General features: G+C 47.1%; 2 protein-coding genes across 5 annotated transcripts; one reads left to right on the top strand and one right to left on the bottom strand.

Annotated features, from left to right (window-relative positions):
- Positions 1-48,694: 48,694 nt before the first annotated feature.
- CMTR2 (cap methyltransferase 2) lies at positions 48,695-59,895 on the bottom strand. Of its 4 annotated transcripts, none has more exons than XM_090063187.1 (3): positions 59,877-59,895; positions 59,010-59,131; positions 48,695-56,286 (listed from the first exon to the last, which is right to left on the bottom strand). In XM_090063187.1, the coding sequence occupies exon 3, from the start codon at positions 56,265-56,267 to the stop codon at positions 53,964-53,966; it is 2,304 nt and encodes a 767-aa protein (XP_089919313.1). In that variant the 5' UTR covers positions 56,268-56,286; positions 59,010-59,131; positions 59,877-59,895; the 3' UTR covers positions 48,695-53,963. The 4 variants fall into 4 exon arrangements, with proteins under 4 accessions (XP_089919313.1, XP_089919311.1, XP_089919312.1 ...); XM_090063185.1 differs by lacking the exon at positions 59,877-59,895 and adding an exon at positions 59,732-59,829; XM_090063186.1 differs by lacking the exon at positions 59,877-59,895 and adding an exon at positions 59,525-59,656.
- Positions 59,896-73,672: 13,777 nt separating this feature from the next.
- On the top strand, positions 73,673-128,085 carry LOC149857375 (purine nucleoside phosphorylase-like). Its single transcript, XM_090063942.1, has 7 exons — positions 73,673-73,739; positions 73,848-73,905; positions 99,340-99,509; positions 100,340-100,443; positions 119,716-119,891; positions 125,833-126,023; positions 127,868-128,085. Exons 1-7 carry the CDS (start codon positions 73,673-73,675, stop codon positions 128,083-128,085), a joined length of 984 nt encoding a protein of 327 aa, XP_089920068.1.
- Positions 128,086-144,179: the final 16,094 nt, after the last annotated feature.

The raw sequence follows: 144,179 nt of genomic DNA, 5'->3' as shown, positions 1-144,179 counted from the left end.
ACCAGGGTAGGGGAGATCAACACAGAAGTCCTTGACTTCAGAAAAGCCGACTTTGACAAGCTCAAGAGGCTAGTCGGTCAAGCCATCAGGGACCATGACTCCAGGGAGATGGGAGTTCAAGAAGAGTGGTTGCTTCTCAAGGAAGCGATCCTCAGTGCACAAGCTAAATCTATTCCAACACGGAGGAAAGGCAGCAAGAAGGCACAGCAGCCCCCCTGGCTCTCCAGAGACCTAGCGGACCTCCTGCGGCTAAAAAGGAAAGCCTACAAAGGATGGAGGATGGGATTCACCTCCAAGGAGGATTACTCCGCGCTGGTCCGGTCCTGCAGGGAGCAAACCAGGAAAGCCAAGGCTGCAACTGAACTCCAACTAGCTTCAGGCATCAAGGACAACAAAAAGTCCTTTTTCAGATATGTGGGGAGCCGGAGGAAAAGCAAGGGCAATGTTGGACCCCTGCTAAACCAGATGGGGCAACTGACAACTGACGCCCAGGAAAAAGCCAACCTATTAAATAGGTACTTTGCGTCAGTCTTTCATCAGTCACATGGGATGCCCATGCCTGCTATGGGACAGGGAAATCTGGGTGAGGGGGATCCCCTACCCTCTGTAACTGTCTTATAGTTTTTAGCAAAGACTTTATATTATTTTCTCTTTTTTTTTGTGTAACTGCCGCGCGGCACTCTCACATTTATGTAACCTTGAAGTAGACTGTTAATCAAAATGAACGCTTTGTACTTCTCTCCACTGGCATTAAGCTACACATGCGCATTCTGTAAATTTCATTTCTTATCTAAAAGTGTCATTTTTGCAGAAATGAAACTTATGTAGAAAATCTGCCTAGCAATAATTATGTAAAAGAAAATTATCCTATCTGTATACTATAGTTAGTGTCATAGAGGCAGTCCAACAAACATTTATAAAAGAGGCAAAAAGCAGGAAGCAGCAGAGACGACAACTGGAAAACTCTGTGGGCCTGATCACCCCGCAGACCGGTTCTCAGCCTCCCCGCCTGGGCGTATCCCAGCGAAGATAAAGGCCTCAGAAATCCGACAACTGACAACGATTCACTGTGTTACAGTATTGCTTTGTGTTTCCCAATTATGAGCCGTTGACCAGTTCTGGGACTTAAGGAGCCGGCAGCCGCACCTAGCTTTGGACTTGTTCCACTGTTGGAACGCAAGGGCTGGCTCTGGAACCTCGTGAACCAACGGACACCCTATAGACTATCCCATTCATGAGCTGTTGACCAGTTCTGGGACTACGGAGTCGGCAGCTGCTGGCTCTGGAACCCCGTGAACCAACAGACCCTTTAGTATCCAGCATACTGTAACTGAAGAAACATCGGAGACTCCGCTTCTCGACTGCCTCTCATCGTAGCTTAGACAGCATACCTACGCTCGCTATACTTGTATTTACTGCAACTTCGTTCCAACCGGCCTCCCCTCTTACTTGTAAGAGGGTGAGGCCAGGTGAGTGAATAAATCTTTTTATTTTACTCTATATCTACTCCGTAATAACTTTTATAACTAACATTCCATATCAATGAGCCGTTGACCAGTTCTGGGACTTAAGGAGTCGGCAGCCGCACCTAGCTTTGGACTTGTTCCACTGTTGGAACGCAAGGGCTGGCTCTGGAACCTCGTGAACCAACGGACACCCTATAGATTAAGAGACACTAACTACTTACTCTAAGTCGTCTACTTGTGCCAACTCGGCGAACCTCGAGGGCGGCTAAGAGCTACCTCAATTCCGCCCCACAAGCCGCGCGCTCGCACAACTCCGCAAAGCCCGCGGCTCCCCTAAGCGGTGCCGGAGCCGCTAGCCCGGCATTTCGCCACACCCTCCATCAATGCTGACCTCGTGAAGGAACACCTTGAGAAGCTGGATACCTTCAAGTCAGCCGGCCCTGACAATCTGCACCCCAGGGTACTCAAGGAGCTGGCGAGCGTCATAGCCCAGACCCTGGAAACGGATCTTTGAAAACTCCTGGCGCTCTGGTGTAGTGCCCGAAGACTGGAAGAAGGCCAATGTGGTGCCGATCTTCAAGAAAGGGAGGAGAGTGGATCCGGCTAACTACAGGCCCATTAGCCTGACTTCTATCCTGGGGAAGATCTTAGAAAAGTTTATTAAGGAGGCCATCCTTGAGGGACTGGCCCAGGCTAACATTCTAAGGGACAGCCAGCATGGGTTTGTTGTGGGTAGGTCTTGTTTGACCAATCTCATTTCCTTCTATGACCAGGTGACCTATCACCTGGACAAGGGAGAAGAGATTGATGTCATATATCTTGACTTCAAAAAAGCTTTTGATCTGGTATCCCATGATCACCTCTTGGCCAAACTGCCCAGTTGTGGCCTTGACTCCACCATGATCCGCTGGCTGGGAAATTGGCTTCATGGTCGGACCCAGAGGGTTGTGATTGATGGCAGTCACTCATCATGGTGCCCTGTGACCAGTGGGGTCCCTCAAGGCTCTGTCCTGGGACCCATACTGTTCAACATCTTCATTAACGATGTGGACATTGGAGTCAGGAGTGGACTGGCCAAGTTCGCCGATGACACCAAACTTTGGGGCAAAGCATCCACGCCAGAAGATAGGCGGGTGATCCAGGCTGACCTGGACAAGCTCAGCAAATGGGCAGACGAGAACCTCATGGTGTTTAACACTGAAAAATCCAAGGTTCTCCACCTTGGGAGGAAAAACCTGCGGCATCCTTATAGGCTCGGCAGTGCTACGTTGGTTAGCACTGCAGAAGAAAGAGACTTGGGGGGTCATCATTGACCACAAGATGAACATGAGCCTCCAATGCGATGCTGCGGCTAGTAAAGCGACCAAAATGCTGGCGTGCATCCATAGATGCTTCTCGAGCAAATCCCGGGACGTCATTCTCCCCTTGTACTCGGCCTTGGTGAGGCCGCAGCTGGAGTACTGCGTCCAGTTTTGGGCTCCACAATTCAAAAAGGATGTAGAGAAGCTTGAGAGAGTCCAGAGGAGAGCCACGTGCATGATCAGAGGTCAGGAAAACAGATCTTACGATGACAGGCTGAGAGCCATAGGACTCTTTAGCCTGGAAAAGCGCAGGCTCAGGGGTGATCTGATGGCCACCTATAAGTTTATCAGGGGTGACCACCAGGATCTGGGGGAACGTCTGTTCACCAGAGCGCCCCAAGGGATGACGAGGTCGAACGGTCACAAACTCCTGCAAGACCGTTTCAGGCTGGACATAAGGAAGAATTTCTTTACTGTCCGAGCCCCCAAGGTCTGGAACAGTCTGCCAGCGGAGGTGGTTCAAGCACCTACATTGAACACCTTCAAGAGTAAATTGGATGCTTATCTTGCTGGGATCCTATGACCCCAGCTGACTTCCTGCCCCTTGGGCAGGGGGCTGGACTCGATGATCTCCCGAGGTCCCTTCCAGCCCTAATGTCTATGAAAATCTATGAAATCATATGCCTACAATTGGCAAAGAACTTGTGAGGGAACACCTTGAGAGGCTAGTCATTCACAAGTCAGTGGGCCTGGGCTTGGAATGCACCCAAGAGTGCTAAAAGAGGTGGATGACATCATAGCACAGAGGGTACTTTGAAAGGTCCCAGGGGATACGCGCAGGTGGCAGGGACAGAGCACCGCCACCCCGTGCCACTGCCTCACAGGAGCAGGGCCACTGCCTGGCCAACCGGATGCACAGGAAGAAGCTTGCACAAGATGACTGCTGCCACCATCCACCACCCTGTGTCGCTGCTCCATGTGCAGTTGCCGCCACCCGCCCCGCTCTGCAACCCCCCCCCCCCCCCGACTCCTCAACTAGCCACCAGGGGTACACTGCTCAAAAAAGGTTGAAAACCTCTGTCATAGCACAAGTAGTGGTGAGGATATTTGAGAACTCGTGGCACTTGGGAGAGTTTCCAGGAGATTGGAAGAGGCCCAATGTGGTGCCTATATTCAGGAAAGGAAGGAAAGAATATTCAGGGAACAACAGGCTAATCAGTTTGACATCAATCCCTGGAAAGATCTTGGAAAAAATTATCAAAGAATCCATCAACAACAGGCTAACGAAAGGCAACATTCTGAGTAATAGCCAACATGGCTTTGTTGCCAGTAGGTCTTGCTTGGCCAACTTCATTTCCTTCTACAACCAGGCGACACGTCACTTGGACAAGGGAGGAGAGGTTGACGTCATATACTTGGATATTAGAAAAGCCTTTGAATTGGTCTCCCATGATGTTTTCATGGTGAAATTAGGGACCTGTTAGGCCTGTGCAAATAGGCAACTATTTAATTTGAATTCAGATTTATCTGATTTGGATTCATCCGATTCAATTTGGAGATCTGAATGCTTTTCTGATTTGATTCGGCCGAATTGATCTGCAGGGGTTTCTGGGATACTGCACCTCAAATCCTGAAAGAAAAACTCATGACATAGGTGACACTGTGTGTGTGTTAAGGCACAGAGGGGTGAAAACTGCAGGGGGAGTCTGGGCTCTGGGGCCCTACACCTCTGGCTGCAGGCAGGCAAAACTCGGACATCTGACTCCCCAGGTACCTCTGCACTTTTACCTGCACTGCTACATCCCCCTTATCCCCACCCCACCCTGTCCCTCACCCCATGATGCCTCCATTACCATTTTCACTGACTGGCTTTCTTGCCTGCCTTGCGTGCCAGGCCAGCATCTGGCTTCTTCACTATTCCTTCCATCCAGGACCAGGAGACACACAAACTGCAGGTACTTCCTCAGCCTGACAAAGGGTTTTTCAACCTGAAAGCTTCCTAAGATATATTTTTCTAGCTATTTCATTTTTTTTTGTTCATAAGAAACATAAAAACACAAGATAAGCCATCACATACCATGAATAACACATATCCAATATAACATCTTTACTTCTTGCTGTCAATTCCTTTACAAAAAGAAAGGCTCTGTGACAGTTCTGTCTGGCTACCTTTGATGCTTCTGGTGCTATTGGTGTTGAGCTAGCTAAGCTATTTTGACCTGCCATCATTCACAACAAAGGAACAGGCCAAGGCTGTAGGGGAGGAGGAGACCTCAGGGGGCACACTGCCCTGTTGTATGCCAGGAAGGGCGCACCTGAACATGCACACAGTCCCACAAGCACCCATGTCATGAGTTTTGCCTGCCTGTAGCCAGAGGTGCAAGGCCCCAGAACTCAGACTCCCCCTGCTCCTATCTCCATGACAGCTGGTGGGCTTTGTGGCCACAGCAGGGGCTACCATCTCTGCCATTTTCAACTCCCTGTGCCTTAACACACAGTGTCACCTATGTCATGAGTTTTGCTTGTCAGCAGTTTGAAGTGTAGTTTCCCAGAAACCCCTGTACCTATCTCCTTGAAACTCGGCAGGCTTTGTGGCCTTGGCAAGAGCAGTTTTCACTCCAGTGTGGCTTAACACACACACGTGATATGAGTTTTGCTTCCACGACTTTGAGGTGCAGTTTCCCAGAAACCTCAACATCTATCACCTTCAAACTTGTCAAGCTTCATTCCCGCAGCAGCAGCTACTGCCCCTGTATTTTTCATCTAAATAAGCAAAAAGCAACAAAGTTAAAGATATTTCATTGATTCCCCATTATATCCTATGGCTAAATCTCCAAATTTTTTCCAAATCTTTTCCGAATTGATTTGGAAAGCCTAAAGCTTCCAGCAATTCAATCTGGATTCACAGATTCAGCCTCTGAATTGTCTGAATCATCTCCGGATCTGAATTGTGATCCGAAGCTTTGCACAGCCCTATGGCCCTGTGGCCTCAATAACCTTACTGTCTGATGGCTGGAGAACTGACTCCGTGGTCGGACCCAGAGAGTGATAGTTGATGGAACTGAGTCAATGTGGTACATGATGACCAGTGGCATCCCCCAGGGTTCAATACTTGGACCGGTACTCCTTAATACATTCATAAATTATCTTGATTTGGATGTCAGGAGTGGACTGGCTAACCAGGTAAAGTGCGGTCATGCTAGAGGATAGGCTGGGGATTCAGGCTGACCAGGACAGGCTCACAAAGTGGGCAGATCAAAACCTGATGACATTCAACATGGAGAAATGCAAGGTCCTCCACCTCAGAAGAAAGAATCTACATCATACTCATAGGACTGGCAGTGCTTCACTCCCTAGCTCCACGACTGATAGAGACTTGGGGGTCATGACTGATCACAAGACGTATATGAGCCACCAAAGCGATGCTGCAATTGGCAAAGCAAGTAAAACTTCAGCTTGCATCTACCAATGCATCTCAAGCAAAACCCAAGAAGTAATTTTCCCACTTTACTCAGCGTTGATGAAGCCACAGCTGGCGTACTGAATCAAGTTCTGGGCTCCACACTTTAGAAAGGATGTGGAGAAGCTTAAGAGAGTCCAAAAGAGAGTTACGTGCATTATTACAGGTCAAGAGAGCAGGCCTTATGAGAAAAGGCTAAGAGGCATGGGACTCTTCAGCCTGGAGAAGAAGACTCAGGGGGTACTTGGTAGCAGCCTATAAGTACATAAAGGGTGTGCATCAGAAACTGGGAGAAGGTCTGTTCACCAGGGCACCCCAAAGAAAGGCAAGGTTTAATGGTCACAAACTGCTAGAAGACCAGCTTAGACTGGACATAAGGAAAAATTTCTTTACCATCCGAGTTTCCAGAGTCTGGAATAGACTCCCCCCCAAAAGTGGTGCAAGCACCTAATCTTGATACATTCAAGAAATGCCTGGGTGCTTACCTTGCTGGGGTCATCTGACCCTGGCTGACTTCCTGCCCTTTGGGCAGGGGGCTGGACCCGATGATCTTGCAAGGTCCCTTCCAGCCCTAATGTCTATGAAAACTATCTTAATACCCAAGAGCTGTGTGATGGAAACACAGAGCTATGTTCTGCTGTCTTCACACAAATCAAAACTTCATAGATTCTTGCTCCTCCTCTGCTCTTAGCTCCCATTCAACAAAGTGCTTTAGCACTTGTTTACTGTTAAGCACATACTTAAGTTCCATTAAAGCTGAGTTCAAATGTTTAAGAGCCCTGTTCAGCAGAGCACTTAAGAAGTTCAATGTAACATCTGTGTATCACAAAAACAGCCATTTCACATCCGTCTAGGAAACTACAACAAAACGAGGAATTTTCCTGTAGGCTGATATCCACAGGAGAATTCGATTTTCTTTGATAGGATACACAAACATATGGCCACACTGAGAATTAGAGTATCTGCTTATCCATATTTTGCTTTTGCTTGACTTACATACTCAGGTGCCAGCACCTGAAATACCCCCTCACTTGCTCTGTATGCTAAATGGAAGTTCAAGTCATTTCTCTGTTGCATTTACATAAGGGTTTGGCCCAGAAGACACTTGAGTTCCTTCCAACACTATGAATATTTCATCATCATCTGCTTTTTATATTCTTTGGGCTACTTCACAATCAAGTCCTCTGTGTCTTATTCTACATGCCTCTGGTCTTATTATTCAGGCATCACTTGTGCCTGGGAGCCTGGGATCTGAATCTTACTCTGGCTGAAGGCAGGTGGCATTTAGGCTTCAGATACAAAACAAAATCTTCTGGATTCTCTGTTTATCAGATTCCTTTTAATGGCATAAGAGAATCACAGAAAAATGCTGAAACTTAGACAACAGAACTAAGTAACAGCCAGTCAACTCCAGATCTGGTACCCTTACCAGGGCACTGAAAGCAGTGGAATCAAAATATACTATTTTCACCAAGAAAGTCAGTTTCTATGTAAAGACTGTAAGTGAGCTTAATAGCAAAGCCCTAATACAATAGGACCTAAGCAAACACAGTATGGCATAGCTAGTTTAAAGAGCAAAAAGCTTATATGAACCATGCCTGATCCAATTTGTGACCTGTGGCACATTTTTTAAAAGACAACATCTGAAGGCAGCTAGAAATATAACAGTGCCTCTATCTACTCCATCCCCTGCCTGGGACCAGATGTCAGCTGTCTTCTCCCTTCCAGATGCATTTGTTTTACTGGAGAGGCAACTGCTTCCACTCCATCGCTGACAGATGGATGTGTACTGTAGGCTCCAGAGAGAACGGCAATGGCTCAGACTTGCATCTGCCTGTTACTGAGGCTGCCACTGCATTGCTGTAACTTGGACTCCTAAAGTAGCATCACAGCTTGCTACAACATAAGCCTGGAATATCTATGTCCTTGACACCTGCATTCTTCACATGTTGTGGCATCACAATCTTTTTTTCCTCCAGTAGTGGATGCATATATAACCTGGTCCATAGCACTGGCATGGTCTTCTGGAGTATATGTTTCCTCTAGGATCCAGCAGACCAAGAGATGCTCCTTCTGTGATATCAGTCATGTGTCTGGGCTGTTAGACTGGTCACACTTTCTCTTTTGAATATCTCCAGGTTGACCAATCCTTTCCTGTGTTTACAGGGAGGTATTCAGGAATGTTAATTTGCATGCTGATGTCCATGTTGAGTCTCTTGAACTGTGCATGCCCCATTTCCTGTCATGTAGCTGTCCAGTTTTTCAAGCTGCGCTATTGTGGCTAGGAATCTTTTCCACAATTTCAGGTGGCCAACTGCTGTAGTATGGAAATATAATAGGCGTCAGTCATCTTCAACCTATCCTAATCATTTCATTTTGCTTACAACTCCTGTCCTGACAGCCAGTGAATTGACACATGCAAGCTGCTTACATCTTTTGGTTTTTGACATCTTGTAACAGCAGTTGTCATTCAGCACAGGGTTTAGCTTTGCTTAAACTGATCTTTCCTTACACAATACCTGCCCATTCAGCCATCAAACGTGCATGTTGGCTCTTAATAGTGCTGGGTTGGTTCCTCACTTTGAGTCTACGTACAGTCCTAAATACCTTGTCCCAGACACTAATTTTGCCCTACTGTCACTCCAAAGGAGAGAGAAATCCCACCACAGGCAGTCCCATAGCAACAGTCACTCTTTTGGGGGGGAGTGATGGAAAAGAAGGCAGTGTTTGTGATACCCTGAGACACTAAAAACATCCCCTCAGCTTTTCTGGCCAAAGCTCAGCTGCAGGCATGGAATTAATCCAATGTCAGGCACTACTAAATGGAGCATGAGAGAAAACCATGATTTCCCTCTGCTGCCTCAGAGATATAACTAGGAAGTTTTATGCCCTGGATGGTAATGGCAGAGGCCACTGAGTCAGCAGGAGCAGCTGCTATTCTTGCACTCCCTCTAAGATGGTACCCAGAGCTAGCGCCCCTGCTCACCTACCCCTAGTTACACTACTGTGCTGCCTCTCCCCTTCTCAATATGGCTGTGAAGCCACATCAAGCTTTATGTAGAAGATATAATAGTAAGAGTCTGCTTATTATAAACTGGTGACTACATTGGACAGGCACTGGTCTCAAGCAAGCACTTGTGTTTTGTTTTAAATGCAGGTTAAAGCAATATTTGTCTGGAATGGCATCATATTCATGTACTAGCTAATCCACACCATCCAGTGGCTTGTAAGTCAGTTGGGTCACTATCTGGCTGGAGGTCCGCACCCAGAGAGTGGTGGTGGATGGGTCATTTTTGACCTGGAGGGAGGTGGGCAGTGGGGCTTCTCAGGGCTCGGTCTTCGGGCCCGCACTGTTCAACATCTTCATCAGTGACTTGGACGATGGCGTAAAAATCACCTTGTTCAAATTCGCAGATGACACTAAGATGTGGGAGGAAGTGGGCATGCTAGATGGGAGGAATAGGCTGCAATTGGACCTAGACAGGTTACAGGGGTGGGCAGATGAGAACAGGATGGGATTCAACACTGAGAAGTGCAAGGTGATGCACCTGGGGGTAAGAACCAGCACCATACCTACAGGCTGGGGAACTAACTCCCTTCTCGTCAGTGCAGAGGCAGAAAAGGATCTTGGAGTCATTACTGATGCCAAGATGAACATGGGTTGGCAATGTGGGGATGCAGTCAGGAAGGCCAGCCGTACCTTGTCATGCATCCACAGAAGCATCTCAGGCAGGTCTAAGGAGGTGATACTCCCCCTCTATGTGGCGCTGGTTAGGCTGCAGTTGGAGTACTGCATCCAGTTCTGGGCACTGCACTTCAGGAGGGATATGGACAACATGGAGAAGGTCCAGAGAAGGGCCACCTGCATGATCAGGGGGCAGCAGGGCAGGCCCTACAAGGACAGGCTAAGGGACCTGAGCCTGTTCAGCCTCCACAAGAGAAGGCTGAGGGGGATCTAGTGGCCATTTACAAACTAGCCGGGGGGACCAGCGGGCAGTTGGGAGAGTCCCTGTTCCCCCGAGCACTACCAGTAGTGACTAGAAATAACGGTCACAAGCTGGCAGAGGGTAGATTCAGGCTAGACATCAGGAGGCGCTACTTCGCTGTCAGGGCAGCTAGGGTCTGGAACCAACTTTCAAGCAAAGTGGTGCAGGCTCCTACCCTGGGGGTCTTTAAAAGAAGGCTGGATGAACACCTTGCCGGGGTCATTTGACCCCAGTACTCCTTCCTGCCATGGCAGGGGGTTGGACTCAATGATCTGCTCAGGTCCCTTCCAACCCTACAAACTATGAAATAGATTTGTCTCATGCTTCCTTGGGGAGAAGATTGGACTAGGTGACCTCCCCACATTAGGCCTGTGAGAAGCAGCTAGTATTTGCTTTGGATTCGGATTCAGCTGATTCAGGGAACAGCAATTCAAATACCAGCACCTGAGGGGACCAGGTGCATCACACCAACCAGCACACCCACTCAGCCTGTCCCCGGCCCTAGCCCCAGCCCCACAAACGCAGCCCCCCCGGCAGGGGAACTGCAGCTATGCATAGGCAGCTGCAGGGTGGCCCACAGCAGGGGGCCTGGACCCTCCACTGCCAGCCCTTCCAGCTTTCTGGCACTCACACACAGGCACAGTATGAAATGCCAACTGCCCAAGTGGGAGAATCCGCATTTTGAGACCTGGGTGCAGGCCCTGGCTTGGGTAGTGGGGGCCCCCAAGATTGTGGCGGCCTCCTGCTTTCATGGCAAGGGGGTCTTTTTCCTTGCCTTGAAGGCTGCTGCACAGAAGGCAGTGGAGAGGGGGCTCATGGTGGAGGGCGAATATGTCCCCCTTGAGCCCCTAGAAGAGCTGGGGTGCTGAGACCTCTCACTGGGGTGCCGAGACCCCAGCCTCCACCACATGTGCTCATTCCATCGTCAGGTCATGATCCACCTGCTGGCAGGGCCAATGCTGGGGGCTGAGGGCTGCCTTAGGATTCTTTTCAGGGGGCCCTAGTGAGGATTTTCTATATGCTGGGGGACTTGTGGTGCTTCCAGTGCCGTGCCCTGGGGCACTTGCATCATGAGAGCCCAATGGGCCAGGCAGGGAAGGCATCCACGGGTCCCACTGGCAAGAGGGGTGCCCCCTACCACCAGCGCCTCTCCCCCCTCAGGCCACCCTGGCACCCCAGCCACAACTACCAGTCCCCCCATGAGCTCAGGGGACCCCGCCCCTCAACCAAGTTTGGCAGAGTCTCAGGGAGGGCAGCAGCAACCAGGGAGAGAGAGGGACCAGGGCCCCCCTGTCCCTAGTAATGCCCCCGCCATAGCTTCCCCACCCCCATAACTGTTACCTTCTCCTACTGGAGTCTGTCCACCTGAGGACCACCCCAGGAATGAGTGGGTGCAGGTCCCTTCTGGGTGCAAAAGCGAGAGGAAGGCCCAGGCACGGCTGGAGCTGGAGCCCTCTGACATAGAAGACTCCTCCCCGCTCCCAAGACCACCACATGGTGGGGAGGGAGTGGCCCAGCCTCCCGTGGGCCTCCCCGACTGCACCTGATACCCCACCCCTGGGAAAGATCGAATGGGTGATCCCCATGAAGGAGGTTTTGGGGCTGCTGGACAGTCCAGAACAGCAGCCCATAGAAGAAGCCCCTCACTCTGCTGGCTAGGGCCTACCCCCTGAGACCACAGGCGCTGAGGCTGAGGCCGGGGCCAACCCAAAGGAAGGTCCGGCAGTGGACACCCCTGCCCACTGATGATGTGGTGGAGACAGGGGCCCTGGGGCTAACCCTGGTGAGTCCTCAGGACGGAGGTCCTCTTTCCTAGGACCCCAAGGCAGACACCAAAGCCACCCCAGTGCCTGACAGGTCTCTTTTCTGCCCCTCCCAGAAAAACCTCGCTTGCAGCCTACCCTATGGTCCTACACCAGAGGGGATTGGGGTGGGGTCCCCTAATCAACAGGTCAGGGCTCCAGCTCTGCCCTACCATCTTGTGAAGGAGGCCCACCCCCACCGTTACCCCTACCTCGTCCCAAGGGGCTACAGAGCTCTCTCAATTGCAACCAGAGTCTGGGGTCTTAGTGGACCCGGGGGGTCAGACAGTACTTAAGGAGCCCGCTGAACCCCAGAACTCGGACAAGGGCACCTGAGAACCAGCAGGCTCCATGGAGCCTGCAGACCTCTCAGTCCCAGCAGTCCCCAGGGGTGAGCTACTTGCATTTCTTGACCATGACTACAGCTGCCAGTCCACCAGCAAGGTACGGCTTGCCTTGGACCACTGGGGAGATTTTGACAGCATCCTTGCCACTGTGAGGGCACTAGCGAGGGAAGGCAAGAGGCCCAGAAGCTGCAATGCCTGGATCTATAGGCGGGCCTGCAGTTTCATAGACAACCTCCATTATGAATGATGCATGCCCCGGCAGCTAGGAGGGCACAGTAGTGGCAGGAGTGTGGTGGTGGTAAGCAAGAGCTCCAGCAGATGCCACTGGCCCTGTAAGTGGTGGGAGGGTGATGAGCACTGACCAGGGGTCAGCAACCACCCAGGGGTTCACTACCACACTCAGGGGGTGCACATGCACCCATGTGTACCCCTGATGCATCGTCCCTGCCCTCTATACTTATGGGATGGCACTGCATGAGCTGGTGAACCCCACACTGGGCATTGAGATGTGCAAGGCCCCTGCTGGACCATCCACTCCACCCAGCCCTGAGGTCATTTAAGATTGCAACCCTCAATGTCCACAGCTATAGGAAGGGTCTCCAGAGATGCAGGGTGCTTTCCTTCCTTCAGGAGGGGGGTACCCCGTGGTATTCCTGCAGGATACCCTGACAACTCTGACCGACAAACCTAATTGGCAGCTGAAGTTTTCAGCAATCACCACCTTGTCTGGGCTCGGGCCACACCAGGGCCTGGGTGTCCAGGATCAGCTACTGGCATTTCAATGCCAGTCTGCTGGACAATGTGGGCTTCAGGTAGGTTTTCTAGGAGTTCTGGCTGGCCTGGCAGGAGCAACAGGCAGCTTTCCTCTTGTCTTGAAGATGGTGAGATGTGGGGAAGGTGCGCATCTGGCTTTTTTGCAGCAGCTACATTCAGGGGCACACCCAGCAGAGGGAGGGGGTCCAGGAGTAACTCAAGCGGGAAGCGCTGGAGCTGGAGAGGCGCCTGGCCACCGACCCAAACGACCCGAGAGTGTTGGGAGAAGTGGAAAGAGCTTCATGCTCTGGACGACCACTGCGCCCATGATGCATTTGTCCGCTCGTGCGTCCAACTCCTTCGGGAGATGGACCGCGCCTCCCACTTCTTCTATGCCCTGAGAGGAGGCAGAGGGCCAAGAAGTACATCACCCACCTTCTGGTGGTTGACAGCACCCCCCTCACAGATCCATGTGTGCTGATTCAATCAAGACCAAAGCCTGTCATATCCTGTGGGAGGGACTCTCACAGGCCAGTGTGGGCGACCAGGACTGGCTGGAAGCTCCTCTCACTCTGGCTGAGTTTTTGTCTGCCCTCCGTCTGATGCCTGGCAACAAGGTGCCAGGCATCAATGGGCTGCCTGCGGAGTTCTACTGGGCCTTCTGGGACATCCTCGGCCTAGAACTTGCCATTGTCTGGGCCAAATCCAAGGGAAGTGGGGAACTCTGTCGCAGGGGCACTTTGGTGCCCCGCTCCTAGGAAGAGATACAGGTGACGGTTGCCGGGGCAACCACAGTTGGTCAGCTGACCGGAAGGGGGCAGGGCCTGAACTATATAAATGTAGTCCAGGCTGAGGCCAGGAAGGCAGTTCTCCTCTGGCAGCTGATGGAGTGGGAGCTCTGTGGACGCACTGCAGTCTATAGATGCCCAAGGGTCTGAAACAGCTCCCGGGTGAGCAGAAACCCCTGGGAGGGGTTTGAGTGAGGTTTAGCCAGAGGGCCAGAGCTTGTGTTTCAGCCAGGAGGCTTGGTTTTTGTGTTATAGCCAACTGGCTTATGGTTTTGCTTTAATATTAAACCGGAGGACTGGGTGAGGCTGTAGGGGTTGGAGGAGGCCTCATAGGAGCTCCCCAGTAGCGTGGGGGTTCCTGGTGCCAAGAGAGGGCATAGTAATCAGGGGTGCACTGACCCCAGCCCCGAGAAGGGGCCCAGTTGATTGAGGGCCAGGTAAGGCTGAGGCTGCCTGAGCTGTACAGGACTAGGAGTCCCAAGGAGGGGATTTGGGGGCCAAGCACGGCTACAGCCACCTGAGCCCCAGTCGGGGAGGAGCACCAGAGTGGGCAATGGCGGGAAGCCCAAAGTGTGCTTGCATTAAGCCCCAGGGAGGGCGATTGTACTGAGGGAAGCCCCAAGCAGGGCAATCATACGGCGACCGCAGGGAAAAGGCCCCAGAGCGGACAGGAGACGCAGGAGAAGCCAGGGAGTGCCCGTGAGGGTGCATATGCAAGTAGCCCAGGGAGCACACAAGAATAGAAGCTCAATGAGGGCGTATAGGAATAAGAGCCCAGAGGGGGCAAGAGTATTGAGTTAAGCCCAGAGAGGGCGAGGGTACGTGGAAGAGCCCCGGTGTGGGCCACAAGGTGAAGATAAGCCCGGAGGGCGTCTGCGAGGGCGCAGGCAATAGGAACTGACTCAACAACATCTGGTACATCTGAGAGGCTTGGGGCGTGGCATAAGGGGTGGTAGGAGCCACGCGTAGCCCATAAGGCTGGGCGCAACAAAGATCAAGCTATACAGCTCATTAGGGGCCGGGATAAATAAGAACACCGTGTCAAAGGGGACAACAAGGCAGCCTCCCTTTAACAATATTACCAGCAAAGACGCGGCGGGCGAGAACAAGGATGCTTGGATGCTAACTTGGCACAGCAGGGGCACCAGGAGAGATCATGACCGCTCCTAGGACCCCGCACCATGACAAACTCCTCCTGCCGAAGAAGGGGATCCCCATGACCTGAGGAACTAGCATTCCATGTGCCTCCTCTGCATGGACTACAAGGTGGCAGCAATGGCCATCTTGCTGCGCCTGCAGTCCATGCTGATGGACATGATCCATCCAGACCAGATATACACAGTGCATCTCATCTGGATGGATCATGTCCATCAGCATGGGCCTTTGGCTTTGGGCCCTGCTTCATGTGGACTCTCCAAGTGCTGTATGCCTCTGCAGAGTGTTTGGTCAAGCTCAGCTGGATCCTGACGGAGCCCATCCTATTCAGGAGAGTGGTGCATGAAGGCTGCCCACTGTCAGGCCAGCTGTATGCCTTGGTCCTGGATCTCTTCCTCATTCTCCTGTGCAGACAGGTGGTGGGGTTGATGCTCTGGGAGCTGGTAGTATGGCTGGTCCTGCCAGCATATACCGACGATGTACTTTTTGCAGTCCAGGACTCAGGTGACCTGGTACAGGTGGAGGCCTGCCAGGCATTGTACTTGCCAGCCTCCTCTACCTGGGTCAACTGGGTCAAGAGCTCTGGCCTGGCAGTGGGTGACGGGTGACAGGTGGGCTCACTCCCACCTGCACTCTGCAGGATCTGCTGGAGCATAGGCTTGTTGCTCTACTTTCGAGTCTACCTGTCCCTCACAGACCTCTCCCTGCCAGAGAACTAGCACCAGCTGGAGACATGGGGGGGGAGGGGAAGCAAATTAGACCCCTGGATATCTAGGGGTTAAAAAAAAAAACATAGTGGAAAAAAGCAAGGCAGGGCATGGTCTTTAATTTTTATCTACTACCAAGATCAAAAGTATTACTTTCTTCTCTGCAAGAGGGGACTAAGATGGTGTTGTTTTGAAAACTATTAAGACTTGTCAACACAAGATGCAATAGGAATATAATGACCAGACCTTAACTTTTAAATAACTCCCAGCCAAGATAGCCCCAACAGTAGAAGACAGCATGACAAGAACTTGAAACTGAAAGAAATGAGGCATCTGGACACAGCATTTCTGGCCACTGCAGTTGGAGCAAGGTGGGAGACAAAGAAGAGAGGGGGAAGAGGACAGAATCTCACACAAGATGGCCAAGAGACTGGTGCCAGCATGGATAAGCATACAGGCCTTGCTTTTCTATTCTGAGCAAAGGGAATACCAGCATGTATACCAGCATTTACCTATCAACTTGGGTTTTTAAAAAGGCTGAGCTCTGTACTGCAAGGCATCTAAAGGGATTATATGATGCAGTTGCCTGGAATAGCAGGGACTCAAGTCAGTGACCTCAAAGGTCTCTACAAGCCCTATATTCCTATTTGTTCATTTCACAGCTCCCAAGAGGATTAACTCTTCAACAGAGATTTAAAGCTCTTTTGGACTCAGCTGACAGAGCCATGCTGAAAATTGTGTCATGCTGAAGAGAGTAACCAAGTCTCAAGTTAGCAGAGCCACAGGACTCATCCCTGTGAAAATTGGGTTTAACCTTCAAACCCTGGGGGGGAGGACGGGACAGGGAACTGGATACACATTAGAAACACAGAACATATTATGACCATACAACTATAAGATGTATGGAAGCATTCCCTGTGAATTTCATATTCTCCACAGTACTTTTTTTATGTTAAATCTACAACGAGAGGCAGAGATAAGCGGGGGAGGGCACTGCATGGATTATCTACAGCACGCAGATTAGCAAAAATGTAATCTGCATTTCTAGTCTATACTTCTCTATATAAACCCTACATATTGATCCAGACTTCTAGATGTATTTAGTCCAAAAAACTTGAGCATCAGAACTTGCACCCCCTAGTGAGTGGGAAAACTGAGCCATCATTAAAACTTATAGTTTAAAGTGTTGTCCCTACTGCACTGTACAAACCAAATTGTACTCCTTTTGCGAGGAAGAGTGCTGCTGAACCACTGAATTGATATCAACCTTCGAAGCATGATGCATAACTAGGAATTTTGGCAGCGTGGCTTCCTGGTACATGAGCTGCTGTGGCATGGACTCCCCAGGGTCTGCCCTTCTGCTGCCCCTTTCTAAGTCAGTGCCTGAAGCTGGTGCCCTGCTCACTCATGTGAAGTAATCATAGAGTCCTTGTCCTCCACACCAACTAGAGAGGATTAGAAGAGTGTACTAGGGGGCAGTAAAAAAAAGAATAAACAGCCCCTACTGGGGAGCCAAATTACAACCCACACTATGGGAGCATGCATCTCCGCTTCACACTGTAGCCCAGGCCTGGATAGCTTGAAATAATAGTGTATTTCCCTAGAAGGCAGAATGTTCACTTCTTCTGGCCACCACACCCTATGTCAAAAGCAGCTTTGGCTGGAAAAATAAGGTATTTGCGTGCATGTGTTTGTGTGTGTGTTTATGAGAATTGATATTTGTGTTCACCTTATATTGTTTGTCTTGTAGAGCCCTAACCCACCTGTTTACCCTCCCCTTGGTGCTAAAAATGCTTGATTTTAACCTAAAGTCTGAGATGCTGACAGGAACCTATATTTTTTCCACAAAATATTTATTTCTATAAATAAATATAACTCCATTTCCAACACTCTGCGAAGTGACCCCTGTGGTTCACCTGGCAGCTCAAAGCACACTACAAACCCATTACAGTTTGCACCATATATCCACGCACCTTCGCACCCATCATACCCATACCCCCACCCACTGCCATCCTCAGAGTGGATGAAAAAGTCTACGCCAGACCCCTCTCCACCATGAGGTCTGCCATTTCTTTCCTGTCATCCTCTTCTGTCTTCCTATAGTACCAGCACATTTTACTTAGTCCCATTTTAATAAAGTCCTTGACTGTGGGTGCTCAGTGCGTGTTTATGAGCAGGTTCCTGGCTTTCCACAGGGCATACCTGAAATATGAGCTGGTCGAAGAAAACTATCAGGGTCCCTTGCTGCCTGGTCAGGTGCGTGTAGAGAATCACTTCCTTGGCCAGGTCTCTGAAACTTGTCACCACCAGGAGGAGTGCACAGACTTTCTTCCACATCTCTCTAGCATGTGGGCAGTCCCAGAAAAGGTGGTCGATCATTTCTGCTTGCCAGTAGCAGGTCTGTCTTGGGCAGTTCAATGGACCTCTCTGCCCTGTGCTGTTTTTCCATACCCACATGGGGCGTGCCCAGTGGGCTGTCTGCCAGTTCAGGCCGTCTGCCAGTTCAGGCCACGTGCTGCTTCTGCAAGTGCTTGTGGAAGATTAGTTCCCACAAGGCCTGGCAGCTGTCACTAGGTAGTAAGTCTACCCCAGCTCCCATATCTTGTGGTGGTTTACCAGTGTCACTAGGGTAGCATTGTGCAGCTTGTATTTCTCTCAAAAGTGCTTCAGGATCTCGTAAAACCATGGGGAGACCATGGTCCACAGGCTCCCACTGGTCATTGTGTGCACTTGCCACTGTCACAGCAACTGCCCTGCAAAATACTTAACAAAGCTGACTGTTTTAGATTTCACCCCTGTTGCCACTTTGCACACCTAGTTTATGTATTTGGCCCAGAGAAAGAGAAAAACATCTAACATTCCTCTGCCTCCGGACTGTTTCACCTTGTATAGCTTGGTCCTCGCCACTTTCTCCCATGTGGAGCTCCAAAAGAAAATGCACATGGTTCTTTGGATTCCGTGAACAACTTGTTGAACCCATCACAACCATAAGCTAGTACAGACCATCTAAATAAAATACATAGTACTGTCCATAGAGTTGAATCCACCTCATCACCAGCTCTTTTACAGTAAGGGTGAGCCACTACAATTTGACTAAATACTATTTGACTTCCTCTTCATTCCCACATGCGAGCTGTGCCTTCCCCCTCCCCCCCCATTTCCAATCATTCTTGTTTCTTCACTAGCCTTAAATGCATGGCAAACATCACCAAAAAGGGCCACAAACAGTCTACCCAGAATCCTTCTGTTGCCCCCTCTCTTAGCCTGTTGCACATGATTAGTGTGGACCCACCCTCCATGAGGTGGAACTGGACCAGGTTGCTCAGAACCTCATCTGGATTCATTCTACTGAATCCATTGGCTATACCACCCATCAACACCAATACTAGTTCAATGAGTGCAGCGCCAAGATCCAAGTTCTCAAGCAGAAGAGAAGGGCTCATTCTGCTTGGCAAGATGACACCTCATCTCAGCAGAAGGAGGAAATATATCAGATCCTCAAAGCCAAAGCTCAAAGGAGGATCCAGGAAATCAAAGATCAGCAGTAGCAAGATAAAGCCAAAGAGATACATCTCTATGCTGACAAACTTGACATGCATAGCTTTTTCCAGGCAACAAAGGCCATCTGAAGACCAGTTTCCCATGGTCCTACTTTTCTGCAATAGCAGAATGGCTTGATGCTCCTCAAAGCCAGTGAATTTATCCAAGCTAAAAAATAGAGCACTTTGAGGCACTTCTGAACCATGTGGCAGACACTACCATCAAATACCTGAATAGGGTTCCCTCACCAACTTTCCTATTCTAGAAGAAGCCTGGCATGCCATTAAGGAAACCAAGAACAACAAGGCTATTGGACTGGATGGCATATCTATTGCAATTACAAGGTGGACAGCAAGGAACTAGTACTGAGGCTCCACAAATATATTTTATGCATTTTGAACAGTTGAGAGATACCTAGAGACCTGAGGAATGCCAACATTATCTTTACAAAAGTAGATAAATCTGTGTGGGAACTATTGAGGTATTGCCCTTCTTTCCACATCAGAGAAAATCCTTGCCTGCATCTTCCTGACCTGTCTTCTATCTCTTGCTGAGGAAGTCCTGCCAGAATCTCAATGTGATTTCAGACCATCCTGCAAGAAAAGTCACATAATCTTTGTTGCCCACCAGGTCCAAGAAAAATGTTGGGAACAGCACCAGAACCTGTATATGGCCTTTACTGACCTCACTAAGGCTTTTGATTCCATCTATCCTGAAGCCTTGTGGAAAGTAATGGCCAGATTTGGAGGTCCAAAAAAGTATATCAAGGTCCTGAGGCTCCTCCATGACAAGGTGACTGCAACCATTCTATGTAACAGATCAGAGAGGGATCCATTTGTCATCTGAACTAGGGTCAAGCAAAGACGTTTCATTGCCCCAACGCTGCTTTCCATTTATTTTTACTGTCATCCTGGTTGTCATTAAGGGCTGCCTTTGTTGCTGCATATGAAAACTATGAAAGCTTGGACAGTGTTTCTTGCACAAAAATGTAAGACAATGGCTGAGGCAAGACTGGATCATGGTAACAAGACTGCCACGAGAAAATAAAACTCTGCTAATGGCCTGCAACCTATTAGGTGTTGAGACAGTGGAGTGCTTGCAGTACCCAATACCAGACTCATGCCATAAAATAAAAGTGACGGTCAAAATTGTTGCCAGAGACCTGATGTGCTCATTGCATAGGTGTACCTAATAAGAAAGCCCAAGAAAAGGCTGGGCAAGCGTAGCCAGTGAAGGCAACGAAACTACATACGCATTTCAACTGAACTAGCAGCTAAAGAAGACAAAAGGATCAATATGCATTTCAAGAGAAACCTGTTAAATAAAGGTGCATTGAATACAAGAAAGATGTCCTGTATGTGACATGTTCAGATTTTTCAAAACAATCATCCAATGTCTAAGGTGTTACCATTCAGTGTATGTCTGGAATTTGGTTAACAGTAGGGGCATGCGAAGCAGCCCTATTTGATTCAGATTCGACCTGAATCAGGGACAGTGATTTGATTTGTTCATTCGGATCACTTTTCCTGATTCAGTTCAGCCAAATCCAAATCTGAAGATTCAGTGCTTCGGAGAATCAGTGGTTCGGACACAGACACAGATTTAAATGTTTTTTCTACGTACCTCAAGGTACCCGTGCAGCTTGTGAATGCTGCGATGCTGGGGCAGATGGAGTCCCACAGGAGTTCAGGGGGCCCTCCACATGCTTGGCAGTGGACCCAGAAGTGGACCGGAAGTGCTTCTGGTCCACTGCCAGGTCTGCTGCTGAGTGTGCTGGGGAGCCCCTGCACTGCTGTGGGACACTCCATGCATCCCAGCATTGCAACATTCACGAGCCACCTGTTACCTTGAGGGATGTAGAAAAAACATGTAAAGCTGTGTGTATGGCCAAATCTTTCCAAATCTCTCCGAATTGGTTCGGAGGGTTCTGATTTGATTTGGAGAGATTAAAAGGTCCTCTGATTCGATCTGGATTCAGAGATTAGGCCACCGAATAGGCCTGAATCTCCACTGAATCGAATCAGGGACTGAAGCTTTGCACAGCCCTAGTAAACAGACCGTCACTAGTACAAGCTACTGCAAATGTGCCCCACTGATAAACAAATACCCAACAACAGGTCCCATAACCAGTGCCTCTAAGCATTCTGTTTGACCACTCAAGACCCATCATATTCAACTGCAGTGGCTTCACACCTAGACAAATCCAAAACAGAAGCCAGGCAATTTAACAATTGTAATATGATGGTCACCCTTTTCCTCCCTGTTTTTCAAACTTTAATCAGGCTACCATCAAGGAAAAAGACTTAAGCCTATACAATTAAAAACAGTATAAGAACTAAACAGATTTACCAGCAAGGTGTGCGTAGTCCAGGCCAAAGAAAGACCAAGAAGCCATCCTGCTACCCAGCCAACAAGTGAAGGACCCGCACTTTGAGGCCGTACAAGAACTTCTTTCTGCCTGCACTGGGCAAAGATCTTTTTGCAGCTAAGATAATACAAGAACTAATAGCTCATTTTATATTGGGAGTCCTTTTCTGTTATTTAGTTTTGTAGCTTGTTGGTAGTTATTAAAACAAGCCTCTCTGTTATTCATCAATTGAGTGTTGTGTCAATTCTCAGAGCACTAGGTTTAAAAACTTGCTCTCTAAGGGCAATGCTTCCTTCTGGAATTGACATAGGAGGGCTCTTCAGTCTGGGATTTTTTTGGTCTAAGACTGAAGTCCTTAAAATGACCATCCTGGACCTTCAATATGCCAACAACTGTGTCATTCTTGTGCATGCTGAGGAAAATGTCCAGACTGTGTCGGATCTTTTTGAAGAAACTTACTGAACTTTGGGCCTCTCACTCAGCATCAGGAGTGAAGTATTCTATCAGCCTGGGCCATGAATGCAACCCCCTTCCCCAAATTACCATTGTAGGACAGACCCTGCAGGTAGTTGAGCACTTCCCCTACATTGACTGCCACCTCTCTCACAGAAATGACATTGATGAGGAGAACCAACATGGGATCAGGTGTGCAAGTTCATAGATTTCATAGACATTAAGGCTGGAAAGGATCTCACAAGATCACCGGGTCCAGCCCCCTGCCCCAGGGGCAGGAAGTCAGATGGGGTCAAATGATCCCAGCATGATAGGCATCCAAGTGTTTCTTAAACATGTCCAGAATAGGTGCTTGCACCACTTCTGGGGGGAGTCTATTCTAGGCCCTGGGGACTCAGACAGTAAAGAGTTTTTTCCTTATGGCCAACCTAAAACAGTCTTCCAGGGGTTTATGGCTGTTGGACCTTGTCTTTCCTTGGGTTGCCCTAGTGAACAGAGATTCTCCCATTTTCTGATGCACATCCCTTATGCACTTATAGGCTGCTGCCAGCCTTTGCTTTTCCAGGCTGAAGAGTCCCATGGCTCTCAGCCTCTCCTCATAAGGCCTGCTCTCTTGTCCTCTAGTCATGCAGGTGGCTGTCCTCTGGACTCTTTCAAGCTTCTCCACATCCTTTCTAAATTGCAGAGCTCAGAATTGGACGCAGTATTCAAGCTGCAGGCTCATCAAGGCCGAGCAAAACGGGAGGATGACTTCCTGGGTTTTGCTTGAGATGCAGGCCAGAGTTTTACTCGCTTTGCCAGCTGCAGCATCGCATTGGTGGCTCATGTTCATCTTGTGATCAGTCATGACCCCCAAGTCTCTTTCAGTCATGGTGCTAGGGAGTGAAGTACTGCCAAGCTTGTAAGTATGATGTGGATTCTTTCTCCCGAGGTGGAGAACCTTGCATTTCTCTATGTTGAATGCCACCAGGTTTTGATCTGCCCACCTTGCAAATTTGCCCAGAATAGCCTGAATCACCAGCCTATCCTCTAGTGTGACCACACTTCCCCACAATTCAGAGTCATCAGCAAAATTAGTCAGCCTGCTTCTGACACCAAAGTTCAAATCATTTATAAAAACACAAAAGAATAAAGGTCTGAGTACGGAGCCCTGGGGGATGCCACTGGTCATCATGCACCATGTTGATTTGGTTCCATCAACTACCACTCTCTGGGTCTGACCACGGAGCCAATTCCCCAGCCATCGGATCATAAGCTTGTTGAGGCTACAGTTTCCCAATTTTACCATGAGGACATCATAGGACACCAGGTCAAAGGCTTTTCTGAAGTCCAATTTCATAGATTTCATAGACATTAGGACTGAAAGATGTAAAGATCTTATTTTATTTCTGTATAACTGCTGCATGGCACTCTCACATTTATGTAACCTTGAAGTTTTGGCTTTTAATCAAAATGAACGCTTTGTACTTTTCTCCGCTTGTATTAAGCTGCACATGCACATTCTATAAGTTTCATTTCTTATCTGTAAGGGTCATTTCTGCAGAAACGAAACTTATGTAGAAAATCTACCTAGTAACTATTGTGTAAAAGAAACTATCCTATCCCTGTATGCTTAGCTTATATCATAGTTAGTGTCATACAGGCAGTCCAACCAATATCTATAAAGAGGGAAAGAAGCAGGAAACAGCAGAGACAACGACTGGACAACCCTTCAGGATTGATCGCCCTGTAAGCCGGTCCTCAGCCTCCCCGCCTGGGCATATCCCAGCGAAAACCAAGGCCTTGAAAATCCGACAATCGACAATTCACTGTGTTACAGTTTTATTATTTTTCATCCTGTTCATGAGCTGTTGACCAGCCCTAGGACTAACTAATGGGCAGCCACACCTATCATTGGACTAGTTCCAGTGGTGGAAAGCAAGGGCTTACTAGTGAACCCTGTGGGCCAGCAGACCCCCTTTGTATCCGGCATACTGTAACTGAAGAAACATCGGAGACACCACTTCTTGACTGCCTCTCTTAGTAGCTTAGACAGCATATCTACCCTTCTGTGCTTGTATTTACCGCAACTTCATTCCAGCTGGTCTCCCCTCTTATTCGTAAAACAAATTTTTACTTCACTTTATATCTACTCCGTAATAACTTCTACTACTAACATCCCATCTCAATGAGCTGTTGACCAGTTCTGGGACTTAAGGAGTCGGCAGCCGCACCTATCATTGAACTAGTTCCAGTGGTGGAAAGCAAGGGCTTGCTCCGGAACCCTGTGAACCAACAGACATCCTACAAACTTATTATAAAAAACTAACAACTTACTCTAAGTCGTCTACTTGCGCCAGCTCGGCGAACCTTGAAGGCGGTCATAAAGCTACCTCCAATCCTGCCCCACAAGCCGCGCGCTCGCCCGCTCCGTAAAGCCCGCGGCTCCCCAAGCGGTGCCGGAATCGCTAGCCCGGCATTCCGCCACAGAAAAGAACTCACAAGATCATCAGGTCTAGCCCCCTGCCCAAAGGGCAGACAGTTAGCAGGGGTCAAAAGATCCCAGCAAGATAGGCATCCAAGTGTTTCTTAAAGGAATCCAGAGTAGGTGCCTGCACCACCTAAACAGGGAGTCTATTCCAGGCCCTGAGGACTCAGATAGTAAAGAAGTTTTTCCTTATGTCCAGCCTAAAATGGTCTTCCAAGATTGTGACCATTGGACCTAGTCTTCCCATGGAGCGCCCTGGGGAACAGACACTCTCTCAGTTCCCAGTGCACTTACATACTTATAGGCTTCTACCAAGTCACCCCTGAGCCCACGCTTCTCCAGGCTGAAGAGTGCCATGTCTCTCAGCCTGTCATCATAAGGTCTGCTCTCTTGTCCTCTGATCATTCATGTGGCTCTCCTCTGGACTCTCTCAAGCTTCTCCACATCCTTTCTGAATTGCAGAGCCCAGAACTGAACACAGTATTCCAGTTGTGGTCTCACCAAGGCCGAGTTAAGTGGGAGAATGACTGGCTGGGTCTTGTTTGAGATGCATCAGAAAATGCAGGCCAAAGTTTTGTTTACTTTGCCGGCTGCGGCATCGCATTAGTGGCTCATGTTCATTTTGTGATCAATCATGACCCCCAAGTCTCTTTTGGACATGGTGCTAGTTAGCGTAGCACTGCCAAGCCTGTAAGCATGGCGTGGGTTCTCTCTCCCAAGGTGGAGCACCTTGCATTTCCTGGCATTGAATGTCATCAGGTTTTGATCCACAGAGCCATCCCTAGGGGTTTGTGGGGCCCAGGGCATATCAGCCTGTGTGGAGGCTGTGGGGAGGGGGGTGTACAGGCTGAGGAGGAAAAAATTAAATTGGGGGAGCTGAATGTGCTTGAGCACACACGTGTGCAATTGCACCCCCTCCCATGGAAAAGTCTGCAGGGGGAGGGGACAGGGCCATGAGTGGGGGGGGAGCAGTATTTCCTGGCACCACGCTGCACCAGCCTCGACTGTCTCAGCCCTAGCCCTGGCCCCTGTCTTGGCCCTGGCCCCAGCCCCAGCTGCACCAGTCCCCAGCCCCAGCTGCACCAGTCCCAGCTCTGGCCCTGGCCCCGGCTGGCTCCTAGCCCAAGCTGCCTCCCTGTCCTGGCCCCAGCTGTGCACAACCCAGGGGCCCAGAACCAGGGGCCAAAGAGGGGCCAGCCTCGGCTAAACTGCTGAGCCGGAGGGCTCCTTGCCTCTGGGCTTCCATCCCGCCACTGCTTCAAAAGCAGTGGGTGCTGTCATGTGGGTCCTGCCACTGGGCGGGCCAGACAGCAAGGCAGATGGCACCACACCATGCTGCTTTCAAAGGAGCGGTGGCAAGGTGCAGAGGTGCAGAGCAGAGTGCAGCTCAAAGCTGCAGCCCTCTTGCCTTGTGCAAAGATCAGGGGACCATGTGCTCCCCTGTCTCTTGGCTGCCCAGTGCTGTGCCTCTGAAATGACCACTGGGCTCCAACTGTCCCACGACCTGGCCCAGCCGAGGCCCAATTCCCTGCCACTGGGGCCCCGGCCAGGCCAGTCATGGGACAACTGGAGCCCAGTGGCTTGTCCATGGGCACAGTATAGGGGAGCTGGGAGAGGTATGGAACTCCCCCTTCCCCGCCCTTAGCTCCGCATGGTGCATGCAGAGGCGGGAGCTGCCCACCTGCACCCCTGGATGAGTTGTCAGGCTCCAACTGTCCCATAAGCTGGCCTGGCCCAGGCCACAATCACAGTGAATGTGGCCCCAGCCAGGCAGGGTCATGAAACAATTCCTATTGTGCAGCGTGGAAGGGTCAGAGGTGAATGATTCGCCTTCCCCTACTCCACTCTCTTCTGCACTGTGAGGGTCTTGATCCATCCCTCTCTTCCCCACCCAGGCCCAGGGTGATAAAGAAGAAAACTTACCTGCCTGTGTGTGGCTGGGCCGGCTGTGGTGCTGGCTGCCAGTGCAGGGTAGCTGAGTGTCCTGCCCCATCCTCTGCTGCAGAAGCCCACATGTGGCCTGGGGCTATGGCTGCTGCCTTCTGTTCTTGAGGGCTGAGCCCCATTAGCCCACCCCTTCCACCACTGCCCAGAGCTGGCAGTGCTTGGCGACAGCAGCACGTGGTGGCCGTGGCAGGGCCTGTACAGCACTGTCCATGGGACCCCCAGAAGTGCAGGGCCTGGGGCAATTGCCCTGATTTGCCCCCAACTAGAGATGGCCCTGTTGATCCACCCACCTCGTAAGCCTGTCGAGGTCAGCCTGGATTGCCAGCCTATCCTCCAGAGTGGCTGCACTTCCCCATAGTTTGGTGTGATCAGCAAACTTAGGCAGTTCACTTGTGACACCCGAGTCCAGATCATTTATAAACACTGTAACAGGGGGCCTCCTTGGGGCTGATCTCCCACTAATCACCCACCTTCTCATCTGCCACGCCTTGATCTTAATTGATTAATACAGTTGTTAATTAAGCAGGAAGCTGCCCATTTTCTGCGCTGCTGCTAGGGGCACTATCTGCAGCTCCATTCCTCCCGTATACCACAGCCCAAGCCTCACAGATGACATCATGATGTTCTCATATGCACCAGTCCCCCATGATGGGGGCCCCCAGAATCCCACTGTAGGACCCCACCTGGATTCCTCCCTTCAGGCAGACTCTGCCGCCATCATACCGGGCCACATACCTCCCTGCCACCGGTTCCACTTCGGGTGTGGTCCCCTCACTAGGACCTTCAGCTCTCACTAGCCCCAGCCCACCCCCAGGCCAGTCAGAACCCCAGCTCCCTGGCTCTTCGGCATTCCTCTTGGTGGGCCTCCTTGCCTTTCCGATCCTCCTGGTCCTGGCCCCAGGGGAAGCTCTGGCAGGCCTAGATATATGACCGTTACTCCTTCCTCGGGGTCCCCCTCTCTGGGTCCTCCTTCATGGACACGGGGAGCTGGGGTACCTCTCACCATTACTGGTGCCTCAGGGTCTCACAGGGGACTCTCACTCCCCCCCGGGCAGCAGGTCATGGTGCTACTACAGGTGTTAATTTTGACCCACACTCTGCCTCCCAATGGTGGAAGACTTATCAGGGTCAGGACTCAGCTCTTGCTCTCTCTGGCTGAGCCCCCTTCTCCCTTCACAGGGCTCCACATCTCTGCCCCTCACACTGGGGCTTCTACTGGAGTTTCTCATTGCTGCCCCCTCAGTTCCCATGCTGTCCCCTCACAACTGGGGCTCAGATGTTATATTTGACCCAAACTCTGCCTCCCAACACTGGAGGACTTACTGGGGTCAGGACTCAGCTCTCACACCCTCTGGCTGAGCTTTCGTTCTTCCCACACTGGGGGCTTCTCACGCTGCCCCCCCCACACTGGGGGCTTCTCACTACTCGGGGTCTTGGGACTTCTCCCCTATTGAATTTGTAGACAGCCGTAAGATCCCCTCTCAGCCAATGTTGCCTCTAAGGAACCATGTTGACTCAGCCAATGTTGCCTCAGTCCGTGAGCGTGACGCTTTGGTCCGTGAGTGTGTTGCTTTGGTCCATTTCCAAATTGGTCCCGCTTCCCCCTTTAATATTTAATATTACACTGTATGCCAGATGTATTCTTTAATATTCATCTCAGTCTATTTATTATCTTGCTAGATGTTTTTCTTTAAAGGCCCAATTCGGCTTTTAATTTGCATTGTTGTAAGTAATAGAAGAAACTAGGTGTAATACCCACGTGCTACCTTGTAATCATGTCATGTGGCCAGGATTAAGACCTAATTAATACTTAAATACGGGCAAGCATTTGAGTTCTCCTTCTTCAGTTACCAAAGAGCTGACTTCGTCCCCAGTACCTTTGCTACATGAAGTGTGCGTACTGCCCTGTCGTGTCTCTCAGACCCACATGCAGGCTGCGCTCAGCCTGCTCCCCGCCTCCGTGCCCGGCTGCAGCCATTGCGCGCGGGGCGGGGTGGGGCCATGTGCATCCCGCCGCCGGGTGGATCAGGAGCGAGGCATGTGGTGGCACGGGGAGCAGGCCGAGCACGAGAGACCCGTGGGGCTGCCGGGCTTGCGGCACAGGGATGAAAGCTAAGATTAGGGTGAAGCCCCCAGGGCTCAAGGTGAAGTTTGCCTGAAGGTGCTGGGTACTGGAGCAGTTCCCTGGAGCCCATGTGGTGCCCGGCTTGGTCCCTGCCCCGGCTTGCTCCGCGCTGCGGGCATGGAGGAGGAAGGGGCGGGGGCGACGACTGCCTGCTGATCAGCCGCCCAGCCCCTCATGGGCTGGTCCGGCTGGGGAGGCGCTCTCGCTCCCCGTGGGGACGGCGGGGAGGAGCAAAGTGGAGCAGAGCAGCCCCCGCGCAGTGAGTGGCCCCGCCAGCCCCGGCGCGCGGCACGAAGACGTTACTGCGCCGGAACATTTTGTATTGTGTGCGGCTGCGCCTGCACGCAGCTTAGAGGGAACCTTGCTCTCAGCCTCCTTTTGCTGAGGCTGAAGAGATCCAGGTCCCTCAGTCTCTCCTCATAGGATTTTACCTGCAGGCCCTTACCCATATGAGTAGCCCTCTTCTGGACCCTCTCCACATCCACATCCCTCTTGAAGTGTGATGCCCAGAACTGGACACAGTACTCCAGCTGCGGTCTTACCAACGCCACACAGAAGGGAAGGATCACCTCCTTAGACCTTTGTGATGAACTTTCTAATGCATGAAAGTGTGCAGTTGGCTTTACTTATCACTTCATCGCGCTGACGACTCATGTTCATTTTGGAGTCAACTATGATTCCGAGATCCTTTCTGCTGCTGTGCTGCTTAGAAAGCCACCTCCCAGCCTGTAGGTGTGTTGGTGATTCTTTTTCCCTAGATGCAGCATTTTGCACTTACCTTTTCCTCTGCTATCTCTTCTCTGCTTTGAGGGTGAGAGATGCTCTACCTTGAAATGGGCTGTCTTGGTTGACATTGCAGCACTGCTAGAGTCAATCAACAGCCAGCTCCGTTCAGTTTTTGACATCAGCATCTGTTTTCTTGAGGTATGTCTTCAATGTGTCCTTGTAGTGATTCTTCTGGCTACCATGAGACCTCAAACCGTTACTAAACTGGGAACAGAATCCTTATTTTGGGAGTCAAGAGCCGGGCACCCAAATGCAATGTCCAGTCCACCGAAGATGGTGCTTGAGGATCGTTGACTGCATGTTGATAGCATTGGCTTCAGCAAGGATGTAGGTGTTTCTGCAGTGATCTTCCCATTTGATGCAGAGGATTTTCTGGAGGCATTATCAATGATACCTCTCCAGGCTCTTGAGATGACAATGGTAGGTCACCCATGTTTCACATCCATGAAGAATGGGGATGGTAGATGCATTGTAGACCTGGATCTGGGCATCTTTCTGGAGACTGTAATGAATAGGCACATGCCAAAAGAATTTCCCAAGGGAGGAACTTGTTTGGGTCCAGTTTTGGGTTCAGCTCCAGTGCAAAATGCACAGGTGGAAGCCTGTGGTGGTGAACAGGTGCTAGATAGCTGTGGGAGGCAGCTGAGAGGAGCTGAGGAGGGTCATGCCCCCACCTGGCTCCTACTTAGCTCAGCCCTCCAGGGAGCCAAGTAACCAGAATGTGCAAACAGGCATACTCTGGGCTTGGCAAAAAAAACACAGTTTGGGTCTGGCTCCAGCGTGAGATGTACAGGTGGAAGCCCCTTGCACCCCTGAGAGCCCAAAACCCTGGTAGGAACTCTGGCAGACCCTGACCCCCCAGCACAGCCATGAGGTAGGTGGGGCCCACAGTGGGTGGGTGCTAAGTAGCTGAGGAAGGCAGCTAAGAGGAGCTGAGGAAGGTCACGCCCCCACCCAGCTCCTACGTAGCCCAGCCCCCCAGGGAGCCACGCAAACACAGCAAGCAAACAGGCGTACTCTGGGCCCGGTGTGCAAGTTAGCACAGGAGTTTGTGCAGAAAGGCAAGCAGGAGGGGTACTAGGCTCTAGGCGGCGAGCCTGAAGAGAGGGGTTGTCACAGCAGTAGGCTGGACTACTACTTGTACCATGGTGAGGACGCATAGCACCACAAAGATCCCCTCTGTGACTAGGGCCCCCACCCCCGTACCACTGAGGCCTCTACCCAGATGGAACCCATGGTTCCAGCCCCCACTCGGATGGGGCCCCTGGCTCTGAGCTGTAGGGGCTGCCTGGCATGACTGCAGGCACCTGAGGTCAGGAGCAACGACACCTCCCTTTGTGAGGTTCGCTTTGCATTGGAGACTCTGGAGTGCCAGATAGGGGAGCTCCAGACTGCAGTGCAGAGGCTGCGTGCCATCAGGGATGGCAAAGAGATCAATTCTTACTGCCAGGCTTTTCACTTGAAGAATGAAGAGGGAAGAGCAAGGATGGCTGGCGGGACAAGAGTGGAGAATAGGAGCTCCCATGAAGTCCAGCCAGGGGTCACTTGGATAAAGGTTGTCTCTGGCGCCAAGGCATGCTCCACACCCCTGGAGCTTCACAACAGGTACAAGCTCCTCACAGCTTCAGTAGAGCCAGCATAACTGCCAGCTCTAGCACTTGAGGAAGAAAGGCAACCAGCAACCACCCCTAAGAAGAAATGCAAAGTGGTCGTTGTGGGAGATGCTCTGTTGAGGGAGACAGTGATCTGCCAACCTGACCCCTTATCTGTGAGGTCTGCTGCCTCCCAGAGACCTGTATCCAGGATGTAGCCAAGAGAATCCTTAACTTCTCCGGCCCTCCGACCACTACTCCATGCTTCTCTTCCATGGGAGCACAAATGACATGACTCAGAGCAATTCCAAATGGGTTATGAGTGACTACAGGGCTCTGGGGGTGGGGCTTAGAGGGTTGGGGGCACAGATAGTTTTCTCCTCAGTGCTTCCAGTTACAGTTCATGGGCATAGGAGGGGGAGATGAATTGAAGAAGTAAACAGAAGACAAAGGCTTTGGCTTCTTCAACCACAGTCCACACTTTAAAGATAGAGGCAGTGGTTTGCTGGGAAGGGACAGCCTCCACCTCACTCCAATGGGGAAGAAACTCTTCTCGGCCAGAATGGCCGATCTGCTTGCCTGGACTTTAAACGAAGTTTGCCAGGGGATGGGTGGACAAACACCAGTGCAAGCCCACCAAGCAACGACCACAAAATCAGCAGGTCAGGTTGCACAAGGGAATTCACTTCTACCCCAGCCCAGGAACAGGACTCTTTTAGGAGTTCAGGGAAGCCAAGGGGGCTTCCAATGTCAGGGTTACTAACCTGTACACAAATGCCAGGAGCCTGGGGAATAAACAGCAGGAACTGGCCCTTCAGCTAAACAAAAACTAATATGATCTCGTAGGGATAACGGAGACCTGGTGGGACTCCACCTATGACTGGACCACAGGTATTGATGGCTATACCTTGCATAGGAGGGTTGTGTTGCAAGAAAGGGCAGAGGTATAGCATTCTATGTAAAGGAATAGTACACTTCCCTGCAAGCGGACATTGGCTCCCAAGGAGGGTGACTTGAGATCCTCTAGGTTAGAATATGGGAGGAACACGGTGAAGGGGATATAATGGTAGGAGTCTCCTGCAGATCTCCTAATCAGGAGGAAGAGCTTGACCACGAATTTGGGAGGTAACTGACACAGTCTACATGCTCTCAGTGCATGGTTGTCATGGGCGACTTCAGCTACCCTGACATCTCATGGGAAGAGCACTCAGCCAGATCTGATTGGTGGCAAAGCTTCATCACTTGCATTGATGAGCTCTATTTGTCTGAAGAAGACTATGGGCTGACAAGAGGTAAGGCACTGCTGGACCTGGTGCTGGGCAAAGGGGATGATCTAATGAGTAACCTGAGAATCGAAAGGAAGCTGGGAGAAAGTGACACGAGTTGATCACTTTATTCATCACAAAGCTGGCAAGTCAGTCAGCAATGCAGAAATCCTTGACTTTAGGAAAGCCGACTTTCACAAGCTCAGGAGGCTAGTTGTCAAGGCCCTGTGAGAGGGGAGTCCATGATAAGTGGTCACTCCTTAAAGATGTGATCCTTAAAGGACAAGGGAAGTCCGTTCCAACCCACAGAAAAGTAGCAAAAGGGTTGGACGACCCCCTTGGCTTAATAGGGAATTCAAGGACCTCCTGCACCTAAAAAAACAAAAAACAAACGAACAAAAAAAACAACTTATAAAGATGGAAACATCACTAAGGAGGAATACTCAGCACTAGACCGCACCTGTAGGGAACAAATTAGGAAAGCCAAGGCTGAAACCAAGCTCAAACTGGCTACTCAAATTAAGGACAACACAAATTCCTTATTCAAATATTTTGAGAAGTTGGAAAAAGAACAAGGGTAACATTGGACCCTTACTAAATCAAGTGGGGCAGCTGATAACCAACACTCAGGAAAAACCCAGTCTCTTTAATGACTACTTCACATTGGTCTTCCATCAGCCCAGTGGGATTACCCTGCCTGACAAGAGGCAGGATCACAAGAGGAAGGGCAAATCTGTGCCCACCATTACCACTGATCTTGTGAGGAAACATCTTAAGAGGCTGGACATCCATGAATCAGCTGGCCCAGATGAAATGCCCCCAAGAGTGCTAAAGGAACTAGCTGACATTATAGCACAGCCTATAGCAAGGATATTTGAGAACTTGTGGCACTCAGGCAAGGTGCCTGATGATTGGAAGAGGGCCAATGTGGTGCCTATATTCAAGAAAGGGGGAAGGGAAGATCCAGGGAACTACAGGACAGTGAAAGGTGGGTTGAGGCGCTGTCACCCCTAGCCCTCACCTTCGTGTGGGTCGTGTTCCATCAGAGGTAGTCGTGGGGGTTGTGTTCCACGGGATGTAGCTGTGGGGGTGCAAGCCCTGAGGAGGAGAGTAGAGAGTTGAAGGCCAGGTGTGGCCGAGGCTGCCTGAGCCCTACGGGGGTTTGAGACCCCAAGCTGGAGAGTTGGGGCCAGACACGGCTACAGCCACAGCAAGGAATAGGGGATGCTCTGTTTACCAGGGTGCCCCTGGGGGTTACTAGCAACAACAGCCATAAACTGATGGAGAACAGATTTAGATTTGACATTAAGGGAAAAAAATTACAGTGAGGATTGCCAAAATCTGAAATGGGCTTCCAAAGGAGGTGGTGCTCTCCCCGACCTTGGAGGTCTTTAAGAGGAGACTGGACAAGCACCTAGCTGGAGTCATCTGACCCCAGTCCTCTTCCCTGCCCAGGGCAGGGAGTCAGACTCGATGATCTACTCAGGTCCCTCCCGACCCTAAAAATCTATGAAATCTATGAAAGAAAAGAAGAGAACTCCTGGCCTGTGCAGAAAAAACCTGCGATGTCTATGAATGGGTCAGTGGCTCAAGGACTGGCCTGTTAAGTCACTTCAAGACCCATCAATGGAAGAGATCATCCTTGAATCGAGGCATTGCCAATGTCAACAGCTAGTGTTTGTCTGCAGATAAGGGTCTTTGTGAAATATGAACTGGTAACAGAACAGACACAAACTGCAATCAAACAATGCTGGGTTCTGAAACCTGATACCAATTTATAGACCTCTTTCTTGGACTGAAGGAAAGTTTCTTATAACTACTGGAAGTAGTACTGACATGTCCTTCTTGGGTACCCTGTCATTAGTGAGTGTGCTTCTCCAAGCTTCAAGAATGTCTCCAGTCCTGTCCCAAAGAGCTCACATTCTAGTTAGACAACAAAGGACAGAACAAAAAGTTCCAGTAGTTACATGTAGCAAGTGACTTCTCTTTTTATTTTTAGTATCTAAGAAGAGTCAAGGCAAAGGTCCACCCAGTGGCATAGCTAGGGAGGGGCAAAAGGGGCAACTACCCCTGACACCAATTTGGAGGAGGTGGGGAAAAAAGTGGCTGCTGCTGGCAACTGCACAACTGCGATTGCACAGCAACTGATAGTCACCACTGCCCCTATGCCCTGGGAGCCCAGCTGTATCCCTATGCTACTGGGTCCACTTGCACCTACTGGCCCACAGGACTAGTGTGGTTAAGGCACACCAGTTTCTGTAGTTAACAGCACATGAAGGAGTGACGTAGCTAGCACTATGTCCAGCAACTTTTGACTCCCCAGCAGTGTTGCCAAGCTCACTTATAATAAGTGAAATTGGGCTTGTTTTTTTTTAAAGTTGCTTTCATTTTTTGAGAGTTGCAGGTCAATAAGCACTCCCACTCCTATATCTTTGAAATGGGTTGAGCTTATTTTGGGCTTGCACCGCTTTTTTCTTGTGAGACTTGGAAACACTGCTCTCCAACCTAAATGACCAGGTACTTATTTACAGATGGATCAGCTGAGGTCAGCCTTTCATGTAAGGCCAGAGGAAGGCTCAAATGCATGCCTCTAGAACCACAGTGAGGTGCCTTAACCACTCAGCCCTGTGCCCTGCCCACAAAAATATGGACATGTGATTTACTACTGTGAATGGAAGATTAAGATTTATAGCCAGCAGTGCTGTAGGGCTTTGGAGGAGAATGGGGAGTGTTGAATACTGTACTTTTTAAATATTGTCAAGTGATAGGAACCTCTGCAATGAAACCTCTACAAGGATGGAAAGTCTGTCATCATCACTAGCAGGAAATATTAATAGTTCTTCTAGAAAGGAAACAAGGTACAGTAGCCTCAAAATGAAGGTCAGTGCATTCAAGAAAAGTGACATCTCCATTTATTAAGTGAGGCTTCAGTAGTACCACTTTCAACACTATGGTTAAAAGAGCTGTCAATATATTTGTTTAAGAACTGGTTGAAAATCACAGCGTCTATTCCATGAGAATTTTTTGTTTTAAGATTCTGTTTTTATTTCTAAAATGTACCCTAGAAAGATTCCAGAAATGTTTTTTGCTTCTGAAAAATTAATTCCATTGTTGGACTCTTCCAAAATGAAACAGAGCCAGGTGCCTGAACTTCCTAGATTTTCCCTAAAAGTAACTATCCTAAGAGACCTGGGACTCGGCAACCTGGCGCTAGGGTCTGGGGGTTCCTCATGGAGCCATAAAACTCAAAGCCCCAGTTCAAACCAGGACTCCCAGATACCAGTCAGGAAACAAAAGAGCCACAGTTCAAACCAAGAGTCTAGGGACTTTATACCTCATGTTGCAGCACCTGTATCCATATTCTAGCTAGAGCTAGAGATTCCTGAGTGTGTGCACACTCAGTTCTTTGACTAGAAATCCGGAATTTTTGGGGTCCCCGACTAAGGCAGTCAGGATGATGGGTTGTCCCGTAGCCATTAGCACTGGAAGCCCCAGGCTCTACAACTTTGAATGATCTGCATGATTGTCCTGCCCTGGATGTCTGTGAACCCTACGAGTTTGAGCTCTGTGGGATATCCCCCAGATTAGGATGCAAGAGTTTCCACAAACTTTCACCAAACTGTAGATATTCTTAGATAGGATTTCAGATTCAGCATATCAGGAGTTTCTGGAAAACCTTCCTCCATGAGGAAAGGGACTTAACAATGTGGGTCTACTACAGACCACCCAAGCAGGGGGAAGAGCTGAACCGGGAATTCTTGGGTCAGCTCGCGGAGGCAGTTAAGTCAAGCGATGTGGTCGTCATAGGCGATCTAAACTACCCGGAAATTTGCTGGGAGGAGCAGTCAGCCAGGTCTGACCGCTCACATAGGTTCCTTGCTGAGATACAAGACCTCCATCTAACCCAGGAGGTACACAGTACCACCAGGGGGAATGCCCTGCTGAAGCTGGTGCTGGCCACAGGCAGTGACCTGGTGAGGGGAGTCCAGATTCTTGACTACCTGGGCAATAGTGATCATCACCTGCTGGAATTCACCATCCAGCACAGGGTGTGAAGGGCCCACAGCAAGACAGTAGCCCTTGACTTCAGAAGGGCAGACTTCAATGAGTTGAGGAGATTGGTAGGAGAGGCATCGTGGTCCCAGAGAGATGGGGAACTAGGTGTCCAAGACGAGTGGTCGTTCCTTAAGGAGACGATCCTCTGAGCCCAAGGTGTGATAGTCCCAACATGAGTCAAAAGGGGCAAGAGTGCTCAAAAGCCCCCTTGGCTCACCAAAGGCATTCAGGAACATCTGAAAGCCAAAAAGGAGGTGTACATCCAGGGGAAGGGGCGGGTGGGGGGGGGTGCTATCACCAAAGAGGATTATACCTCCATAGCATGAGTCTGTAGGGAAGCTGTTAGGAAGGCTAAGGCAGAGACGGAACTAGGGCTAGCAACAAGGATCAAACACAACAAAAAGTCCTTTTTTAAATACATAGGGAGTAAAAAGAAGGCACCAGGCAATGTGGGGCCCCTGCAGGATACGCTTGGCAATCTGGTGTTTGCACCAGATGAAAAAGCAGACCTTTTTAACAAATTCTTTGCCTCCATTTTTCTGAGCAGGGACCGGGATATCTCCCCCACCAGAATTCAGGATGGGCTCAGGAGTGACTCCACCAGGCCTAGGGTCAGGGAGGACCGAGTAAGGGAACTTCTGGAGGGGCAGCACGCAGTTCAGATCAGCAGGTCTAGATGCTGTCCACCCCAGGGTGCTAAGGGAATTGGCAGGGGTCATCACGGGGCCCCTGGCACAGCTTTACAAGCACTTGTGGTGCTCTGGCCAGGTGCCAGAAGACTGGAAGAAGGCCAATGTGGTCCCCATTTTCAAAAAAGGGAGGAGGGAGGACCCAGGCAACTATAGACCCGTTAGTATTACTTTGGTCCTGGGGAAGCTGTCTGAGAAAATTATCAAGGAGCACATCTGTGAGGGACCAGCAGGGGAGATGATGCTCAAGCACAACCAGCCTGGGTTCATTGAGAGCAGGTCCTGTCAAACCAACCTGATTGCCTTCTATGATCAGGTCACAAAATCACGGGATGCAGGTGTCATGGTGGATGTAGTCTTTCTGGACTTCAGGAAGGCCTTTGACACTGTCTCCTGCCCCATTCTCATTAAAAAGCTAGGTGACTGTGGCATTGATGCCTACACAGTCAGATGGCTGAGGGGCTGCACCCAGAGAGTGGTGGTGGATGGGTCATATTCGACCTGGAGGGATGTGGGCAGTGGAGTCAGTCCCCCAGGCCTCAGTCCTTGGGTCCATACTGTTCAATTTCTTTATTAGCAACTTGGACAAGGGGGTGAAAAGCACCTTGTTCAAATTTGCTGATGATGCCAAGATTTGGGACAAGGTGGGCATGCTAGGAGGGACAGGATACAGCTGGATCTGAACAGGTTACAGGGGTGGGCAAATGTGAATAGGATGGGATTCAATACTGACAAGTACAGGGTGCTGCACTTGGGCAGTAGGAATCAGCAGCATACCTACAGGCTGGGGAACTCTCTTCTCAAAAGCACAGTGGCAGAAAGAGATCTTGGAGTCATTATCAATTCTAAAATGAACATAGGTTGCCAATGTGAGAACACGGCCAGCAATGCTAATTGCACCTTGTCATGCATCCACAGATGCATCATGAGCAGGTCCAAGGAGGTGATCCTCCCCCTCTATGCGACACTGGTCAGGCTGCAGTTGGAGTACTGTGTCCAGTTCTGGGTGCTGCACTTCAGGAGAGATGTGAACAGCATGGAGAGGGTGCAGAGGAGGGCCACTCACCCGATTGAGGCAGCAGGGCAGACCCTACAAGGAGAGGCTATGGAACCTGAACCTGTTCAGCCTTCACAAAAGAAAGCTGAGAGGGGATCTAGTGGCCATCTATAAACTTACCAGGGGGGACCAGATGGGAATGGCTGAGACCCTATTCCCCTGAGCACCTCCCGGAGTAAAAGGAATAACAGCCACAAGTTAATTGAGAGTAGGTTCAGGCTAGGTGTCAGAAGGCACTACTTCACAGTCAGGGCGGCCAGGATCTGGAACCAGCTTCTAAGGGAGGTGGCGGTGGTGGTTGCTCCTACCTCAGAGGTCTTTAAAAGCAGGCTTGATAACTACCTAGCTGGGGTCATATGAGCTTAAACCTTACCAGGGGTCATATGAGCCCGGTTTTCATTCCTGCCCAGGGCAGGAGGTCAGACTTGTAGGGTCAGAGGGGACCTGAGCAGATCATCATCTATGAACAGGTTGCACCACTGACCATCTCAGAGACCACCTTAATTCCACAATCACTGTACTTCCCAGGGACAGTCCAGTCACAGAGACCTAGTCTTCAATAAGGGGGACAGGGCAATCTCAATGGAAGAAACCTAGCTGTGGAACAATTTGCCAAAGCTAAGACCTCTGTATTTAGGTCTGGCAGTGTTTAGGTCTCTATTCGGAGGTAACTTTTAAAGGAAACTTCCCACAAAGGAACTGTAACTCCAAACATACTCATATTCGGAGATCCCAAACTCCTGAGAAACAGAGAGAAAATACCATTCTCATTCGCTTCAAAATATGTTTGTCATTTCATCACCAAGGTGACACATGCTGTAATCAATTATCTATCTGTCAATGCTAACAAGGTAGCCCTCCCTTGCAGGCTGAAATAAAAATAGTCAGGCGGTACACAGCCTTTGCAAGTCAACATGTAATGATTCGATGAAAGTTCTCCTCAAGACATGACCTCATGTCTACCTGTTCAGATATTACTGTACAAGGAATGGCATAACATTAAAATCTTTTTGGGAGACAGAGGGAACACACAAGCTTTATAAGGAACTACAAAACACAGTGCTACAGAACAACTCTTCAAAAGCCACTGGCACACCCCTCCCCACAGGGGGTGATCTATAATTGCCATGTTCCTGACCATAATGAGGGGGGAGGAATCAGGACAGCTGCAAGAAATAAATGAGATATTTTTCATGGATCACTGGTGACAAATCATATTGATGTACTACAGTCTATGAAGATTAGACAAAATAACAGTCAGGCTTAGATAAAATAAGATTTACATTAGATTATACAAAGTTTAGATTACATATTATTTTGTTTTACAATACAGTCTAGATGTGCAGGGCTTCATGTGGATGTACAGATACGTGGCAAAAATCCTTTCCCACAATGTCCCAGCATGAAAAAAAGGTAAGTTATTACCCCTGTTTTACAAGTGGGGACCTGAAGAAGAGATTAACAGCCTAATCCATTACTCACTGGCAATGGCTGGAATAGTCTGAATGGACTGCACTGAAACAAGCCCCAAAGTGACTTGCCTGGGGTCATGCAGGATGCCCACAACAGAAACTAAACACAAATCTCAAGTCTTAACTGCAAGACCCTTGGTTTTAACAAACATTTTAGATTTTAAATGCCAGGAGATTGTCCATGAAGGACCCATGATCCCATTTTCAATCAACTTCACTCTCTTGAACCAGTTCTTTTTCTGCAGAAAATAAGCACTCAAATTCTGAGTGCTGAGTCAGAACAAAAGGGATGCCCCAGTATGGATGCCAATACTATGCATTCCCTCCTCCTGACTTCCAGCAGAAAGCAAACATCCAGAAAAAATTAGAACTTGGATTCTTTAGACACGTCTCTTTCGTTTCAAAGCTGCTCCCATTCTTCCCCTCTATCCTTATGGTCAGAATACATGGCAATTACAAAGACCCCCTGCAGGCATATTCTCTAATGGGTTTTGGAGTGCTGCTCTGAAGCACAGATCCATCTAAAGAAAGTCTTCATTAGGATGTGCAGGCAAAAATCTGTGCAGGAAGTTAGCAAGTAAAGTCCATGAGATTAGGACAGCCTTACCCAGAGGAGCACCTGGGGCACAGGTATCCTTGTCTCTTGTCCTACATTCAGGCATTTGAAGGTGTTGCATCAAAGGCCTACAACCTTTAATAGTAGTATTAGACAGTTTGTTTCCTGGTGTTACTTAATGTCACACACTGGCTTCAGCATTCTCTTCTTTTAGAGAAAATGAGCCACATCACAAACTCAGTGAAACAAGATACACATAAAAGCTTATGCAATTTACAGTACTATCCAAAGGACTGAATCTACAAGGTGCTAAGGTAGATTCAAAAACATTAAAGAAATGGTGCCAGCACAGTCCAATGGAAGCAAGGAAGGCTACAGCTTTATCTACTTTGGAGTGCTATGCCACCCAGAGCAGACTCTCTTGTGGCAATTTCAGGCCACACAAACACCCTACATACGTATTCCCCTTTGGTTCTCTAATAACTGGATCACAGCCCAGAGTACTTGCAGTATCATCCCCCTTTTTGGTGTTTAGCACATTAGGTCTGCATGACATACAGACCATTAGCCCCTCTACAGCCCCTGGCCTTTGCACAGGGTCTTTCCCACAGGTCTGCTCCGGCCCCACTTCCTACACTCAACTTCATCCCCGTTTAAGGGCTCTGTCAGCCCCCTTCACGAGACTGTGCAATAAGCCATGTAGGCTTCCCCATAACCCACCATTGTTCCAGTTCCAGGTATGCTCTCCTGAGTCCGCCTTCTCTCCTTGCTTTGGCTCTCTAAATGCTTCAGTCCTCCTGTCTAACCAAGAAGCCTGGGTGAGCCACATGACCTGCCTGTCTCATGATTTTGCTCATTTCTCTATAGGGGGAGGCAAACCAAGTGCTGAAGGTAGGGCTGGATGCATTCCCTATAAAACACCACTGCAGTATGAAAAGGGGGGGAAAAAAGAGGAAGTTGATTTAAGTTGAAATCAGATCTTATAAATCCTATATATTGTTCCTTAGTTACAGAGGATTGGAATTTGTTATAAGGTGGCTTCCCATCCAACTCAGTACTGCAATCAGTGCCCTACATATAACTGACTTCCCAGGAGTTTCTGGCAGCTCATGCTGAGATCTCACTTGCTGATTCAGGAAGAGGAGAAAAATGTTGCTAGACAAGGCAACAGATACTAATTAAATCCTGGATTTGCTTGCTGTTGCTGGTTTTGACTTTGCCAGTAAGACATTTTAGCAGTACTGTACTAGGTATTACCTCCTTGTGAGAGAACTGTGAAAATCAACTAACCTTGCCTCATGAGTATGTTTGCAGCCAAAGCTCCCTCTGTCATGGAGTATATGTAAATTATTTGTATGATGGAGGTCCTAGAGACCTTAGTCAGTGATGGGCTCCCTATGTTAGGTGCTGTATTATTATGTAAGAGAAAATCCCTGGTCTAACTGGTTACAATCTTGAGTGTTTAACAAGATCATGGAGGGGACATAAATTATATTTTACACAGCTTTTTGCATAGACCTGGAGTAGTTAGGAGGGATGAAATTGGGGAGTTGAATGGATCTTCCCTTGAAAAAAAGGAAGGCATTTTAGAGACGTATCTGATGGAAATGATGAAGAGGGGTCTGATTATAGTAAGTTCTGAACAAGGACATTTGGAAGCTTAATCATTTTTCCATTTAATATCCCACAAGGCCTGAACAGAAGCATAGATTATTCAGCTATTTACCATGTGCTTTATCATTAGAGATCTTTCTTGTCTGTGACCACTGAGGTAGGATCTTTGGCTCTTTAACCAGGGTTCAAGTTATGGGGGAGCTTGGGGGGACTGAGCCCAGCCATAAGAGATGAGGGCCTTCCAGTAAAATTTGAAAATCATAACTGGGAAGGGGGGCAGGGGGGTCTCTGATTTTATTAGGGCATCGTGATGGGCAGCCCAATTTTTTTTTGCAGATTCCACCCCCCCGAGTCAAGGTGAAATTTGAACCCTGTCTTTAACCTGCAAGTTTTCATCGGTCATTCAGCATACTCCTGAAAAACAAACACAGAAGACCTATGTAGGGTGCTGCATTCAACAGTTAGTACTGAATGCTACATGTTCTCCCTTTTCCTTCCACCCTGCTACCTGACTCCTGCCTTCTTTCATGTCCCCTACCCTACATAAGGAACAGAATACAAACTACACACTGCATTTTTTCAATCTAGACCCCTTCAGGTTTCTCGTGGAAATCTATTCAAATATGATTACTAGAAATGCCATGTGCTATTAGCATTATTGTTGGTTTGGGTCAAAAGTTTGGATCTTTGTCAGCTGGACAAATTGGACCATTTATAGTGATATTAAAGAAGTAATCATAGAGAAGTTGCAACCAAGGCTGCTTTGCAAAACCCACTCAAACTCCCATTGACCTTAATGGAGTATGAATCAGGCCCTTTTATTCATTTAAATATTAACAATCCAAGTCCTGCAGAAATCGGTGTTGCACTCTAAGCTGGTTGAAAGGCAGCACAACTAAAATCAATGTCACTTTCTCTCTGCCGAGGATCAGGCCGCCTGATTTCCATGGAAGTAAAGTCTAAAGGACTTTGGCCTACCACTAATAGATGTACAGCTTTTTAACTTTAACTTTACCTGTACCGTAAATCAAAGCAACTCCCAAATATCCATGGGATTGTACTCTATATATGCCTTCAAATGTAAGCAAACAAAGATTAGTTCTCAAATCCTAAAGCAAGTCTCTGCATAGATCTTAGCCCAGTGTAGTAGTAAAATTATTCAGGCTTCTGGCCTGCTTGACTAGGAAAACAGACAGAGACCAGAAGTGCTGATACTGTTTATTTCAGTTGCATGTTCTGAGATAAAGAATCCTGCATGCCTTATTACCCTGTGCACAGATGTCCAATTAAGTAAACTCGTTTTGGTTTCTCCAAGGTCATATTTTTTTCTCTTTCTCTGTCTTAAGTATAAATATGCTTTAAACTTACAGAGTAGGAGGATTCCTTTGAAAGAGACAGGTGGGTGATTCCCCTTGCTGTATGAAATTCTCCCTGTGATCACAGTATAACCCTAATTAAAGAAAAGCTGGCTCTGTCAGTTCTGATTCAACCACAATGCAAAGTTTAATTTCTTCCACACCAGAAAGCTAGTATTTTCATCCAGTCCCAACCAGCTGCCCCTTTCTGTCTCCATCTATTCATTTCAGGATGCATTATTAGTGCATCTGCTCTATTAATTAAAACTGACTTACACAAGACAAAATTGAATCCTTAATGCAGCCCTTCAGTGGAAAAGAAAGTATGATGTTATGATAGTGCAGATATATTTTTTACATTCCCCTCTCTCATTTTCTCAGTTTATGGCTTTAAAAAAAAGTGTGGCTGTATTCAGACCCCGAGGGCACTTGCTGTGTCTGTTACAACACAAACAGTCCACCAGAGTCTAATCTTCCTGAATCCTACACAGCCCTCATCTTTAACGATGGGTAGGAGTTTCAACTTTGTTTTGTTTTGGGGCTTTTTGTTGCGTGTTATCTGGACATTTCTTAGGGAGATTTCTTGAGAGAGTGGCAGCATGACAAGATTTCTTCTGAGCTGAATTGACTTCGTAGTGCTCAACAAGGCATAAAACACGTTTTGACTGGTAGGGCAAAGCAGCATGACACAGAAAACATTGAGGGGCAATATGTACACACTGGCAACACTAATGTATCACTAGGATGAGAATTTTTTCACTCAGTAACATTATTCAAGGCCAGCTATTAACCATCAGGAAGACATCTTGATGACAGACCGCAAGTTGCACATTAAATTGCAAACTACGTATTTCTTTCTTTCTCTTTCTCTCTCTCTCGCTTTCTAATAGAAGCAAGAAAATGTATTCCCTCTTAATTCAGAGCTGTCTCCCACTCCTTGCCCCCTATCCTGGCCAGGATTAGAAGGGGAAAATAGCAGGCCTATATAAAGTTTTGCACCACAGTACTCCATGAAAGCCCTTAAAAGAGACACTTCAGCAGGTTGCTACAGCCAAATTCTGTCAAATGCCAATCCCCATGTTCACTTTGATAAAAAACATGCATAGGGAGTGAAAACCCACAAGAGGCAAAGTGAGGAAGAGCCAGAGGGGGGAGTTTTTAAAAAAGGAGCCATAAGAATTCAGTATTCGCACCCTGTTGAAACTGAAAGGCGGTTGGACACCTAACTCATAATAGCTGGAACTATTAGTTTGTTCTTCCTGTACCCAAAGCCTTGACATGACCTGCCTACAGGCTAAGTCTTCCATTTTCTTTGTCCAACAATTAGTGACACACCAGCCAACAGGAACACTTAATGTAGGAACCAATGCAACTGACAGTCTGGAAACCAGACCTCTTAACTCTTCCCATTTCTAGTAGAAGCATCTGAACCTAAAGTGCTTCTTTAACTGAACCTAAATCCACCAATTGTTGGAATTTCTCCATCATTAACTGTAAATACCATTTCCCTTTTTTTTTGGGAGAGAAGAACTCTGCAGCAGATTATAAAAAATTTGGTGTCCCCTTTGGGGGGGAAAAGAAAAAGTTCAATTTTTTGGTCATAGATGGTACCTAAAGGAAATTATGGTCCTTAAGCTCCAGAGTTGTAGATTTCCAAGGGATTTGAACATTTCAGTACTAGCCAAAGCTCTCAGCTAATGCAGTTCTTAAATGTAATCCCACTGTATTAATCGCTTATTACTACTCCATTATCTCTACTCAAGCTCCTAGACCAGTGGTTCCCAACCCTTTTTTTTTGCTGCAACCCTGAATTGGCCACCAAGAGGACCTCCCGCCCTGGTGCTGTGGGGAGTGCTGGGAGTGGAGTGCAGCGGAGGTGGTGGCCTGGGGGCAAGGGTGCTGCTGTTGCCCCCTTTGTGTGTGGCAGCCCCGCCTCACCCACCCACCCCTCCCAGGCCACATGCACGTGTGCACGGGCGAGGGCCTTTCACAACCCTACAGAGGATCCTCCACGACCCTGATGTGGGTCACGCCCCAAGGTTGGGAACTGATGTCCTAGACAGCATTGCTGTTACTGATCCTTCCAGAAGATGCTTAGGTCATTTCATGGCTGGAGGATAGTGTTGCAGTGATCAAAGTTAGGTCACTTACATAAGACTGATGTTTTGTACTAGGAGCCTTATGTTTAAAATCCATCCCTCGATCAAAGGACCTGCTTGTTTAGTCAGAGTTTTCACTTAGTGTTTCCCATTTGTATATGGGGACTGCAGTGTTTAATCCATTAATATCTGGAATGAGCACGCAGATCTTTGAATGGAAAGAAAAAGGGCAAAGTTAGGCCTGGATCTACAAGTCTTTACTGAGGCAACAAGTTCCATCAACTTCCATGGGAGTATTCATACCAGTTATGCACATAAATAGCTTTACTGACAACTCATGGCAATACAGATTTCAGGTAGCATGATGGCTTTGTTCTACGTTTTGGTTTAGACTGTGCACAGACCTTTATGTGTTACAGGGCAATATCAGCATGCAACTATACAGATCTATAGTATATTTAAACTTTGTACATTTAGCACTTACTTGATTTATAAATTTCAGCCTTTATAGACACTGGGCTGTCAGTTTACCCTTTCTAAAGTGAGTAAACAAGGTATAACAGTGGAAGGCTACCTCCTTTGATACTCTCATTTTTTAAAGCAGATAACTTCTTGAGCTACAAACAAGTCTCCTGTCTCTCCTGTTTCCAAGAATATTAGCTCACACTTACATCAAATTAAACATCCATGCAGTTACTTAGAAAACATGCACAGCTGTGTAATTTTGAGATGTAAACAGGAACTTCCACTAAGTCCACCACAAATTCCCCCATGCCTACAGAAGCAAGATTTGCTCTAATACATGTGCCCAGCCCTAGAATTTCTTCCAATGAATTAAAATAGACTATAATTTGCCAGTTCCAGGCACACCTCAAAAGGTGCATCTTCATTGCAGTCACAACAGCATTATGTAGATTTAGCCAAGCCAGTTCCAAACTAACTAGCTTGGGTACAGAGAGCAGAATATCCATAGCTTAAGTCATCACAAGCTACCTAACTGAATAATTGCTTGGAATACCAAGTAAGTTTCGCAGCCCAAGCTTCATTCCTGATCCACAGTATCCCTGCTGCTCCAGACTTGCACTAAGAGACTGCCAGCTCTGTCAAAGAGCTTTGCAATTTGGACAAGCAGGCACTAGCCACTCAGCTGTGACCACTGGACTCCAGCTGTGACTCCAGGCATATTTTCCACTGTATTTCCCTATAACAGTTAAAAATGCTGTTTTTGTCCACTGATGTACAAAGCAGAAAAAATATTAAATCTTCAGTGTTCTCCAGAGTCAAACTAAGCCATCACAACAATTTGCCCTTCTCCTTCCTCACCTGAGTATGAGCCTTAGTCTTAACTAACTTACCACTGGCATGAGTATGTCAGAACAGGAAATACTCTGGCCAGAAACATGTTTGCAACCTCAGCATGACTTTTCAATTACAGAGGAAAACATTCACCCATTCTTTTTTCTTAGTGAGACAAATTTTTAAAATCTTTTTCATAGCGGAAGCCAGAGATCATTCTGATCAAGTCCTGCTCCTTTCCCCCACATCCCCTTCCCAGTAATTTAAATAAACAGTTATTTAATAGGTCATAACTGTTTTCTTCATTTAATAATGCGCTCTGAAGATACATTTTAATAAATGCATTGGAGCCTCTTAATAAGGAAGAATATTTTTCTAATAAGTAAGAATGGCCACTAATTTGTGTGCACCAATTATGTATGAGTATTAAGAGCATAGTTACAGTAAGCAAGGTCTGTATTTTCAGTTTGATCAGAGACTGGGGTGGCCAAAACAAGGAAAGTGTAGAGTTTGCTGAACCACTCAGTTAAAGAAACAGTTCAGTGGCACATTTTCAGATCCATTTGGCTTAGACTTCTATACCAGAGAATCATTTTACCTCTGTGCTTAAACAAAGTCACACTGGCATATTTAAAAGGGAACCCCCCCCACACAATTCACAATTAAGGTATTTAGAGTTTTGGGTCAAGCAAACTACCACTATTATTGAAAGTAAAATAGTTCAAATATCTGACTGAATCCACTATTAAAGCTGTTCAGTTATTTGTCACACTGAAAATGTGAATATTAGTTTTTTTTTGTCTATAGTCTCCTTCACTTTCAGTGGGTTTCAGGAACTGATTCAATACTGCCGTGTTTGGAATGCAGCTACTACAGAGAACTAGTTATTGGAAAGGAAAGGGAGTGCAAGGAAAGGGAGTGCAAGGAAAGGGAGTGCAAGGAAAGGGAGTGCAAGGAAAGGGAGTGCAAGGAAAGGGAGTGCAAGGAAAGGGAGTGCAAGGAACAGGAACCACTATGCCAACTTTTGAATAGGTCTCCATTTTGGAGCTTATAAATGCTGCTTTTTACCAACAGTTTGGACCAAATTTGATCCGACTGCCCTGTTCATTTTTATTTTCTTCAGTTTCCAAATTCTTGCAATGTCCTGAAATACATTTTGAGAATGATGTCTGAAGTTGATTAACTACAGCTTTATTCAAATTAGGGAGAAAGTATTTTCCACAAATTTAGTACATATTTTCTACTACTTTCAATTTAGAAGTTCAATGGGGAAAATTTTTATCTACACAAAGCAAATTAAAGCATCAACAGTGTTTAAGGTTGTCATATTATTTCTTATTACAGCTAAAGGGAAAAGAACCATCTTTTTCCACCTTCTAGTCTGCAGCTTGTTCTTTCACTTGCAAGGTATCCAGAGAACAAATATTTGTACAATTTAACATTTTTACAATTTGAAAGCAGTCCTGTCATAGATTTCCCATCTAGAACAGGTAAGAAAAGTTAGCTGGAACTCGTGGTAGCACAACAGAGATGATTCTAAGAAGAAAAAAGGCACAACACTGTCTTCCCAATACTATTCAGCAGAATCAAGCCCTTAAGAGGACTAAAAGTGTTAGATTAGAATTTAGAAACAGACTTTGCAGATAAAAATATATATTGTAAGAGACCTCTTAGAGCAGAGAGGCTGCTATAACTAAGGGGGATTGGAGATCCTCAAGACAAACTCCTTGTTTTTAAAGTAAAATACAATATCCATGCAAGCAGGAATGATTGTAACATCAGGTATACAAGCCAACTCTGTTCCATACAGACTCCTCTCACACAGCTTTGTACAAGTCTGTCTCTCAAAAGCTGCTAGTTTCTTAACAGTGAATTGTGAATGTAAAACAAAAAAGTGAATTAGAAACCCAAAATCATCAAGTGTTCTCCACCATCATAGTTACTCGGATATCACTGGAATGAATATAGTATAACTGTCTATAGATAAAGAAGATTGGCAAGATAAGATAAAGGAAATATGCAGTTCAGAAAGACTGGAAAAGAACAGAATGGAAAAGAAATAAATATTGAAATTGATTTTTCTTCAAGGTATTTGATTTCTCCTCAAATCTGCTGACTAATTCTGATTAATAGTTTTAATCCACATTTAGATAGGAGTCTAAAAGAAAAGATAAAATAAATGAACATTTAAAGCGGAAAAATATTTTATTTTCAAACTAAATGTTACAAACAAACAAACTCTTTGCATTCATTATTCACAGCTGTCAGAGAATCCAGTAGACAGTTTAGGTAGGCACAATAATCTTTTCACATACAAATATACACTCTTTGACACAAACACCACACAAACTTTCTACTTAGTCAAAGCAAGAACTGCAATTCTGATGTAGAGGCCTTGTACAAATATTTGCAATATACATATATGTACAAGCATGTGTACACACATACAATGCATGAAAAGGTACATACAAACAGATCATTCAAGACTGTTACACCACCAAGAGCCCACCTTCCAGGGGACTGGATCAAATATGGCATAACAATTCCACCAATCAGTAGCTTCAGACAGCAGATTTAATACCTGTTTATGTCAGGGAAGATTTGACTTATCTGAGAGGCAGTTATTGTAATAGCAACTGGACCCTCCAAAAGCTATGGCTTCTTATGAGCCAGCTATCGTCACCATCTGGAATTTCCACACACTTAGTATCCTGTTAAAGCTCAGCATCAGTGTGAGGATTACAAGTAGTCTTATAACTAACAGAAGATTAGCTGGCAATCCAAGTTATTGCATAATAAAAAACTAGTGATAAGCAATCATAAGCAGACTTCATTTCCAGTACAAAGAGATGCAACTCCATTTTGTCCCATCAGACTGTACTTCCTGTCAAATGAGATGAAGCAGAAGAGAAACAAAACTGTAAATTAAATATGGTAACTCTAATAAGGGTTTCTCCCATCCTGCTCTTGAGAAACTGTTATTAAAGATCTGAGCAAAGAAATATCTATTCACCTACACTTTAAGCCATAGTGAGCAAGAATGAAAGAGAAGAGAAATCTTCAACTAAAGACAAACAATTGCTTATTTGATCCTTAAAACCAAACCAAACCAACAAAAATACACACACACACCCACACCCACACCTCTGTTCAGGGCAAACAACTTTGCAAGGCTGTCATGTCCAGAAGGCAAAAAATGTTGTCAACTCATGTTGCTATGCAAGCTAGGATAATTTAATGACATCCAAACAGCTAAAGAAATTAGTTTGTTACTTTCAGTTAACATAATAAACATTTAAAATCATTCCACATTTCAAGGAGCAAGGTAAAAATAAATGTTACAAAATAAGGGGGGTTTTTTTGTTGTTGTTTTTTTTAAAGAAAAAAGAAAACCTACCACAAAAGACCAAAAAAACCCCAACTTACCCATAGGGCTACATAGTTTAATGGTCATACTGTGCTTTCCAATTAATCAATACTCATGAGTATTCAAAACAATTTAGATCAAGATCCCAACTAAACATCCAAAATATTAGACTTCCGTTCCTTTCTACCACTAATTTACACCAAGCCTTTTCCTTCAAGCCCCTAATTGCTTTGCTAACATGCAATAATTCTACCAAACATTCTATTTTTACTACCAGTTATTTGACAGATTCAACTTAAAATGAAGACTAATAGAGAGCAATTAGTGCCATTGTAAGAGAGGACTAAGTATCATACCACAAATCTCATTACATTTTATAGAAATAAAAAAATAAAATTGGGGGGGGGGGGGAGTGGCAAACATATAAGCGGACAGCCAATTGAATTTAAATGCAATTATTGATAATACAAATAAAAAAAACTGGTAAGTCTTTAAACCTTAATGCACTCAAAATATAAACACAGTCATTTCACTGGATAAATTGGGGTTCCAATTTAAAAATTTCACTTAAAATTTGTTTTATATTCGTGTAACGGTTTGAAGTAAGTAGTCACACTGGTACAGAGGCACAATCAAAATAAGGTCCCAAAACCTTAAGAAATTAAGCTGACAAGACTGGCTGTCCCTGGTTATCTAACAAATCAATCACAAGAGCCTTAATACAAACTTGTAACTGGAATCTAACAGCAGGGCTGCCAAATAAACCAAATCTGTATCTGATTCTCATCACTCGTGCATTTATCAATTCTGTACACTGTACAGCTCGGCAAAGCATATCTGACTTGATCTCTTCCCATCACGTTCACTGAAGAGAAGCTGCAACTTCTAAAACATTAACATCAACAATCCAGTTCCTCTTCAAATGGCAGTAGGTAAAAACAAAACAAAACTGCCATTGAAAATATTTAAAAGATTCTGAAGCATTTAAATAGACCTCATCCTCAACTGAACAAAAATTTATGAAAGAAACTGACAGCAAAATGAGACTCTCCTTCTCCATTTAGAGAGGTTAACTCCTTCTTCATAGCAGTTATACAACTCAAAATCACAATGGTAATATTTAAATGTTACTGTTCTTTAGGGAGCCTATAATTTTTAAGTAGGTTCTAATATACATGTGCAACCCAGGAAGTTCACAATAAATTAAGTGACATTCCTAACTTGGAACACCCTGGCTTTAGTTCAAGCTTTCATCTTCCCTCCCTCAAACCATGTACATTGGAATAGTCTGAGATCTCCTTCACTGTAGAAAGCCTCTCCTTAAGGAAGCAGCACCTGTATCTAGGAGATGCTATGTTAGGGAAAGGGAATGGAGTGGGATAACACAGAGATGTTTTCCCAGATAGGTCAACTGAGTGGAGGCAAGAGACAGATTCAGATAAATTTCCTTCTTTAAAAAACAAATAAATCTATACTTCTAAAGAAAGAGGGAAAGCAAGGGCCCTGGTTATTTGCTGAATTATGATATCTCTGTTTTGTTTGTTCTCTCCAACATGGGGGCAAGAAGGGTAGTATTTATGATACTGTACTTCAGGCTTTTACAGGAAGACCTTGTAATACTCCGTTTTGCCAGACCCATGGGCCCCAACTATATCCTTCTCCCCCTCCTCATCCCTTTCACATTTACAGATTCCTTGCTCTGCTTCTATCACTTTTTCATTCCTCAGTATTTCCTTTTTGGCCCTTCCTGGCCTCTCTACCTTTTGCTTCCTAGGCTTTCAAAACCCCCACTCGATAAATTACTGTTACATGTAGTTCCTTGAGCCCTAAGCTCTGCTCCCCAGCACAGCTCATCTGTACGTGACAGGAGACTTGGCTCATATCAGCTGAATTAGGACAGGTTATTTTAAATATGATAAAATGAGTAGTAACCAATCCCAGAGATCCACTTAGCAAATTCTGTAGAGAATGGTATGAATGAGTCAGACTCCAGCAATCAACTTGGGCACCTATCAAAACACTCAAAAAAATGAACTGTTAAATGCATTAAACTCTGCCCCATCAAAATGGCAAGAAAGACTATTAAACATGCAGCACTGCCAGACAGAGCAGTTTTTCAACTGTGCTTTTAATCGCTGCTAGTAATCAATTATCCCTCAAGCTCCCACATTATATAATTAGAAGTGCTTCCATAGGGTGACTGATAATTAATCAGGAAACTATATTTTCCTTTTAGTAACCCCACTCATCTCTCACATTTCTGTCAAGTCCTGAGCACCAGCATGAAAGATGTACCTTTTCTCCCCCTTTTTACACCATTTTCCTCTTCTTCTGTGAGCATGTAAACGACCATTTGGAGACTAAATTTTAATGAATGAGCTAGGTCCTAGAAAATTAGATCTTAAAGGAACAATATAAAAAAGTAAAACCTGGCTCTCCTTAAACAGTGCCAACTGCCTGCTTGCTTTATTTCACTCCTAAAAAAAAGATCAAATCAAATAGTGAGAAACGCCCATGTCCAATTTTGAAGTGTTTCATACATTTTTTTTGGCTCCATCATCTCAGTGTTCACAGTGTAAGAACCTTTTGTATGTGTAAACTGCACAATATTGCTTAATTAAGATCAGTTGGAGAACTCTTAATGGCAGCCATTAGGTAGTTCTCAGTTTCACCTAGGGCTCTCATCGATCAAGTTTCCTACCACACTTGTAAGATAAATTATTGTGGCCAGTTTATTGATGGGGAAATGGAGGCATAAGGCACTGAAATAACTTTCCCAAGACCACGCACAGTTGCACAGATGGCACTTAAAACCCAGGAGTCCCAACTCGCACACCAGTGCCATGCTGCTGACAAGCAATGCTGTGTAACATGGAGTATTCTACAATCCAAATCCTGATCACAAAATAGTTTTCCTTCCCCTTTAAGTCTGACCCAGGGCCTACATACTGGTAAGTTACTGATGGCATTGCACAGACAACACACAAGTACCAGCAGGAAAACTAAAAATGAAGAAGTTACAATTAGGTTTAAAAAATACCATTCAGTTGTGTAAAAAAGATCTCTTCCCATTTTACTAGATCAGAACGTTGATATCAGAGCGTCTTAGTAGCCACTTTCAAAAGTGACTGGGGAATTGGGTTCTTTCATTACCAAAGTGCCTAACTTGAGTTCCTTGCCACTTTCTGAAATTTAATCCTCTTCTAAAAGGTTTCTCTTCTCTCAAGTGTTGGTCCTTAAGGGTCTAAATACAGGCAAGTGGAGGCACCTAGATTCTTTTGAAAATGTAGATCTTAACCAACATGATTTCAGGTCAGCTAGATTAACATCTTGCAAAACAGAATTTTTTAAGCAAATCTTAACTGGATTTGAATAGGCCGGTGTTTTCAGCAAGCTAGTATTTTTAAGAGGTTCGGTTTCTTCCTGCAGGCAATAGTGCTGATAGCCTCTGCTTAACTGAATGGAAAATGTAGCTGACTTGGAAATGCTAAAAGCTAGCACACATCAACAACAGACTTGGGCCCCCCAAAAACCAAGCGATGGAGAGAAGTATCAAGATGACACATCTAGCTCCTTAGTCTCTCTCAACAACAGCCTCTACTGGCTGATTAGCAGTAGCACCAATAAAGTTCCTGACAACCTTTTTAATAGAATCAGTCGCTATGATGCCTGCATGTCAATAGGGCATCTAGATAAGGATTATATTAATGTAAAAATTTAAAAGGAACATGAAAAGGTACAAGTCACTCATCTGTCTGTCCATAACACTTGGCAGCCAATCACAGTGCTTACTGAAACAACTAATCAGAGTGCTCTACATAGGCAGACACACACACAGTCAGGCAGCTGAGTGCTGGGGGGCCCATACGGGACTGGATGTGAAGCAGCAGCAGCAGCAGCAGCACAGGCTGGTGGCTGCAAACTCCTCTTTCACCCCCAGCCTCCTAGGAGGTGGCAATAGCAGCACGGGGTGGTAGCACATTCTTGAGGGGCAATTCACTAGTTAACAAATAAAGGAAATAAAAACAAAAAGAACTTTAAACGGCCAATGAACTGAATCTTCTCAGTCAATAGCTACCTGCTCAATTCTAGAATCATTTAAAATTAAGATTACTGATCACTTGTTGCTGCTCAACTTGTATAATCAAATGGAGTTGTCGCTTTGCAATTGTAGTGTTCAAGTCCCATAAAAAGTCCAGTAATGTGCCTTTTAGGAGAGTCTCCATGGGGACAAACTGCAAAACCTGCTGGGAAGAGTCAGAGTCCAGCAAAGAGCTCATTAGTTCATTCAGATGCTGCAAATACTCAGCAACTAGATTTGGAAGACCCTGATAGCCAATGCACAACAGAACCGCATTAGTCCTTAGAGGCTCAAAGGATATGGGGCAAGCAAATGTGATGCATCTGAAACAGCTTTGCAGTACAAAAATGAGGCCAGCTGTGAAGCGCGTAAAGCAAGAAAGAATAGGTAAAATAAAAGCATCTCCTGTTCGAAGCTGTTTCAGCGAGAGTAGAACATGATCTAGGAGCTGCTGCTGATATTTTGGCTCTCCATCATGAAGCAAAGAACAGGTGAAAGTCAATAGCGTAGCCGAGTCCAAAAAACTAATCTCCATATTAGACTGGCTTTTGGCATCACAAAGAAATGGAAGGCCCATCACAAGGCACTTGATGTGGTCACCACAGCTTTCATTTGCAACCTCATGGCACTTGGTAAGATTAGACAATTCAGATAGTATAACTGCATCGGTGACAACATGGCAAGATTGACAAGACTGCTGCACTTGTCTGGACAGGGAATCTGTTTTCAGTCTGCCTACTAGCAATTCCCCGATGGCTTCATTGAGGTCTTTCAAGACTTCGTCATCACAGAATGGAGAGCATTTTACTTTTGGAAGCCTCTTTCCCTCCAAGATGTACCACAAGCTGCACTCAAGGTTAGAGGATGACCCTTCCAAAATACAGCTTTTCCCATTACTTAGAACATGTTCTTCAGCCCAATGGTTAAGGTAACCTTTTGCCACTTTATCTTCCCATGTAAGGGACTCTAGCATCTTTCTTTCATTGTAGGTACTAAAATACTTGTTCCTCCGTCCAAACCACTTTGCATTCATACTGTAACCTGCCTGAGGTTTCTTCACTAGCCATTTATTTCTGGCAATGGGTTTCATGTTGAATTTTTTCATGAAGAATTCTACTGCACAGTCCCGTAAGTTGTTCAGTTTTGTTTGTTCCACTTCCCCCATGCACTCAAAAAGTCCAATGTTCTCATAGATAGTCTCTATTTGGTACTTGTGGAAGAATGCACAGCATTCTTCATGTATTTTAAGAAAAGACTCTGGAATTACATGTTGAGGGAAAAGTGCTTTACTGACCATGTCTTTTCCAAAGTTCTGTATCATCTTGGACAGAAGGGGATGAATCGCCTCTCTGCCCATGTAATGAAGACATATCACATACACTTCTGAGTTCCCAGCTTTGCTGGTAGCAGGTTTAAAGATGTGAACCTCCTCAAAGGAACAGTTCAGCAGAAAAATCAGGTTGGCAGAACAATGTTCAAACAAAGTAAACATCTTCAAAACAAAGGAGCCACCACTGCCTAGTATCCTCAAAGCACTGACTGCTTCACAGTAATGTAGAGGAGAAACAAGGGCTTCTTGTTCACCTGGATTTCCTTGGCAGTCAAAGCTCCCATCAGCAGTGACCAAGTGAACCGTAGCCATATTGCTTATAAAGTGCTGAAGTCCTTCTAGATGTTTCAGCATCATGACATCTCCAGTGTTATCTGGACCAAAGTACCACAATGGCAAGGTATTTGCAATAAGACGGTCATCCATAATCATCATAAGAGTGTCATTTGCTTCATGATATGGATTCAGAGTATTGGCTACCCAGTTCCAATCGCAAGAGATATGATGGGATTTTAAATAGTGGTTAAGACTGGCTATAAAAGCACCAGGTGCTTCACAGAGATGGACAGTATTAAGTTCTCCGTTCTGAAGAGCTGCTTCTGGAAGAAGGGGAAAACTGCATAAAATCTCATGGAATTTGCACCACGCCTGAGTACATAGCTCAGCATTCAGAGATTTCTTCACATGAGGAATGATTTTCCCTGCTTTATTCGTGAAAGACGTATGCTGATGCCATTCATCCAGTTTCTTATCACTCAGCTGGTTTTTCACTTTATTCATGGAGTCTTTCATAGCAAGAAGTGAATTAAATTCCTTGTGATTGCAGATAAATGCATCTTTGGAATCTGGTAGTTGCCATTCATTATTCAGAGGTTTAGTATATGAGAACCTCTTCTCAAAGAGGCCCTCAATTTCAGCAACCACCTCAGAGTCAAAATTTTCAAGGTCTGTAGTTTGCTCAACACAAGGTTTCTTACATGTGTTCATTCTTGGATTGACCCACTATCTGTGGAGAGAAAAAAAAGATGGGAAATTCAGTGAACGTACCAAACAATAATCACCCCAGCCATAAGTAAACAGTATAGGCTAAGGGGGAGGACACAGGGACAACAGTCTAAATTTATAGATGATGTTTTTCTTTTAAATTCCAATGTTTCAGCTCCTGTTGATCTTTAGTTTTTATGTTCTATAACAAGAAAGGCAAAAATGATTTAAAGAGTCATCTGTAAAATGAAATAAAAATGTATACAAGTGGCGCTGACATAGAAAAGCTTCTATTTAGATCTAATGCTCATTTAGTCAAAAATCATAATTGAAAGAGCAACTAAAGGAGCTAGAAGTCATCCAACTAGTACTGAAATTTACCAAATTTTAGAGATGCAATGGAGAATTAGCTGGGGGGTACAGGGCTAAGCTGAAAAAATAGCAAGATGGAACAAAGTTGCTCCTTCCATGGTGTCCCCTAAAGTCCCAGGAACTAATTCCACGCCCATCTCCTTAAACACATGCACAAATTCTGGTGTGATCTAGGGGCTGCACTCATGATCATGCTTTGAACATGCCCAAGCTTTTTATAGAAAGAGTACCCATACTGAAACGAAGCATGTGGTATTCATATAAATTGAGACAATATTAAAAATTAAAGAAAAAAAAAATTCTGCTTCATTTCTCACCAATGCAGTTAATTTTAATAACTTTAAACATTGACTCCATTTCACTTTCACCTGTATCATTTGCTCTTACTTTTATAGTCAGTTACATACAAGAGGAAAAAAAAAAAACCTATTTTCTTACATATAACCTTCACATTCCTCCCCCTCCATCCCAAACCAGTTGGTGGAAATTGAGCTGTACGTTATTATATGTGAAAAATATGGATCTCTACAGATCCAGAAATTTGGCAGCAAGGAAGTAGTGGCAGTGTTAATTGCCATGGCAATTAACACCTTCACTGTTTCTTCACTGCCAGAATTTCCAGACCCAGAAGGAGCCCCAAAACCTGGTGTGCCAGGTTTGTCCATTGGCCCCACCCAGGACACAGGGCCAGCAGCAGGCTTCACTCCCTAATAGCTGCTACTCAGTTACTTCAATTACTTTTTCCTTCATGCTGGCTTTCAAAAACAAGGCGACTATTATTTCTGCGTTTACAGCATATCTCCGTACATATGGTATTAAAAGAAGAGGAAGTGACCACAAAACCATAACTGACAGAGGAACAGGGAACTGCTCTTAACCCATTTTAAAAACTCATTTAATTCACATTGATGGCATCACTTTAAGGGTTTACAAACATCACCCCTGAGCAACTGGCTATACCAGATGCGTCAGGAAACTGAGAAAAAGTTCAATCAAAATTTTTATTCTTAAAACTAAAATTTTCCCAATTTAGAGTCCCTACCTTCTCTGCATGCATCTACTAATGTGGTGGGGGCATCTACACAAAAGGCTTATTGCATGGGTTACTGGTGCCTCCTAAGTTGGGGGAGGAGGGGGGCACCCTTGACTGGACAGTCAGCAGTTGGGGGGGTGGGGGGAGGTCCCCCTGCTGCTGGCACTTCCAGGTTGGTGGGATCAGCCACAGGGGGACTGCTTCTCTTGGCACACTCCCTGCCACCGCTCTCAGTGAGGGTACCAACACTCTCACTGCCCCCCACCCCCAGAACACTGGGTGGCAGGGGGTACACCAGCACTCTCAGGGGGTGCACTTGCACCCTCTATGCATTGCCACTGGCTTACTGCAAAATTGCCTAATCTGCTCTGCAGTAAATCATCCCCATCTACATAGGTGGAGCTATTAAGCTATTAGGCCAGAGTACACTAATTAACTCCACTGTAGGTTAGTACCCAAGTATAAGTACTGCCCTGTGGCAAAGTTATTTACTCCACCACAATGCATGTGCAGAGGGTGACTGGGGCACAAATGTGCTAGTGTGGGGGCTGCCTGCCAGTTAACCCCGCACTGTAGCACCCTCATGTCCCAGCCATCCTCCCTACAGCCATCCTCTCTGCAGCACCATGAGCTGAAGCAGCTCCAGGCTAGCAGGCTGACCCTCCAGGCTCCCTGAGTTAGCCAGGGCTGCGCTGCCCTAGCTCAACATGTGGCAGTCCCAGGCACATGTGTAATGCTGTGCTTGGAAGCAATAAGCTCCAGCACAACTGTGCCAGAGTTTATTTAGTATCATTAATTCAACATGTAGATGCATCTTGTAAGTAGTATAACAGCAGTTGCAGCACTTCGAAAGTTCTTCCTATTAAGTGATTTAAAACCTAAGACCCCTCTGAGGAAAAAAAATTGTGACTTAGACTTCTAAGCCAGGTTAGCACTTCTGAAAATCTGGCCTAACAGGAAGAGAAATGCAGCTCGCTTTCCTTATTGTGCATGCACCCAGAAGCCGTGAGTTAAGATGTTTGAGTGCCCTCTGACTGTTTAAGTCTCAGGGACCCAAATGTTCTCTGTGGGCATTAACGCCCGATCACCTGGGGTGGGGTAAAGACTGGCACTAGACCATCTCCAGAATATAAAGGGAGGCGGGGAAGAAGATTCAACATGGAAAAACATAGAAACAATTTCACTTTTGTGCCTAGAACAGCTGCCATTTTACATTCAACCTGACAGTAATTAAGTTATCACTTGATTACTGGTTTAAAAACTAACCAAGTTACCATTTTAAAAGCCATTTCCGCACAAAGAAAAAGGTTACTTCAAAACACTTTAATTAGCACTGTTACCATTTCCAGCCAGGCTGGTCCAGCAGAGGGGTCCTACCCAGCAGTGCTACAGGCTTCCAGGGCTCATTTCAGAGCAGTGATTCTCAGCCGGGGTGCAGAGGCACCCGGGGGTACTGCCAGACCTTTTGAAGGGTGCCAGAGGTGTGGGGAGAAGAGTGGGGTGTGAGGAGAGGAGTAGATAAACTCAGTAGTTAAATGCAGGCTCAAGCTTGTCCCTGCCTGGATGTCCCCAGGGCCAGGCACCTCTGCAAGGCGACAAGCACCACCACATGCTCCCGGCGGTGCCACCCGAGGCAGCCCCGGGACAGGCGGTCTCCCGGCTCCCACTCGTTTCTGGGCTGCAGGACTGCCGGGCTCGGGCGGAAGCTGCTGGCAGCGCCCCGCTGCCTCGGCGGGCGGCTCCGTGCGGGGCCCAGCCCGCTCCCGCCGGCTCCGAGGCCCAGCGCAGCCTGAGCCGCTTCCTCCTTCCCGCCCCTCCCCTCTGCAGCTTGCTAGGAAAGGCCCCGGCCCCTTACCCGGGCGGCTCCGACGGCCGGCGCTGCAGGGGCGGAGGAAGAGGAAGTGGAGGCCGCTGCCGGGCCTTAAGGGCGGGCTTCCTGCCTCCCGACCCCCGCCCCACCTGCGACCGCAGTGCCCCGGAGCCGTCTCGCACACGAGCCCCTCCCCTGCCCCCGCCGGGCCCCGTCTTCCCCTCTCGTGAGGTGCCGCCACCTAGCGCCCACCCGGGTGCCCATCCCGCGCCTGCGGCCGTCTGCTCTCAGCCGGCCGGGGCCTGCTTTTGCGGCACATCCGCTCCGAGGCGCCCCAGGACGGAGGCTCCCGAGGAGTCCGCGAGGGGCAGGGATCCTCCCCCCTCGCTTTAGCTACCGCGTCTCCTCGCCGAAGTCCGCGCAGCCGCAGTCAGCAACATCGTCGGCGCGAGGGAGGGGTGCCCACCAGGGCTGTAAAACGCTGACTGGATTTGCCTTTGCTTAAAGAAGTTGGGAAAATAAATCCCAATCCCGATCGGCTTAGAAATGGTTATGTTGCATTGGTCTGTGGAAAACAAGGCTGGGGGACAGGCCAACAGGTAAAAGCCACCAGAACTGAGTCAGGTGTCCAGGTGGTAGCCATATTGGGCTAGAGGCAAAAGGAATGAGAACTCGTGGTAGAGGTGGTTCCTTTTATTAGGCCAACTAGATCTATGCAAAAAAAAATAAAAATCCTTAATTGCAAGCTTTATGGCACAAGCACCCTTTTTCAGGCATAGGAGAAAAGATTGTGAGCACCCTCATGGAAAGGGCCAGACCACAGGAGAACAATGAATATCAGACTCCAGAAACTAGAAGCAATTCATACTGATCAGGGTTCAGACATACTAACAATGCAGTGAGAAGACCGCTGATTTCAGTGGGATGAAAATGAGGCACTTTTCACTAGGAGGAAGGCCTATTTGGTACACACAGGAAAACATGGAAGCCCACAAAGAAACTCTTACTAGGGAAAAGAGAAAAAGTGCAAACTTTTTGGAACTATATTAACCTGTTAAGAGACTTCAAAAATATTCCAAATATGAGGAGGAAAAAAAGAGAAAAACATTTATAACTAAGTTTTTTTCTTCCCTGTCTCTCATAATGTCTTAGAAAATGGATAGGGGAAGGCATGGATAAATATTTTTAGGGTTTTCCTAATGGTTGATGTTTTAAAAGAAAAAAACCTTAGGGCTTTGTTCTTTTTGTGCAGGGAAAGGTAAAAGAAATGGAAATGCGACTCCTTGGAATCAAAATCTATTGGACGAAAAAGAGAGTCAAAGCAATAAGGCATCATCAGGTCCTGAATCTTTGAAAGCCCCTCCACAGAATGTTCTGTTCAGTTAGACTACCATTTCAGGTATCTCTATGGCATTTATCAATGTAGTATTTAGTATCTGGGTGAACATAGCTGAACAGCAAGGAGACAAACTGGAGAATAACTGTCGTATCGTGCTCCAGGAAATATGCAGGGACTTTTTAGCTAAATAAACTTGTTCTGTTGCATGAAATCCATAAACTGGGGAAGGTAATTAGGTCCCAGCAGAACAAGTACAGTGGTAGACAGAACTAAAGGCCCCAATGAAACAAAGATTTCCCTGGCAACATCATGGATTAAGAAACTAGGACCCTGACCCATCAGTAGCCAGCACCCACCTACCTTGTAAAATTTGACAGAAACGCCTTTGTTTTAAGTTCATGGATTTTTCCATCCAGCATTACCCCGCTCATGGGTTTCTCCATGGTAGGATGTGATCTGGATCCAAGACAAAATCAATTTTAAAATGTAAAGTAAATGCACAAAGAACCCCAAAACAGATGCATCCAGATAGAACGTTGCTAGGAGCTAAACAGCTGGTGAGCGTGACATTTCCATATTGATTAAGGGTAGTTGTTTCAATAGTTGTTGTTTTTATAAACCCTCATGTTCCAAGAATAATAGGTCTACAAGGTGGGTTGGAGAGCTTGCATGGTAAACCATTTCTCTGAATAGTAACTGTGAAAAAGCTCTTCTCTCTGTTTTTGAGATATTCAGCTATTAGCCAAATGGAAAGACTCCCCACTATGGGACAGAAGGAGACTTGATTACATAGAATTATATTTTCTATTTAATAAAATATGGAATGCAAAACTGCTCTCTAGAAAGAACATCCGCATGCAGCTATAAAACTCTTACTCCTGAACCCCTAGACAGGGAAAAACAACCCAGAAACAGTGCATTTTCAAAACCAAAATAGTCATCAAAGCCGTCCTTAGGGGTGTGTGGGGCCTGGGGCTTATCAGCCTGTGGGGGCTGGGGGGGAGGTGGCAAGCTCCCGGAGGGCGAAGCAGACACGCAGAATGCTGCGGCCCTCAGTGAGACCTTACGGCACTGTCCACAGGGCCCCCCCAGAATGTGGGGCCCGGGGTAGTCACCCTGATTTGCCCCCACCAAGAGACGGCTCTGATTCTTATAGACGAGCAGATTTTTCTCTGTGATATTCAGTAAGTGAGGCACTTACTAGTGTTCAAATCTTGTGGATAATAGACTTCTTTCACTGGTTTTGATTTATTTTCTCAAGTTTGCAGTGATTCATTAATAAGCTAACTGGATAATATTTAAGGAGTAACTGTGAGTTAGTAGTTAGAGCAGGTGAGGAGAAATTAGGTCTCTTGTATTCTGCACCTTAGTCTGGCATGTATTTGCTGAGTCATTTAACCTCTTTGTGCCTCAGTCCATGATAAAGTGGGTCTCAAAAAGTGCAGTGGGGTAAGTGTATTGCTCTTTGAGATCCTTTTTTAAGAGGCTCTATAGTAAAACAGATCACTATCATAGATGAGGACAAAAATGAACTTTCAGTGCATTTTTATTTATTTGCCTGTTAATTCAAGTTATGAACTCTGGTTTCCTACTAAGGAAAGGCCTATTTTTTAAATCACTGAAATTTAAAATACGTATTCCACTGGATATTTATATATCACTTTAGACTTTTTGACTAAGTAAAGACATTTGGAGTGGTTAAATCTGGTTCAAAGCAGCCACTTGATTTAAACTTAGCTCACCCCACGTCGACTTTATACTTACAGACACGGTATCAGTGACAGGCAATCAGTCTAAACCTGTAATTGTATAGAAGTTCCATGGACACAAACTGGTCTAAACATTGCAGAACCTGGTTTTAAGATAAACCTGGATCTATGTAGTATCAACTTATTCAATTTAGGCCAAACTGGTGCATGGTACTTCTGTCCACTTTCCCTGCACAGCCCAAGGGCTGGGAAAACCCAGCCACTGGCCCCAGCCCCAGGAATGCTCTTTTCACCCCCTCCCTCCCCCCACACTGATTTATTGTTTGTGCTGCACCACCACTCCCTGCAACTAGCCAGTCCTCTCAACCCCTATCCCACAAGTCACTTTGGGTGAAGCTGCTTTTAGTATGCTGCCAGAACTGATGTCCCCAAATGTCTGTAGAATCACAGATCTGGAAGGGACCTGTAAGGGCGCAGCATGAGACAGGGCCACGGAGAGCCCAGGAAGGACCAGGGGGCCAAATTATAATAAGGCCCAGACCGAACAACGTCAGTTCCATCTACGAGGCTTGGGGCGTAGTAAAGGGGTGGTTGAAGCCACACATAGCCCATAAGGCTAGGGTGCCCCGAAACACCCATTGCAGAATGGGACCCACAAGGGGTCCAGGAGCCCACGGGGTCAGAGTACAGCAAAACCGTGTCCAAGAAGATGTAAAAGCAGCCTCCCTAATATATATTTACCATCAAAGATGTGGCGGGCGAGAATCGAGGGTGCCCTTTGGGCCAACTTGGCACGGGAAGGGGGCTTTGGAGAGATCACGGCCATCCTGCAGGACCCGCGCTCTGACGTCAAGAGTCCAGCCTGTCAAGGTCATCCTGGATCCTGGCCCTATCCTCCAATGTGCCCACGTTTTCCCACAGCTTGATATCATCTGTGAACTTAACCATAAAGCTCTCCACCCCCTCTTCCAAGTCATTAATGAATATATTGAAGAGCACAGGTCCAAGCACCAATCCCTGGGGGCCTCTACTGGAGACAGCCCTCCAGGATGAGGCCATTCCATCAATTACCACCCTTTGGAAGTGGCCTCTGAGCCAATTGTCCACCCACCTCACTGTAGATTGGTCCAGCCCAGCAACCTCCAGTTTGAGAGTATCCTGTGGGAAACAGAATCAAAGGATTTACTGAAGTCTAAGTAAATCATGTCAACCTCATATCCCTCATCCAGATGGCTAGTTATCTTGTCACAGAAGGACACAAAGCTTGTCAGGCATGATCTACCTTCAACAAAGCCATGCTGGTTACTTCTTAACATCCTGTCAGTTACCAGCTTGTGATTGATGGCCTCGTTAATAAATTTTTCAAAGATTTTACCCAGGACTGAGGTCAGCCTTTGTACTTAGCCTTTGTTTTAGATCTTACACATATAGCTATAAGAAAATTAATCTGAACATGGTGCAAGCTCACTGATGTATTCTTCCATGTTCCTAAGTACTGTACTGAAAAGACTACAAAGTCTACCCTATTCCACAAACTGGTGTATGATATGTACATAATCATGCCTCAGGAGCCTAAAATAGACATTTATACTCTTTAAGGTATAGTATCATTTCTTCAGGTAAACACTAGAATTGGGATGAATATTTTCCTAAATTAAGATGAATATTTAGCATGAAAAAATACATATGAACACAAACTAAACATAGTTATGTTTTGGGGTGTTTTTTGCTCCCCTTGATCATAGAGGGCTCATTAGGTCAGTACAGTTTCTGACCTAATGGGATGCCAGTTTCTCTAGTCCAGCGGTTTTCAAATTGTCACGCATGCCTCCGGGGGGGGGGGGCGGGGGAATGAAGGAACATTGGTGGAGGTGTAGCCAAGAAGTTTTCAAGGAGCTGGTGCCACTGCAGCCTCATGGGGGGATGCGGGGAGCCCCTGGCAGGCTCTGACAGTGGGCTGCTACACCTCTGGGTGGATGTGCAGCTTAGAGCAGCAGTAGGGCCAAGGCAGGAGATGCTGGAGCCATGGTAGGTGGAGCCCACCAAACTGAGCTGAGCTGTGGCGGCAGTTAGGATGAGGGGTGCCGTGTGCCTGGCTGTGCTGCTCCTCTGGCCTTAAAGGGGATGGGGGTATGAACAAAATTATAATTCAAAGTGGGGGCTCAGCTCAAAAAGTTTGAAAACCGCTGCTCTAGTCAATAGCTGCAAGGGCCTTTGACTCTACCTGAAATGACCAGGTACCTATTTATAGCTGGGTTGACTGGAGGGAGCCCTTGAGTCCAGCATGAAGCTGGAACTCAAGCCTTTGAACACCTTAACTGCTCTGACACCTCCTGTAAGGTGGGAAGAATTTGGCTCCTTAAAGTGTATGTCTATAACAACCTCTAATTGACAAACGTGGAAAACCATGAGAAAGGTTGGGAAAGATTTGAATAGTATTTTGGTACATGTGTGGATTTGCCAGAGTATCCAAGTGAGCTAGACACTTACTAAGTCCCACTTGTTTCAGCTTGCTTGGGATATGTTGAGAATCCCACTGATGCCTGCCTCTGTCTTTGAATACCCCAATGCCTTTGCAAATCTGACTATAAGAATCCAGTCTGAGGAGACTGAAGTTTTGGTGGCCAGAAAATCAAGACCCTATTTCTGCCTCTCACTTACTGTTTAATGGTAGGCAAGTCAGTTAACCTCTTTATACTTCAGTTTCCTGTGCAACTGTGGTGGCATATTTCCATAAATATGGAGAATTATTAAAACAGTCTATATTAAGGATTTTGTTAATTAGTACTTTTAAGCATAAGCTTCAGAATACAAAATGAAAACAAACAAAAGAGAAAATGACAGATTCTTGTAATGGTGCAGCAGGGCTCCATTTTGAATACACTTTATTAAGGAGCATTGATTCTACTAAGAGGTTAATCCTGGTGATTCAGGGTTAAAGTTGATACTCATTAAACTGTACACTGGACATAAAAGAGAGGTGGGAGTTGTGGAGAGTAAAAGAAACTGAGATATCAGGAGAGTAGTTTAAGAGTAAATAAGCCTGGTGAGTTGACTTGGGCAGGAAATATATTCATTTAATGTTTACTGGTTTGCGAATACAATTAAAGTGATCAGGAAAAAAAAATTTGACCATGCATGGTGCCCATGCATTATTTTGGAACATGGTGGGAAGGAATCTTGATCACAGTTGTTTTCTTGCTTGAGACAGACAGCCTAATCATCTGGTTTATGCTAGAATATAACTGATATGGAACTATGTTTTATTGACTGGATGAAAGATAGTTATTTGCCAGAGACTGTGCAACAATTGTCAGCAATCTTATTGTGCCATGCCATTTAACTATTTGAAATGCTGCATTCTGCAGCAGAACTGTAAGAAAATACTTCATTTTCTTCCTAATCTTGTTTGTTCTCCATTTAAGAAGATCAGTTTAATTCCCAAACTGATATAGTTGTATTGGTAGCCTCTCTGATCTCTAATCTGTCAGTCATTACTTTTTTGACACTCCACCTTTTCTTTCCTCATTTTGGCTGATGTTCTGTTAAAACCTTCCACAGTTCTCTTACCTGGGTCCTCTCTTTTTGCCTTGCTTTCCCTCCAGAAGGTCCATCCAATCTGTCCCCAAGCCTGACTTACTGCAGCTACCCTATTTATATGTTCCTGCACCACCTGAGCAAGTCTTTGGTATCCTATATTTCTGATCTAATCATTATCTAATTCTTTCTCTCTGTCATGTCCCTTGATGCAAACACTTTCTTCACTGTTACCAAGTCCCACAGCTGTAATACCAGCTATTGGCTAACCTTGAAAGCTTGCCTCTTAAGGAAAGCTCACAGGTGTCAGAGAATACATTCTCAGGAATTATTCTAATTCTCCTCCTCTTCATTTCTCAAACATGCTCTAAAACCCTACCAGTTGCTGCTGATGTTGAAGCTATTCTGCTTCTGCTTATATCTTCACTTGCTCTGGTGGTTTCTGACCTGTCTTCCATAATCTCTTAACTTTTTTTATGTACTGTGCACCCAACACTCACAAATATGCACTTACCTTTCTATCTACAGAAAAAAATTAGCCTGGAACCCACCTCCTTCTTCAACAGATATTCCATCTTCTTTCTTTTCATAAGGCTCATTCTGAGGTAACTACAAGTTCTCTCACAGGGCAAGGTTTTCAAGAACTGAACTCCCATTTAGTGGATGGATTTCTTAGGAGTTCAGCTTTATGAAACTCTAGCTTCATGACTGCAGAAGTAAAGCAATGTGTGTTTAGGTTTCATTTTGCCTATTTTGGATGTAAAAAGCAGGACCCTAGAGTACCACTGCTATAAGATGCAAAACAGCCCTATAGGGCCGCATCAACATGAGCATGCACATATGTGTTGCAGCATCTCAAAGGAGTTTGAGATGCCCCAGACCACCTTTTTAAAATGTAAAGGCAGGACAGCTCGCATGACTGGAGCATTGTCATGGATGGGTACAAACTGTTCAGGAAGGACAGGCAGGGAAGAAAAGGAGGAGGAGTTGTACTTTATGTAAAAGAGCCCTATGATTGCTCAGAGCTCCAGTATGAAGCTGGAGATATGCTGTTGAAAATGTCTGAGTTAAGGTCAGAGGGGAGAGCAACAATGTTGATGTCATGGTAGGGGTCTGCTACAGACCACCATACCAGGAGGAGGTGATGGATAAGGTTTCTTCAAACACCTAGCGGAAGTTTCCTGGTCACGGGCCCTTGTTTTCCTGGGGGACTTCAGTTACTCTAACATCTGCTGGGAGGGCAATACGGCAGTGCACAGGCAATCCAGGAAGTTTTTGGAAAGTACTGGGGACAACTATCTGGCACAAGTGCTGGAGGGGCCAGCTAGGGCCTATGCTTTTCTTGGGCTGCTGCTCACTAATGTGGAAGAATTGGTGGGGAATGTAGTGGATGGCAACTTGGGCAGGAGTAACCACGAGATGATTGAGTTCAGGATCCTGAGGAAAGGAAGGATAGAAAGCAGCAGTGTAAAGACTTCAGAAAAGCAGACTTTGACTCACTCAGGGAACTCATAGGCAGGATCCCCTGGGGTACCAGACTGAGGGAGAGAGGAGTCCAGGAGAGCTGGTTGTACTTCAAAGAAGCCTTACTGAGAGTGCAGGAACAAACCATCCCAATGTGCAGGAAGACTAGCAAGTATGGCAGAAGACCAGCTTGGCTTAGTAGGGAACTCTTTAGTAAACTAAATCACTAAAAGGAAGTTCAAGAAAGAAGTGGAAACTTGGAAAAATAATTAGGAAAGAATTGCTTGGGCATGCAGGAATGAAGTCAGGGAAGCCAAAGTGCAATAGGAGTTGCAGCTAGCAAGGGATGTGAAGGGTAACAAGAAGGGTTTCTACAAGTATGTCAGTAAAAACAGGAGGATCAAGGAAAGTGTAGGTCCCTTACTGAATGGAGGAGGCAACCTACTGACAGAAGATGGAGAAAAGGCTGAAGTACCTAATGCCTTCTTCACCTCAGCCTTCACAGGCAAGATCAGCTTCCAGACTATGGCACCAGGCCGTACAGTCCGGGGAGGAGGTGAGCAGCCCTCAGTGCTGAAAGAACAGGTTTAGGAACTACTTTAAAAAGCTGGACATGTACAAGTCTATGGGGACAGATGCGATGCACCTGAGGGTGTTGAGGGAGTTGTCTGATGTGATTGCAGAGCCATTGGCCATCATCTTTGAAAACTCATGTGGATCAGGAGAGATCCTGGATGATTGAAAAAGGGCAAACAGTGCCCATATTTACAAAAGGAAAGAAGGGAGATCCAGGGAACTACAGAGCAGTCAGCCTTACCTCAGCCCCCGGAAAAATCATGGAGCAGATCCTCAAGGAATCCATTTCTAAGCACTTGGAGGAGAAAAGGGTGATTAGGAACAGTCAGCATGGATTCAGCAGGGGCAAATCATGCCTGACCAACCTGACTGCCTTCTATGATGAGGTGACTGGCTCTGTGGATGTGGGGAGGCTGGTGGATGTGGTGTACCTTGATTTTAGCATTCTTGCAAGCAAGCTAAAGAAACCTAAGATATCTTAGGTTAGCTATTAGGAAGAACTACTTCACTGTAAGGGTGGCCAGAGCCTGGAATGGGCTTCCCAGAGAGGTGGTGCTCTCACCTTCCCTGGAAATCTTCAAGGGAGACTGGATAGGCACCTGGCTGGGGTCTTATGACCCCTCCCACCCCCAGTGTCATTCCTGCCCATGGCAGGGGGTCGGACTCGATGATCTGTCCAGGTCCCTTCTGACTCATTGATTCTATGATTCTAAGTTTAAATCAGGTTCTGATCATTTACCCCAGTTTATGTGTAATGTATGTCCCTAGCCTTAGGGCATCTATACACACGCTCTGGGGGTGGGTGCTTTAGCTGGAGTGACTCCAACAGCCGCTCTAATTGAAACGCCAAGAACGTCTTGTGTATCAGCATTGCTGTGCTTCAAAATGGCAGCGGACTTCAGATAAAGCACCCCCACTGCCATTTTGAAATGTGGGGATGCTGATAAACAAGACGTGGAGGCTGGCTGGAGCGCCGTAATTACCATGCTCCTGCAGACTCGATTGCTCCAATGTGCTATAATTACAGCATGTCAGACCAACCTCCACACTTACATATAGACTTAGACTTTAGTCCTACACTGCCCTTTGCACTGTTGGTCCCCAGGGCACTCAGTGTCTGTTTAGTTTACACCTCTCACCCTATGCATGGTTAAACCCAAGGGATCATCAGCACAAAGTCCAATCACTAACATATCTGTTACGCTTACCAATGGCAATATTCTAAGCAATCTTATCTAGGATGGAAGTAGTGGATTAGAATAGTAGTAGAATCTTATCTAGGGCGGGCAGCAGTAGATTGGGAGGAGGAGGTTGGGATGCCTGAATTCCATGTGCTTCATTCAAAAGTTTTTCTAAGTTTATCCCAACCATGTGGTTAGGCCAATAACAGAAATCCTTGCTTTTCTTATATTTTTAGGAACATCATAAAAAGGCACCTGGGACTCAGTTTCCCCATCTAGCTAAGATATGTAGTAACAGGTCTTACTAACCTTGCTAAAGAGCTTTGAGATCCTACTGGGCAGGAGCTCCAAGGGCAGAGAATGAAATCTCAACCTTATGAAGTCAGTGGGAGCAAAGCTATTAAATCTGATGTAGGTAGGATGCAACACATAAGATTCTTAAAGAAACAATGTCAAATTAAACATCCTAAAATATAAAATAACATCATTGCCTTCATAAATTATTAAAGGAAGAAAAAAATTAAAGTCAGATTGTCTTGTTCACACTCACTTTTTCATTTCTTTCAGCTTGGACAGTAAACATCAATACAGTCATTTTATGTTTATTTACTGCCATTTTTTTCTTTAAGCTCGGTGCTCTAACGTTTGGGTTTCAAATGCTACAGGGGGAATGCTTATTTGCTATAAAATAAAGGCTTTTCTCGCAGTGTAAAAGATTAAGGAATAACAGCCACAAGTTGTTGGAGAGTATGTTTAGATTAGACATCTGTAAGAACTACTTCACGGTCAGGGTGGCTAGGATCTGGATCCAACTTCCAAGGGAAGTGGTGCTGGCTCCTACCCTGGGCGTCTTTAAGAAGAAGCTTGATGCCTACCTGGCTGGAGTCATTTGAGCCCAGTTTTTCCCCTGCCCAGGCAGGGGGTCGGACTTGAAGATCTACAAGGTCCCTTTCGACCCTCCTTCTATGATTCTATGAAATATGGGTTGGTTGGATGAATGGACTGTAAGGTGAATAGAAAACTGGCTGGAGCATCAGGCTCAGAGGGTGGTAATCAATGGCTCTATGTCTAGTTGGCAGCCAGTATTAAGTGGAGTGCCTCAGGGGTCGGTCCTGGGGCCTGTTTTGTTCAATGTCTTCTTCAACGACCTGGAAGATGGCATAGAGTGCACCCTCAGGAAGTTTGCAGATGATACCAAGCTGGGGGGAGTAGTAGATATACTGGAAGTCTAGGATTCAGAGCTAGGATTCAGAATTACTTAGACAAATTGGAGGATTGAGCCAAAAGAAATCTCATGAGGTTCAACAAGGACAAGTGCAAAGTCCTGTACTTAGGATGCAATAATCTCATGCACCAGTATAGGCTGGGGGCTGACTAGCTTGGTGGCAGCTCTGCAGAAAAGGACCTGGGGGTTACAGTGGACAGTAAGCTGAATATGAGCCAGCAGTGTGCACTTGTTACCAAGAGAGCTAACAGCATACCAGGCTACATTGTTGTCAGCAGGTCAAGGGAAGTGATTATTCCCCTCTATTCAGCACTGGTGAGGTCACATCTGGAGTACTGTGTTCAGTTATGAGCCCACCACTACAGAAAGGATGTGGACAAATTGGTGTGAATCCAGCAGAGGGCAACAAAAGTGGTGAGAGGGGCTGGGGGACATGGCTTATGAGGAAAGACTGAGGAAACTGGGCTTATTTAGTATTGAGAAGAGGAGACTGAGAGGGGACTTAAGAGCAGCCTTCGACTACCTGAAGAAGAGTTCAAAAGAGGATGGAGCTAAACCGTTCTCCGTGGTGACAGATGACAGAACCAGGAGCAACAGTCTCAAGTTGCAGCAAGGGAAGTTTAGGTTAGATATCAGGAAGAATTTTCTAACTAGGAGGGTAGTAAAACACTGGAACAGGTTACCCAGAGAGGTGATAGAAGCTCCATCCTTGGATGTTTCCAAAACCCGGCTAGACAAAGCTTTGACTGGGATGATCTAGATAGGATTTGCTTTGAGCAGGGGGTTGGACTAGATGAACTCCTGAGGTCCCTTCCCACTCTGGTTTTCTGTGATTCAGCTGGTACAAGTTCTCCAGCAGAGAATGGTCTGTAGGAGCCTGGTAGACCTCTAAGCGGAGCAGCGAGCCTGCGCTCCAGCAGATCCTGCGGAGCATGGGTGGGAGTGAGTCTACCTACCACCTGTCACCCACCACCAGGCCAAAGCTCTTGACCCAGCTGACCCAAGCAGAAGAGGCCACCGAGTACAACACCTGGTAGGCCTTCACCTGCACCAAGTTGCCTGAGTTCTGGACCACAAAGAGTACATCATCAGCACATGCTGGCAGGACCAGCCACACTGCCGGCTCCCAGAGCATCAACCCCACCACTCGCCTCCATAGGAGAACGAGAAAGGGCTCCAGGGCCAAGGCATACAGTTGGGCTGACAGTGGGCAGCCTTGATGCACACCTCTCCTGAATGGGATGGGCTCCATCAGGGTCCAGTTGAGCTTAACCATTGAGCTTAACCAAACACTCTGCAGAGCCCTACAGCACCTGGAGAGCCTGCACAAAGCAGGAACCAAAGCCAAAGGCCCACAGTGTGCCTGTGAGGTACTCATGATCCACTCTGTCAAATGCCTTCTCCTGGTCCAAGGATAGTAGGGTGAAAGACAGGCCCTCCTAGCACACTAGCTCCAGGAGGTCCTAGACCAGGTACAGGTTGTTGAAAATGGAATGTCCAGGCACTGTGAATGTCTAGTCGGGATGGAACATCTGTCAGCACAGACCGCACATGCAGCAAGATGGCCTTCACTGCCACCTTGTAGCCCATGCAGAGGAGGGACATGGGATGCCAGTTCCTCAGGTCATGGGGATCCCCCTTCCTCAGGAGGAGGGTCAGCACAGCCCTCTGGCACTACAGGGAGTTCCCCACTTCCCCGGGATTCATCCCAGACCGTGGCAAAGTCTGGGCCAAGGGCATCCCATAAGGTGTGGTAGAACTCCACAGTCAGCCCGTCAATGCCTGGTGCCTTGTTGCCAGGCATCAGGCAGGGGGCAGCCAAAAACTTGGCTAGAGTGAGAGGAGCTTCCAGCCAATCCCAGTCACCTGTGCTGACCTGTGGGAGTCCCTCCCACAGAGTCTGACAGGCTTCTGCATTGGTCGGATCCAAGGAGAAGAGCTCTTTGTAGAAGTCCCGCATGCGCCGGCACATCTCGCCTGGATCCGTGAAGAGAAAGAGAGTGTTCTCACCCACCAGAAGGTAGGTGATGTACTTCTTCAGCCCCTGCCTCCTATCCAGGGCATAGAAGAAGCAGGAGCCGCAGTCCATGTCCTGAAGGAGCTAGACACGTGAGCTCGGTGATCATCCCGAGCACAAAGCTCTTTCCACCTCTCCCATCACTTTCCACAGAGGGACAGAATTGGTTGGGTTGGTGGCCAGGTGCCTCTCCAACTCCAGCACTTCCCACCTGAGCTGATCCTGGACTGCCTCCCTCTGCCAGGCCTGCCCCCAATTGTAGCTGCTGCAAAAAAGCTGGGTGCACACTTTCCCCATGCCCCACCTTCGCCGAGTTGAGGGGAAAGCTGCCCGTTGCTCCTGCCAGGCCAGCCAGAACTCCCAGAAGGCTTCCTGGAAGCCTACATCCTACAGCAGACTGGCACTGAAATGCCAGTAGGCTGATTTCGGATGCCCAGGCCCTAGCGTGGCTTGGGCCAGACAAGGTGGTTATTGCTGAAAGAGGTTGGCTGGATGCCAGAGGAGTGGGTGCGGCAAAGAGATATAAATCTGGTCTAACCGGGAGTGGCGTGCCTGCTCCTCCCCCACCCTCACATAGTTGAAGGCGGGGTGGGGGGTCGGTAGGGTAGCAAGCACGCCATACGTCCAACAGGGAGTCGTCCGTCAGGATCCCCCCGAGGACGCCCGTGGTGGTCTGGTTCCGCTCCCTGCCTGACCAGTTTTGCACGTCTAGGGTGACGTTAAAGTCCCTGCCAAGGACCAGGCACTTGCAGCTGGTTGAGGGTGCCGATTTAAGTGGCCACCTGGTGGAAAAAATCCACCAACTCCAGGTCCTTTGCAGGGGCGTGCACATTCAGAAGGTTTGGGCCCAGCCCAGGCACTTGGACCTGGAGGTGCAGCAGGCAGCCTGGCACCGCCTCAATGTCCAGGAGAACCTTTGGCTGCAGTCCTGCGGAGAACAGCATGGCCACCCCACTAGAGGTGGCTAAGAGGTGACTAAAAAAGACCTTGCCTCCACACTCCAGCTGCCAATTAGGCTCATCAGCCGGAGTCATCAGGGTCTCCTGCAAGAATACCATGGGGTACCCCCCCCCCTCCCCCGAAGGAAAGAGAGCACCCAGCATCTCTGGACACCTTTCCTGCAGCTGTGGACATTGAGGGTCGCGATGTTAAACAACCTCATGGCTGAAGGGGTGGAGTTCAGCAGGGACCTCGAGCATTTTAGCACCTGGTGTGGGGCCTGCCAGCTCACGCAGCACCCTCCTGGGTGTCTATGAAACTGAGGGCCCACCTATAGATCTGGGCATTGCAGCTTTTGGGCCCCTTGCCTTCTCCCACCAGTGCCCTCGCAGTCTCAGTCACCACGATACTATCAAAATCTCCCCAATACAGGTCCAAGGTAAGCTGTACCTTGCTGGCAGACCACCATGTGTAGTCGCGATCAAGAAATGCAAGTAGCTCACCCATGGGGACCACCAGAACACAGAGATCTGCAAGCTCCATGGAGCCTGCCAATTCTCGGGGATCCTCCTCCTGGTCCTGGGGCTCAGCAGGCTCCTTAGGCACTGTCTGAGCCCCCCTGATCTGCTAAGACCCTGGATTCCAGTTGTGATTGGGAGAGCTCCGCAGCCCTTTGGGAAAGGAGTGGGGGTAAGGATGGGGGTGGAGGGGTCCCTCACAAAATGATAGGGTAGAGCTGGAGCCCTGGGGGGTCTGCGTAGGGTCCTGACAAGATTGGCCTATTAGGGGACTCCACCCTGACCCCCTCTGATGAGGGACCATTGAGCAGGCTGGAAGTGAGGTTTTTCTGGGAGGGAGAGGGAAGAGACCCATCAGGCACTGAGGTGGCTTCAGTGTCTGCCTTGGAGTCCTGGAAAAGGGGACCTCCCTCCCCAGGACTCACTGGGGTGAGCCCCAGGGCCCCTGTCTCCCCCAAATCAGAGTGGGTGCTGGGGTGCAGTGCAGTGGGCTGGTACTGCTGTCTACAAGAGAAACTCAGAAATTATTTAATAGATTATGGCTGGAAGGGACCTCATAAGATCATTGGATCCATCCCCCTACCCAAGGGGCAGGAAGTCAGCTAGGGTCCAAGGATCCCAGCAAGATAAACATCCAAATGTTTCTTGAAAGTGTCCAGAGTAGGTGCTTACACCACCTCTGGGGAGAGTCTGTTCCAGGCCTTGGGGGCTTGGACAATATAGAAGTTTTTCCTTATGTCCCGCCAAAATGGTCTTGCAGGAGTTTGTGACCATTGGACTTTGTCATCCCCTGGGGTGCCCTGGTGAACAGGCGTTCCCCCAGATCCTGATGCACACCTCTTATGTACTTATAGGCTGCCACCAAGTCCCCCCCGATACTGCACTTCTCTAGGCTGAAGAGTCCCATAGCTCACTGCCTGTCTTCATAAGGACTATTCTCTTGTCCCTTATCATGCGCGTGGCTCTCCTCTGGACTTTTTCAAGCTTCTCCATGTCCTTCCTGAATTGTGGAGCTCAGTATTGGATCCAGTACTCCAGTCTGTGGCCTCAGCAAGGCCAAGTACAGCAGGAGGATAACATCCTGGATCTTGCTCAAGATGCATCGGTAGATGCAAGCCAAAGTTTTGTTCAGTTTGCGAGCTGTGGTATCGCATTGGTGGCTCATATTCATCCTGTGGTCCGTCATGACTACCAAATCTCTTTCAGCCATGATGATAGCGAGTGTAGCATTGCTGAGCCTATAAGTGTCATGTGGGGTTTTTTCCCCTCCCAAGTTGAAGCACCTTGCATTTCTCTGCATTGAATGTCATCAGGTTTTCATCTGCCCACCTTGCAAGCCTATCAAAGTCAACCTAGATCACGAGCCTGTCCTCAAGTATGGATACTCCTGTCTAAAGTTTGGTGTTGTCAGTGAACTTGGCCAGTCCACCTCTAACACCAGAGTCCAAATCATTTATAAAGACATTAAAGAGTACAGGTCCAAGAACAGAGCCTTGGTGGACACCGCTGGTCACTGAGTGCAATGTTGATTTGGTTCCATCAACTACCACTGTCTGGGTCCAACCTTGGAGCCAGTCCCCAGTTATTGGACTGTAGAGTAGTTGACACCGCCAGCAGCATCTGCAGCCAGTTGCTGATCGCCCCTGGCCACCGCTGCCAGTGGCATCTGTGGGTTGTCACCAACCACTGGTCAGCACTCACCACCCCCACCACCACTGACACCACTGCAGCTGCCTGAAGGCTGCATTGAATACATCCAGTCCTTCCAGAAGTTCCCTAACTAGATCCTCACTAACCCTTGGCCTAGGTGCGCCTTCCCTGGGATCTAAGGGGGGCCAGAGCGGGGGTGACTGTTCTGGTCCCTGCTCAGGAAAATAGAGGCAAAGAAAATCGTAAAATATGTTGGTTTTGTCGTCTGGTGTGAAGACCAAATTTCCTAGCGTGTCCTGCAGGGGCCCCACATTACCTGGTACCTTCTTTTTACCCCCTATGTATTTGAAAAAGGACGTCTTGTTGTCCTTGATCTGGGAAGCTAGTCCCAGTCCCATCTTGGCCTTGGCCTTCCTGACTGCCCCCCTGAATCCCTGAGCAACTGCAGTATAGTCCTCCCTGGTGATGGTCCCTGCCTTCCATTGGGTGTGCGCCTCCTTTTTAGCTAGGAGACATTCCCAGATGCTTTTGGTGAGCCATGGGGGTTTATGTGCCCTCCTGTTCCCTTTGATCCGTATTGGGATTACCTCCCTTTGGACTTGGAGGATCGTCTCCTTAAGGAGTGACCACTCTCCTTGGACACCTGGCTCCCCTCCCCTCCGGGACCTCAGTGCTTCCCAGACTATTCTCCTTAGCTCATTGAAGTCCACCCTCCTGAAATCTAGGGCTGCTGCCTTGCTGTAGGCCTTTGCCACCTTGCGCTGGATGGTGAATTCCAGCAGGCGATGATTGCTGTCGCCCAGGTGGTCAAGCACCCACAGCCCCCTCACCAGGTCGTCACCCGTGGCCAGCACCAGGTCCAACAAGCCATCTCCCCTGGTGGGGCTGTGCACCTCCTGGGTTAGACGGAGGTCCGGCATTTGAGCTCAGAACCTACGTGAGCGGTCAGACCTGGTTGACTGCTCTTCCCAGCAGATGTCTGGAAAGTTCAGGTCCCCCATGATGACCACATCCTTTGACTTCACTACCTCCGTGAGCTGACTTAAGAATTCCTGGTCTAGCTCTTCCCCTTGGTTGGGAGGTCTGTAGTAGACCCCCACCATTAAGTCTCTTGCCCCTTGACTGCCTTGTAGTCTAACCCAGAGCACTTCAGTGTGCCCCTCCTCTGATTCTTTGCTAATTGATGTGGCTGTGTATTCCTCCTTAATATAGAGTGCCACGCCCCCACCTTTCCTTCCTATCCTGTCCCTCCTGTACAGCCTATAGCCCTTGACATTCACCACCTAGTCATGCGTTAGGTCCCACCACGTTTCAGTGATCCCCACTATGTCCAGGTTGGTGTCAGCTAGCAGGAGGGTAAGTTCCTCCTGCTTGTTTCCCATAGTACGAGTGTTTGTGTAGAGGCATTTGAGGCCTCCTGTGGATGTGTGCACTGGCCCCCTACTTTCAGCATTGTCCTGGCCCCTGTCGCTTACCTGTGTATATGTTCCACTCGTCGGCCTAGGCTGGGTTGTATTTGTGGGTGTTGCTTGGTCTGGCAGCCCGATGTTTCCTCTGCTCTCGTCTTTCCCTTCCCCCAGGGAGCCTAGTTTAAAGCCCACCGGAGGAGATCTGCCAACCTAGAAGAGAACACACGCTTACCTTTAGGGGAAAGGTGGAGCCCATCCCCTCCAAGCATGTCTTTTGTTGTGATGTGCCGGTCATTGTCAAGGAAGCCAAAGCCTGCCTCAAGACACCATTCCCGAAGCCGCCAGTTGGTCTCCGTGATGCACATTGCATGCCGTCTTCCACGTCCGTTCACTGGTAGGATAGAAGAGAAAACCACCTGTGTGCCTACCTCCTTTAGCATGCACCCCAGAGCATGGTAGTCCGCCATCATCTTCACTTCTTTCTTCCCAAAATAATGTGCATGTCTTACTTGGGGGCAGGAGTATGTGAGAAAATATATTATGCCTTTGGTGATATTGCAGGGTGTCATGTTTGGGGTCCCCAGGGATGGCCGCAAGATCCCAAGGGCCCCCTGACCATGCCAATTGGGCCCAATGGGCACCCTCTTTCTCACCCATGTCTTGTTGGTAATAATTATGAATAGGGAGGCTGCCCCCAAGTTTATGTTGGGCACAGTCTTATTGGACCCCACTGGAACTTGCCAGGTTCTCAGACCCCTTTTGGTATCTATTTTAGAGTAGGCGTCTCAGGACACACTCAGCCTTTTGGGCTAGATGCGTGGCTCCAAACTGCCCCAAGCCTCACAGATGGCATTCACAGGGTCCCTCCAAGGCCTTAGTTTGACTTGGCCTCTGGCCGTTAATGGGTTCTCTGCGGGGGTCCCTCTCCCTCCCCCTCTCCTTCTCCTCCCTTTTTTCCCTCTCCCTGTCTCCTCCCCCTCCCCTGGCACTCAGGGTCTGTGCACCCTGCACCCACACTCATGCTTGGGGTCCCCACATTGTAGTGGGCCCCCAGTGAGGCCTCCTCCTTCCCCAATAGCCTCAGCCCAATCCACCAGCTTACAAACCAAAATCAAAACACAAGCCCCTGGACTATACCATAATGCAAGCAGTTCAGGGTGTGCTTTGTCCCTTTAAATGAATCACCCTTCCCCCAGCACAACATGCCTTGTAGGCCAGGGTCTGGTGACCTCCTGAAATCCCTTAACTTTACCAGCAGCAGGAGATGGGCTGTCAAAACTCATCCTTTAGCTTGTTCTAGAAAATCTCCTTCCCCTTTAGCTGCTGGCAGAGAACTGACCCTCTGGTCCCAGCCTTGGAGTTTATATATGCCACAGGCCCTGCCTCTGCCGGTCAGCTGACCACGGGCTAATGCCCTCATTCCTGCTGCCCTGGTAACTTGCAGCTGAGGGGTTCCTGACTGACTGCTAGGGCTCTCTCCCTAGCAGTTTCAGCCTTTAAAGGAACAGGCACCTTAGTGCCCTGTGACACAGGGTTGGGGCACAAGAGCACACACTTGGCTTTAACTTAATTCAGAATCTCTCCACATCATCGTGGGGACATAGGTAAAAATAACCTACTTGCCTGTAGTCATCCAGTGCCCTTCTTATGTTTCCCCCAAGCTTTGCTACAGTTGACACAACAGGATATGTGTTATGCTTCTAGATGTAATTTGGTGAACAGAGCACTACTGAAGATGAAATTTGAGTAGGGCTTTTCAGTGGAGATGCTTACAGCCATGTTAGGCTAAGCTGTGTGTCAGTCTCCCAAATGAACTACAGGTTTCCCTCACTTTATGCAGTATACACATTCCTGAAAAACTGCGAATAACTCAAATTCACATAAAGGGAACCCATTTTACAAGGTAACAAATAGGAATATATTCCAAGACCTTGATTGCATTGGCAACAGGTAAAGTCTTCTGGGGCTGGGGCTGGGGCTGGGGCAGCACTCATCTGAGGCTAGACTGGGCTGTGCTTGGGGCGGGAGGTGGTGGAACTGGGAGGGGGCCATGGGGAACTACAGCCACCCCAAAATTCACCATAGCCCCCCCAACCCACCTCCCAGCACCACTGCCGCCTGCCCTGAGCACAGAGCAGCCCAACTCCCCCCACTGGGAAGAGCCCAGCCCCAGGAGCTGGAATGAGTGGGAGGCCTCAATCTGCCCCCACACCGGTGGTGAGGGAGGGAGCAGGGCTGGGGCTGGGGCTGGGGCAGAGGTAGGCGCTGCACAGCCAGGATGAAGGCGCAGGATGGGGGGTGCAGATCCTGCTGCTACAGGCTGCCACTGTGGGCTGGGGATGGGGGTTATGCCAGGCATCTGGCTCCCTGCCCTGACCTTTGGGAACGGACCCACTCCCTGTCTCCCCCCACTCCACTGCGGGGCCAGGCCTGGCCTCCCCACCCACCTCACTGCTGTTGTGGGGCTGGGCCAGGCCCGTCCCTCCTCCCACCTCCCTGCTGCCATGTCTGGGCCAGTCCCAACCCCCCATCCTCCGCACTGTGGTTTCCAGGCCAGGCTGGGCCTGTTCATTCCCTCCCCAATGCCACCGCTGTATCAGCCTAGGCCTGCTGCTCTCCCTGCCTCTGGAGGGAGCAATGCAGGAAAGAGCGAGGGGGCTGGCCTTGGCCCCCGCTTCCATATTTGCCACCTGCAGGGAGCAGAGGGAGGCTGCAGGCCTTGCCCCCCCACAGCATCCCCACCCCACTCCCCCCAGCACTGCTGCCACCACCTCCAAGGTATTAGAAATGGAATATTGTTAGAAATGCGCAGCTTGCATCTTGCACCTGATAAGAAAGAAATACTGCCCAAGGCTCCTTTCTCCCCCTCACCCGCCTTAGCCTTTCTCATGCTGATACAGAAGCTGGAATTCAATTGACTGTGGCCTTGGGGTATGAACTTTTGGCGAACTGTTGTAGTTTCTGGGCATGCTTAATAAGCTGTTACATATTTACCCCTCTGCCCCGCATACTTAAGTAGGTAATTATACTATACATGCGATGTATGTAATGATGTAACTACATGTATGCTTGTATGAAACGGAAGTAGCTGTAAGAGTTCCGGTGTCTGCACACGTGGTCAGGAGAGAGAAGATAAATTACGCTTGCAAACACAATTAGGGGGTCAGAAGCTGATTTGGGCATCAATGCCCCACTCTGACCTTGTTTGCAAACAAATACATCCTTTTGTGCCGGCTGATGTTTGTGTGTCTGTGATTTTTGCGAGCCTCCAGAGAAACGAACCGCTTTTTGCAACAATCTGGTGAGCTAGGCAGGAGTTCTTTGGATCACCCCGGAACCCAGTGACAAGATCGTCCCTGCCGCCACGGGAAGTGTGTACCGAGCTGCCTTTTTGGGCTCGCCCAGGGGGCTTGAGACGTGAGTCGGCGTACCCGGGAGATTAAAGGCTACCTGTGCAAAATTTTTGGTTTCTGAGGACGCCAGACACACATTCCGGCATTCTGATTGAGATCTCTAGGATACCTGAGTGAGTATACGAATTCCCTTGCCCAATTTGGTTTCTGGATCCGGGGGCAAAGATTTGTTCGATTTGGTTTTGTACCGGGGGATTTTTGGCCCGGTATTTGGTGCGCGTAAGATGTACTTTTGCGAACGGTCTGTGACTAGGATCTTTTGGTATTTGGTGTGCGTTGGGCGCACTTTTGTAGGCATTAATATGGGTGCAGGTCACTCCCGTGTAGAAAACTCAGGTACTCCTTTGGGTTGTGTTTTACGGAACTTTAGCAAATTTGCAAAGCAGGCAGATTATGGGGTGAAGATGAAAAAGGGTGATTTAATTAACTTTTGTCAACTCGAGTGGCCAACATTTGGGGTCCACTGAACCCCGAAAGGATCCTTTGTAGTAAAAGAAGTGATAGCTATCCATGAAATAGTTATGCAGAATGGACATTGGAATCAATTTCCTTATATAGATTGTTGGTTGGGAGTAGTTCAAAATTAGCCACCTTGGATTAAGAAATGCTTAGTAAAGTCTCATGTGATGGTTGTTAAAGGAAAGACTCGAGGAGGACCGCCTGTACTCCCTGAGTCTAATGAGGGGGGGAGGGATCCTGAATTAGCCGAGTACCAGGCTCATTCTCCTGTCACCCTAACAAGTAGCGAGGATGAATCAGACACCTCCTCAGGATCCAGTCCCTCTGCACCACCGCTCTCTCCCTCAGGGAAACCACCACCGGCTTACCAAAGCATACCTAATGATTCAGAGTGTGTGCCTCAGCCAAGTGCCCCATCTGAATCAGGGAATAAGGGCTATTATTTGCGCAAGCCTGTAGAGTCACAGCCGGTGCTGAACTGCCCGATGCGAGAGGTTATCGGAGAGGGGGGCAATGCAACTTTTGTCTACACCCCATTTAGTACTTCAGATTTATTTAACTGGAAGAATCAGAGCTCCTCTTTTCGTGAAGACCCTGAAAAGATGAGGGACCTGTTTCGATCCATTGGGCAAACCCATCGACCCACTTGGGCTGATGTCCAGATGATGCTCCAAACCCTCCTGACCCCGGAGGAGAGGAGATTAGTATTGGGGACGGCAGAGCGCATTGCAGCAGCCAGGGTAGAAGCAGAGGGAGCTGCTGGTCGTACCTTGCGTGATACCTGCTCTGTTGAGGAACCAAGATGAGATAATCATACCGCAGCAGGAAGAGACCTGAGTGCACGGTATCTGGGGATTATAGTGGAAGCAATGGGGAAGGCAGTGCCTCGGGTTACTAATCTGTCTAAATTGTATGAAGTGAGACAGGGAAAAGAAGAGGATCCCTCAGCTTTCCTCGGGAGGCTGTACGAGGCGTTCTGCAGGTTTTCGGACCTAGATCCAGAAGCCCCAGATAATCAACACATGGTAAATCTTATGTTTATTGGTCAATCCACTGCTGATATTCATAGGAAGCTACAGAAAACTGAGGGAGGTCCTGGGAAACCGATTTCAGAGCTGGTGGAAATTGCATATAAGGTATATGGGAATCGTGAGCAGGCACAGGAGCACAAGGAGGATAAAAAGGCTCAGCGACATATGGCAGCGCTGGCAGCTGCTATAACTGGAGGTAACCCTGGAAAGGCTGGGATACAGAAAGGGAAAGGAGAAAGAGTGGGAGCAGATGTTTGTGCTTACTGCAGGGAGAAAGGACACTGGAAGAGGGAATGCCCAAAGTTGAAGGAGAAGAGAGAGGGTGAACCAAGAGGTCACCTCATGCGGGCAGAGGAAAAGGGTGAGGACACAGAATGAAGGGGACAGGGATCTAAAACCACTACCCTTCGGGTTGGAGCCCGAGAAGATCCCATGGTAACCATTAGGGTTGGTGGCAAAAACTTTGAAGACTTGGTGGATACTGGGGCTACATTTTCAATGATTCCAGAAAAAAACCCCTGTGCAAGAGCTAGTGAGCAGCATGTTCTTGTGGAAGGGATTGAGGGAATGCAATCCCGACTCCCCGTTTGTAAGCCACTCCTCACCAAAGTGGGGGACCATTTGCTTGAGCACTCCTTTGTATATTCTCCAAGTTGCCCGGTTGCACTACTTGGGCGGGACCTACTCACAAAACTGCAAGCTGAGATATTTTTCAGAGACGACCAGATGGTGGTCCAGTTACCTGTCAAGCAGAGCTCAAACTATCAGATGGCTCTCCTGGAGGACCGACGCCCTGTAGTAAGTTCTGAAGATCACATGACTGGAATAGACCCTTTGGTATAGGCTGATGGAACCCCTGCGCGAGCTAAGTCAGTCTCCCCAGTAAGGATCATACTCAAGGATGGGGAGGGGCCCGTTCGGGTAAAGCAGTATCCACTCAGCCGAGCAGCCAGAGTTGGACTCAAGCTGTTAATAGAGAAATACAAGAGGTGCGGATGGCTAGTGGAAGGGTCCTCACCATATAATACCCCCATTCTTGGAGTGCCGAAGGTAGATGGGGTCTCATACAGACTGGTCCAAGACCTGCGAGCAGTAAATAAGAAGGTCCTTTCAGACCACCCTGTAGTCCCGAACCCACACACGATTTTGACACAAGTACCGGGGAAGCTGAAATATTTTCAGTGGTAGATTTGAAAGATGCTTTCTTCTCCATTCCCCTTCACCGAGAGAGTAAAAAATTGTTTGCTTTTGAATGGGAGGACCCAGATACTTTCCAAAAAGCCCAGCTCATGTGGACAGTTCTCCCACAAGGATTCATAGCAGCCCCCCATATTTTCGGACTTGCCCTTCAGAAGGACTTGGAGGAGTGGAAGGGATCACACCCCGCAGTGACTCTCCTCCAGTATGTGGATGACCTGCTAGTTGCAAGCCCAAACTTGCAACTCTGCGAGGAAGCCACCAGATCACTGCTAAACACTCTAGGGGAAAAAGGATATAAGGTCTCTAGAGAGAAAGCCCAAATATGTCAGCCTCAAGTTACATTTTTGGGATATAAGCTCTCAAAAGGAGTCAGAGCCCTGAGTGCAGATCGCATACAGGCAATCCAAGGTCTAGCCTCACCTAAGTCACCCAAGGAGCTGCGGGCATTCCTAGGGCTAACTGGGTTCTGTTGACTATGGATACCAGATTATGGTGGGAAGGCTAGACCACTGTATGACTCCCTGACTAAGGAGAATCTCACTGAATGGAAATGGACTAAAGAAATGCAGCATGCCTTTGATCTGCTTAAAGCAGCATTAACCCAGCCCCCTGCCCTGGCCATCCCAAATAATAAAAAGCCATATTGACTGTATGTTCATGAGAATCGAGGGGTTGCATCAGGGGTGCTGACGCAGCCATCAGGCCCAACTTGGAGACCCGTGGGATATTACTCAAAGGTTCTAGATCCGGTTGTGCTCAGGTGGCCAGCCTGTCTTCGGGCTGTGGCAGCCACAGCAGTGGTTGTCGAAGAAGCCCAGAAGATAGTCAGGGGTGCGGACATGGAAGTACACACCCCACATGGAGTTCCCCAGATTCTAGGGACTGAGGGAGGAAAGTTTCTCAACCCTTCCAGACAATCATGGTACGAGATATTTTTGCTCTCTAATCCAGGACTTACTTTCAAACATACTACAGCCTTGAACCCTGCAACCTTGCTGCCGGAACCAGGGAAACCGATGCATGACTGCCTTGAGGTCCTGAATCAAACCACACAGGTGGGACCTGATCTTGCTGAGGACCCAATTGAAAACCCAGATGCTGAATACTTCGTAGACGGTTCCAGCTCTGTCATCGATGGAAAAAGACGAACAGGATGTGCAGTGGTAACCTTGGATAAGGTAGTATGGAGGGAATCATTGCCGAGCTCATGGTCGGCACAGGCCGTGGAACTCACTGCGCTCACCCGAGCATTACAGTTGGGGACAGGCCGGCGGGTAATGTATATACTGATTCTCGCTGTGCTTTTTCTACAGTTCATGCGCACGGACTATTGTGGAAAGAAAGGGGTTTCATTACGGCTTCTGGGAATAGAATTGCTAACGGCCCTCAGATTATCAAGCTGCTAGATGCACTCCACCAGCCTAAAGAGGTAGCAGTAATTCATGTGCGGGCCCATGGGAAGGCTGCTGAGGAAAAGCATAAGCTTGGAAAAGCAAGGGCTGATGCGGCAGCAAAGGAAGCCGCATTTATTGGAGGAGAGGCAGAGGAAGTATCCAGGCAGGCCTTGTCCCATGCCGTATGGCCATATGTCCGGGATCTAGTCCCGCAGTATTCCCCTGAAGAAGATAAATTTGCACAGAAGGCTTGCGCAGAAAAGAACTCCCATGGGTGGTGAATAGTACCAGGAGGGAAAGTCATGATACCTAGGCCATTGCTTCGGGAGGTGCTGCATCAGCTCCATGCAAGTACCCACATGGGAGGCTTGGCTATGGGTGATCTAGTGATCCACCAAGTGGTAGCCCCAGGGCTATATGTAGAAGCTCAGCGCATTGCTACCAGGTGCATCACATGTCAGAAAGTAAACCCTCGAATGAAACCTCCTGTGCCAATGGGAGGTAGACCCTGGGCAGCGTACCCTGGACAAGCATGGCAGATTGATTTTGCCGAGCTCCCACGGTCCGGACATCACCGGTTTTTACTTGTCATGGTAGACCAGCTCTCTGGTTGGGTCGAGGCATGGCCCACCAGGACTGCCACTGCGGCTACAGTAGTGAAGTATCTGTTGCAGGAAATCATTCCCCAGTATTCTCTGCCTGAATCCATCGAGTCGGATCAAGGACAACACTTTGTGGGAAAAGTAGTTCAAGAGGTCGCACAAGCCCTCAAGATCACTTGGAAACTACACACACCATGGAGACCACAGAGTTCAGGACAAGTGGAACGCATGAATAGGACCTTAAAAACTCTACTCACCAAGATCTGTATTGAAGCACACCTTAAGTGGCCTCAAGCATTGCCACTAGCTCTTACTTGCATTCGAAACACTCCCCGACGGGGCATTAAATTAACTCCATATGAAATTATGTTTGGCAAGCCCCCTCGAGTCTTACCCCCTGGGATGCGAGAAAATGTAACTTTTGAATTAGGTAATAGTGAGCTTCACATGTACGTTATTGCTTTGCAGTCTGTCTCGTCTTCTCTTCACAGATACGTAGCCTCCTTTCAACGTCTGCCCTTAGACGTTCTGGTACATGACTTCCGCCCGGGAGACTGGGTCTTGGTGCAGCGGTGGAAGAAGGAACCTTTGACTGAGAGGTGGAGTGGCCCTTTCCAGGTACTTTTAACAACCCACACCGCTGTAAAGATTGCTGGCCATGACCGTTGGATACACTATACCCGTGTGAAACGACATCCACGAGCGTCAGAGGACATCAGCTCCCAGGATGAGCTCACTCCGGAAGCTGAGCCATCCTCGGAACAAGAAGCCAGCAGGTGGAGCTGTGAACCTACTGGTGATCTCCAAGTGCGCCTGAGACGGCTTAATCAGAGTCCAGAAAATCAAATAAGGAAGTAACAAAGAAAAAGTTTAGGTTGTATTTGAGAGGGAGGATATGGCAGGAGTCTTAATATGCCTTGTTGTTATCTATGTAGTAAAAGAGGCAAGATTGAGCAGCCCTAGCCGCCACCCTATATCCACGTTTCCCCCAGTTGCTCCCCCAGAAGCAAATTTGTATGTTGACATGATGGAAAGAATTGCAGGTACCTTCAATCTCACCAACTGCTGGGCCTGTGGGGGACTCCAAGAGGCCGGTGGCCTTGGAGGGCTTTTCCTTTGGCCCCAAAGTGGCTAGTGAGTAGTAAGGCGGATGTTAAGAGTACCAGTCAAGAATGGGATGAGAACCACAGCTGGGATCTTTCCCAAGTGACATTAGGAGAGTATTGTATCAGTAATAATGGCACAGGGAGGAGTTTGGGACATAACCATTGTACATGGACATTGAAATGGGTCCGAACATGCACTACCTGTTATGCCCTTAATTGCAGCAGGTATGTGGGTCAATGGAATTCTACTGCTATCAAACTTCCAAACTCCACGTGGATGAAATGTAAACCATCCACTCCACAATCATCCCCGCATGATGAGGACACCTGCTTCCAAAAGGCCAAAAGGGCAAGAGTATCACATTTCGATCCTAACATTACAAAATGTCAGGCATATAATGAGACCCGAAGTGAGCGATTCATACCTTACTTCTATAATTGGCAATGGGTGTACCCGAATGGCACGATAGCATGGTTTAATAAATTTTGGAGTACCTCAAATGACACAAATGAGGTAACCGAGTGCGAGTATAGGGATAAAGATGGCGCATGGAGATGTCGGTTTAAACCGAGTGACCATTACACCGGCCCTTTAGGGCATAGGGACAACAAATACTATCCCCCTCTTTACTGGTGGAACTGTGACCCCCTGGCCTTGGGAAGGGAGAACAGGGCCTTAAAAGGACATTATTGGATTTGCGGACGACGGGCCTATACAATACTACCACAAGGGTGGGTAGGAACCTGTTACATTGGGGTGATTGTACCAGCTTTCTTTTTACTACCGTCCGAGGTTAGAAATAAGTTGGGAATCTCTTTGTATGATGATTGGAAAAGGACCAAGAGAAGTATTGATGTAAGTTTGACACAGGGTGGCTCCCAAAAGTGGAAGGAAGATGAATGGCCCCCTCAAAGGATTATTGAGTATTATGGACCAGCTACATGGGCTGATGATGGGAGTTGGGGATACCAGACACCAATATACATGTTAAATAGAATTATCAGGTTGCAGGCAGTCTTAGAAATAATTACTAACCAAACTGCCACTGCTCTCAAGTTACTGGCCAGACAGAGTTCTCAGATGAGAGAAGCCATATACCAAAATCGAATGGCCTTAGACTATTTACTCGCAGAGGATGGCGGAGTCTGTGGAAAGTTCAACCTTTCTAATTGTTGCCTCCAAATAGATGATAACGGGAAAGCAGTCTTAGAGATTGCCAAAGAGATTAGGAAAATAGCTCATGTACCAATACAAACGTGGAAAAACACATGGGATGAAGACTGGTGGTCTAATCTGTTTGGAGGAGCTTGGTGGAAAAAAGTAGGGCTTGTATTTCTGTGTGCTCTGACTGGATTGATTTTTATTCCTTGCCTTACTCCCTGTTTCATAAGATTGATAACCACCACAGTTGAAGGAATGCAAGTTGCAACAGTTCCCCTCAAAGGGCAGACTGTAGCAAAAGTCATGGTACTCAGAAAAATTCCTCGTAATTATCTTAATCTGTCTAAATAAAAATGGGAAGCAAAAAGCATCTTGAGGGGGGAATATTGTTAGAAATGGAATATGGTTAGAAATGCACAGCTTGCATCTTGCACCTGATAAGAAAGAAATACTGCCCAAGGCTCCTTTCTCCCCCTCACCCGCCTTAGCCTTTCTCATGCTGATACAGAAGCTGGAATTCAATTGACTGTGGCCTTGGGGTATGAACTTTTGGCGAACTGTTGTAGTTTCTGGGCATGCTTAATAAGCTGTTATATATTTACCCCTCTGCCCCGCATACTTAAGTAGCTAATTATACTATACATGCGATGTATGTAATGATGTAACTACATGTATGCTTGTATGAAATGGAAGTGGCTGTAAGAGTTCCGGTGTCTGCACACGTGGTCAGGAGAGAGAAGATAAATATGCTTGCAAACACAATTAGGGGGTCAGAAGCTGATTTGGGCATCAGTGCCCCACTCTGACCTTGTTTGCAAACAAATACCTTTTGTGCTGGCTGATGTTTGTGTGTCTGTGATTTTTACGAGCCTCCAGAGAAACGAACCGCTTTTTGCAACAAAGGAATGGGGGGGGGAAGGGGGGGGCGAGGCCAGCAGAGTTGGCCTTGCCCCCTCTTCCCCATTCTGTCCGCTCCATTGCTGCCGCCTCCAGGGAGCAGGTCATGGGGGGCAAGGCCAGCTGTGCTGGCCTCACCCACTGCCCGCTTTGTCCCTTGTGTCCCCACCATCATGGTGGTGCTCTACCACCTCCTGTCCAAACGCTATATTCACACTGATTGCTTGTTTCCTTCAGCCAATCAGAGTGTGAATAAAGCATTATGGACAGACAGACTGGCTTTTATAATACTAGAATTATATAGAGATATATATTTAGAGAGAGAAATATCTATATATAGAGAGGGAGAAGTATAGAGAAGTAGGGCTGGAAGGGACCTCCCTAGATCATCTAGTCCAACCCCCTGTCTGAAGGCCAAATCATCCCCTTCCAACCCATTTAATACAAATTCAAGGGAATGAACAAATCTGAAGTAGAAAAATAAGAAGGAAAGGCAATAAAAATGACCTATCTGTAGGAACAGATTTGAGATGTAGTTTAGCTATGCTAGTGTGCAGTCAAGTAGAAGGCAGGGTAGGTTTGCCTTAGAAACTAAACAAAGAGTGTGTGTGTGTGTGTGTGTGTGTATACTTCTAGGTATGACACACTTTTTATAGATACACACACACATATCTGTGTGCGTATATAGATCTCTCTATATATATATCTGTATGTATATACAGTAAAAGTTCTGTTATCCTGCATCTTACTAACTGGCATGCCGGCTTGTAAGATAAAGTGAAACCGGAAGTGCCCACCATGGCACTTCCGGTTTCTCCAAACCCCCAGTGCTTTGGGCAAAGCAGCCTGCACTGCTGAGCCCCCACGGCCCAGGGTGTAACAGGCTGTGCAGGGCTGTGCGGGACCCACCTCCCTGTCCTGTGGGGGTGGGGGGAATGCCACGGGCGGGGCAGAGAAATGCCCCAGACACAGCGTGAGAAACAGCATCCAGGGCCGCTCGATTAACTGGCATGTTTTATTATCTGGCATCCCCCGTTCCCCCGTGGGATGCCGGATAACAGAGCTGTTACCGTATATATACAAACACATTCAAACTTACATGTACTTACATGTGTGTCTGTGTGTACACAACATGCACATATAAGTTTGTGTGTGTGTGTATACACACACTCACACACACCAGGCAGGGGTCATCCTCCTCACTGCTGCCTAACCTTACAGCTCTGCAGGTTCCACAACCTTGTGCCCCAACCACCCTCTCCACTGCCCAACACCAGGGCTGACCCCCACACCTCCTACCAGCCCAGGCCTGTTTCACCCTGGCTCAGATTGTTGCTGTCCCAGGCACATGTGTAGACACTGTGCCTGGGAGCAGTTTACTCCAGTTCAAACAGCTCCAAAGTGTATTGCTTCACTTTAATTTCATGTGTAGATGCACCCACTGTAACCCAACACTGACTGCCAGCTTGGGTGCATCTACACATCTCACAAAGTCACAGTACAACACACTATGGCAATGTAGCAATTCTGTGAGTCTATATGTGAGTCTGTCTATCTATCTATTTATCTATCTATCTGTTAAATGAACAGATTAAGGGCTCTGATACTATGGTTATGTGGGCTACCCAAAGAGTAACTTTGATCAATTTACTTCAGAGTTTTAATTAATGTTTTAATGAAATGTTTGTAAAGGTCATTGAACTCCTTAGATGGAAAGTACTATAGAAATGCAAAATACCATTACAAAATCCTTTAATGTGATTGCATCTTATAGTTGAATTTTTGCCTCGCTACAAAACCGCACTTTTTGAATGACACCTAACTCAATCAGATCAACACTGTAGATATACTGCATGCAGATACATACGTACAAGGTAATGGACAACTGAGATTGTTATAGGATGAAAGGCAGGCAATAAGCTTTCTGAAGGATTATAGTTTGTTTAGGTAGATATGCTTTAGCAAGCTTGTACAAGAGTAGAGGTTTAATTAGTTTTCTTTCTTCTCTCTGCAGTATTGTTAGAATGGATTTCCTCTGTCTGAATTAATTTAGTCTGCTGGCATGAGCTTTTGGCTTGTGTTTGTCCATCTGATGCACCACTACTGCTTAAAATGAAATAATTTTTTTTGCTCCTATTTCCACAGACGATTGGAAATAGATTTTTTAAATGTCCTTTTTTGATAATCCCATTTGCCATGTAAATCCAGACTGAGGAAGAGATTGTCTTAGAAAAAACAAATTGGAAAGAGCCCACAGTCTGTCTGATCTCTTGCCTGCTTGGAAAAAAAATAAGATTAATGAACATAATCAGATTAATGCTAAACAAGGGGGCAGATCTGGAGGACATTGGGAGCTATCTCCTACTAAAGAGCTACAGGGACAATCAGCATTTAGGGCCTGGCCTTGCTCATTGGGATTGCAGCTTTTGCTTTTAGTCCATTGTAAAAAAAAATTTGTTATCTAAAGAAATCCTAAATTTTGGGGAGAGAAATGGGGCTCTCCAGAGGACTAATACCAGGAGGGAACAGGAAGGGGCTGTGGATTACCAGGCTAATGTGCTTATAAAGAAGTGTAGAGGAGATGGATAAAGAGGGAAATAGATATAAGGACAAAAGGGAGGTTTTTGGGGAAAAGGATTTGGAAAAAAGGGAAAATTGAAAATAGAAGAAAGGAAGAGGAGCGAAGGATAAGGGAAGGAGTCCCCCAGCCCACCCAAAAACTGGTATAGGACTGCCACATGCAGTGTCTGGTAAAGGCAGCAAAGCAGGAATTTTTTATTAAAAGCTCAGAAACTTTGGAGGGCAGACATACTAGGCTTTATGAAGGTGACGAAGCCTGCTAACCACTGAGGGGAGGAGCTTTGCCAATGATCTCTGAGAGCATCAGTCTGTAGCTCTTGCAAGATGAGGAAGGACTCTACAGTGTGAGCCATTCAGAAGGTTGCATACGGAGAAATGAAGGTGGTGATGCCAGCATGAAAGATAGACTGTGGGGCAGGGATGGAGGGGGAGGAACAGGACAGTGTATGGAGGTTGAATGGGAGGGGATTGGGGCAGTGAAGTATGAATCCCCAGTGGAATTCAAGCTTTCTCTTACCATTTAGTATATCACTGCTTGATTTGTACCACTCATCAAACAGATTGCACTGACCCCACTGGTCAGTGGGCCCATGCTTCACTGAAATCCAGATTTGACAGGTTGTTCTGTGAAGCTGAGCTCCTAACAAGCAGTGAAATCCAGAAGATACTCTGGAGCAGGCTGCATGCAGCCAACAAGGGGTTAATTTGTGGCCTCCAGGCTCCCACCAAGCTACCCTCCATCCAGCACAGTCTGCAGGGCTAGGGAGCTTGTGGCCTGGGGTGCCTGTATAGCATAATGTAGTTTGGGAGAGCCTATGTGTACAGTGCAATGGAGGTGTGTGGCCCAGGAGACATGGGTATGGCTCACACAGTTGTGTGACTCCCACTGGTACAGCCTGTGGGGCCGGGAGTTCTGCCTGGGAGTCAAGAGTCTAGTAGGAGAGTAGGAGAGATCTTAAAAACATCTGTACATTTTTGTTTTTCACCCTATTTGGATTTTTTTTTTAAATTTGCTTTAAGACCTTCCTGAGGCATCATGGACAATATTCAGTGTGTGCTCGGAGGTCAGACAGCAAACACTTTCAGAAATAAAGATGGGAGTGCCTGGCTTTTTAGTGTCTTTAACATCATGCTCAACAAAAGAGAGCCATTTCAAATGGGTTGTCTTTGTGTTTCCTTTGATATGATTGGGTTTAAGTGCTGGTTAAACTATCTGTAAAACTACCAGGCATGCCCCCCTTTGTGATTATGAGAATGGAAAAATTCTGAAAAGTGGCCTGGATATGTGCTCTTTTTTAATTATATGTAGTATATATCACCTCTGTAGAGTCCCAGAAAACACTTTCCACCCCTCCCTAAGGTTTGTCATTTGTGAATTTAAATGGGCAAGGAAATGCTGATGATGGTTATGCCTGCATGTGTGCAGATATGTGAGAATCTATGCAGATCTGTTGCCTACCATTATTTTATCAGACCAGGCTGACAGGTATCTGCATGCAAGTGTAACCTTTCCAGACTGAAGCTCTACATTGTGTATGTACACTTCCATGCAGATACGTAGAGCCTGTATGTCATGTGGGGCAGCAGCCAGAAAAGCAGACATACTGGGCCCGCCCCTCCTATCCTGGGATTACAGCAGTTTCTGGTAACAGCAGAGTGGAGCTGGCAGCGCACCTTCCTGACTCTGACAGAAACAGCAACAGCTTCTGCAAGTTAAGTGGCCCATAGCAGTTTGGCCTTCCACCCATCCACAAGGGAGGCTTGAAACTCCATATTCTGCAGCTATTCCCTATTTTCAGTTAACCCAGCAGGGAGGAGATGAATTGTGCTGAGGACAGGAGGTAAGGAGTTCTGTGAAATAGGGGATGCACAGATATCATAGCTGAAAGGGGCAAGGGAAATTTTATCAGTTTTCAGTAGCAGACAGTCCTTGACTTATTTTTCTCTTCTCCTTCCTACCAGATACTCAATAAATGTCAGGCACAAGATGCAGAGAAGTAAACACTTTATTATTAAAGCGGGATCTGGCCATCTGCCCATGTCAGGTGCAAGATTATGAAATATGGCAATATACAGATGACCTTGGGAAAGGTTGCATTCACACATTTTGAGCCAGATGAGATGGGATTTTGGAGAGGCAAAAATCCTTGGGCTATTACATGTATTACTGTATATATATTATATCTCGATGTATGCATTGCAAATGCACATAAATGTACAGGTATGATCCTCTCTGAATCTACCACTTTATCTTTTTAAATGGATAGGATCTCATTTTAGCTGGATTTGCTTTCAGCCAGCCTAGAGGCATGTGGGGTTTTTCATGCCATGAAAGATCTGTTATCATTTACAATCCTGTTTTGCAGCAGTTGCATTCCTCCAGTTGGTGACAGTGATCACAATATAGGGGATTGTGTTTTCTTGATTCCACAATTTAATCCACAGTGATGCTACTGAACGCTATTATTAGGTATGCATTGTTGAGGATTCAGCTATTGTATGGGCATTGTGTTATGTGTCTGAGGTCATGCTGTCACAGTGCTTTTGCTGACCTCTGAGTTGCTTAGTGCTGAAATGAAGCACTGCATTCAGTGACCTGTAGGTCAAAGTTTTCAGAATTGGTCATTAAATGTGAGTGCTGCACTTGAGGCAGTATGTACCAGCAATTCCCAGAAGATGCTGTGGGTCTGGGAGACAGAAAGTGTCACAACCGGGCATCCCCAAAATAAGGCACCCTACATTTATCATTATTGCTTGTGTTTTTGTGAGCATAGATGTAGTCAGCACCAGTGAGATTCCAGGACTTTGAAAGGAGAAAGACTTTGAAAAGCCAAAGCTCATCTCTCTTGTAACTTCTAGGGATCACACCAGTGGCAAAGTAAAGTTACATTTTCCATATAACAGGAAAGGAAACCATTTTCCTCCTGAGTTTATGCACAACCATTCTTCTTGATCAGTTGCTTGTCATCAGCAGTGACCATCTCAAACATCCCAGACTCTTAACATTGTGAGAATTTGAGAAGAATATTGATCAGCTTTTTCTGTCTCTTTGTATGTGGGTTTATTTTTATTTTTTTAATACTGCAAATGATAAAGAGCAAGGTGCAGGCCAGGGCTTTGGGTAACGTGAGGCAGGTTTTTAGGGTTTGCTGCAGATTTTTCATGGGTCTGGGCAAGACAGTTTAACATTTTCATGTCTGAGTTTCTTCTCACCTATGAAATATGAATCAGGCTTACCTAACAGAGGAACTGTGAGTAATTATTTATTAATCTTTGCAAAAGGCAATGAGGTCTTTGGCTGGGAGCACTGTAGGTTTGAAGAGAATTATGCATACAGGCAAATATGTATGCTTCACTAATGACACTTCTATATCTTATCTGTTAAAATAGCCCATGAAATGGTATGGAGAATCCCAGGACATGATATTAAAACTTCATTTATCTTATTGTGCATTCATGCTCTTTCATTGCATTGTTCCTTATCAACATATTTCTAGGTAAAACTATGTTTTCTGTTTTTTATTCCTTGGGTGCCTTTACACATGCTTCAGCATGTTCTAATTAAAACATGTCAGAGCAGACTCAGTTAATCAAGTCTTCTGGAGTATTCTAATTAAAATGCTCCAGTGTGCTGCAGCATCACATGTATTCAGCATCCTACATTTCAAAATGATTGGGTGGGGTGCTTTAACTAAAACTCGTCAAATGAGCTTTAACTAAAGAATCTGCACAGCCATTTTGAAACATGGGACACTGAAATATGTGATGCTGCAGCATTTTAATTAGAGCAGCTGCCCAGGAGCTGCTCTAATTAACATCCCCCCTCCCCCAGCATGCATAGACAATCCTTGTTCCTTCTGTACAGATTAGTGAAGCATTTATGATGCATTGCCCTAAACATAATTTAAATGTATAAGAAGACACTGGAATAGGCCCATAAAGGAGAGACTCAAATAGAAGGAAATGGACATCTGTTCAGAAGAACACATTTATCACACACTTAAACAATAAATATATTGCTTGTCAGTATGAAGTAAGAACTTAATACCTAATTTTTTAACCTCCTATGTATGCAATGCCACAGTTAAATGTACGTCAGTATTCAAAATCCAGTTTGTTAAATCTGGAGCACAGAATAGTATTTTATAGGACCTGCCTCTTAGTGTATACTTAAAGGATGCAAAATGCAGAATTCAAATTTCAATGAGATTTGCTCTTCTAGTGAAGGAAAAAAAATTGAGAGATGCAGATATACTACCTTTCAGTGGCTTCAGCTATCAGTGTATGGGTAAAGGGACCATACCGATATGAAAATCGCGGTTCGTTTCTTTGGAGGCTCACGAATGATAATTCCTCAGGCAGACATTGTTAGCAGCACAAAGGATATATTTGCAAATAGGGTCAGAGTGAAGACAAAAGACCACTCTGCCCCTGAGGAAAACTCTTAGCTGGCTTTTATCCCTTCCCTCCTGGGCACGTGTGCAGAAGCAGGAACTCTTACAACTCATTTCCGGTTCATACAAACATACATGAAATGATGTCACGTCATCCGTCGCATGTGCATTATAATTAACTACTTAAGTATGCAGGGCGGATAGGCATATATGCATTAGCTAATTACGCATGCTTAGAAAGCTCTCCAGGTTACCAAAAGTTCAAACCCCTCTCCTTCAAGGACACAGTGAATTGAATTACAACTTCTGTAATCTACATGATAAAAAGCAGAGAGAGACTGGGGGAGTATGAGGGTTAAGAGTGATTTAGTGTAAGAATGGCTGACAAATTGGTAAAGGGAGTGATTCTTTAGTACAAAGGGTCCTTGGTAGTGTTTCTTTTTATCAGGTACGAGATACAAACTGTGCAGTTCTAACAACACTCTATTCATTATACATTTTTAATAATATTTCTAACAATACTCTCTCATCCTCTCAAACCTTTTTGCACAGAGGTAGATTCAGCACCTTCAGTCACTGCCTGTGATTGCATAACTATACACCAGATACAACTATCACACTGTCACTTATAGCAATAGGAACTCGTTGTCAGAAAACGTTATCAGTGCCATTTCCTGCATTTGAAGCCCCAATATTGACTTCCTAGAAAAGTCCTGAAATTCAAATGGGATTATTCTTTTTTTTTTTTTTTTTTTTTTTTTTTTTTTTTTTTTAAAGTGAGTTTAATGCTTTTGGAAAGTACTGGACTGACAGCCCTGTCTCGCCACAAGACAGATACAAGATAGGCAACAGTATTAATTGCTCCTCTCATAGTCTTCTGCAAGTGTGCCTCAGGCTTAGTTAAGGCCCAGATTTAAGCAAGATATGAAAGTATATGAGTATTCCAGCAGAAGTCATAAGGACTAATCATATTAAAGGGAGGAGTTTGCTAAATTGTGGCCTAGAAGGGTCCTTCTTTAGTTATGAAAATGTTTACCAAACTCTTCCACAGGTTTTATGCCCATGAGAGATGTCAGTTATAGAATGTAGGAGTCTGTCTGTCGGGAAATTGAATAAAATTGCTAGTTTATTGCACATAGGCCACCAAGCAGACAGCACAGGGATACAAACCATAACCACTACTAGTGGACAAGATCTGAACCAGAAAACCTGAAAGAAAAAGCTCCTTATTGCATTAAACCCATTTTCTGAGCCATACAGGACTACTTTCATATTTCATATTTCTGTAAGATTGTTGTCATTCTTACTAAAAACACAGACTAAATAAAAGCTGTTATTTCAAAGCTGAGGTGTAAATCAGAAGCTTGTATTTTGAGCTATGTTGTCAGTTTTGATGATGTTTTAGTGTAAACAAAACTAAAAATTCTAGAGCATCCCTTTACACACTTTAAAAAATACAGAATTGCTGCATGGAAATAGGTACATCAGGGGTTGGCAATGTTTTTGGACAGTGTGCCAAAAATACTCACAACCTCAACTTGTAAGGTGTTGGTGTGCCAGGGGACTACAGCAGGAGAGCCATGAGAGGCCCAATCCTTGTTGTGGCAGTGCAGCCCCAGCCCTTTCCCCACTGTCTGCCCCAAGACACACATGCCAAGCAAAATGCCTTCACGTGCCATGCTGTGGTACCTGTGCCAGGCCTGTAGTATGTAGATTTTTAAGGCCAGAAGTGACACCTGATCTAATCAGACTCTTGCAGAACAAAGACCAAAGTGTCTCCCTGTCTCACCTACAATGGAAAGAATTATTCATCTCAGTTTCCCTAATTAAGTCATAATAGTGACTGAGGATATGTTGTGGTCCAAAGGTGTAATTGCAGGTCATGTAAATATGCCCAAGAATGCTTTGAACTAGCTAGCCTGGGTACTGGTAAAAGTCGAACTGCTACAACATACGCTTCAGTTTAGGCTGTACAAGACTTTCTGGAGCCCTGAATTGGAAGCTCAAGCCACCATAGCTATGTTACAGTATCTGAGCTGCTAGCTACTTTAAAGTTATCTCCAGCAAGCCTAGCGAAGTTGCAGTAACACATGTGGATTGCAGGTAGGCATCCCCTTACTGAGTTATCTTCTCATTGTATGTATTATTTGATCCGGGTATAACCCTATATAAGGTAGTGCTGGGTACTGTATAAACATAAAAAATATTTGTTTTGAAGAACTTCGTATCAGCGTCCAAACTCAGCTCTTACTTCTATCTGTCATTTAGAGAAAATCTGAAACTAAACTAATGTTAAAGAGTACATGCACTATCACCTTGAGAGAGGGGTCTGAACGCTAGGTTCTTTTGAATAACCTATGTAATAGGGAGCCAGATGTTTTGACAAGCATGCCACAAACTAGTCCTGAACTCTTGCTTTGTACCACTCCAGTCCCCTTACACTGCTTGATCTGCCATGTGCTTACTGCTCTTTGCACCCTTCCCAATCCGTTGCTCTGTTTTGTGCTTCTTGTGCTGTCCTCCCTGCACAATTCATTGCTGCACTTTATGGTCCGCTGTTCTGTCTGCCACTGTGTTGTCCATTCCCTCCCCAATCTGTAACATCACACACAGAGGCTGCTTGTGCCACTTGTACAACAGGTGTACACAGGTTGGCCACCCCTGACTTATGTAATGCATACTTCATGGTCTCACAATGTATTGCTTCATAGGTAGATATCTGCAACCCAAAACCTCACATGCACACTCATAAACATAATCTCTAGCAGTTTCTGCAGAAGTCCAGGAATTAAATGGACTGTGAAGAGTGGACAACATGGTGGTGCTTTTAAGAGGAATGAAGGCAGATAAGTAGGGCAGTTTACTGTAGCTTGCACAAATACTGCCTTTGCAGTTTCAGTTCTCAGGGTCCGAAGCTGCCGTTTCCCCTGGACCACATACAGGTATTATGTTTCTAGAATCACTGGTCTCCCAGTTGAAACTAGAAGCATACAAGCATTCGTTCCATTTCTTCCAGAGTAAATATGCCCTCTCCAGGAGAAAGATTTTCCAGGTTGACACCTATGATTTCCCTTGTGAGAGAAACTCTTACAAGAATGAACAACTGTACATTCCCCTAGGGTGCTTTTTGCTTTTCTCTCATATTTCTCTAAGAAATAGGTAACTGAGAAGGATGAAGCTATATAATGCTCATATATATCATGGGGTTAGCTGGCATTACAGTAGTAGCCACAGGGAGAAATAAGATCTTTTGCTGACAGTTCAAGGTCTGGAAGCCAGGACTCCTGTGTTCTAGTTTTAGTTTGGCTCCTGATTTATACTAGCTTAGGTCTTTCACAGAAGGCTAAATTGTGGGTATACATTACTGTCCACACAACAGAAGATAGGAAGTGAGAAGGTCTTGCACAATCATCCCAGCTTCTGAAGACATTGTGCATAAGGTAGCCATAATAAGTCTAATTTTCAAAAGGGCCAGGTACCCACAAATTTGGTTGGAGTCATCAACTGAGAGCACGCAACAGCTATGAAGATCAGACACATCTTTAAAAGCCCTTCAGACACACCCAAGCATAGAGAAAGGGCATCATCCGTACCCCTTAATAGAAGGATGTCTATAGACAAAGCCTCTTATCCACAGTTTTTAACATAATACGTTAGGCATTAACATGCAACTGAACACCATTTGGAATTTCTCAGACTGATATATTTACACATCAACAGCAACCCAAAAGCCCAAAGCACTTTGCAAACATGAATGAATTAAGCCTCATAACACCTCTGTGATACAGATATCATTATGTCCTTTTTCCATATGGTGCACCTGGTACTTAGAAGTCAAGTGATTTGCTCAAGGCCACTGAACAAGGCAGGGGCAGAGCCAGAAATAGAATAGAGGTATGGCATGGTAGCTGAAGGGAGGCAACTAATAGGAACAGAACTCTAGTGTTGTTCTGGTCCTGACTGAAGGCAAATCTCCTTTTGCAAGCCCTCGGGGAGTGTACAGGCTAAGATTTATCCCAGTCGTTGAGCTGATAAACTGTCATTGACTTCTTCTACAGAAATCAGTATGAGCTATATAAGGAAACAGCTGATTGGCTACTAGCTCATACTACTCAACGTCCAAAGATCGCCATCATCTGTGGTTCAGGATTGGGAGCTTTGGCGGACACTCTACATAACAAGACTGTCTTTCCATATGAGGACATCCCTTACTTCCCACAGAGCACAGGTTAGCATTACCCAACTGGTTATTGGTAGTAACTCAGTTATATCCATCAACAGCATGCATCAAAGCATAAAATCATCTCTGTATACTAGTCTTTACATCAAACAAGATATCATCAAGTGTCTATCACCTCCTTGTTCTTCTCCTGACTTGGCATCCTGTCCTAAACTATCCATCAACAATTAAATACATCCTCAAGTCCACATTCTATCTGTAGTTTGTATACCATTAACATAGACCTTAACCCTGTGTCATCAGTACCAAAAGCTAAATCATATGTCAACAATTGTGTCCACCACCTTAAACAAATTATATTCATAAACAAACAGAAAGGCCTTACTGGTTGACTCAGAAAATTGGGAATATAAGAGCATTTCATCAATTCAAATTTAGTCTTGGTTTTAGTCACCATGAGTTTTTACCATGTTGCTAGTTCTTTGCTGTTTTGTGCGAAAACATTTGTTCTCAGCCCAGTTGCTAATGGGCAAGTGCCAGCATCACAAAAACTATTGTAATTTGCATTGGCTGGCTCTCTTATTGGCTATGAGGCCAAAGGGTGAATGACCCATGAAGACAGAATTTGCTGTTGTTACTTCAAGGCCAGAAGTTAACAACCTGAAGAAGATTCCAGTTGCTAGGCACATAGATGGAAGGGAGAGAGCATGGGGGAAAACAGGACATTTATTTAAGGTCCCTGAATATAAATGCACAAATCTAACTACAGGCCCCTGTCTTTTCACTGCAAGGTTCTGCTCTACTGTATAATCACCAGGCATTGTAACTTTCTGAAACCAAGAATCTTGATGCAAGTAATGCTTTGTTAATTGTTTCAGTACCAGGACACGCTGGCAGACTGGTGTTTGGGGACCTGAGTGGAAAGCCTTGTGTATGCATGCAAGGACGCTTCCACTTTTATGAAGGATATGCCATCAGCACGGTGTGTATTCAATAGGCACAACATTCTGCTGGGAAGGGGAGGCAGGACATTTCCACAGAAGTGGTTGATTTCTGGAGCCTATAAGGCAGAATTCTGCTACCCTTTGTGTGTCCCAATGCCAATTTTCTAGCTGCAGAAGTGGTGTTTTTGGCACTTATGCAGGTTCTGATTCTGTTACCTCTGTAGTGTGGATACATAAACATCCACAGAGCTACTAGTCTATGTGCTGACCAGGCAGGTACACAGGTGCATATGTAGGTCACAAAATTCTGCATGGCCAAAGCTCATGACCTAGTGTTAGATGGCAGAAGGTGTTTTAGCCCCAGTAGCTGACTTGTTAGGCCATTCACTCAGGAAGTTTGTTCTAGTCTGTTTCATCCAGTGGCAAAGCTGGGTCTTAGGGGTGGTTGATGTGGGCAACCTCCTAGGGCACCATGGTCAGGGGGTGCCAAAACATACACACACACGGCCAGGCAGGGTGGTGGGAGGAGCTCTGGCAGCTACATGCAGGTAAGCCTATAGCAGGTGGTTGGAGGGCCAGGGCTTGGGGACTGTATAGGATGTTGTGAGGAGTTAAGAGGTTGGGCATGCCTGTATGTTTGTGTGGCAGGGGTGTCTAGAGGGGATAGCTGTATAGAAGTGCCTGCTGGTGCTGGGGAAAGGTGTCCAGGCACTGGGGCTGCAGCTGTAGCAGGGCAAGGGGGTGTGGGGAGGCACCTGCCCCTCCAATGAGAGAAGGGGACAGCATGGGCAACTGGAGCTGCCTTAGTAAGGGGGCCACGTGCCCCCAACAGCAACCAGTCAGCAACCAGGGGGACGATCTCACTGACTGGAGGGGGCCCACGACTGATCGCAAGACGGCCGCGGCCACTTCCACAAGTGGCCGCGGCCACTTCTGGGAGAGCCATGGCGCTCCACTCCCTGGCCAGTGCTTGCAGGGGGGGCACTGGCGCTCCCCCTTCCCCCACCCATTGCCTAAGCAGCAAGTGTGGCCGGTCAGAGGGTGGACTAGCGCTCTCAGGGGGTGCACCCCCTACGCATTGCCACTGGGTGGCAGGGAGGCCCTTTAGGGGCAGCAGGGAGCTGTGTGGCTGAACCATTGGTAGGAGCAGGGTGGCTGGGAGATGCTGCCTTGGGGAGGAGCATGGCCAAGCTACCTGGCACTGCACAGGAGCCCCCAATCCAGGGCACTGTCAGGGTTTTGGGGCTGTAGCTTGAAGTGAAGAGTACCAAGGGGGGCGGGTGACTGTGGGTCGGGAGTGAGCGGAATTGGCAGGGACAAGGGCTGTGGGTTGGGAGTGAGGAGCACCAGCATGGCCCAGGGGAATGGGGGACTATGGGTTGGGAGTGAGGGGCACTGGCGGGACCAAGGGGCTATGGGTCAGGAGTAAAGGGCAACAGCATGGCCCGAGGGCAGGGCAGGGGGACTGTGGGTTGGGATGAGCGGCACTGGCAGGGCCTGGGAGCTGTGGGTCGGGAGTGAGGAGCACTGGCAGGGCTCAGGGAGGCTGTGGCTTGGAAGTGAGAGGCAATGGCATTTGGGCAGGGGCAGGGAGCCAGCATATCAGGGTTGCACATCATCACAGAGCACTAGGGCTGTGTGAAGCTTCAATCCCTGTTTTGATTCGGTGGAGATTAGGCTCAATTTGGTGGCCAAATCTCCAAATCAAACCAAAGGACCCTTTAACCTTTGTGAATTGAACCGGAACCCTCCAAATCAATTCAGAGAAATTCAGAAAGATTCTGATTCAGACATAGACACAACCTTAAAATGTTTTTTCTACATACCTCTAGGTAGCAGGTGGCTCATGAACACTGTGATGCTGGGGTGCATGGAGTGTCCCACAGAAGTGTGGAGGGCTTCCCAGTGCGCTTGGCAGCAGACCCGGAAGTGGACCAGAAGCAGTTCCAGTTCACTTCCAGGTCTGCTGGGGAACATGCAGGAGGGCCCCCCCCCCCCATGTCCCCCCAGCTCAGCGACTGATGCCTGCTGGGCCAGGGGGGCACCTGGGGTCCACCCATGGCTGATTTCCAAGCCAGGGGGGTGCAGGGGGTGGGCCCTGCACACACTCCCCAGTGGACCCAGAAGTGGACCCAAAGTACTTCCGGTCCACTTCTGAGTTTGCTGCCAAGCACATGGTAGGGTGCCCCTGTGGGATGCTTCATCTCCCCCAGCATTGCAGCATTCACGAGCCACACCTGGTACCACGAGGTATGTAGAAAGAACATTTAAAGCTATGTTTGTGTCTGAATCACTGATTTTCCGAATTAGCATCGAATCTTCAGATTCAGATTCAGCCAAATTGAATCAGGGACAGTGACCCAAATCAACGAATCGAATCACTGTCCCCAGTTCAAGCCAAATCTGAATGGAATAAGGCCCATTTTGCACACGCCTATAAAGCACCAGGAGGAACAACTACAGCTGGATCTGCATCCTGGTGAGTGAAGGGGACAGGGGGAGCTCTGATTTTCCATGATAAAACACCCAAAATCAAACACCAAGATATATAGGTATTTAGAATGTATTTTCTTATAATGATTGAGGCACTGGTAGGCTTCCAAATTGCTTTATATATCAATAAAACATTGTGTTAAATTGATACCTATATGTAGGGTGGTGTTTGATTTTAATGGCAGAAAAACATGGATTTGTTGTTCTTAATTAGTGAATTTGGGGGTGGGGGTTTAACAGAATTTGCAGTTTTTAAATAGAGAGAACCAGGATCCCTGGCGATCATGCAAAGCCACATAGAAGAAAACATGTTAAGGGGTGTGTGACTCAGCAATATGCAAGTTGCTCTAGAAGGCAGCAGGTGCTAGGTTCAAGTCTGGACTTGCTCACAGTGGGGCAGAAACTTTTCTGTTTTTCCTCCATTCATTTTATGCAATTAATATTAAATACAAAGTGGGGAGACATAGTTTGAGAAGGAAGGTTAGAGAATGCCTAGTTTAACCTGTGGCTCAGAGAGATACAATTCCAAACTTGAGAGCAAAGCCTAAAACCTGGGTCTCATGCTACCTGTGCAAGTGCCCAAACCACTCAACTGTCATAGCTAAAAGACAAGAAGGTTCTCCCTCCACTTCTCCCCACCTCCCCTCCCAGCCCCATGCCCCTGGACTTATGCTCAGGTACACACAGGCTAGGGACAGAAGTTACACATAAACTGGTTTAAGTGATCAGAAACTGTTTTAAACCTGTAATAGACAGAAGCTCAGTGCACACAAACCAGTTTCAAAATGGCTGAAACTGGTTGAAGATAAACCTGGTTGAATGGAGTATCAGACTTAACTGATTTGAGTCAAACCAGTTTATGAAACTTCTGTCCCAGATCCCTTCCTGGTTCAAGTTAAATCAGAGTTCCCCAGGCCCTGGGCTGGGCTATGCTGTCTGCTCCAGAGAACAGGGATGGCCCTGCCCCTCTGCTCCCTAGCTAGAGCAGTGAGGGTTGGCTGACAAGGGGGATGGGGGGGGGGGGACAGGCAAGCCAAGCTGAGGATGCAGCCCAATCTATAGGGGGGACTGCCCGCCCCCTCACCCCCACCACCAGACAAATGGTGGCTGGTGTCTGGGGTCAGGGAGGGGGGTTAAATGCCCCTCCCCCCTGAACTTACTTCTGGCTGCAACTACAAATCCCAAAGCCATCTGCAAGCAGGAAAAGGAAGTGATGAGCAACCCTGCAGAGTGCCAGTGCTGTAATTTTGGACTGCAAATCCCAGAGACCTTGGGGGCAGCAGGAAGAAGCAGCAGCCTGTGCTGGCTATGTGCCAGAGAGGCTTGCTTTAGCACCCCCTGTCTTCTGGCCTAAGCCACTGCAGGCATGTGGCTACATTTCCTGAATCAAAGGTAAATGTCATTTCTGTTTGGATTTTAAAAGGTGCAGCTTGGACTAACCTGCAAAGGCTGAATTGATTCAGCCTCAGGCTTTTTGACTGTCTGTACTTAGCCACATATATAGTACAGCTTGCTACACATTCTCAGTAGATGGCTGGCTATGTATTCAGCTATAGTGCATGGGTAATAGAACCACAAATTAATTATTTGTGCAAAAAATGCTACTTACATGGCTAGAAAACTGCCTTTGGGGTTCATAATGGGTAATGGAATTCTGCCATGATGTCTAGCTGCAGGATATGAAATGTTTGCAAGGAGCAAATTTTGTTTAAGATTTTACATGTCTTTTAATGAAAGGCACAGGAGTCTTTAAACTAAAGACTGGGGACTTCCTGTTTTGCTTTTGCCATGTCGATCAGTAAGATACCAAAGGTTGAGAACCACTGCTATAGATGGCTTTTAGTCAGTGCGATTTAAAACAAGAAATTTCATTTTAAATTACCTGTTTGAATCTTATTTTGCATGTATACAATTTAGTAATTTATACATATAATTTATCCTATATCTGAACTTAAGCAGTAATGTGGCTTAACATACATTTATTCAGATTCTTTACTTCTTACATGTTTATTAGTGTGAGGGAGTGGGGCCTAGGAGTGGCTGTGAACTCCCTAGCGCCCCCTACCACCATGTTAGGGTGGACTGGGCACCCTCGAATCCTCACCTGCCTGGCGCCCCCTCGGGCTGGGCTCCTATCTTCCAGCCCGCTCCCTGAGCCCTGGGCCTGTCTCACCGGCGTCCGGCTATTGCCGGCGCCCCTGGGCCTGGCTCAGCACTACGCCCCCTGTGGCCAGCACCACGCCCCCTGTGGCCAGCACCCATGGGCCTGGCTCGCTACCGCCGCCCTAATGCCAGCACCCTTGCCGGCATTCCTTGCCTGCTCTCTCTCTCTCTCCCCCCTTCTCTGCCCCACTCTGGGGCCTTGCCCTCTCTGGGGTTGACACCACACACCTCACGCTCTCTCTTGGCCCGCTCTGGGGCCTTGCCCTCTCTGGCATGAACAATAGCGCCCCTCTGGCACTGTGCCCTAGCTGGGCACCAGGAACCCCCAGGCTGCTGGGGAGCTCCCCTGAGGCCTCCTTGCTCCCCTATAGCCTCACCCGGTCCTCCGGATTAACTGTAACAAACTCAACCCCGATGGCTGCAACCCAAACAATAGAGCATCCTGCTCATAATAAACTCCAAGCCCGTCTGGGGCTTGTAACCCTGCCTCACTTTAGAGTCTCATGGTTCCCCGCATCATCGCAGCGCATCAGCCCAACACGGCCGCAACCACTGACTCCGACCGCTCAGCTCAGCCGCAGAGCTCCCACTCCTACGGCAGCCAGGGGAGAACTGCTACGCAGGCTCCGGCCTAAGCTGTTTATAAAGGCCCAGCCCTGCCCCCTTCTAGCCACCTGACCTGCCTGGTCACCCTGGTAACCGGCACCTGAGCTGCCCAGGTGATTGGCAGCTCTGCCAATCACACTCACAGTCACGGGGCACTTACTGACTTCCTGACATACACCCCCCCCCAAGCTCCCAACTCATCAGGGAGGGGCTCTTAAGCCTCTCTGCAAGATGTTCTATTGTTGGGGACGTTCCCATGGGGCTTCCTCCTCTAAAGCTCCCAGCAGCATCTAATTTGGGTGGCGGAGGTATTAAGGCACCCCCAACTTGCCTTTTCCCCAAGGGTGCATCACGTAGGATTTACTGGGGTTTACCCGCCACAGGCAGCCCCCCCACATTAGCAGCCCTCGGTAAATCCCCTACCTCATCTGCTGCTCTTCGGCTCGCTGTCCGGGAATCTCCATTCTCTAGCCCCCTTCCTGGTTCCTTCCGGCCTGATGTTTCGTCGGGCTGCTCGGCTCTCCTGCTGTGCCTGGGCATCCTGGAGTTTTCTCCAAATCTCCCACTGGCACCTTTGTGCCTTTTGGGCTTCCTCCTTTTTCCAGAATTCAACCTTACCCCAGCCTGTGTGTCTTCCTCCCGGGCCCTTATAAATTTGTACCCAAGCCACTTTCCCCACTTTCCTTTCTATGAGGTGCCCGAGTGTCCTCCACGTGACCTGTTGGGGTATCCCGGCCATATGCAAGTAGGGCCTCTTCTCCGGCACTGGTCTACACCCCGCTGGGTGTCTGTCACTCTTCCCTCCCTGTACTTGTGCTCCCTTTTCTTTTTGGGGGGGCCTGGCTCCTTTGGCTCTAATTCTGGTCTTGCGCTCGCCTTGTTGGTTAAAGGGAGTCCCCTTGTGCACAGAGCCTGTCTGGCCCCCTGACCATTTTTCCTAATTGCTGCTCTAACTGAGCTAGGCCCTGCAGGTGGAGTCTTGCCACCGGGCCTACTTCGACTCCCAACATTCAAAGAGGTCCACCTGGATCTCCTTATGCAAAGCGTCCAGCCCCCTGTCTAAGGGGTCCCCATCCTGGACCGGCCCTCCTGACTGTCCTGGTTCACTGTCATCCCCAGAATAGTCCTGATCTTCCATTCTGGGAGATTTCCCCTTCACTGACCCCTGGGTCCGTGCTGACTGGAGCTCCTCACCTTGGGCTCTACTTCGTTTCAAGACCTCAATGAGGGCATCTCTTTCCTGCAACTGCCTTTCCACAGCCTCAAGCTCTTCCTCGAGGCTGTCCGATCTCCTGGGGGTCTGCACTCCCCGATCCATCAGGTCTTTCCCCTTTGTCTCTTCCACTTGCTGGACCTGCACAAATTCCCCAGTAATTTGGCTGCCTACCTCAGAAGACTGCCGTTGGTCACCCTGGTATGGCTGTAACCCTTGCAGCCCCTCCTTCAGGGTTTGCAACTCTTGTAGCAGCTGCCCCTGTTCTGCTAGGAGGCCTGTTTCCCTACTCCGACTCTCCATGAGGAGGGCCTCCAGCGTTAGAACCACGGAGGGAGCAGGTTCAATCTCTAGACTACCTGAGCTTTCTAACGTTTGTGCTGCTCGGTCCCTCTGGTTTTTCCCTGCCTCTGGGAACTGCGGAGTTTCCCAGAACGTCTGGCTGCCAGTCTCAGACAACTCCCGTTCATCCTTCTCCAGCCTCTGCAACTCCTTCCACAGAGCTTGTAGTTGCTGTTGCCCTCTCTCTGTCATAAGGGATGTTACCTTAACCTGGCTCTCCGCTAGGAGAGTCTCTAGTGCTGCCGTTTGTTCCTTGAGATGGTCTCTTTCTATCTGCAGACCCTGCACTTGTTCTCCTAGCTCCTCAGCCTGCTGGACCCTCTGGGCTTCCCCCAGCCTCTGCAGTTGTTCTCTCTCTATCCCAGCTATCCTTTAGGAGAACCTCTAGGTACTGGACCCGTTCCTGTACCTGATTGTTTTCCGCCTCCAGAGTCTGCATCCAGGCTCTTAATTTCTCACCCTCCTCCTGTAGCTGCTCCTGATTTTCCCTAAGGCTTACCTCCTTTGCCTGACTCTCAGCCAGGAGTGTTTTAAACCTCTGAGCCTGCTCCTCTGCGCAGGTCTGGCCGGACTCTAGGGCTCGCAGTTGCTGCTGCAGCTGTTCTTGCTCTGCCATAAGGGCTCTTATCTTACCCTGACTCTCTATTAGGAGAGTCTCCTGTATTTGGGCCTGATCTTCAAGACGGTCCCTTACTGTCTGCAGACTCTGTACTTGCCCCTTCAGCTCGTCATTCTCCTTCAATAACCCCTGGATTCGTAGGGGCTGAAGGTTTCCTAGTTGAGCCCCAGCTCGCCTCAGAGCCTCGATAAGGGCTTGCCTTTCCTGGAGCTCCTCCTGGACACCCCATAGGTAGCCCTGTAGCTGCTCCTCCACAGCCTCCAGCTCTTTCTCCAGGCGGCCCGAGCTCTCCCAGATTTGCACTCCCTGCTCTATGAGGCCCTTCTCCTTTTGTCCCTTCTCCACGACAGCCTTCACTTTTTCATACTGTTCCTCCCAGAACTTTCTGGACTCCTCGAGTTGAACATGGTTCCGGGTGATCTCCTCCTGGAACTGCTCTACCGTGTGCTCAGGCCTCATGCTTCTCTCCCGCCAACTCTCCAGCTCCTCATGGAGGACCTGGATCTGCTCCTCAAGGGCCCGGTTCTCCCTCCCTATGGTTGTTATGAGGTCCCGGGACACATCCAACTTTAACTGTAACTGCCCTTTCTCCTTTACCGGGGCTTTGCCGGCCCCAAGGGCCTGGTTCCTCCAGCGCCCCACTTCTGCCTGCATCACACTGAACTGGTATTCTCGCTCTTGACTCTTTTTCCTTTCGAGAGCTATTCCTTGCTCCACTCTTTGCGCCCTCTCCGCCTCCTCCGCTAGGAAGCGTCTAATTTCTTTTGCCACACTCTTTTTGCCAGGCGACCATTGTCGCTCCAGGGCGGCGGATCTTGCCTCCACACTTTCCCTCCAGATATTCGCCACTTTTAACTCTTGGCTGAGCTGGACCAATTGCTCTTCCAGCTCTCCAAGCCTTAGCCTGGAAGACCTCGTGTGCAGACTTTCTCCAAGCCCCTTTAGGGCTAAATCCTCACCAGCTTTCTGCATTTTCATTACGGACTCACCCTTACCGCAGCAGGCTGCGTAATGGGTATCCATGACCCCAACCACATCCATTCTGCCCTAATCTCCTGGGTTCGCTTTCCCCGTCTGGGTTCACGGGTTCTACCCCCGTGCACGGCCAACTTCCCAGCCAATGCACCAGTTGTGAGGGAGTGGGGCCTAGGAGCGGCCGTGAACTCCCTAGCGCCCCCTACCGCCACGTTAGGGTGGACTAGGCACCCTCAAATCCTCGCCCGCCACAACTTTGATGACAAATAAGTTGTATGGGAGGCTACCTCCGTTCCCCTAGTTAACAGTACCAATGTTCCTGCCCCTGTTCCAAAATGGGGTATCTCTATGCGCCCCGCCTTAAGGGCTATGCGTGCCTCCAACCTCCCCTTCAGCACACCCCAAGCCTTGCAGCTGTTCCGTGGGACGTTGTACGGTCCCTCGCCCCTCTGGTGCCCTCTCTCTCTCGGGCACCCTGGGCTTCTCGCCCGCCTGGCGCCCCCTCGGGCTGGGCTCCTATCTTCCAGCCCGCTCCCTGAGCCCTAGGCCTATCTCGCCGGCGTCCGGCTATTGCCAGCGCCCCTGGGCTTGGCTCAGTACTACGCCCCCTGTGGCCGGCACCCTTGGGCCTGGCTCACTACCGTCGCCCTAATGCCGGCGTTCCTCGCCTGCTCTCTCTCTCTCTCTCCTTCTCTGCCCTGCTCTGGGGCCTTGCCCTCTCTGGGGCCAACACCACGCGCCTCGCGCTCTCTTGGCCCGCTCTGGGACCTTGCCCTCTCTGGCTCAAACAATAGTGCCCCTCTGACACTGGGCCGCCATTGCCCCCACTGGGCAAACGCCACCCATATGGGCTGGGGTCTCTGACCCCTCTTGCCGCGCCTCACCGGCGCAAACCACGCCACTCTGGCACCAACAATAGTGCCCCTTTGGCACTGTGCCCTAGCTAGGCACCAGGAACCCCCAGGGTGCTGGGGAGCTCCCCTGAGGCCTCCTCACCCCCCTACAGCCTCTCCCAGGCCTCTGGATTAACTGTAACAAACTCAAGCCCAATGGCTGCAACCCAAACAATAGAGCGTCCTGCTCATAATAAACTCCAAGCCCGTCTGGGGCTTGTAACCCTGCCTCATTTTAGAGTCTCGTGGTTCCCCACATCATCACAGCACATCAGCTCAACACAGCCGCAACCACTGACTCTGGCCACTCCTGCAGCAGCCAGGGAAGAACTGCTATGCAGGCTCTGGCCTAAGCTGTTTATAAAGGCCCGGCCCTGCCCCCTTATAGCCACCTGACCTGCCTGGTTGCCCTGGTAACCGGCACCTGAGCTGCCCAGGTGATTGGCAGCTCTGCCAATCACACTCACAGTCACGGGGCACTTACGTGACTCCGTGACAATTAGGTTAGAAAATGATAAATGACACATTTCTTATTTACTGCATGATTACCTTTTATGCATGATTTGTGTCTATCTGCATTTGGATGGAAAGTAAAATCTAATTAAAAATGCACATTTTTAAATTATTTCTTTTTAATTACTTAAATACAGCTACTTTAAATATACTGGATGCATAAGAAAAAATAAGTTGATCAAAATGTTTTTTGCATTTAAAATTAGCTGATTTATTAAACAAAGGTAGAATTATCTGTAGTCAGTGAATTGAATAGTTTCTGATCACCATATCCTTCAAGATTTCAAAGGTAGTAGGTCTCATCTCCTCATAATTAGTTTTTATTTGTAGATTGGAAGAGGAAAACAAACATTCGTGCTTTTTCAGCTCCCAACTGATTTCTCAACTTTGAATTAATTAGTTACTGAATAGAACTATTTTAATAAATGGAATAAATAAAATATTCTCTTTACACCCACAGATCATTTTACTGCAGTTAACAGCTGGTTTATGATTTCAACAAATGGGGGTTCCAAGTGCTTAGCTGGTGATTTCCATCAGTACAGTGTTTTCACTTTTTTAAAATCTTTGGTAGCAAGCATTTAAAATGTAGTTTAATTTAAAATAATTCAGATCCCAATTGAGAGATCCCAATATCAGATGGAGACATCCTGCACCTGAGCTCAGGGGTTTGGCAGTGTTCAGTGGTGAGGTTCTTTACCCATGCTACCTTAGACCATGCCTCACAGTGCTGCAGCTGAGTGCCTGAGAGCTTCACCCATCCTGTGCCTTGACCAGGTTGTGGAGACAAGCCATAGCAGTAGCCAGGTCCTAGCACTGGCCTGCCTCAGAACCAAGCTGAGTCATTCTTGCCTGCCACCAGAAAGCATTGCAGACTACTGTAATAGACAATAATGAACAGACGTCTCAACATACATTGTCATAATTTATAACCTAATTTTAAGTATATTCATTTCTAAAATAAAAATATATTAAATTTAAGTAAATCTTATTTTTAACTTTTCATTTAAAGTCAGTTTTTATCCATGCTAGTATCATAGGTCCTCACAATTCACTCACAAATAAAAGGGATTCTTTAGCTCAAGGGCCTGAAGCAAAGGGATGTGTGTTCCAGCTCCCATCCCCAGTAGGCAACCCACATAGAGTGAACCTTAAAGACAACAATGAGGTTTTATGTAGGGGTGTGCGAAGCTTTGGTCCACAATTCAATTCAGAGAAGATTCAGCCTGATTCAGAGGCCAAATCACCAAATCCGAATCGGGAGAAGAAGAAAAAACTCCTAATCAATTCAGAAAAGATTCGGAGATTCAGAAGGCAGTCTTTCAGGGGAACAGAAACTGAGAAGAGGGAGGGGGAGCAGGGGGGGAAAGACAGACATCTCTAGCTGGCCAGTGACTGTGATCTTTCCCGGAATCCCCTTCCAATCACAGTGCTCTGCGGGAAGGACATAGAAGCAGCATATAAGCCTCTGTCTACAGGTTTTCTGTGCCTTTTGTGAGCTATTTCTGTCTGAACAGCAGTCTGAAGGGTATTGGACTGCCTTGGCTTCCTACCTAATCAGTCTCCTGCTACTTCCAGTTCTTGGAAAGGATTGGGTATAGCTTACTAACTAGAATCCCTCTACTTATCCCTATCCAATCCATTTCTTTCAATTTATATTTGTTCTTGGGGGCAGTTTTCAACACTTTTAAAAAGAAAGCTGTGTTTTCCCTGGCAGTGTGATCCATCGCTGTGCAGGGAAGCACATACATTACACACACTCACACACATACTTCATAGAAAAAGTCAGATATTATCAAACAGAACACAACACAGAAGTCAGGCAGTCATAGAAGAAGAAGAGATTATATATAGTTATTATTAGTTATAGTTACATACAGACTAAAGAAAACACAGAAGAAGAAGAATTAAGATAGAGATTCAAATTATTAAACACAACACAGAAGTCAGACACAGTCATACATCAGAGAAGAAGACAACATATATTATTAGTTAGTTACACAGATAGACACATTTTCCAGCACAGAAAAGATTAATATGAAGTGTGCTGGAAAGGCAGGTGCCAGGTCTTCTGGCAGGGGAAGGAGAGAGGCTAGAGAGGGTAGGGGAGAGCTAGAGCTGCAAGTTCCACCCCGCAAACATAGACGCATGGTCTTTCCTGGCAGCCATGAGTCTTCTGCTGCCAATGGCAGCAAGGAAGTGGGAGCAGTATCTGTCCCTGCACCTGCACCATCTCCCCTAATACCAAAAATAGGCACCGGCAGCAGAAGGACAGTCTCCTCCACCCCAATTTTATCTCCCAGTGTGAGCCTCCTATTGCCAGAGGAGGAGCTCCATCTAAAACCAGGGGACCTGAGCACCTTAGCTAAAGAAATTCTGAGGACCGAGGGGAAATCTGAGTTTGTGCTCCACATCCCTCAAAGTTCCCCTAGACCCAGGTCTGCTTGTTAGGAAGGCACCTCAGAGGAGGTTGTGGAGGCAAGTGGCTAAGCTGAGTCAGCTTCTCCTGTTGTGCCTCTGCCTGCTGAGGAGAGGAATAAGGCAGGATCCCCACCCTCAACCCAGAAGGGGTGGGGGAGTAGTGGAGTATGGAATCATTTTGAGGTAGGGGTGTACAAAGCGGGTCCAATTTGATTTGGATTCGGATTCAGCCCGAATCAGGGACAGTGATTTGATTCATTGATTTGGATCACTGTCCCCAGTTCGATTCAGCCAAATCCAAATCTGAAGATTCGATGCTGATTCAGAGAATCAGGGATTCTGACACAGACACACCTTTAAATGTTTTTTCTACATACCTCAAGGTATCAGCACAGCTTGTGAATGCTGCAATGCTGGGGCGTGTGGAGTATCCCACAGTAGTGTTTGGGGCCCCTCCACGTGCTCAACGGTGAACCCAGAAGTGGATCACAAGTACTTCTGGTCCACTTCCAGGTCTGCCAGGGAGTGCATGACGGTGCTTCCCCCCAGCCCCCACTGTTCCTCCCCAGTGGACCTGGAAATGGATCAGAAGTGCTTCTGGTCTACTTCCAAGTCTGCTGCCAAACACAGCAAGCCTGCTGGGAAGCTCCCCGCACTTCTGTGGGACACTCCATGTACCCCAGCATCTCAGTGTTGACAAGCTGCCTGCTACCTAGAGGTATGTAGAAAACACATTTAAAGCTGTGTCTATGTCTGAATCACTGCATCTTTCCAAATTTCTCGGAGGGTTCCGATTCAATTCGGATTTAGAGATTCGGCCACCAAACCGGGCCAAATCTCCACCGAATTGAATCAGGGACCAAAGTTTTGCACAGCCCTCCTGTATGCTAGCACTGCTGAAGGCAGATCAGCCAGGGCAAGGGGTGAAACACTTTACCACCATGGCAATGCTGCTGCATCTCAGGAGGCAGCACCCCCTTGCCCTCTTTCCTTTTCAGGCTGGCACCAGTGGGAGTGTGCCTAAAAGGAAGTCCCCCACTCATTCCAAAGCCCCCGTCCCCACAAAGCAGAGGCAGACCACCCTGGAGCAGTGGGGGAAAGCTGCAGACAAAGCGGGTGCATTGCAAGGGCAAGCGAGATCACCCAGAGCTCTGGGAAGATGCTTGCTCTGGATGGCCAGCCCTTCTCCTTAGCTGAGCAGCCCAGGTTCAGGCAGTTCATGGTGCTCGTTGCCCTATCCTACCAAGTGCTTGCACAAGCCACATTTAGCAGAACAGTGGTGCCCTCCCTGTATGAGGCATGCAGGGAGTACTTGAAGGAGGAGCTGCGCAAGCAGGGCCGCAGGTAGCCTTGCACTTCACCTGCGACGTCTGGAGCAGCTGGGGTGGAGATCACGCCTACCTCTCCTTCACAAGGCACTGGTGCAAATAGTCAGGCAATTGGTGGGCTCTCCTTCAAGCCAACATGATGGATGAGTGCCACACAGCAAAGGCCATGGTGGCCAAGAACCGCATGGTGCAGGGGTGGCTCGCTGCACAGGGAGACCTCACCCGCAAGTGCATGGTCACCATAGTGGGGCCAATATGGTCAAGGCCATCCGTGATGCATAACTTTGTTAGCATCCACTGTTTGGTACACAAGCTGCATCTTATAGTCAGGAATGCCTTGGAGGGAGATAGGGCTGCAAGTGCTCACGCCATCACTACCACCCAGCTCAAAATGCAGGAAGATGGTAGGCTACTTCCACCGCAGTACAAAGGGGGTTAAGATACTGCAGGAGAAACAGGCAGAGCTGAGCATCCTGCAGCACAAAATCATGCAGGATGTGGACACTCGGTGGAACTCCACATGCCTGATGCTGGCAGTCCTTAAGCCCTTCCTCAAGGCCACTGAAACTCTCAGTGCTGGTGATGCCCTCCTTAGCCAAGTGATCCTCATGGCAAGGGAACTTCAGAACCAAATGGAGAAGTTCCAGGGGATCAATGTTCCTGGCTGAGGCAAGCCACTGTCACCAGGTATGCAGGCACTGGTGAGGCTGAAGGAGGGCATCAGGAAATAGCTGGATCTGTTGTGGTCTAGTACGATCCACATGCTGGCAATCATATGCAACCCAAGGGTGAAAAAGAGCATGTGCACTGGCAGCACCAAAACCCTCAATCACTAGTCAACAGAGTTAGGGAGGCAAAAGGGCAGACGTGAGGGGATGTGGAAGAGGGGGATTCATTTTTCCATGCCAGGATTCCCAGCACCAGCCAGTCTCCTCCATGCCAGCTACTGCCATTTTGAACCAAGGGCATGGCTTCAGTGTTGGGGTCCAGATGCACCAGACTCCAGCCTTGGGTGGGTAGCACCAAGGCTTCGGTGGCTACCTATCTCACGGAAGACATGGAGCTGCTGCACTGTGACCCTTTGGCCTATTAGGCAACCCACACCCAGATGTGGCAGGATCTGGCCACAGTTGCCCGCAAACACCTGTCCTGTCCACCGACCAGTGTTTCAAGTGAGAGGGTGTTCAATATTGCTGGGGATGTTGTGACACCCCACCGCACCTCCTTGGATCCTGGTTTGCTGGAGCAGCTGGTGTTCTTCAAGGTGAACCTCCCACTGCTGGGGTTCCCCAAGCTGCAGACAGAGTGAGTGCCACCCTCCTCACTCCATCTGCACCTATTTCCATTTTATTTTTTTAAACCAGTTAATGCCCCGCTCTCAGAGCTGCAAAGAGAACTCACTGCATCACCAGCCGGCAGGGGAAGAACATGTCCCTGCTAAGCTTCTGTGCCAGGATGAACGTGGAGGTGTGAGCTAGGGCTATGGGGAAGGAGGAGGCCCCAGGTCCTGGGCATGACCACTAAACCTGCACTCTGCCAGGGTCAGGGAGGCCTGGTGGAACTGCTGGCAGCCCCAGGAAATGCCAGGATCAAGGATCCCCTTAGTGAAAAGCAAGTAGGACGTGCTATAACCTCCATACCCATCTCATTTTTGACAGGCCTGAGGCTTGTTGGTTGCAATGGAGTTGTGAGGCTCCAGGTGAGCTTAGCTTAGCTGCCTGGGATTCTAGCTTTCATGTTGAAAAACACTTTGTCAGGCTAAGGAAGCACCTGCAGTTGGTGTGTGTGTGTGCTGTTCCTGGATGGAAGGAATAGTAAAGAAGCCAGTGGCTGGCATGCAACAGAGGCAAGAAAGCCAGTCAGTGAAAATGGAAATGGGGGCATCAGGGTGTGAGAGAGACAGGCTGGGGTACAGGGGAAGGGGTATATAGCAGGTAAAAGTGCACAGGTACCTGGGAGTCAGATGTCCAGCAGGTTGTAGTGTCGTAAATCCAATGTCTATATTGAGTCCATGAATTTCAGTACCTACTACCTAGGAGGCTGATGAAGTGAAGTTCATAGGCCTGGCTGTGAAAAGTGGTTTCTAAATTCAAACAAGCACTGAACCTCACTAACCTCATAACCAGAAGCCAACTGCCTACAGCTCAAAACACAAAACCTGCCAACAATTTCCAGTACCCCAACAAACTGCACACCAGAATCTGTCAAAGACAAGAATACCCAACTACTTGTGGGGGCACATCTCTCACAAAAAAAACACTCTGTCTCCAGTCTCTCAGGCCTGATCCTGAAAGGGAATCAACAAATCACTTTTCACAGCCAGGCCTATCGTTTCATAGTAGCTAGGGTCAGGAGGGACCTGAACAGATCATCTAGCCTGACCCCCTGCCACAGGCAGGAATGAATGCTGGGTTCACAGGACCCCAGACAGGTGATCATCCAACCTCCTCTTGACTTTGCCCAAGGTAGGGGCAAGGACCACTCCCCTGGGAAGTTGGTTCCAGATTTTGGCCACTCTAACTGTAAAATATTGCCTTCTGATCTCTAACTTGAACCTATTCTCCATCAGCTTATTACCATTGTTCTTCATCACCCCAGGTGGTGCTGGGGAGAAAAGGGCTCTACCTATTTGCTGTTGATCTCCCCAATGAGTTTGTAGGCAGCCACCAGGTCCCCCCTCAGCCTCCTCTTGCTGAGGCTGAACAGGTTCAGGTCCCTCAGTCTCTCCTCATAGGGACTATCTCCTGCTGCCCTCTCACCAAGCGAGTGGCCCTCTGAACCCTCTCCAGGCTGGCCACATCCCTCTTGAAGTCTGGCACCCAGAACTGGATAAAGTACTCCAACTGTGGCCTGACCAAAGTCACATAGAAGGGGAATATCACCTCTCTAGACCGGCTTGAGATGCATCTTTGGATGCATGACAAGGTATGGCTGGCCTTGCTGGCTGCGGTCTGGCATTGCCAGCTCATGTTCATGTTGGAGTCAATAATGACTCCAAGATCCTGTTCTGCCTCTGTGCTTTCAAGAGGGGAACTCCCCAGCCTGTATGTATGCTGTGGATTCCTTCTCCCAAGGTGCAACACCCTGCATTTATCTACAGTGAACCCCATCCTATTCTCATCTGCCCTCTTATGTAATCTGTTTAATCTAGTTGCAGCCTCTCTCTCCCTTCAAGTGTGCCCCCTCGCCCCACATCTTAGTGTCATCAGCAAACTTGGACAGCATGCTTTCCACCCCCTTGTTGAAGTTGCTGATGAAGATGTTAAATAGTGCGGGCCCAAGGACCGAGCCCTGGGGTACCCCACTGCTCACATCTCGCCAGGTTGAGTACAACCCATCCACCACTATTCTCTGGGTGCGCCCCATCAGCCAATTTTTTACCCATCCAACTTTGTAGGCATCAGTGCCACAGTCGCTTAATTTATTGATGAGGATGGGGTGAGAGACAGTGTCAAAGGCCTTCTTAAAGTCTAAAAAGACTTCGTCCATGGCAACACCATCATCCAAGGATTTAGTTACTTGATCATAAAAGGCAATCAGGTTTGTTATGGACTATGAAATTCATGGACTCAATGGATTTATGACACACTACTCCCTGCCAGATATCTGACTCCCCAGGTACCTCTACACTTTTACCTGCACTGCTACATTCCCCCCTCCCCGCCCCAGCCAGCCAGTTCTTCACCCCCTGGCACGTCCATTTCTATTTTCACTGACTGGCTTTCTTGCCTGCATTTCATGCCAGCCTCTGCTTCTTTATTTATTCCTTCCATCCAGGAAGAGTACATACACACCAACAGCAGGTACTTCCTGAGCCTGACAAAGGGTTTTTCAACCTGAAAGCTTGCTAAGATATATTTCTCTAACTATTCAGTTGGTCTTCTAAAAGCTACCAGGTTAGATTGAGCCAAAGGAGCTTGTCTGCCAATGCCATGTCCTTAGACCAACACTCCTAGTACCTGACCAGAAGGATGCAGGTCCCTGGGCACATCTAACCCCCAGGGCTGGGGCTGGCAGGGAGCATTGTCTGGCAGCTGCTGGAGAAGAAGCTTCTGCAGGAAAGAAAAGAAAGGCTCTAGTCTGTGACAGTTTGGCTGCCTGAGATGCTGTTGGTGCTACTGTGCTAGTGCTCACTAAGTTATTATTACCTGTTGTCATTTAAAGTGGTGGGCTAAGCTAAGGCTGTAGGGGAGGAGGAGGCCACATTGGGGGCACACTACTATGTTGTGTAGAGGCCGCAGTGCCAGCGAGTGCACGCCTTAACACACACACAGTGTTATCCATGTCACAAGTTCTGCTTGTCAGCAGCCTGAGGTGCAGTTTCCCACAAACCCCTGCACCTATCTCCTTGAAACTCAGCAGGATTCATGCCCCCAGAAGGGGCTACCAGTCTTGCAATTTTTATCCAAGTCAGCCAACAAAATGACAAAGTTATAGGTATTTCAGTGATTCCCCAGTATATTCTATAGCCGAATCTCCAAATCTCTCCAAATAGGTGCCAATTCGGGACCTCCAATTCGGGACCTCCAATTCGAATCACTGCCCTCCAGATTGGCTGAATCCAAATCCAAACTGAATACTTCCCTATTTACACAGGCCTAGTTTTATGTGTTTGTGGATTTGTTACAATGGTTAACTTCATGAGCTATCTGGTACCTATCTACGTATCCAATATGGAACGTGATATCATATTAAAATAGCTAGGTGTGAAAATTGGGCCCTGTGTCAGAAAAGTGATAAAAGTACATTGATATGGACATGTACTAGCAAGAGGGCAGTTACTTTCAGAACAGTGATTAGGCAAAGAACATTATCAGTTCTAGAGTTATTCTTGTTCAGTGTTCTCATACCCAATAAGCCCAGTTTACAAGACAAATGATTATTTGCCTGCAAATGCCATCCATGAGCTGAAACTTCAGCTGGGTTTTCTCTGTCTCCTACACCTTCACCTATAACAATGATTTTGCAGAGAGAATTTAGCTGACACTTATAACATGCTAAGCCAAACAGAATCCAGTTCACTTTTCTCATTGTAGGGCTGCCTTTTGAGATTCTCATTGTAGGGCTGCCTTTGAAGTGCAAATAGGATGAAGAGCTGGTCACAGACCAAGCAGCTATAACTCAGAGACTCAGACCTTTTGATTAAGGGGACTTTTTATATGGTCAGCTTAAAGATACATGTGGGAAACCAGAGAGCTGAATCAGGGAAGATGACATAAAGGTTTTAAGCAGCATAGACTAAATGAAGTGGAGCACCATGGCAAAGATAGTTTGCTTTCTTAAATCAGAGGGAGGTAATAAAGCATTTTCCTGAAAGCCCATACCACTGTCTCCCCAGCCCAGCCCATAATCTGCAGATTCCTTTGTCCCTCTGTCTTTTTCCATTCCCAATGCTATTCTGGCACGTAATTTTTATCCTGCTAATGTTGGTGATTAGTGACTGTTACTTTGTGAACCGCTAGTAAATTTAATTTTCAATTGACCAGCTAATCAGTAGTAGCATCACCTCCTTTTTCTGTTTTTGTCACTGCTCAATACCCCTCTGTGAAGAAAACGGAAAGAGGCAGGCACAGAAAGAAACTGTAAATCAGTTTACCTATTAATCCGAACCAGAACTTCTGAGCAGAAAACAGTATATTATGTGCCTAAATGTGCATAGTGTGCTTGGAACCATTGGGCAGGTCTCCAAGCTAAGAAGCCTGAAACTTATCATGCAGGTATCTTGTTATTTGGTGATTTTGTAGGTAACCTTTCCCATCCGGGTGTTTTTCCTTCTTGGGGTAGAGATCTTAATCGTCACAAATGCAGCTGGGGGACTTAACCAACATTTCCAAGTTGGGGACATCATGTTCATTAGAGATCATATCAACATGCTGGGCTTTGCAGGACAGAACCCACTGCGTGGGACAAATGATGAAAGGTAAGCAAGCAAAATTTGAGAACTGAGGCTCGTGTACAGATGTATCAACAGAGAAACAAACAAGAGAAACAACACTACATTTACTGAAAGATTAATAACATTGGTTATAAGTTAGCAGTGCAGACAGGTTCTTTGCAACTTTCCCACACAATTTTACCAACACTCATCACTCCACTCTTGGCCTGTTGTACTTCCTTCCAGGGACAGATCCATGGAGAGTACCATGGTGTAGTTGCATCCCCCTGTCGCAGGACACTAAGATGCCTGCTGCTGCCTAGAGAGAGGACCCTAGCAGTCAGGCAGAAACCCCACAGGTGCAGGTTACTGTGGCAGCAGGCTAACGAGGAAATTAGCCTGCACCTGTAGCCAGTCAGCTGTCCGGAAGAAGGCAGGGCCCTGAGCATATATAAAACCCAGGGCTGGGACTAGACAGTTGGTTTTCTGGCAGCAGCCAAGAGGGAAGGAGCTCTCATAGAGGAAGATAACTAGAGATGCTTGACTGCCTGTTCTGGTAGGATTAAGGGGCTATAGGAGCTTGTAGGTATTGGTGGCGGTGGGGGGGGAGGCCCAGTAGAGAAGCTTGTCTTCTAAAAGGGGATAGAGTGTGGAACCTATGTTATGGTTGTGTTGTGCTTTCTGTTATTTAAACTGGTGGACTGGGATGAGGCTACTGGGGAGGAGGAGGCTTCATTGGGGCACACTACAGTGTGGAGACCCCAACGCCAGAGAGGGCACAGTGGCAGGGGGTGAGCAGACCCCAGTGCCAGAGGGTGTAGTTACTGAAGCCAGACTAAGCTGAGGCCTCAACACAAGAAGACAAAGTCTACATAAAAACTGTGAGACATGGGATGTGATAAAAGGGTGGTTTTGGAGTCATGCATCTAGCCCATAAAGCTTGGGGGTATCATAAGGCACCTCCTGAGTGTGGGATCCAATAAAGGGGTCTAGCAACCCACAGGGTTTAGAGGAGTCTGTCAGGACTGTGACCGAGCCACAGCTCAAGGGCAGCCTCTTAATTCATCGTTTATATCAGCAAGATGTGGCAGATGATATTAGTAGGCACCCAGAGGGCAGAGTTGGCACAGTCACAGTGCCCTAGGGACATCCCAGCCATCCCAGGGGTGGCCATATAGTGACACCCCCTTTGCTTTCTTCTGCTCCCAAACTTTAAAACCAACTGCCTGGGAAGGCAGGTGGTATTTCTATTCAGGCAGCACTGAGTCAATTGACTTCATGGTTTATTAAAATCTACCTTATTCCTGCTAATTTCTCTCCACAGATATCAACAGCCATCTCTCCTTTTTAATGGTCTTGTTGTTCGACTATTCAAACTAGCCTTTCTTGTGCCATTTTACTGTCTGTTAACCATTCCTTGTAATGTCTCTGTTCTACTTCACAGCCCTACAGTCTGTTTTTTAGCTTTAGCTAAAAACTTTAACTCAAGTATGGTAATACTAATTCAGGTGCAGACATGCCTGCCAATGAAGTATTGGAGTCACTGTCAAAATGTTCAAGACAACTAGATTTTTTTTTATGAATCTGAATAAGAGATGTACATTTAACTATAATGACTAGAGGACTGATGACACAGTATCTTTTCAGTCTTTTGACTATTTTTGTCTGGTTTGTTCTATTTTAATTGAATATATAATCTAGCAAATTAGTGCACATTCCAATAGTTATATTTGGTTTTGCCTTGATTTTAAATTAAATATATATTGCAAGGCCCCTAGCATAGCAGTAAAACTTCTATTTTCTTTTTAACTGGAGAAAAATAAGTGTTGTGTTACATGTGATAATGAACTGCACCATCTGCACCCCTTTTCAAAATCCTAGATCCACCCATGCTTCCTGCTGTTCCAGTCTTTTAGTTCGTATTTGGGTTCAGTCAATGGATTTCAGTTCTAACCTTCAGTAGCCCCCTTCCTTGCCCTTAGGCCCCCCAATACACTTCAGTCCACGCATATAGGATCATTTCCCACTCCAGCCAAACAGAGGGAGACTGCTAATTGTGTTTGACAAAATATTTACCAAATATATGCCCACAAGAGAAAAGCTAGAGGAGCAACTTCACTTGCTGTGCCATCTACCTTTCCTTCCCTGGACACTTTCCCTTATTGTTGCTTACTTGGTGCAAGCCTTTGGGGAATTTCCATGCACACATTGAGATGGTTTTACTGTTAAAAAACAGAGACACCAGTCCCCACAGTGGTGGGACCAGCCACACAGGAAGTGTGACCGGGCTTGTTCCACTAATAGCGATACTAAAGCTGCTGCACTCTGTGATTGTCTGGGCCACCTCTGCCAGGCCCCTTCAATTAACTGATATAATTAATTGCAATGTTTTCCATGCTGCTGCCTGCATTATTCACGATTATTTCTAATTTGATACAAGCTGCAGCTTGTGTGACAGTTGGCATCACTGGGGAAGTGGGGCTCTTCGGTGAGTTTCATACCAGCCCTTTTATCCTTTCCATCATTCTGCATGATGGGGGTGATCCATGAAAACAGTTGTTTGTTATTCATTAATAGTACTTAACATCTTACACCTGCCAAGCTCTGTGCAAATATGAACAATAGGGGAAACCCTGCAATAGGTGGATTATTGCTCTCTCTCACACTATGTTACAAATGGAGAAAAGAGGGAGAGAAGTATGTGACAGAGGCCATGCAATAATTCAGCAGCAGAACTAGGGTCTCAGCTCAGAAGTTCCTTGATGCCCAGGCTTGTATCCAGACTATTTTATCATTTTCTCTCCTACTATTATCCTCCTAACTATAGGAAATATATCCACTCAGAAAATTTTATGATGATAGCGATCTTGGTTGATGTAGCAGGAATTGAATGGTGGCCTTCGGAGATTTAGCAAGAAGTGCTATAGATTGATCTGAAGAATCTAAGCTCCTTAGTTGGGTTGTTGCTGACTTACGCCCTTGTGGATGTCGTACAGAGAAGAACCTGTAAAACATACCCATCGGTGGAATGCAATTACAAACAAGATAGCTAACAAATTCCAATATCACTGCTCAGTGCAAGAAACTTGGGAGGAAATATCCGCAGCTGTCTCAAAACATTTTTGGGGGCTTATCTTGTAGCACAGCTGAGGTGAGGATGCCATTGTTTCATCTAACAGGGTCAGAGAAAAGAGAGAAGGGGCCAGATCTTTGTTAAAAGAAGAAGCCCAGCTAACTTGCAGACAGCTCCCTAAAGATTACTTAGTTCTTTGTGGTACAGCAGACTGTCAGCAATACCCCATCACAGATCTTGAATTTTCATTGAAAATCCACAGTAGTCTTAGACATACTGGAGGAGTAAGTAGCCAACATCAAGAAAGTCAGAGGAGAAGGCTGCAGTTGTTAAACAGAAATATGATCTGGACTTTTTGTCTGAGGCTTTTCATAGTGGAAATAAACAAATGCACCAGATTTTGATGGTGAAGAATTAAAATTAGCAGGATTTATTGACTGTCAATAGTATACTGTAGTGGCAAAGAAGAAAATTAGTCCAACAACACGGGACTGTGGGACAGGGAAAGAGCAATGCCAAGGGTAATTCATTTGTTGCATTGAAACAGATTTGTTGCATTTTGACAAATGTTCTAGCACAGTGGTTCCCAAACTGTGAGTTGCAACCTTAAATGGGGTCGCAACATCAGTGGATGGGGTTGTAGGGATAGGGGGCTGTGGGTTGGAAGTGAGGGGCCATGCTGAGGAAATGGGGCCATAAATGGGGTTATGCTGAGGAAGAGGTTGGGAAGCACTGTTCTAGAGTCACTGTTGGCTTAATACCCAAATCTTGCTAGAGGGCAGCCTTTGCAGGAATGGCAGCTGGATTCTGCAAGCCTCTTTCTAAAAAAGCAAGGTTTCATTAGTATCACTGTGTCCTGCATGCCTGTTGGTTGAAGTCAGATCCCTGCTGATCTCATGCCAGGCTTGACACTGACTTTAGAAGAAACCTGAAAGGTTTTAATATTGCTCCCAGAAAAAAGGACTTCATCTTTTCTGTAGTCCAAATGGCAAGAGAGGGACAATGCCCATCTAAAACTAAACATCTTTATAGCTACTGGTAATAATTAAAAGAAAGAACAATCAAATGCAAGGAAGTCATGTGGAGAAAGTATTGACAGCTCTCTGGCTTCAGATAATCCTGGAGGAAAGGGAGATAAAAAGCCAGCTGAACAATAACTGTTTGGACAAAATTCAAAGGTAGAGTAGTTGTCTCATTGCTTCTCAAGAGAAGTTGTCTTGTGAAGTGTGCAGCATCCTGGGAGATCAGACTCTTGTATCACTGACCCAGAGGTAATTCAGGACAAGCAAAATGAGAGAGGTTTTTATCAATCCATGTTCTAGGTGTTGCAGTGCCTTAGCTGAACTAAAAGCCAGTGCATCTCAGCCTACAGAGTGAATTTATCCAAACAGAGCACACAAGAATTAGTGAAGAGAGAGTGATGTTAAGAGGGTATATGAGCAAGTATCTGAGGATTGAATTTAACATATTAGGATATGGACAGCTGGCCATATTCCATGAACTTAAGGAAACAGTTTTCTTTTTTGATCATGCTTATTCTCTCTGATTGCATGTGTGAAGGACTGGGTTTTTTTTACATTCATTTTACTTTAACATTTAAAAACCGTATTCAGGCTCCGGGCCTTATTATGCTGGGGTAGTACAAATATAAAATTGAACAGCTAACTAAACTTTGAAGGCAATTGGAAGCCACAGTCCAGGTGAACTGAGGCCTTGAACAGTTTCCATTAAACCACATTGAGGTTGGCTTGAAGTTTGTATTGCTGGTTTTCCAGTGTCTCTAAATTAGGTCCTTTTACCCCTTCTGTTCTCTCTGAGTCACTGGCAAAGCTTTTGTTGACCTGAGCAGGAGCAGGCTTTTTTCTAGAAGAGAGAGCAGGGTGGAGCCTGTTTATAGGTGAGAAAGGGAGGAGTCAACTCCTCCACCCTGAAGTTAGGTTACCTGAAATGTGGACATGGGAATCCTAATATGTGCTCCAAGTGTCACCCTCTGCTGTGACTAGGAGGTGAGAACACAACTTAAATACAAGAGTGAGTTCTCTTATTATTACAGTACCATGTGGTGCCAGAACTTCAAACGATAAACAGCTGCTCCAGAGCTGGAAACATGGCTAGTGAGATCCATCAGCGTGCAGAACATGCCTCACAAAGAAATGATTACTGAAGATATCTAAAACTAGATTGAAGTATGCATTGCAGAGTGGACCCAAATATCAATCAGTTTTAGTCAAGTTACTCCAATTCTTTACTGCTGTTTAAAGCAAGTGGGTGCAAGTTACTTTCCACTCTGGGGTTTCTGGCCAATTGCCATTTCAGCCCTCAGGTCTGCAAAATATGAGTAGCCTTGGAACAAAACCTGTCCTGATACTTGCATGATCCAGAGTCAGAAAGGTATAGTTATACAGAACTCTCCTGGATGCTCCCCAACACTGTTCCTTGGAATAGCCTTAGGGAGCAGCAAATCTCACAGGAATCCCTATCCATAACCCACATGCACGAGAAAAAAAAAAGGAACAACAATTAGGTAATGAGGTATACCTTCAAAAAAGAGTGGCAGCCAGCATGTTATTGGGGAAATGAGGATAAGCTGTCAGTACTTCCTCAAGGGTGGAGGCCCCCAAAATATTAAGGCATTTGTGTTGTAGGAATAACATGTCCGTCTTTACTGTAACAGTAACCCTTTTGGCTAGCAGGGAGGGCTGGGGTGTTCAAGAGGGCAGGACTGAATGCAGTGATGGCTGAATCACCCAGTCATGCTGACAGTTATAAAGGAGACTGCCCTAATGATAGTCCATCCTTGATGTTTGCTTTTTGTTTTGGAATGTGAGCGCTGCTGAACTCCTGAGTTATGGAGGTGGCAGCAGCAAGGTTGATATCCAATGTCAGTTGGTAGAGCTCTTCTTTTCCTTGCAGGTTTGGGGTGAGGTTTCCATGTATGTCAGATGCCTATGACATAGACCTGTTTGGCCTAGCTAAGGAGAGTGCACAGGAGTTGGGTTACCTGGAACTCATCCAGGAGGGTGTATACTGCATGCTGGCAGGTCCCTCCTATGAAACCATTGCTGAAAGTCGCATGCTCCAGGTCCTGGGAGCAGATGCAGTAGGTGAGATGTGTGGGCTGGGTTTGTGGGGTAATTCAGAAAAGGTTGGACATGCAGAAGAGCTATAAATAGACAGTGTCCTCATTCTGCTCCTAACATGGGATATTTCCACACTTACCCCAACCATGGGCTCTGCCTTTACTGTTAAATTAAAAATTAAACTCAGTTCTAGTTTAACTGTTCCTAGGATTTCTCCTGCACTGTCCCAGTGTCTGTTCCAGTCCCTAGGTCCCTCTGACTTACAGAAACTTGCAGCTCTATATATTCCTGATTTGGTCACAACAGGACCCACTAAGTCCAGCTGCTAGGTTGACTCAGCAGAACAGTTCTGTATCTTTAGACAACCAGCATCCATTCAGGAGCCTACCTCCAAAATGCTTCCTTTCCTAAACATAAAGAGTATTACAAAATTGAATGGGCCAGATTCATCCCTGGAGTCACCCCAGTAAACTATGAGAGAAATGGGTTATGTGCAAAAAGCAATGAAGTGTGTTACTTCATTTTTTAAAATGCTTGAGGTCAAAGGTTTTACTTTCCCTTTTTAAAGAGCTTTTCATCTGAGGGCATTGACAGATGTGCAGCTCCTTGCCGTAACTCATGGTACTTCAAAGAAAGCACTATGAGTTACAGCAACCCTCTTCCCCCTGCGACCCAATAGACATTCACTGTTAGGTCAGGAAGGAGGGGATCAAGTTCCATTTTGGAGCTGATCCAGTAGACAGGCTACCTGTCTCCAGCCTCCCTCCCCTAGCCCTGCCTCTTTTTCCACCCCCGCCCCCCACCAGCTCCAGTGCTGTCTGTAGGATGGGAGGGAGAAAAGGCAGGGGAGGGAGCTCCTGTCTGGGATTTGCCCAGCCTTCACTGCAAGTGGGAAGATTGGAGGTGCCCACCTTGAGGGGGCCTACAATCCACCCGCCCCACCCCTCTTCCTTCCAGCGCAGGCTGGGCAAACCCCAGACCAGACGTCACTCCTCTGCCTTCTCCCCCTCCCAACCGTATAGATGGCTTTGGAGGTGGCGTTGGGCTCCATCAGCCCAGCCCTACTCACGTGCAGGGACAAACAGAAGTTAATAAAGGTGTTCCACTTTGGAGCACCTTCATATAAACCCTCTTTAAATGAGGGTTAATTTGTCTTGCAGTTGCGCACTTTTAAAGTATTCTGCATCAAGAATTGGGGCTGGACTCGATCTTCCGAGGTCTCTTCCAGCCCTAATGTCTATGAAATTTGTACGGCACAACTGTAGAGCACTTTCATGATGCCCATAACATGACAAATTGTTACAGGTAGCAATTGATGAGCCTTCACTAGCCTCTTGCAAGGAAATTGTTATGATTCATACAGATCCTTACAGCTCAGCATTTGGTTACAGTGAAGCTTTTAAGCAGCTCAGGATGCTTTGTGTCATTGTCTAAGAAGTATTTCTGTGATGTACTGAAAGAAATTAAAATGTCCCCGCAGCCTTTTCTCCTAAAGCCATGTCTCCTGGTAATATTCTTTAACCCAGAAAGATGGAGGCTGAGCAATACAAGACTTCAATACTTTTAGGATGGCGGCTATGAAGAAGGTGACATGTGGCTCTATCTTGGGGAGAGAAGCAGCTCCAGAATCAAATGCAGGCCACTTATTGGCTAGTGAGGAATGGTAACCATAGTGCTGCCTAGATATCTTTGATGCCACAAAAAGAGAAGGAGCAGCAAAAGAAGGGGGCACACTGTTTAAAAGCACTCGCCTTACAATAGAAGACATTGAGAGCCCTCGGCCTTTTCAGTCTCAAGGATTTCATTCTTGATGTGAATTATTTGTCTGACCCTAAGGCATGCTGAGCTTCCTCTGTCTCCTGCTATAGGTATGAGCACAGTTCCAGAGGTGATCGTAGCCAGGCATTGTGGCCTCCGAGTCTTTGGGTTCTCCTTGATCACCAACAAGGTAGTGATGAACTATGACAGTCAAGAGAAAGCCAACCATGAGGAAGTGCTGCATACTTCTAGGATCCGTGCTGCGGCCTTGCAGAAACTGGTTACATGTTTTGTTGGCAAGATAGGCAACAACCCAGTTACTCCATGATTTCCATCCTCAAAGCCACCAACACCGCTACTCTCTAGATATAACATACCAATTCATACCTCCTTCACTGAGAAGTTTAATGAGTATCAGGGTGTGTCAGAGAAGAGTGGTTTGGCAGGATTCCCCTTCTGCTATCTTGCTCTCTTAGTCTTTGACCTGTGCTTTATCTGAGCAGGAGCACAGACATTTTTCTGAAATTATGATAATTTCCTCAAAGAGCAGGACCATTCTACTCTGTTCAGGAAAGGCAGATGGAGCATGTTAATACCCACCAAATGAAAGATGGGTAGATAAACTCCAGCAGGATCCAGATTCCAAATGCCTGTCCTGAGGTCCACTGTTTTTGTTTGTTTGTTTTAATCAGTTTTAACTCCTTGTTTACACTGCTCTGTATTGAGCAAACTTGAACAGATGTATTCAAAGTCCCTTACTTATGTACACATACCTCCCCATTAATAAAACATTACAGTACATGCTTGCAACAACTCTGCAATCCTCTATAGTTAACCCTTTCTATTCTGCTTTCACTGCTCCAACTATTAGAAATGGAGGCTTGACTTAGGGTTCACTAACTCCTGTTAATTCATTTTAGTGTCCCAGATATTACAGGGACTGATCCCCTATCAGTGGTTGATCCAAAGCCCATAGAACTCAGTGGAGAGACTCCCTGTGGGTTTTGGATCAAGTCCTAAATATATAAAAATAGATTGATTTAATTTTTAATCTAATCTGGAACAAACACCACTGCATATTACACAGATTAAAGCTAACCTTCCAACAACTTTGAAGGTCCCTGTTTTTCTTCTTGTGCATTCAAATGAGACTTGCATTTCCTCTGTACCTGCTAGCAATCCAAAAGGGAAACTGATTTTTGTACCCGACTTTTTCTTTGTGATTAGATATCAGGCTCAGGGCCTCTTTTATTACAGCAACTTGAGAAATCTGTAGCACCTTTCACCCTACACTCGCGACTCTGTTTACAAAGTTATGTCATTGTCATCCCCGTATTATGGATGGGGAAGCTGAGGCACAGATAAGAGAAATGACATGCCCAAGGTGAGTGTGTGCATGGAATGGATATGAAGTCTGACAACTTTGTATATTATTGCAGTAGCCCTTTAATTCTACATGTAGGTGAAACAGAGGTCATCTGGTTTAGGCAACAGCACTAGCTGTACCCAAGCCAGGTGATAGCTTTGTATCCTGTGGGACAGTAAGATGATCATTACCAATACCAGTGCTGCACTCAGATTTAATGTTATCACAGCCCCTGAGGAGATCAGCAGGGATGCTAATACTTTTGGCGGTCAAATGTGAAGTTACAGAGATGGCATCAGGAAGAAGGGGGGATATACTTCTGTTTTATTGGTCACCTTTTGTGAAGGAATTCAACTGATTAGTCAAGCACAAAAAAGAACCTTTTCCCATTTCCTAGTACCTCCTACTGGCATGTCACAGATATTTTACTGTGGGGTAAATATTCATCAGGATTAAGTATGAAGAAATTATTCATTATTCCTGAAAGGTCATGCAGAGCACTGAATGCAGCAGAGTGAGACGGTGCCTGTGGTTATTTGGTAACCTTTTCCATTCATTTATCTTCAGGGTTTCAGCAATACCATAATAGCTAAGTGCTTTCTGAATTATATGGAGGACTTCAGCTGACTTGAAACTGTGAGAGCTCTCCTAAACTGGAGGCCTCCTGATCTAAAGTGAGCAATGCCATCTCTCCTTTACAGCTTTCCGTGAAACTTGTTCCTGGAAGAAGAGTGTTTCTTGGCCATGTAGCTAGTATAGTCTTCCTCCTTCCTACTGGTTCATAGGCACAAAATGGTAAGGTGGCCTGTATGGCTAGTTTGGATGTCATTAGTTTGAAACACTGCTACAGAACCCTAGTGATGCAGGTGTTACCACCACCAACAGAAGTAAAGGTATACAAATCCTTCAGTGTTTGACTTGCTGTTCTCCTTGAAACCGGATTTATAGAGGTTGGTGATAGGATCAGAGAGAGCTGGATTCTTTCCTTTCATATTCTATCGGTCATAAATGTGCTGCAGGCTGTCGCCACCTCTGTGACATCCAAACAACCTCAGAAGCACTCATCAGTGAGCATAACTGGTGGACTGTCAGTAATCAGTCCTGCTGTGAATGTGTAAAGGCAAACAGACTCCACCTCCCTCTCCCATCACTGTGTTGCTGCACAGCATTAGCAGGAGTGAAAAGCAGTTAAAAATAATTTGACACTGAAGTCAGCAGATGTGACTGAATATCAAGCAGCAGCAGAACTGCTGAGAAAGAAGGTGCAATTTTTACTTGCTCACCTTTCCAAGTAGAACAACTTTCTAATAGATGCCTTGAACAGGGCAGAAGCACTATAGCAGTCCTCTGTGTCCCAGAAATAGTATTTTATTGATATAAATATGGTGTAATAAATAAAAAATCTACCTGGGAATAGAGGTCACTTTCATACTTAACTGTTGCTAGCATGCAGCTTGAGCAGCTAAAACTGGGATTTTATCAGACTTCATACATTAATCACATTATGGGTGGGACAGTGCTTGGATGGGAAATTTCCAAAAAGCCTGTTGATGATTGAAATATAGAGTTTCTTCCTCTCAATAGAGAGTCAGCTGGAGATCATGATAGGAAAGGAAACTTGGTGGAACTGTAGTCTTTTTAGCTGGGATGTAAGAGGGGTTGTGAAGTATATACTATTGAAAGACCAGCTGGGAACTCTAACACAAATTAGATTACATGTCCTGGAAAAATTTCAATTTGGGTGAATCTGTGCTGCTTAACTAAAATCTCTCTGCAAGTGCATTTGGATGTACTCTTCCTCACCTCCAATCTCAGCAGAGTTGCTGCATTTGGTTAAATTGCCATTAAGTTCCAGTCCAAACAATATATGTTAGCATTTCAAAGCACTTTGAGACTCTTTGGCATGGGAAATGTAAAAATGGATAAATACAAGACATCCAAAGATAGATAAGATCTACAATTTAATAAATTCATTATTGTTATAATTACTTGCATTTAATTATATATGTTCGTCAAGAAAACCTGTCTTAATGAAAAGCCTTTCCAATAAAGAAGACTTGCATGATACTCAAGTCCTGTAAGAGGGATGGCAGGATTCTTTTCACAAAGTCTCCATCTGGATACTCCAAGAGATGTACCAATAAATCTATACAAATTTCCAGCTCTGCCAATTGTGTTACAGTGTGGTGGCAGTGATGATGGCCCAGGGAATAGGTAAGAAGCTTATTGGGCCAACTTTGGGAGAGGTGTTAGACAAGGATTCTGGCACTTTGCTGTCATGGTTTGTCTTCATGACCAAATAAGAACCATTTCAAGGACTTTTAAAGGAGCAATAAATGCCTTGTTCATATTTGGTTTTTTGCTTTGTAAAGTTTACAGGGTTGATTTAATTTTTTTCTGGAATCGCTGTTAATCAGATATTCCTCCTTCTATTGATGAGATGCAAAATGTTGAAATAGTTATGTAACTGAGAGACACGCATGATGAAATAAAGATTGCTGAAATATTGAAAACAGGTGTTTCCATCATGTACTCATGCATCAGGCAGGTTAGCAAGGAAGAAAACCAATTCATTTAGTGAAAATCTACAACAGGCCATCTGCTCTCTTCAGTCCAATGGCCAACCATAGAGGGCAGAAGCAGCAGAAGGTCTCAGAGCTCAGGATTTGGCCCCAGAGATATGCAGCCAAAATCTGTTAATCTGAACATGGCCATTTACCATTATTATCAATCAGACTGAAACAAAATTGTTTAAATGAAAATTTGCCCCATTTATGTTGCAAGGAACTTTTTGCATATCTCATTTGTCACAAGCTACCCTCAAGTGCCTTCTCAGAGTCCTAGCTTGGTTTGGAAATGTATTAGTGAGGAGAATCTGCTCATTATTGCAGAACCCAGTGCTCTGTGCTCCCTTTGTTGCTTCTATGGTACTGGTTAGTTATTGAACAAACATCTCCCCAAGGATGATGCTTACATGGCTTTCAAAAGGTTTGAAGGAGTGAGGGGGAAATTTAGCGCTTGTGAAAGGGTAGGCTGCTTCCATTGCTTCTGCTTGCCTACTTTTGAGTCCAATTCGTTGCCTGATGCTGGCTATTATCATCCTGTTACATATCTGGTTTGAGAATGCATATGCCACCAGCTTGCAGTGGATTTGAGCCAGCTGTATTGCAGGCAGCCAGTGCTCAAACTATTGCACACAATTATGTCAAGACTGACAAGCAGTAGCCAATGCTGTTCCTGTCCTTTGTCCATACCCATGGCTCTACTAAAGCCTTTCACTCCAAATCTGCCCAACCTGGCTGATCAGAGACTGAACTGAGTCCTACTGGTGGATGAGTTTTGTGATCTGCTCAAGTTGGAATTGCACTGACAGCAAACACATTTTCAGGGGTGCCCTCAGTGAAGATCTGAATGGAATATGAAACATGTATCTTGGGAAATAACTACACCTCAGAGGTAATTCATGTATTGTTGAGGCAGGCACTTAGATTTCCTGCAGCCCTATTCCTGAGATACTGTTGGGAGAAGTCAGCAGTAAAACATATCTGCTGGTGAATCCAACTCACATGATTTTATCCAAGTCTCGGAATACTTGGTGCTTTCCTTGAAGCCTCAACTGCTAACGGTAATAAGTTATAGCAGAACCTCAGCTTTCATTTTTTTTAATGTTTAGTAGTTATGTCTTTGGATAAAAGCATGAAAACTGGAGCACAACCTGAAGGCTCAAAAAGCAGAAAAGAAAAGAGAGGAACCCCATAGCAATTATTCTATTTTTGAGTTAATGATATTTTATGATCTTGGGGACCTGACTACTGATTTTTCAATGTTTAGGATTGGCGATACCATGGATGTTTCTGGGTAGTGGGTACAATCAGTAAATTCCTTAGGCTTTAACCCATCCTAGAGGAGCGCTGGCACTTCTAAACCAGCTTCATACCCCCTGGCATTGGTGACATGGTAGCAGCTTGTGCTACTATGCCCATGATCCAGTCAGGTTTAGATGCAAGCCAGTCAGTGCAGTCATAAGCATCTGACATTTCATTTGACTTGTTCATCATTACACAGCACGTGTTCCTGGAAACAGGATCTTTCTCATGGAACAGGTCATAGAGTTCTGCTGCTTTCTGTCTACCTTAAGCTATAGATGATCTTATGCCTGTTTCATCATGGTGGAAAGTACTATTTCCACACATTTTTTTCTGTGGAAAGTATTATGACATCACAAGCAGAAGACCCTGATAATACCAGTTAAATTGTTTTTAATCAGAAATCCTCACTGCAAAACAAACAAACAAAAAAAGTGAGATCCAGCTTCCCATATACTTTGCAAGTTTTGATTTATCAGAGATTCACTTTCACATGAGATTCACTGTTCTGAATTTTGTAGAACATAAAAGTAAACTGAAAAGGTTTTTTAAAAGGTAGTTTCAATATTCCAACTCAGTAAAAGAGCATATGTATAGTCTTCAAAATGATCAAAGTTCCTTTTGACACTCCTCTCAGCCAAAAATCTGCATTTGAATTAAAGGGGCGGGGGGTAAGTTCTCTTTTTAATTTTTCACTGGAAGGATTTAATACCTTGGAAGGAATTAAACCCTTTACTGCAATGATGAATACATAAAATAACAAAAAGGTGGCACAATATATCTGAGATAAAAAAGGAATAAGCAAGGGCAGTGGGCTGAATTGCACTCATTTAATTTAGCCACATAAAAGCTGCAATGAAGATTTAGAGCTGGATCTCACATGCTTAAAACTGGACTCATATTTAAGCACATTTTTGAACCAGCTCCCTGGGCAGATGACTTCACAAGCAGAGCAACAAAAAATTATAACTTTAAAAATCTCAAGACAATTTTTGGTTTAATATCCATAGCATACACCAACTGTATGAGGATGGGTGTGTTTTACTGGCCCTCATAGAATCATAGAGTCAATAAGTGGGAAGGGACCTGGACAGATCATCGAGTCCGACCCCCTGCAGGAAGGAGCACTGGGGGTGGCAGGGGTCATAAGACCGCAGCCAGGTGCCTATCCAGTCTCCTTGAAGATCTCCAGGGAAGGTGAGAGCACAGACTTTCCCCGAGTCCCCACTGGTAGCCCCTGATAAGGCTGTAGGCAGCCACCAGATCCCCCCTCAGTCTCCTCTTGCGGAGACTGAAGAGATTCAGGTCCCTCAGCCTCTCCTCATAGGGCTGGCCACGGAGGCCCCAACCATATGAGTGGCCTCCTCTGGACCCTCTCCAGGTCCTCCACGTCCTTCTTGAAGTGCGGCGCCCAGAACTGGACACAGGACTCCAGTTGCGGCCTGACCAGTGCTGCATAGAGGGGGCCTTATCTGATTCACAAATTAAAACTAAAAAGAATCATTAGAACATCAAATCTGACCTGTGTAACCAACTGGTGACTTACTCATGGGTTGGCTACTACAGCATATCAAACCAAACTCTCAGCTCTTTTAAACAGGAGATATGCCTCTCTCACTGCCAGGAGTTTTATTCCCCATTCTTTGATATTGATATTACCCAAGACCCTCTGCAAATTTACTGAGCTCCTGCATTTTATCATAAACCACCTCTCATTCTGATCTGGTGGAAGGAGTGTTTGTACCTTTAAGTTCCATGATGCTTTTCCCTAGGCTGGGAGCACTGTAGTGGCTGCTAAAGAGACTACATTTCCCATCAAAACCTCCTTTCCTAAATCTCAGAGAGAAACTGTCCAGCAGCTGTTCTCAGCCAGCTTTGTCTTTCATTTCAGAGGGCCCTAAAACAGCTTGCAGAACATGTTTTTTCCTAAATGCCAGATCCCCTTGACAAGGCCTTCACTTCAGTCCCATATATTTTGTTGCTGGAACACAGAAATACTTTCAGGGGGGCATGAGAGGGGAGGGGTTTCTTCCTCACCCTTATGGCTAAGTCAAATAGCCTGAGGCTGAATCAGTTCAATTTAGGCAGCTTCCTCTAAGCTGTGTAGGCTGAACTGGTAACCAACTGAACTGACATACAGTTTTCAACTGGGAAAGGCAGGGGTGGCCTGCACTGACCCAGGCCAATAGGCAGGGGGTTTCACAGTTTCATAGATGTTAGGGTCGGAAGGGACCTATTAGATCTTTGAGTCCGACCCCCTGCCCTGGGCAGGAATGAGTGCTGCGGTCAGATGACCCCAGCCAGGTGTCTCTGAGGACCAGAGCTTTGAGACTTTCATGAGAGCAACCATAAATAACCAAGGATATTCCCTTTCTCCTAAAAGATCAAGATGTGGCGGGTGAGTCGGAGGGTGTGCTCTACGAGTGAGAGTGAGTAGAAGTCAAGTTAGATGCTACAGTGCATCTCCCAGCCTGCTGGCTATTTCCAGCCCAGCCAAGTGTCCCCAAACCCCTGTTCTGCCCCCACAGGGGTCAAAGAGCCCCCCGTCCAGGTGCTGGCCTACCTTGGGTGAGCCTCCCTTTCAGGAGGTTTCCCCAGCCTGGGTTTCCCAGCCCAGGCAGCCCTGGGGAGCTGAAGAGAATTGCCCCGTTCCCCTTCCTTGCCCCTGGAGGGATGGAGAAGCAGTCCTCTGGCCTGGGTGCCTACCCATACAGCCCAGCATGGAGGCACCAGGGAGCCCCTGCCTTGGGTCCCCCAACCCCTTACCTTAGCTGCTGGAGTCTCAGGGATAGCTCAGGGAACAGAGGGAAATTTCTCTGCTCCCCAGCATTAGTTTTGCCTCAGACTCACAGCATCTAAGGCAAAATTGGCTGGGGAGCAGCAGGAGAATTTCCTTCTACTTCCTGAAGTTGCCTGAGACTTGCAGCAGCTGCAGCAAGCAGCTCTGCCTTCTGGAGGGGAAGAATTACCCTTCAGCTCCCTGGGGCTGGGGGACCCTTAGCTGGAGTGAGGGGAAGCCCCTTAAGGCAGGGGCTCCCTGTGCCCTGATGCTGGGCTGCACGGGCAGGCACCCAGCCTGAAGAACTCCTCTCTCTCCTGTGGCAGCTGTTGAGGCAATCAGCAGCTGGGAAGGGGGAGAGGGTTGGGAGAGGGCTGCCAGGGACTGAAAAGCCCCTGCCACATGGATTTTCCCTCCCCCCATGTGCTGTGTAGACCCGGGCTAGAGTGGTCTGGGGGTTGCTTCCCCTGCCCTCCATCCATACAGGCTGACTGACACAGGCAGGGAGCAGGCTAAGGAGCAAAAGGGCAAGACAGTCCCTACTCCACTGGAGCAGGCAGCATAGCCCAGGGCTGCAAAGCATCCTGGGATGCTGGAGGACTGTGAATTAACTTGAACCAGAAAGGGGTCTGAGACACAAGTTCCATAAACTGGTTTGGCCTAAATCAGTTAAGTCTGATATTACATCTAATCAGGTTTATCCTAAACCACTTTCGGTAATTTTGAAAGCAATTTATGTGTACTGAACTTATGTTTTGTTACAGGTTTAAACCAGTTTCTGATCTCTTATGTGCAACTTCTGTCCCTAGCCTACAAGACTGATACTCTAATGTTATGAGCACAAGTGAATGACATGGTCATCCCAAACTCATGATGCTGTTAGCTCCACACCACACCACACCACACCACATTCTTTCACATAGAGAAACCACCATATTTGTACCTACACATGCACACATTGTGTTGGGATGCATTTGCACTTACTGATTTTCATTTCCCTGTCATATTGCATTATCTCTTTGGACAATGAGGATTCTTGCCATCCACTGGATACCTGGCAGTGCCCAGCCACTCTGCATCTATTTCCATGGAAACCAGCCTGAGTGCTCAGAAGTGAGCTGCATAGTTCTAGGTCTCATCACAAGGTGAGAGCATCTTCACTGGTACAAACAGCAGACAGGTCTGACCTTTTGAACATGTCAAAATCAGTTTAAAAAAAAGAGCTAGAGGAAGAAAAGAGAGGAAGGGGGATGAGAAGGAAATCCTGAGCTGGCAAAAGGAAGCAGGCTCAGTTTCTTATGAGCGCCAAGACCTGCCTCAGGAAAGGAAGTCCTGACAATTAGTAAGCAGAGATGAATTCAGGAGCAATGGCCTGCAGCTCCTGCAGCTCCCTGTTCTACCAGACGGCGTCTCAGCGGAGAGGCCTACCTCCTTTCCCACACAGCAATATGATCTCACAGGAGATGGTCAGTGCATTGTACTGGGAAGGGAAGAGGGAAATGTCTGGGATTAGGGCAGCAAGGCTGTCTTTGGAATCAACTGTGTTGACTGTGGATAATTAGTAATCATGAGGCCCTGGAGGTAAATGCTGAGGAGCAACAGTGCCTACACAAATTATGCCGTGCAGTAGTGGGTTTCAGACAGTGGTATTTTTGACCATCAGTGGCCCAAACTCCCATGGACTGATTTCTGTGAAGTTACAGCTGGAGCTGAGAAGAAGACTTGATTCACAATGAAATTTTTCTAGGTAATGCATTTACTGCTATCTCTCTTTTTAAATTTCAAACATTTCATTTTGCAAATAATCTTGATTTGTTTTGTACACAGGCAAAACTCATGGTGTCTTCAGTGGCCCTTTTACTTGTATATGGAGCAAGAAGAGATGGCCTCAGAATGTAAACCCTAAGTTTACCTGCAGGCCTCAATGATTTAGGAGAACTCTGTGTAGCAGCTCCTCAGTCAATATACTCCAGTGGACTCATTGATGCCAAAGAACCCAGCCTACAGGTGAGGAGATATCAAAGGGATGGCTTCCCAGTAGTAAGGTACCCTGACCAGAGACTAGAGACATGCATGAACAAATACAAATATGTTGACACCAGTGTACCCCAGTGGACAGTCTAAGCCTACAGTCTTCAGGATGTTTAGTCTGGCCACATGCAGTGGCCAATTTTGGATGTTCTGAAGAGTGATGAGTCTTTCCTTTCCCAGCTGTACAAACAGGCAATGTAACACCTTGGGCTGTGAGGTGATGCTTTCCTCTCATCACAGAGAGGATCACAGCCCTGCAGCAGTTTTTGATGTGACTAGCAGAGCTGTTAATGTTATTCCCAATTTTTAGCAATACCCTAACTTGTGGTAATTCAAAGCACTTCATAAAGAAGTGTCATTACCCCAATGAAAAGTAGATTAATTCATGTGTTAGACATGGGGAAACTGAGGCACAAGGGCTCAAGAATGGCTTGAGATTGATTGGTGAGTCAATGGTACAAGCAGGACACACACTTCGTTTTTATGGTAATCTATCTCAGGACTGATCCTCAAACCTGTTGCTCCCTGTCTCCAAGCCCTTTCACAAATCCTTCCCATCTCTTAGTTATTTCCCTGAGGTGCCAAATGCAACAGGGTTAATGAAAAGCTGTTTCTTTGAGCTGGGACAGCATGGATGGAGGATAAAGATGAAGGGAATGAGCTTCAATGGAGTTGAGCTGGATAACAAGGCAGGTATGTGGCACAAAAATGACAGAAAGGAATAGGCTCATTCACCCTTCTCACACAGCCCTTCACAGCAGAGGCAGAGACAAAAGAAAGATTGCCATCAATAAATGACTTGGGATGGGGCAGGCCCAACTAGTAGAAGAGGGACCATCTCACTGAGTAAGACCCATCAGCATTGTCATTAATTGGTATCATTAATACATTTATTTTGAGAAAGCAAGCCCCTGGGAGTCTGGGTCATGACTCATTGGGGGAGACAGTCTACAGGTACAGAACAAATAGCAGCACTTTGTGCCACAGAGCTTCTAGTTGAGATGGCTGGAAATTTTCTGACAAAACAATATCTGAAAATACCCATTTACTGAGCCCCAAACTTCAACTTCATTGAGCAGCTGCAGAGCCCAGAGAGCTTCCAGTTCAAGAGAAAATTAAACTAATCTCAGTCTGGGTCCAATTTGAACTGACATCAAATTAAACAACCCTGAAATTTCTCACAAGCCAGCTTTGCTTCCCATCTGGCTAGAGAGGCGAGAGATGTGGGTGGTGGATTTTGGTACCAAAGCTGACTGGTCTCATTGTCTTCAGCCCTGCTCCTCCTCTTTCCCCTTTGAGTCTGTCTGTCCCCACCTGGCTACAGTATTCCCTCAAGCAGTGGAAGGCAGTGGGCTGTTGATCCCTGCTGCATGTGCTGACTCACAAATTATGCTGAGACGACAGCCTTCTTGGTTTTTGTTTCAGTTCCCTTCAAGAGGTCTCTGATCCCACAAATGACCCATTTGCCTTGTGCTAGACAGGAGCTCTGGAAACTCCCTGCCCACCAATGTGCAGCAATAACCTCCTTTTAAAGCAAAGCACAGTGCAAGACTCATCACAGTGAGCCATGAAAACCAGAACAAAGCATTATGGAAGGGAATGGCTACCATTAGCTGAAATAGTCTCAGAGCTAACTGACATCCAGCAGTCTCACAAAGAAGCCAAATTAAAGGATGGGGCTGAGATGATCAATGTTTACTCTTGCTGCCTGACTTCTCCTGGGCTGGTACTATGCTGTATGCAGGATGCAGATAATGCAGGAGAGACCACTATTAATGTCAATTCAGAGCTAGCAATGACTTTTCACCCTTTGACTGTGGAAGAATTTTCTACTGAAGGAATAGGAAGTGAGAGCAAGTGAGAAGGAAAAAAACAGTCTAAGGTCCCTTGGTGAGAGCAGAAAGCAGGAAAATAAGACGGGATCCCCAGAAGAACGATGAATCTTTCCAAGAGGTCCTGGGGATTCTACACATGACAGGAACTCATGGAGCAGACTGTAGCAAGGCAGTGCTAATGGGAATCACTCCCAAGATGGAAGGTCAGAGTCTCATTCTCAGGCTCCCTTCAACCACTCGGTGCCTAATCATGGTCCTCATTACATAGAATTAGGGAAAAAGGTGTAGGTATAAACAGTACTCAGGCCCAGATGCAGTGCCAGCTTGTACTTTATAGGTTCTCTCTTCCAGTGATAATAGGATGTGCCCACAGAAAGGGCACTTCACTTTTACTGGGCAGCCAACCTAACTGGGATCAGAAACCAACATTTGAGTCTTGCCCCCCAAGGCCCTCCTTACTATTGCATAACACATCTAAGGGTAGGTCATCAAGGGTGGGTTTCAAACCTGGGGCCTCCTCAACTTTAAGGCATGAGCTGCTACTGTCTGCAGGATAAACCCTGGACTCTGGGTTCTTCAACCTATATATATCAGGTAGCAGTAGGGAGAGATGAAGTACCACCTAGTGGGGGTGTGATTTATATTTGCCATCATCATGGTCATGAAATGCCTCCCTAGCATTTCAGTGCTGCTCCCTGTAGCTAGGATGGGGCATTCTGTGAGGAGGGCCTGGGCTTTATGGGTAATGTACCACAAAAACAAGTCAGGTTGGTAGGTTTATTTTTTCCAAGCCCCCACCCAAGCTAAACTGTTGAAGCCTCTTGACAAGGAAAGGAAGATGGGATAGTGGGAGAGACATTGATAGGGAGAGGCAGAACATCCTCCCAATACCATCTATGTCCCCCAGTCAAGGAGAGTCTTGCCTCAGGTTACCAGAAATAGCAAAGAATGTCTAAAGTTTCAGAGAGAACAGATGCATAGAGACTTCTCTTGTTTTGACCCCCTTCCCCGACTTTTAGGTACCTTCAGGTGAATAAACAGTATTTTGTTTGAAGAGGCTGTTTTGAGTTGCTTTTAATCAGCTGCTGATCAAAATCTTCCAGAAGAAAGATCTTGCAGGTGCCAAACACTTTGGGCCCTGTCCATTTATCACAGCTGGCAATCAGGGCAAGTGCTCCAAGAGGCAGCCTAAGAGTGGTGGGACTACGTGGTTCGAGCCAGAGAGGTGAAACGCTAGCAGTCTGTTCCCAGAGGGATGCTCTTGGAGAGAAACAGGAAAGGGATCCAGAGCACACTGGCCCTGGAACCGTGACAGAACTAAAAGCAGGTGCCTGCAAAATTTAAACCAATGTAAAACTAGTGACACTGTGTGAAAAAAATCCCACCATGAACAAGGAGATACGTGAGGCACCAGCCATTGTGTGTTGTGGGCCCTTCTGTGCCTGCTCTGTAGAGTCTGTTATAGACCCGGTCCACACTCGAGAGAAGTGGTTAGCAATGTTCTCCAGTGGCAGCCTGCAATGACCCAGCTCAGGTCCAAAGTCGGCCAGTGCTAGGACCCAGCTGCCATCACCAGCACCACCATTTCTCCCCAGCACCCTGCCACAGCATGGTATGGGCAAAGCTCCCTGTTGCCTGGCTATGGCCCAGATAAAGCACCCCACTGCTGAACATTGCTGAAGTCCCCTAACTCCATGGGCCCAAGCCAATAGCTCTGTGGGCCAGATCCAGTCTGCAGGCCATAGTTTGACAAACCCTGCTCTAGAGATTTTCATGTTCTCATCAAGGGCGGGGTAGGGGGGGCAGGGATCTGTAGTTCACTTCGTTATACTAGTGGTAGGCATCACACAAACCAGGATACTGATCCATGAAACAACACCCAGCTGGGCTGGCTATAGGGTAGTACTTTGGTCCTCAGAGCAGTCTCCTACTTGCCATCCAGATGTGTAGAATTTTGTGGTCAAATGTTTTAACCCAATTGTACCAGGATAGGCCCCAGGAGTGGCTGTGATGCCATCTAGTGGCTGCATAAATCCTGCCCTGCTCACTTACTCCAGCTTCTCAGGGTGTCACCCTGCTGCCTTACCTGCTATGACAGAAAAAATAAAGAGGGGAGGCTGATGGGCTCTGGGTGCTCTTTTTAGACTTCTGCTCCTACTCCTCCTCAGACTCACCCCAGACAGCTTGATCCAGGGCTCCAACCTCACCACAAAGTCTCTTGGCCTGGGGCTCTGACCCCTGCTGACCTCAGTTACTCTCTGGGGCTCTGAACCCTGTAAACATCAGTCCTCCCTCTGGGGCTCTGATCCCTCTGGACACTGGCTCTCTTTGTAGGGCTCAGACTCTAGCCCAAATTGCTTTCAGGGCTAAAACTGTGGCCTCTGTCCTCCCTGATAGCCATGCCTATGCCTCGCAAGTGTTACTCTCTCAACATCCTTGCTATTTGTAGGGACCTCAACCCTCTTGGCTTTCGCCCAGTTATCCTGGCTGTAGGTCTCCAGACCTGGCCTTTTTGTTCTGGCCCAGCCTTTCTCAGCCTCAGCCCTTCAAGTGTCTCATGTGTCTCATCCTCCGGGCCCTTGGCGCTGCCTCACATTTTGTCCCAGCCCCCTTTGGCATCCCTGACACAGGTGAGGTTGCTCTCCATTTGTCCCACCACCCCCATCCTTCAGGCACCCCTATCAGCCACACTCAGTCATCCATGCCAACTGGTGATTGCACATACCCATCCTGGGTCTCCCAGAGTCCCAGCAAGCTTTCACTCTGCAGCTGCTGGATCTTGCCACTTCCCTGGGTGCTTATGTTATCTCGGTTCCCCTCTCTTGCAGCCCAGGCCAGCAGGAATTCTAGCTGCATTGGAAGTCAAGACCAAACTGAGCTCTCTGATTGAAGGGCCAGGGTTTTAGGAGCCTGGGCACAACCCCTTTTGGGTCACAAAGCCCTACCCTTGGCCAGAGGTTTCTAATTAGCCAAGTACTCAGCCTGCACTCAGACATCGTGGCTTAAATGACTGAGTGGCAGCCCCTGCCCTCTCCCCTCTGCACTTTAACCCCTTGTAGTTTTCCCTGACTGCATGGTACTCTGCAGCTGGCCTTTGCCCAGCTACCAACCCACTTGCAACTCTTTGCTAGCTTCTTTCCCCTCAAGCAGCAGGTGTTAGGGGTCCCTGCTACATCAACTCAGTTCAGCTTTGACTCCACCTTAGCTCTCATAAAAGACCCTTTAGACACACATATCAGACTAGAGTGATCGGTTTGAAGGTGTGCTCTGCTGTTCTCTAAGGCTGGAAAGAGAGCCGCTTGGCTCTGTCTCAAGGAGCTGCAAAACTTCCGGAGGCTCTCCTTTTGTTCAAGAATATGGCACCTGTACATTTTGGAGAAAGGGAAGCAAGCTCTATCCACATCCTGACCATAAAACTCTAAAAGACCATTGTGTGAAGTACAGAGACAGTCATAAAAGTCCTAGACTTGTGAAGATATTAAGTTCATTGCTGATACATTCATAGCAGCTGCTCACTAGTGATTTTTCTGTTCTGCATACATATGAACTTTTCTATATTCCTTTAATCTTTAATTAACTACTTACACTGGACAAACCTCCCCTTTGGATCTGGGTTTCTTTTTCCTGTAGCCATGGCAACACTTTTCCCCCCAGGCAGGCTTTACTAGAACTAGTGACAGAATCCAGGTTTCTCTTGTTTGCTCAGGTCTGGAAATTTTCCTGTAATTCTGAAGCTGACAGGATGTGAAAAAATCCACTAACAAATGGACTTGATGTTAATTGTTTCTGGGTGAAAAATACTTCTCACAGATAGTTTGCTTCCAATCCCAACTTTTATACATAAACTTTGTTTTCCTTGACTGCAAATACATTCCAATAGGGATTTCAAAGACTTAGAGCACTTAATCTTTCCTTTCATTCACAGCTACATATATTTATGATTCAGAGGGGCTACCTCTAATTTACACACATAATCACAGAATTATAGCAAATTAAGGTTGGAAGGGATATCAGGAGGTCATCTAGTCCAACCCCCTGCTCAAACCAGGACTGTTCCCAACTAAATCATCCCAACCAAGGCCCTGTCTAGTCAGGTCTTAAAAACCTCCAAGGATGGAAACTCCATGACTGCTCTGATAACCTGTTCCAGTGCTTTTCTACTCTTCTTGTGAGAAAGTTCTTCCTAATATCTAACTTAAACTTCTCTTACTGCAACTCAAGACCAATGCTCCTTGTTCTGTCATCTGCCACCACTGAGAACAGTCCAACTCCATCTTCTTTGGAACCCCCCTTCAGGTAGTTGAAGACTGCTATCAACTCCCCTCTTCTCTAGCAGGGGTGGCACCAGTATCTTCCCAGTGGGGGGGATGGGCTGAGCCCGGCCCAAAGCAGCGTGTTTCTGCAGGCAGCAGGAGGGCAGGCTCAGCTGCGCGGGGTGGGCGAGCAGAGGCAGCAGCACTGGGAGGGATGGCTATGGCAGAGCTAAGGTAAATTTTGGGGAGACTATAGCCCCCCCCAAGCTCCACCCCCAGCATTGTCCCTGTT

This window comes from Crocodylus siamensis, chromosome 9, assembly GCF_052110815.1.
Source record: "Crocodylus siamensis isolate JL-2025a chromosome 9, ASM5211081v1, whole genome shotgun sequence".
NCBI classification, from domain to species: domain Eukaryota; kingdom Metazoa; phylum Chordata; order Crocodylia; family Crocodylidae; genus Crocodylus; species Crocodylus siamensis.
This window is presented reverse-complemented; position numbering and strand designations above follow the sequence as displayed.

Bases quoted from the DNA above. Each gene is read 5' to 3' on its own strand.
- CMTR2 (XM_090063187.1), bottom strand. From the start codon at position 56,267: ATGAACACATGTAAGAAACCTTGTGTTGAGCAAACTACAGACCTTGAA.
- LOC149857375 (XM_090063942.1), top strand. From the start codon at position 73,673: ATGTTAAACAACCTCATGGCTGAAGGGGTGGAGTTCAGCAGGGACCTC. The intron at 100,444-119,715 runs GTGTGTATTCAA...GTGATTTTGTAG, and splicing joins AAGGATATGCCATCAGCACG to GTAACCTTTCCCATCCGGGT. The intron at 119,892-125,832 runs GTAAGCAAGCAA...TTTTCCTTGCAG, and splicing joins CGTGGGACAAATGATGAAAG to GTTTGGGGTGAGGTTTCCAT.